Raw genomic sequence first — 144,179 nt, 5'->3', positions numbered from 1 at the left:
CAAAAATACGAGATAAAGAGTCGGGTTTGATGTTCTTGGACCCGGGGCGGTACGAGAGAACAAAATCAAAACGACCGAAAAAAAGAGCCCACCGAGCCTGCCTGGAGTTGAGTCTTTTAGCAGATCTGATATATTCAAGATTCTTATGGTCGGTCCAAACAATAAAGGGAACCCCCGAACCCTCTAACCAATGACGCCACTCCTCCAACGCTAGTTTGACTGCCAACAACTCTCTATTACCAATGTCATAATTACGTTCGGCAGACGATAGTCGATGAGAAAAAAACGCGCAGGGATGCATCTTGTCGTCTGAGGAAGCGCGTTGTGAAAGCACTGCTCCTACTCCCACCTCTGACGCGTCGACCTCCACCACGAACTGACGTGTGGGATCAGGGGTGACAAGAATTGGAGCCGAAACGAAGCGACTCTTGAGGTTGTTGAACACTGCCTCGGTAGTGTTCGACCACCTGAACGTCGTTCGGGGGGAGGTCAAGGCAGTCAGAGGTGCGACTAGTTGGCTGAAATTACGAATGAAACGTCGGTAAAAATTGGCGAATCCCAGAAACCGCTGTAGGGCCTTACGGGAATCTGGACTTGGCCAATCTACCACAGCCTTAACCTTGTCAGGATCCATGCGCACTCCCTCAGAAGAGATGATGTACCCTAAGAAGGGAACAGACTGTGCATGAAACGAGCATTTCTCCGCCTTGACAAAAAGCCCATTCTCTAACAACCTCTGGAGCACTCGCCTGACGTGTTGAACGTGTTCCTGGAGAGACGAAGAAAAAATCAATATGTCATCCAGGTAAACATATATGAACTGATCTACCATGTCTCTCAACACGTCATTCACGAGTGCTTGAAAAACCGCTGGGGAGTTGGAAAGCCCGAACGGCATAACCAAATATTCAAAGTGCCCCCTAGGGGTATTAAAAGCGGTTTTCCATTCATCCCCCTTCCTGATGCGAACCAAATGATATGCATTACGTAAGTCCAGTTTCGTGAAAATGGATGCTCCCTGCAACCTCTCGAAAGCTGAAGACATCAACGGCAAAGGGTAAGAGTTCTTTACCGTGATGTTATTCAGCTCTCGGTAATCAATGCAAGGTCGCAGAGAACCATCCTTCTTCCCAACGAAAAAGAACCCCGCCCCCGCAGGAGAAGAGGAAGGTTGGATGAACCCAGAGGCCAGAGAATCAGAAATATATTTCTCCATGGCCTCCCTCTCGGGAACAGAAAGAGAGTAAAGTTTGCCCTTAGGCGGAGATTTACCTGGCAGTAGATCTATCGCACAGTCATAGGAACGATGCGGAGGAAGAGAAGCAGCGCGAGACTTACTGAACACCTCCTTCAGGTCTTGGTACTCCGCGGGCACGTTAGACAAATCCGCTGCCTCACTCTGAAACATAGAACCAGACACAGAAGGACAGGCAGACACTAAACAAGACTCATGACAGTGGTTACTCCATGTGGAAACAGTGTTAGTGCACCAATCGATCCGGGGGTTGTGCCTGGAAAGCCACGGGTGTCCCAAAACCACTGGTGCAAGTGGTGAGTCCATGAGAAAAAATGAAATGAGTTCTGTGTGATTTCCAGAAGTGATTAGGGTAATGTCTTCAGTAGCATGTGTAATAAGAGGAAGTTCTTGACCATTGAGTGCGTTGACTGTAATCCGGTGCGAAAGAGGAGTGACGGGAATCTGAAGCTTAAGTGCAAGTTTGAAGTCCATGAAATTACCCTCCGCTCCCGAATCCAGTAGTGCGTTGGTGCAGTGCGTCGACTGTCGCCATCTCAGTCTTACCGGGAGGAGGGTTGATGATGGTGATGAGGTCTTCTCGGCGGAGATCCCACCCGATAGTAGCCTCATACTTACTACCGGGCTTGCTCTTTTACCGGGCAGGAGTGGATGAAGTGACCTGCCCGGCCACAGTAGAGACAGAGTCCCTGGGATCTCCGCCTCTCCCTCTCCTCCCGGGAAAGCCGAGCTCTCCCCACCTGCATGGGTTCGTGGTCGAATGCGGGGCTGACCGCGCTCGCGCCACCGGGCTGGTGGTCTTCCGGGCTGGACTGGAAACGGCTGGGGCGCGTCAGTCTGGTCACACGATTCAGGCGCGAGTCCACTCTCAGCGCAAGTTCCACCAGTCCGTTCAGTGTCTCGGGTAAGTCCATCGCGTATATCTCCCTCTGAACGCGGTCAGCCAACCCATGCAGGAACATATCCCACTGCGCCTCCTCGTTCCAACGGCACTCTGCGGCCAGGGTGCGGAACCGAATAGAGTAGTCCGCCACCGAGCCTTCTCCCTGTCGCAGTTCGGCGAGTAATCTGGCCGCCTCCTTACCCGCCACTGCACGGTCGAAAACCCTCTTCATCTCCTCGGAGAGTGCCTGGAACGAGGTGCAGCAGTCGTCTCCGTTCTCCCACACCGCCGTTCCCCAAAGTGCTGCTCTCCCTGACAGCAGGGTTAGCACGAAGGCTACTTTGGTCTGTTCGCTCTGGAAAGTGCGTGGCTGTAAGGCAAAATGCATAGAACATCTTGTGAGGAATGCTCTGCAATACTCCGGTTCACCGGAATATCCCTCTGGTGTGGGTAGGCGTGGCTCTGGTCTCTCAACTGCTGCAGGCATCGGTGGGGGGGGAACGGACGGTGTGGGGGGCGCAGTGGGAGTCTGTAAAAGTTGTACCTGTTGGGTGAGCTCGGACACCTGCTTCACGAGTGCTTGCACCGCACGACCTGTGCCCGAGATATTCTCTGCTTGTTGGTCCATACGTGAGATACTGTGAGCGATGAAATCGTTGAGCTGTGATGAACTTGCTGCATCCATGGTTGGTCAGATCGTTCTGTGAGGGAATAAACAGCAGGATGCAGTATGCAAGTAAAACTCAGTTTAATGGATATATGGACGGAAACAATGAAGCAGGCACAAGTCGGGGACAACACTCAGATGGACAGTGAAGCAGGGACGAGATGGCGATCCGGTGGAAAACAGGTGATGACGTGCTCGAGTGAATCCCAGGGAAAGTGAACATCCAGATGACACGACGAACAGACGAACATCCAGACGACACGACGAACGAAACTCCAGACGGGGAACAGCAGACGAGGAACAGCAGGCGAGGAACAGCAGACGAGGCACGAGCACAGGAAACACACCGGGGAACAACCACAACGATCTGACAACAAGGGAGAGAATATGCTGGGTATATAAAGGGAACTGGAATGGAAGACAGCTGGTGACACTTAATCAGCACAATGAGTAACCACACCCACACAATACACTCACGCAGACACATCAGCGTGAGAGAGCCGATTCAAAAACCGTGACAATTGGCAGATGAAACAAAAGACTTGCAAAAAAAAGAACAAATGTCCTTAGTGCTGCGATACTATTACAGCGGTGCTGTACACGAAAGCTTCTTGCACTTTCAGTCAGCAGAAAGCTTGGATGCAGAAGGTCTAACCAAAATGATAGTTGGATGTTTGGAGAGGCATGGGCTTGACTACAGAAACAACCTTGTTGGCCAAGGCTATGACGGTGCATCAGTAATGAGTGGGAAACATTCTGGTGTGTCTGCACGGATTTAAAGCAATTCCAGGTTTGCATTTTATGTGCATTGTAGCCCTCATTGTCTGAACCTTGTTCTTGTTGATGCGGTGAAGTCAGTGCCTGAAGCTCAGGAGTTTTTTTGCTCTTTTGCAGAGTATTTATAGGTTTGTGTCTGGCTCTGCTGTCCATATGAAGTGGCTTGATGTTCAAAAAGAAATGTACCCACATGAAAAGCCTAGGGAACTTCAGCGACTTTCAGATGTTAGGTGGGCTTGCCGGTACATGGCATGTAGGACTATGAGAGACAGGCTTCCAGCAGTTTTGAGGCTCTTGCAAGACATTTCACTTGAGAAGAATAGTGGAGAAAGGAACATAGACGCAAAGGGTCTTTTTGCTCTTGACCTACAGTTTATAGGACTTTTGGTTACTTTTTGTAAAGTGTTTGGGGATGTGAAAATCCTGTCTGACATGCTCCAATCCAGAAGTCTTGATCTGGTTAGAGCAATAGATCTAGTTGGCTCCCTTACAGACACATTAAAAAGCTACAGAAGTGACTGTACATTTGGTGAATTATGGAAGGAGACTGAAGAACTTGTGCACCACTGCAACATTAGCACAGAAGCACAAAACAAGAGACGACCAAAGACCAATTTGAAATTTCTGAATTCACTTGTAATGAGCACTGTTGGACAGAGACACTCTGAGTTTGCAAACAATGAAGAGTTCAATAAAAGTATTTTCTATCAGGTACTTACAGCCTTACAGCAGAAATAGATAGGCGTTTTCCCAAAAAGAACTGTGAGATAATGGAAGGAGTGCAGTCTCTTGACCCCAAAAGCCCATCATTCTTAAAAGAGGAACCCCTGCCTGCCTTGGGGAAAACATTAGAGTCAGATTTAGAGGACCTTAAGCATAAGCTTCATCAAACGAGACAGCTTCTTTTAAGAAGGGAGAAAAGTGGAGAGAGACCAGCTTCTCTACTTGAGTTTGTGGGGTTTTTGGAACCTTACAAAGAGGTTTTCCATGAACTTTTTAGGCTTCATAAAATTTCAGTTGTGATTCCTGTTAGCACTGCATCCTGCAAAAGAAGTTCCCCTTCAGGGACTACCGCTGCGTGAAATCGCAGTGGGAACGCCCTCAGTGTGACGCGTCTGAAGCATGAATGAAATCAGTCAATGGAGAGAATGAGCGTACGGCGAGTGACGTCATCGACCAGGAAGCTATAAATATCCCCTGAGTACACAATACGCCAGCTTTAGTTACTTCAGCAGCTCTGTGTGTGTCTGAATCTGTCGATTGTGTTTGTCTGTTTTGTCAGGAGTTTTCACTATATATATTTTATATAAAAAAAACAATATGAGCGAGCAGTATAAGAAGTGTGTTCCCCCCTGTACTCGGTACATCACGGGTGGGGATTCACACGAGCTAAGTGTGGCTTGTTTGGGAGTGCAGCAATGCCCAGTCGGCTCTCGAGGGAGTCGATTGTCAGCATTGCGAGCGTTTTCCCTTGAGAACTCTGCGCTCGCGGCGATCGCTCTTCGAGGAGAGTGATTTGCTGCGAGCTCCCCGAGGCTCGGGTCCCGCTTCTGTTGAGGCAGAGCGGCGGCGCTTGTCTTGGGGCTCGCAGATGGATCTCGCTGGCAACGTTGAGACGGGCTCCGCCCTATCTCAGCTATCTCCGACGAGATCTAGTGCCTCTCACCCGGCTCTGGAAGCACGCGCTGCGGCGGTTACTTCTGCCCGGGTGGAGGCACATGATGATGTTGAATTGAGATTTTCCAGTTCTGAGGAGCTGGATGTCGAAAGTTTTGCATCAGAGAAAACTAGTTTATCACATTATACTGCAAATGAAGAAGGTTTGATGGATGTATTATCTCGGGCTGTTGAAAAGCTAAAAAAAATAAAATAACAGTATCGAGTGGCCAGCTGATAGACAGGTTTCTAGAATTAAAAGCAATCTAGATGATAGATTTCTGTCTGCACGACCTCAACCTTCTAGCCGGTGCTTACCGTTCTTCCCAGATCTTCATGCTGAGGTTTCAAAGACCTGGGTTAGACCGGTTTCAAGCAGAATTTACACAAATCAGTCCAATGTTTATGGTAACATTGTTGGTGCTAAATCTGCTGGTTATGTGACGATACTGTAGGCGGAGGAGACGCTCGCGAGCTATCTCTCTCCTGCTTCATCGTCTTCACTTAAAGCACCGGCTCTTCCACCAAAAAATAAATAAATAAATAAATATATATACCTCTGTGCTGGTGGGGAAGGCTTACTCGGTGGCTCGGCAGGCGGCTGCATGTTTGCATACGATGACTTTTATGCAGGCTTTTCAGGCCGACCTGCTCAAAGGAAATCTGAGGGGGGTCCCCGCCGAGAGAGACTTGCGTTCACCTCCCTTAAGGGTGCCCTGTCTCTCCCGGCGCCCTCAGGGGCCCCTCCTACTAACCCTGCCGAAACAGGGCGTAGAAGGGTCTGGCGAGTGCTTTCCCGAGGGACGCTCGCCGCCTCTAAGGAGGGTTCAAGTGTGTTCAGACCAGTCGTTCCCTGCCGGTGCGCCGTTATAGGGCACTGTGTCTGTCACGCAGAATGTTCAACCAGAGCAAAGTCTTTCGTCGAGTTCGTCTTCCAAAAGAGCACAGCAGAAGAAACTGGAGGGACGAGGCGGGGCGCTTTCCGGCGCGCCTTCTCGGGGCAGGACTGATCTGAGGACAGTCATTGTCGCCAGAAAGGCCGCGTCGAAAAAGTCCTGACGGGCTGAACGTCAGGACTCTGAGGGTGGTCCCTATCGTGAAAGACCTGAGTTCACTGCACAAGAACACGGTGCCCTGTCTTTTCCGATGCCCTCAGGGGTCTGCTCTACTAACCCTGCCTTCACAGGGCGTAGAGAGACTCGGAGAGCGATTTCCCGAGGGACGCTCGCCCCCTCCGAGGAGGGTTGTGGAGTGCCCAGACCAGCTGTTCCCTGCCAGTACGTTACAGGGCGCTGTGTCTGTCACTGGGGATGTTCAAATCAGATCCGAGGACTGGTTTGTCATGATAGATCTAAGGGACGTTTACTTCCATGTATCTATCCTCCCTCAACACAGGAAGTTCCTGAGGTTCGCTTTCGGGGGCGAAGCGTACCAATATCGGGTTCTTCCGTTCGGCCTAGCACTGTCACCCCGAACATTCACGAAGTGTACGGATGCTGCTATAGCCCCGCTGAGGTTACAGGGCATCCGCTTTCTGTACTATATAGACGATTGCTTGATTCTAGCTCAATCGGAACAACAGGCGGTTCGGCACCGAGATGTCGTTCTTGCTCATATCAAGTGACTGGGGCTGAGGCTCAACGCCAAAAAGAGTGTTCTTTCTCCATTACAGAGAACCACTTTTCTAGGTGTAGTGTGGGATTCAACGACGATGCAGGCACGATTGTCACCTGCTCGTATTGCTTTGATTCTCGCTGCAGTAGATCAGGTCAAGCTAGGCCAGTCATCCACTGTAAAACAGTTCCAGAGACTGCTAGGTCTCATGGCAGCTGCGTCCAACGTGATACCTCTTGGCCTCTTGCACATGAGACTGTTACAGTGGTGGCTCAGGACCAAGGGATTCTCCCCGAGGGGAAATCCGCTTCGCATGATCGTGAGTTTGCGACGGTGTCATCACGCCCTGATCATGTGGAAAGATCCTTGGTTTCTGTCCCAAGGCCCTGTGTTAGGAGCTCCTTGTCGTTGCGTTATGCTAATGACAGATGCCTCTCTCACGGGTTGGGGGGCGATCATGGATGGTCGCCCGGCTCAGGGTCTGTGGGAGGACCATCATCGTCTGTGGCACTTAAACTGCCTAGAGATGTTGGCCGTGTTTCAGGCTCTGAAACACTTCCTCCCAGACCTAAGGGGCCACCATGTTCTTGTCCAGACAGACAACACATCGGTGGTTTCTTATATCAACCATCAGGGGGGGTTGCGTTCTCGCCCGCTTTACAAACTGGCACGTCAGATCCTTCTATGGTCCCAGGGGAAAATTCTTTCTCTGAGAGCTTTTATCTCCCGGGGTATTTAAATCAGGGGGCAGACATCCTGTCAAGACAGGGGCCGAGGCCCGGGGAATGGAGTCTTCACCCCGAGGTGGTGGAACTCCTATGGAAACATTTCGGTCTTGCCGAGGTAGACCTATTTGCTTCTCGAGAAACTTCACACTGCCCGCTGTGGTTCTCTCTCAGCCATCCAGCCCCGCTGGGGTTGGATGCGATGGTACATCCGTGGCCGAGGTCACGCTTGTACGCTTTTCCCCCGATCGCTCTGCTCCCAGGAGTTCTGGAGAGGGTTCGCCGGGACGGGCTCAGTCTCCTGCTAATAGCCCCGTTCTGGTCGGCCCGGGTATGGTTTGCGGACCTAGTGTCTCTCCTCAACGGCTCTCCCCTAGAGATACCGATCAGGAGAGATCTGCTCTCTCAGGCGAGTGGGTCGATCCTTCACCCCCGTCTAGAGCTATGGAGGCTGTGGGCTTGGCCTCTGAGGGGGCCCAGCTCATAGATTCTGGTCTCTCGGCTGAGGTCGTTGAGACCATCCTCCGATCCAGAGCTCCCTCCACGAGGAAGTTATATGCCGCGAGGTGGAAACTTTTCACCTCTTGGTGTGGAGAGCGCCAGCAGGACCCAGTTAACTGCCCGGTTGGTACAGTCCTGGATTTCCTGCAGGACCGTCTCTCCACAGGGTTATCCCACTCCACACTGAAGGTGTATGTGGCGGCCTTAGCTGCTTACCACACCCCTTCAAGTGGAGGTTCCCTCGGGAAACACCCACTTATGTCTCGCTTCCTTCGTGTCACCTTGAGGCTGAGGCCTGCAGTTCGCACGAGGGTACCAGCTTGGGATCTGGCCATCATCTTAGAAGGTCTCTCCCTTGCTCCTTTCGAGCCCATCGAGGAAGTTTCGGAAAAGTTTCTTACTCTAAAGACTATCCTTCTTCTCGCTATCTCATCTCTAAAAAGAATTGGAGATATTCAAGCACTTTCGGTGGCTCCCTCGTGCCTGGAATTTGCTCCTGGTTGGTTAAGGCCTTTCTCTTTCCGAGACCAGGTTATGTTCCTAAGGTTCCAACTGTTTCAGTTAGACCTATAGTTCTGCAGGTTTTCTGTCCTCCGCCTTTTCTGACGTCAGACCAGGAGAAAATTAATTTGCTGTGCCCAGTTTGGGTTTTGATGCTTACGTCCACAGAGCTGCCCTGTGGAGGAGATCGGAACAACTGTTCGTCTGTTTGGGTCACCTAAGAAAGGGTGTCCTGCATCTAGAAAAAGGATGAGCAAGTGGGTGGTCGAGGCCATCCCACTTGCTTATGGTTCGGCCCATCAGCCTTCACCTTTGGCTGTAAGGGCTCATTCCACCCGGAGTATGGCTGCTTCTACAGCTCTTCTTTCAGGAGCTTCTCTTCAGGACGTTTGTGATGCGGCAGGCTGGTCCTCACCGCACACTTTCGTTAGATTTTATTCCCTCGATCTTAGCTCCACTCCCGGGGCTCAGGTTCTCTCGTCGGTTTGTGTCTCCTAATGACACACGACGGGGATTTGGTGGTATGGGGATGTGGGTATTGCGTTCCCACTGCGATTTCACGCAGCAGTAGTCCCTGAAGGGGAACGTCCCGGGTTACGTATGTAACACTAGTTCCCCGAAGGGACGGACGCTGCGTGTCCTGCCATACTCTCGGCATCCCCTTGGGTCGCTGCTTCAGTAACTTTTAAGCTGGCGTATTGTGTACTCAGGGGATATTTATAGCTTCCTGGTCGATGACGTCACTCGCCGTACGCTCATTCTCTCCATTGACTGATTTCATTCATGCTTCAGACGCGTCACGCTGAGGGCGTTCCCACTGCGATTTCACGCAGCGTCCGTCCCTTCGGGGAACTAGGGTTACATACGTAACCCGGGACGTTTCTCTGCGCTTAAATTAATAAAAACCCACCTCAGGACAACAAAGGCAGATGTTAGATTAAGTCATCTGGTCATACTCAGTATTGACTCAAGGAGGGCATATTCCATTAATATGGAGGACTTTGTAAAACATTTTGCTTCATCTCACCAGAACCCCAGAATTATGCTGTTCTAAATGTTTGTTTTTGTGAACTTGGTGGTGCCATACCACTGGGTAGATGCAGGTCATACCTGGTACAACTATTGAAGTTTATCATTGGAGTCAGTGTTAAAGGGCTCTATGTTTTTTGTATTGTTGTTCTATTATTATTCTTGTGGTACATATTTGAATGTGACAACTGCCTTGTCCTGCCAGTTTATTTTTTACTACTGGACTTGATTAGTCCAAGGAGCACTTTGAATACTTGTTGTTCTAGTTCTGTTCTATACTTAATACATAATTGTGTAAATTTTGGAAAATAAACAACTTTAATTTAATCTATACATTTTGTGGAAAATAATTATTTTTTAGTGTAATTGAACACTTTGTATATTGACCCCCCAAAATAATACCTTGCCACCCCTGTTTTAAAAGTCTAGCTCCGCCACTGCCACTGCCACTGTATGGCATACGAGAGAGAAAAAACTAACAGCCATAAACTCGGACCCCGAGCCTCAGAGAGATCAGTATCTCTTAACAACTCCTTTCTGCGGAGAAAGGAATGCCAGGTGGCCACAAGAAAGCTACTTCTACCACACACACACACACACACACACACACACACAAACTTTCATTAATCTCCTTTTATAAAGACTTTACCAAGATATATTCAATATGTTTTTATGGTTGCCTTTTTTTCACGTCATATTGGGATGACCATGATGTTATCATAGCATTAAATGAACTATAAGTGCTTTTAATTATGCATTAAGATGTATCTCTGTATTTCTATGGCCTTTTGTGCAGTTCTTGATACCTACAGCCCTGGTGCTGACCAAGCCATATATGTATATATGAACATACTGTAAAATGTATTATTCTATGTGCAACAGCTTTCTGCTTAGGAAATGCATCTTTTAACACCCATCGTAAATTATGCAAATGAGATCCATCGACAAGACAAAGAAAAGTTTTCCCGCTCACAGAACTCCAAGTCGATTGGCCAGTTCAACCCTAAGGGCGGAAACTCAAACCCTCTTTAAAGTCTTGACCAGCTTCTTCATAGTCTCTTCCAGTATATTCTCTTAGCCTCTTATCTCTTATCTCTTCTTCCCTTTGTGATCCTCTTCAAGGCTCTTCAAGCCTTCTTTTTTCATTTTCTTTTGTTTGTTTGTTTCTTTGAGTTTTTATTTTCCACTTTCGAATTCTCCTTTGCTCATTTCCACCGAGGAGTGAAATGAACTTAGCCTGAATTATCAACCGGCAACTTCACCTCAAACAGACATTAAAAATCGCCGCGCTTCGCTCGCTCTGGAAGAACGAGTGAGCACGTGAAGCTCCGAAGGACTCCGAGGCCATACACACAGGCACGCTTTCAAGCTACAACACAAGAGAGCTGTATTTGTAAGTATCGTATTTCTATTCAGATTTAGATGCGCCTTAATTGTGTTTTCCTTGTTGGTCTCTGAAAGGTTTTGTCCAGGTAATGTGCCATTCTGTAACCCCTTCTTCCCCCTCTTTCTATTACTCTCTGACTTTTATTGTTTCATTGTTTTAGTGTGTTGTATATACATTTTATTCCGTGTAATCTTAGTCATCGATATACGTAGCATTTTCTTTATTAAAACCATATATACTCATTTATTGACTCTGTGTGCTCATATTATAAGTCCCTTTAATGTCCGATCGAAAGCTACACGCTTTACAATTGCTGATACTTTAGATAGTATTTTCTTTTATAGACGAGAAAGTTGTTTTTCATGGCCAGAAGAAACAGCCTTTCTGAAAGTCTACAAATTGGATAACTCCTTTTGTGATTTGATAAAAGATCATATGGTCAGTTCGCTGGACGAACAAACCATTTGATAACAAATTAATTCCATTAGGGGTTGTCCTGAGAATCGATCTATTCTAGACAATTGATATATTAGTATTTAATTATAACACATTGTGATTGAGTATTGATATAAAAATTGATCTAATTTTGCCTCTCTGTATGGATAATTGATTATTATTAATTATTGATTATACATTCCCCCCCATTTGAGCGCTGAAACGCCTCAGTAGGTAAAGCAAAACAACGCCTCTACTTTCTGAGAAGGCTAAGGAGAGCTAACCTTCCCCAGAAGCTGTTGGTCAACTTCTATAGATGCAATATATCGGGCATCCTGACTAGATTAGATTAATCCCGATATATACAAACAGACTAAAAAAATAGTTTATTTTCCAACAGCAATAACTATCTTAAACTCTGATATCCCCTTGTCTGACCATCTATAATAAGCTATGTTGGCAATGTATGACACATTGTTCAATAATACGCGCAATAACAATTAATGCTGCTGTACATTTCTGCAATAGTAATTGTGTTGGTTACTCGTGCATTTAACACTATATATGGCATTTTGCCAATACCGTAAAACTTCAAATAATAGCCCGGGCCTTTATTTTCCCAAATCGTCGAACTGCACCGGCTTGTATTTGAGACAGGCGTCTATGAGACAGGCCTTTATAATTTAGTGTTGAGATGTTGTTCATTGAGTTGTTGTTCCTAGAGTCTCTAATCTCTAAAAATCTCCAAATGCTCCACGTGAAACTGCGGTCTTCTGACCTTTTACTATCGTGACAATTAATTTTGATTAATATGAGCGAGGGATAGATATAGCGCTCGTGTTGTTTGAAGATGTGAGAGTGCGCGCTTCTGTTCCTGTCTTCACCATCGACCATCGAAGTCCCTGCGTCATCCTTCCACGCCCGTGTCATTGTTCTGATATCTGTTTTATTTCCAATAAATTGAGTAACTCGCTCTTGCTTCCTGATCTTTGATTCACCGGCATGACAGAACGATCTGACCAGACCATGGGAGCAGCGAGTGTATCGTCGACGACGTTGGAGGATTTCGTTCATCACAGCATATGAAGGATGGATTCCCAAGAAAGGAATTTAAATGACACGGGTCGTGTGGTACAATCTTTGGTGGCGCAGGTGTCCGAGCTCACCCAGCAAATCCAACTTCTGCGAGCTCCCACTGCGCCACCCACACCAGCCGTTTCTTGGTGGAGGTTGATGCGTCAGAGGTGGGGGTAGGTGCAGTGCTATCCCAACGCTCTCCTACAGAAGACAAGATGCATCCCTGCGCGTTTTTGTCTCATCACTTATCCCCAGCCGAACGTAATTACGACATCGGTAACAGAGAGTTGTTGGCAGTCAAAATAGCACCAGAGGTCCATCCCCAGTCAGAGCCACGCCTACCGGTTCCGGAAGCCTACTCCGGTGAGTCAAGATTTTGCAGAGCCTTCTTGACAAGATGCTCAATGCACTTCGCTTTACAACCCAGAACTTTTCAGACTGAAGAAGCCAAAGTACCATTCGTGCTCACCCTTATGACTGGGAGAGCGGCGCTATGGGGAACAGCGGTGTGGGAGAACTAAGATCCGTGCTGCGCCTCGTTCCAGACACTCTCCGCCGAAATAAGACGAGTGTTCGATCGTGCTGTCGCGGGGAGAGAGGCTGCTAGGGTTTTGGCCGACCTGCATCAGGGAGAGAGGTCGGTCTCGGACTATTCCATCGAGTTTCGGACCATGGCGGCCGAATGTCAATGGAACGAGGAGGCGCAGTGGGACATGTTCCTGCATGGGTTGGCTGACCGCGTCCAGAGGGAAATCTATGATCTGGACCTCCCTACATCTTTGAATGGACTCATCGAGTTGGCACTGCGGGTGGACGCTCGACTCTCACGGGTCGAGCGATGAGTGGCGTCCACCCGCACACCGGAAGGAGCCGAGGGACCACGCTCCAGCGGCAAGGACGTGGTCAGCCCCGTCCACGATCACGAACCCTTGCAGGTAGGGCGAGCTCGGCTTTCCCGGGAGGAGAGGGAGGGGCGGAGATCCCAGGACCTTTGCCTCTACTGCGGTGGAATGGGACACTATGCAGACAACTGTCCGGTAAAGAGGTCTAGCCCGATAGTAAGTATGAGGCTACTATCGGGCGGGATCTCCGCCGAGAAGAACTCATCCACATCCACCCTCCTCCCGGTAAGACTAAGATGGTCCGTCCACCAGCACGACTGTAGAGCACTTTTGGATTCCGGGGCTGAGGGTAATTTCATTGACAAATCATTCGCACTCAAGTTTCAAATTCACCTCAAACCCCTCACTCACAGGATAGCAGTACACGCACTTAACGGTCAAGAACTTCCCACTATTTCTTTCACCACTGAAGACATCACCCTCATCACATCAGGCAACTATTCTGAGACTATTTTTTTTTACATACTGGATTCACCCCTGGCACCCATCGTTCTTGGACACCCCTGGCTCATCCACTACAACCCCCAAGTAGACTGGCATCAAAGAGCTGTGCTGGAGTGGAGCAAGGAATGTCATAAGTCTTGTCTTGTTTCAGGAGGATGCAGGGGATTTGTCTAACGTGCCCATGGAGTACTTGGACCTGAAGTAAGTGTTTAGTAAGTCTCGTGCTGCTTCTCTTCCTCCACATCGTCCCTATGACTGTGCCATAGATTTACTGCCAGTCTCCGCCTAAGGGTAAGTTATACTCGCTTTCTCTCCCAGAGAGGGAGGCCATGGAGAAATATATTTCTAAATTCTCTAGCAACCAAGTTAATTCGCCCTTCCTCTTCTCCAGTGGCGGTGGGGTTCTTTTTTGTGGAGAAGAAGGACGGTTCTCTGCGACCTTGTATCAATTACCGGGGCTTGAACAACATCACGGTAAAGAATACCTATCCTTTGCCGTTGATTCTTCAGCCTTCGAGATGTTATAGGGAGCCTCCATCTTCACGAAATTGGACTTACGTAACGCATACCATTTGGTTCGCATTAGGGAGGGGGATGAGTGGAAGACTGCGTTTAACACCCCCAGGGGGCACTTTGAATATTTGGTCATGCCGTTCGGGCTGTCCAACTCCCCTGCGGTCTTCCAGGCACTCGTTAACGATGTGCTGCGAGACATGATTGATCAGTTCATTTATGTCTACCTGGACGACATATTGATTTTTTCATCGTCTCTCCAGGAACATGTGCAGCACGTCAGGCAAGTGCTTCAGAGGTTGCTAGAGAATGGGCTTTTTGTCAAGGCGGAAAAATGCGATTTTCATGCACAGTCTGTTCCTTTTCTAGGGTACATCATCTCGTCTGAAGGAATGCGTATGGATCCTGAAAAGGTTAAGGCTTTGGTTGAGTGGCCAAGCTCAGATTACCGTAAGGCCCTACAGAGGTTTCTGGGGTTCGCCAATTTCTACCGACGTTTTATTCGCAAATTCAGCCAACTAGCCGCACCTCTGACTGCCTTGACCTCCCCCAGAACTACATTCAGGTGGTCAGACACAGCGGAAGCGTCAGAGGTGGGGGTAGGTGCAGTGCTATCCCAACGCTCTCCTACAGAATACAAGATGCATCCCTGCGCGTTTTTGTCTCATCACTTATCCCCAGCCGAACGTAATTACGACATCGGTAACAGAGAGTTGTTGGCAGTCAAAATAGCATTGTAGGAGTGGCGTCAATGGCTAGAAGGGTCGGGGGTACCTTTTATCGTCTGGACTGATCATAAGAATCTAGAGTACATCAGAACTGCCAAAAGGTTAAACTCCAGGCAGGCTCGGTGGGCACTTTTTTCGGTCGTTTTGATTTTAGTCTCTCGTACCGCCCGGGTTCCAAGAACATCAAACCAGATTCTTTATCTCGTATTTTTGATCATTTCGAACGCCCGTCTACTCCCGAGTGCATTTTACCCGAAACCCTATTTGTTTCCACACTCACGTGGGAGGTCGAATCGAAGGTCAAGACGGCCTTAAAAGGATTAACGCCTCCGCCCGGTTGCCCACCGAATCGCTTATTTGTGCCGGAGGGATTACAGTCCGACGTTATTCAGTGGGGTCATTGCTCCAACATGGCTTGCCATCCAGGAGTCAACCGAACCAGTTTCTTTGTCAAGCAACGATTCTGGTGGCCACTTATGGCTCGTGACATTCACAGTTTTGTTTTGGCTTGCTCAGTTTGTGTCACTGGTAAGATTTCCAATCGACCCCCAGATTGGTTACTCCAACCGCTGCCAGTCCCTTCGAGACCCTGGTCCCACATCGCTCTAAATTTTATTACCGCCCTCCCGCTCTCTCAGGGCAACACAGTCGTTGGTGGACCGGTTCTCGAAGGCAGCTCACTTTATTCCCTTACCCAAATTACCCTCAGCTAAGGAGACAGCGTTGACCGTCGTAGACCACGTCTTTCACTTACATGGCCTTCCGATGGACGTGGTCTCCGACAGGGGACTCCAGTTTGTGTCCAAATTTTGGTGAGAGTTTTGTAGATTACTGGGTGCGACGGTTAGTCTGTCCTCAGGGTTTCATCCCCAGAGCAATGGCCAAACTGAGAGAGCCAACCAAGATCTGGAGATAGTGATACGATGTTTGGTCTCCAAGAATCCTTCCTCATGGAGCCAACAACTTTCTATGGTGGAGTACGCCCACAACACGTTACCGGTGTCGGCCACTTTCTCCGTTTAAGTGTAGTTTAGGTTACCAGCCACCGATTTTTCCCAGTCTGGAATCCGAGGTCGCGGTCCCCTCCGCTCACGCCTTCATCCAGAGGTGTCACCGTACCTGGACTAGAGCCCGCGAGACTCTACTCCAGGTGGAGGCGCGCACCAAGGCCAAGGCCGATCGCCACCAGTCAAGGCCTCCAGTATATATCGTCGGTCAAAAAGTGTGGCTTTCTACTAGAAACATTCCTCTCCACTCCGTCTCGAATAAACTTGCTCCCAAATTCATTGGCCCGTTCACTGTCACCAAGATCATTAGTCCGGGGGCAGTCCGCCTAAATTTACCTCCGGCATACAGGAGGGTTCATCCCGTCTTTCATGTGTCAAAAATTAAGCCCGTTTTTCATTCTCACATTAATCCGCCTGTCCCAGTTGCTATTTCTAAAGTGGCAACCGCTGCGACTCGTAGATGGGGAAACCACTTATTTGGTCAACCACATTCTAGACTCTAGGCGGAGGGGACGTGGATTCCAGTACTTGGTGGACTGGGAAGGTTACGGTCTGGAGAAGTTGGGTACCTGCTAGAGACATCCTGGATCAGTCCCATATCGATGATTACAATCGACAGGTAGGCAAGGCAAGGCAAGGCAAGTTTATTTATATAGCACATTTCATACACAATGGTAATTCAAAGTGCTTTACATAGAAGAAATTAAAATAATCAAAAGAAATAAGAATAATTAAAACAGTTTAGAATAAAAGATAAAATACAGAAATAATCAAATGAAATCAGAATAATTAAAACATAATATAAAATACAGTATAAACAGACGGACGAACAGTGGCACAGTGCTCATTCAGTAAATTCACAGCTAAACAGAAGTGTTTTGAGTCTGGATATGAATGTGACTACTGTAGGAGCACATCTGATCTCTTCTGGAAGCTGGTTCTAGCTGCGGCTGGCATAGTAGCTAAAAGCAGACTCGCCATGCTTAGAGTGAACCCTTGGTATTTCTAGCTGATGTGATCCTAATGATCTGAGTGATCTGTTGGGTTTATATTCAGTGAGCATATCTGCAATGTATTGAGGTCCTAGGCCATTGAATGATTTATATACTAGTAATAATACTTTAAAATCAATCCTAAATGTAACTGGCAGCCAGTGTAAAGACCTGAGGACTGGTGTGATGTGTTCATATTTTCTGGTTCTGCTCAGAATCCTGGCAGCAGCGTTCTGTATGAGCTGCAACTGTCTTATGGTCTTTTTGGGAAGGCCAGTGAGAAGTCCATTACAATAATCCACCCTACTGGTGATGAAAGCATGCACAAGTTTTTCTAAGTCTTGACTGGAAACAAAGCATCTAATTCATAATAACATTTACCATTTACCATTGCTTTGACATGACTACTGAAACTAAGGTCTGACTCCAGAGACACTCCCAGATTCCTGACTTGATTTTTAGTTGTTTGACCCCTAGACTGAAGGAATGCGTTCACCTTGAGAACTTCATCTTTGTTTCCATACGCAATGACTTCAGTTTTGTCTTTGTTTAACTGAAGAAAGTATTGGCACATCGAATTGTTTACTTCATCAATGCATTGACAAAGGGAGTCAATGGGGCTGTAATCGTTAGGCGATAGGGATAAGTAGAACTGTGTGTCGTCTGCATAGCTATGGTAAGCGATTTGGTTCTTTCTCATTATTTGGCTCATTGGGAGCATGTACAGGTTGAATAGGAGTGGCGCAAGAATTGACCCTTGAGGGACTCCGCATGTCATGGATGTCAACTCAGACTTATGGTCTCCTATACTCACATAATAACCTCTGCCTCCTAAGTATGACCTGAACCATTTTAGGACTATCCCAGAAAGCCCGACCCAGTTTTCCAGCCTGTCAAGAAGTATGTTGTGATCGACAGTGTCAAATGCAGCACTGAGGTCGAGTAGTACCAGCACTGATAATTTGCCTGTATGACTATTTAAGCGAATATCATTTATTTTCTTTATGAGCGCTGTCTCTGTGCTGTGGTGCGGTCGGAAACCAGATTGAAAATTGTCAAAGTATCCATTCGAGCTTAAGAATTTGTTCAGCTGATTGAAAACAACTTTTTCAATGATCTTGCCTATGAAAGGAAGATTTGAGATCGGTCTATAGTTGTTTAATATGGTCTTATCCAGATTGCTCTTTTTCAGGAGGGGCTTGACAACTGCAGTTTTCAGGGAGTTCGGAAAACTCCCAGAGAGAAGTGAGGCATTTACAACTTCTAGGAGATCTGCTTATAAGCTGTGTAACACATTTTTGAAAAAAGATGTGGGAAGAGCGTCAAGGCCGGAGGTTGATGTTTTTAGGTGCTGTGCGGTTTCTTCCAAAATTTTGCCATAAATTTCTTCGAAATCAGACATAGTGACTACCTTCTCAGGCTGTTGTCTGATCTGCCTGACCCCAGTGCAACTCAAGGATGAGCTGATCACCTTTCTGATATTATTGATTTTCTCAGAGAAGAAAGAAGCAAACTCACTGCACTTTCTCACTGAGAGCATTACACTGGGAATCTGGCTTGGGGGGTTTGTCAGTCTCTCTACAGTAGCAAAAAGAGTGTGCGTGTTGTTTATATTGCTGTTTATAATATTCGAGAAGAAAGTCTGTCTAGCTTTGCCTGGTTCCTTATTGAAAGCATGGATGCTGTCTTTGTAGACTATTATAACTGTTGTTATAATGGACTACAAGTTTTGTCTTCCGCCACATGTGCTCTGCTTTTCTGCATTGTCTTTTCATATTTTGCACTGCTGTTGAGTTTCTCCAAGGTGCTTTTTGTCTGTCACTCTTCTTCCTGACTTTCACAGGAGCAATATCATCAATTACACTCTTAACTTTTGAGTTAAAAGAATCAAGGAGAAAATCAACAGAGTCAGCAGATATGCTTGGTGTTAAAGATATAGCCTTCATAAATAGTACACTAGTGTTCTCATTTAAGTATCTCTTCTTGACAGACACAGATCTAGCTTCAATGGCAGGAGAGATCAATATATCGAAGAAAATACAAAAATGATCAGACAGTGCTACATCCTTAATAAAAATTGATGAAATGTTTAGACCCTTACTGATAAGTAAATCTAGAGTGTGTCCACGATTATGTGTGGGTCCATGTACATGCTGAGTCAGATCAACAGTTTTGATTTGTTTTGCCATATTAGTTTCTGCATTATCTATGTGAATGTTAAAATCTCCAGCAATGGCAAAGCAGTCAAACTCTGAGGAAATTGTTGATAATAGTTCTGTTAAGTTCTCAGCAAAAGCTGGAGAGTATTTTGGAGGCCTGTAAACAATGATAAGTAAAATTCGTGGAGCAACTTTTAACACAATACCCAGATATTCGAAAGACGGGTAATTCCCAAATGATATTTGCTTACGTTGATAGACATCTTTATAAAGAGCAGCTAAACCTCGCCTCTTCTGACAGCTCTGCAGACACTCATAAAAGTAAAGTTAGGAGGGGCTGTTTCATTGAGGACTGTTACACTGCAGCTGTCTTCTAGCCAAGTTTCATTTAGCAACATAAAATCCAGGTTGTATGTGGTTATTAAGTCGTTGACTAGAAGTGATTTATTTTTAAGTGAGCGGATGTTTAAAAGTGCTAACTTAACAGTCTTACTTTTTGTCCTCACAGCAATCTTAGTATGTCGTGTAATATGCACCAGATTAGGTGGGTTTGCTGTACGGCTTTTGAAGGCCTTAGACTTTCTATCATGTAATCGAACAGCAATAGAGAAAGATACAGGCACACTGGGTTCCCGCTTGTTCTGTAAACATTTGAGAAAGTTATTGTTATCATAGCGGGGACCCGACACATATCACTGAGAGCTGGTATCAGTTGTTTGTGGTTCACCTCGAGCTGCTGGAGGAGGGTGTGGGCCCTGGCGCTGTGGCAGAGGCCGAAGAGCTCTCACAGGGGGAGGGGGAGGGCGAGCTGGGCCCGCAGGCTTTGGTGGTTGTGGGGCCTGGCGTTTTTTGGTTGGTATCTGGGGGCTCGCAGCAAAATAGTCTAGTTTAGAGTGGGATAGTCTAGTTCCAGCATGCACCAGTTGTTCCATTTTCTCTGAGAAGCACAGAAGTGGAGATGGTGGAGAGAGGGATAACGTTTCCGGTGAGAGGGGCTGTTGCTCTGGTGTTAGTGGAGGCTGTTATATGCTGTCCTGGTTTCCCTGGCTGTTTTCCAGAAAGTCGTCCTTGGGTGCTGAATCTTGGAGCAGTTCTAGTATGTCACAGTCTGTCTGTGGTGAGCTCTGTGGGCAGGGCTCAGCTGAGATTGTGTCCGTGAGCAGAGGTTGTTGTGGCTGAGGGGTGTTATCATTATCCTTGTGTGATGTGTCAACCGCATGTCCATTCAGGTGCTGAAGTGAAATCCTGTGGTCATTCATACTGTAGCCAGGTGTGTGTGTGCCATTCAGGTTGAGTGGATTGGCACACATTGCAGAAGGATGACGGAGGGAGAAGTAGATATTGTCCTTTAGCACTCTTGAACCAAGTTTGTTTGGGTGGTGGCCATCCTGTTGAAACAGTTGCCTCTGACTCCAGAAAAGATTGAAGTTGTCAATAAAGTTCACTCCTTTTATATTGCAGGTTTTTTGCAGCCATGTATTAAGCCCAAGCAACCGTGAAAACCTGTTTGTTCCTCTTGCTGGGAGTGGTCCACTGATGAATGTCTGAACTTTCAGTCTTTTAAGTGTTTCAAAAAGTTCATTGCAATCCTTTTTAAGAAGTTCCGACTGCTCTTTATGAATATCATTCTTCCCCACGTGAATGATGAGTCGATTTGCAGTCTTATGTTGCATCAGAATGTTCTGAAGTTCCCTGTTTACATCAAATGTGGTTGCTTGTGGAAGGCAGCACGTTGTTGCATCCCTGCTATTAATGTTTCTGATTACGGAGTCGCCCACTATCAGAGTCCTGGGCCCGGCCGCGCTCTGAGCTGAGTGCCGCTGTCTGCTTGACCTTGAGCCCCAGTTAGCATCAGTGTTAGCTACTGGCTGATTCAGTCTGTGTTCGATTACATTCATCAAATTTGGGGATTCCTCATTCATTAATACTTCAAATCTGTTCTCCAGATGTATAGGCGGTGGTAGGAGACCAGTGTTTGCAATCCTTGTCAGAGCTGTATCTGGGGTATAAGATGCTACTGCAGCAATATGGGATGCTCGTGACAATCTGATGTCTCGAGTGCCTTTGGGTCTCGCTCCCTGTTTGTGCCATCGATTAGTAAGTCGATCGGCTTGTTTCTCTACACTCAGTATGGCCTGTCGAGGAGCACTAGATTCATGGGACTCACCGACTGTATGCTGAGGTCGTCCATGACGAAGCTCTGTTGTGTGTTCCGTCTGGTTTGGTGGTCCCGCAATTAACTTTGTTTCAGGAATTGCAATCCTTTGTAAAAGTCTGTGGCAGTTGGAGCAGCAAGTAGATTCCAGAGGAGGCATTTTCTTATCCTTATGAATGTAGGCAGTTGTGTTTTCTCTTCCCCGGAATGTAAGCTTTCAGTGGGAGGCTGGTCGAATAAAATAATTCTGCTATTTTTTTTTTTTGTAGTAATCCAAGCGTTTGAGCACTGTGCTGATTTGCTGAAGTTAAAATTAGGTGATAAAAGGAGATAAATTATATAAATATAAAAGCGATAGAGCAAAGCGCGGAGCAGTAAGCGAGAGCGTCCGAACAGTAGCTGAGCAGGAATTGGGTTTAGCTGAGCAGGTAAGAGTAGCTGAGCAGGTAAGAGTAGCTGAGCAGGTAAGAGTAGCTGACCAGGTAAGAGGGTCTGAGAACGCCAGGAAGCGTTCTTAGGAGGAGGGGTACTGTCACGGTATACTCATTCTCTGGTTCCTTCTCGTCTTGTTTATGTTGTTGTATGAATGCACGTGTGTAGTGGGCGTGAGAGTGTTGTGTCATTACCTGATCCGCTCCAGCATAAATACTCACCAGTTTTTGTCCTCTTTGTCAGATCGTTGTTTGATGTTTCCGTGTTGGTGTTCCAGTCCTGTCTTCCCGCTCATCCAGTGTTCGTGTTTTCCGTGGAGATTCGTTGGTGTTGGATTATCGTTTGTCTTGGTGTGGATTTCGTCGTCATCGTCTCACCTCTTCTGTTCCTGTCTTCACCATCGAAGTCCCTGCGCCATCCTTCCACGCCCGTGTCATTGTTCTGATATCTGTTTTATTTCCAATAAATTGAGTAACTCGCTCTTGCTTCCTGATCTTTGATTCACCGGCATGACAGGTTTTGTATCCATTTTCGGTATTTTGTTATCCTTTTGTACAAGCTTTTACGTTGATTCTCAACGAACATGGTGTCCAATGGTGCTTATTAATTTAACTATTGTATGTTAGTATATGTATTGTCAACTACTTTGACTTAAATTTTATTAATATTTTAACATTTTTCTCTTGACTCTGGATTTGAAATGCATTTCTGTTAGAAATGGCAAAACTGACACAGATGTCCAAGCCTCTACAAAAGCAATTCAAAGAGTGCAGCAGATTAGTAAAACTTTGTTCACTTTGGTATACAAGCATGAAATTTGGCACAGATACTCTCTAAGGGCCACTATTTTTGGAAAAAGGCATTGGCTCCCTCAAAAATTCAGGATGGCGACCATTTTCAAGATGGCCGCCATTTCTGTCAAATAGTCATAATGTCTGTTTTGTCTGCCTCCTCTCCTTTGACCTGTCCGGCTTAGTTAAACTTCCCAGGGATATAAAATCCCCGCCGACATAGCTCTCAGGTTCATTGGAGTACACAAGCCTCTCATGGTGCAGCTTCTATACCACCACCTTCATCCAGTTGTTCCAGGTCTAGGGTCATTGGCATTTTGTTCATCTTGGGAAAGAGTGGAATGTTGGTGGCAATCATTTTATAGCCATCATGTTGAGAAACATGATGGGTTGGTGGTGATTGGAAGGGTTCCTTTGTGTCTGTCTGACAAAGACAATATTTCATCCAATCAGTTGGCCTCTTGGTTGACATGGGATTTTCATTTGCCATTTTGGGGGTTTGTTGTCTGATTAAGGCAGAGGGGTTATCCTTTTACCACCTCAATCATAGACATGATACACATTCAGGTATGGGATACAACTAGGTTCGGGTCACCTACACCTAGCCCGATCATTCATCCAGTGCCATTTAATTCCCGTGTGATCTGTACATCTTCCAGGTAAGGATACATTAACAAGTCATGTATTGCCCCGCTTACCCTTGGCTCTGCTCTCCCGCGCTGGCACAACCTGTCAATTCAGGTGAGGCTATCTAACTACATCTATTACTAGCTAATTGATGAGGGGCTGTTAGACAGCATTTGGGACACAAAACTTAGCTATGCTATTACTACTACTCAATAACTACAGTGTAAGTAAAACTAGATCAGCTGACACTGAACCCCATGCTGATTTCCACAGCAGTGAAGTTGACAGTGTGCCCTGGATGTGTAATGACGTTCACTCTATTAAACAAAACCATCCTTAACACATTAAATTGAGCTCTGACAGAAATGGTGGCCATCATGAAAATGGCACACACCTTTTTCCATGATAATGTTCCTTGAAAAAAAATTTCACGATAGCATCACCATTTGCAAAAAAGATGTAAGGATTCAAGAAAAATGTCGTTAACTGTTTAGACAAACAACAGACGTGGAAATTAAAGTCACCTACTAGAATTATCCGATCATATTTAGTGATCAGATTCCCAATGAGGTCTGAAAAATCCACTATAAAGCCTTTGACTAAATGTGGTGGCCTATAAATCAAAGCTTAAACAATAAGTTCAGACCAATCAAGTTGTAGTAGCTGAGCTTCGAAGCTTGTAAAGGTGTAGTCAAGTCAAGTCATCCTCATTTATATAGCGCTTTTAACAATGCAGATTGTTTCAAAGCAGCTTTACAGAGATAAACATATAATTTAAGGTAACAGAGATTGGTTTGGTTTTATAGTGGTTCTTAAAAAATGTTTTTTCCAGGCAAAGTCGGTTTTGATTGATTCACTTCCATCTAAATGATCATTTGTTATTAAATTAGGGTCCGCTAAGACGACACCATTCTCTCTAAATAGACTTTAAACGTCAACCTGTGATAGACGTTGATGGCATTCACATGCGCATTAAGAATTGATTCTATAGTTATGTGCGTTTGAATATATGTGCGCAGGTTTGTAATTCCTTACAAACCATGCCTAAACAAACTACTTGTCTTGTTTTTAAATTTGGATGTAGAATTTTATTTTATCTTATCACTTTGGGTAGGTACGCGAACCGAAAAATTCCACAACGCTTTATCTGTAGAGTGGTATAGGGATCCTCCATAGGGAGAGGCTAGTTGGCACTTTAGCACTGCATTGTCGTCAGGTCCAATCGAAAGTCCTTCGTCAGATCGGGAAACGGCCTGGATCCGGCAGGCTGCGGGAAAACCTCGGGATAAACAAAGACACTAAAATTAGCGTAGATGCCATTCTTCTTATGATGTAACAAGTACATCATTATTTAAGGGAAGTGTTCCCAGTTCCGGCTGACCTAATCTAAGCAGCCTAATATTGAATTATAGAAGTCTATAGAGTGTTATGTGAATTCTAGGTCAAAGAGATGTGTTTTTAGTCTAGCTTTGAACTGACAGACTGTGTCTGCTTCCCGGACAATGTTAGGAAGATTGTTCCAAAGTTTTGGTGCTAAATAGGAAAAGGATCTACCGCCAGCAGTCGATTTAGATATTCTAGGTATTATCAACTGGCCAGAACTTTGAGATCGCAATAGACGTGAAGGACTATAATGCGTTAAGAGCTCGCTCAAATACTGGGGAGCTAAACCATTTAGTGCTTTGTAAGTAATCAGCAATATTTTAAAATTTATACGATGTTTAATATGGAGCCAATGCAGTGTTGACAGAACCGGGCTAATATGGTCGTACTTGTGTATGTAGAGGATAACGGCCAACATCAAGATCTAAAAGTTTTCTTTGTGATGATAGCTAACCCATCACCTCTGCCAGCAGGTCAGGGAGGATTATAGAAACAATAGCCAGCTGGAACTTGTTCTGAATAAGGGCTTAAATCTCCTACCTTCACCCAGGTTTTGGTAATAAATATGGAGTCTAGGCTGTAAGTGGAGATAAAATCATTTAGAAAAAAGTTTTATTTACCAGGGAGTGTGCCTTGATCAGTGTCATTTTTGGAGGATGTAGAATACTGTGCGAGACCGGAGCTTTACTCAGAGATCGAAGATTGGCAGAGTTTACTCAATCAGAGCGAAGGCAAATACTAATCCGAGGAAGTAGATCCTGAAGCAGGACCAGAGAATCGGGAGGAGCAGGAGGGTCAGGCAGAATGTGTCGAAGCCGATTTGTGATGACAAGACCGGCAAATGCCAAACCGCATAGAAGCTCAGATCCATAATCCGTGACAGAGGAGTAGACCTGAGTGAAGAGCCAGCTCACAGGTAGGTCTTTAGTCTGACGATCACTCCTCCGCGTCTCCCGAGTCTTCTCCGGCGCTTTCTCAGAGTAATATCCAGCGGCCAGCGACGAAGGAAATCTGGAATGTCTCGTAGGATACTGCCGTGTGGATTGACAGTGAAAATTTGACTGTCAAAGACGTCCACGCAACAGCTTTGAATGTCTAGGAGTGTCTGACGATCATAAGTGAGAGACTCAGTGGTTCATGTAGGTTGTCTAAAAAACCGGAAGGTTGGTGGTTCGATCCCCGGTTCCACCTCACCAAGTGTCGAGGTGTCCATGAGCAAGACACCTAACCCCAGCTGCTTCCGACGAGCTGGCTGGCGCCTTGCATGGTTGACACCGCCGTCTGTGTATGAATGAGTGAGTAAATGGGTGAATGTGAGGCAATATGTAAAGCGCTTTGGTGGCCATGGGTCTGTTAAAGCGCTATATAAATGCAGTCCATTTAACATTTACTCAACATAGTTTGAAGGCATGAAAGCACATAGAAACGTCTACGGTTACGTATGTAACCCTCGTTCCCTGAGTAGGGAACGGAGACGTTACGTCGGATGACGACGAATGGGGTTTCGCTTAGAAAGCCTATCAACTTCGAGTATTACAAAACGAGCCAATGGCAAAGAAATGCCATGGGTCTGCGGAATTTGCATGGCGTAACTCCGCCCCACCTCGTGGGTATAAAAGGAGGAAGCCGGCAGCAAGCAGATATGTTTCTTCGCTGAGGAGCCAAGACTGAGCTCAGGCGATCCCCGCGGTACAGCGGAAAGTGGCAGGCAGACGTAACGTCTCCGTTCCCTACTCAGGGAACGAGGGTTACATACGTAACCGTAGACGTTCCCTTTCGTTGTCACTCCGAGTTACGTCGGATGACGACGAATGGGGTTACCAGTCTAATCACGCCACCTTCTCAGCTGTCTTCCAGTGCCCTGCGTAAATCGAGATCCCTGTCAGCCTGGACAAAGGACTCCATATAACACAGGAATACCAAGGTACACTGGGAAGCATATCCCAAGCTAGGGGAAGTATGCAATTAATGCCAGCCCGGAGGGGGGGACTTAGAGAATACACATATGACCCGAAGGAAGCATATGGGAAACACTGGGGTGTCCAGCCGCAGGTGGAATATTTCAACCCCAGGGGTGGCAAGGTGGCTTGCCAAGGGAAAGACACACGCTCAGAGAGGCTTACAGTGGAAATACACATGTGGGGGTCGCTCAGAGGAGGGACCATGCACACGGGAGGCACCTAGCCGACGCACAGGCAATAGACACTGGCGCCGACGTCAGGAGTGCTGGAGGAGCTCAGGGCTTTCGGAGAAGCTCACCTGAGAAAAATATCGCACGTATCCAGTCCGTGGAGTGGAATGGCGAGCAAGCGAAGACACCTGAGCGGGTCCGGTACTAGCTGGTTGAAGCGAGTACACGAGAGGACACAGGCTCCACTCGGAGATTATAGAATCTGGCGAATGTGTTAGGTGTCGCCCAGCCTGCAGCTCTGCAGATGTCTGTTATCGAGGCGCCATGCGCTAGAGCCCAAGAGGACGCCACACTCCGGGTGGAGTGGGCAGTCACACCAAGGGGGCACGGTCGACCTTGCTGCTGGTAAGCCAAGGCAATGGTGTCCACTATCCAGTGAGACAACCTTTGCTTGGAGAGAGCCTTTCCCTTCAGCTTCCCACCATAACAGACAAAGAGCTGGTCTGAGGTCCTGAAACACTGCGTTCTGTCTACATAGGCGCGGAGAGCGCGTACTGGACAGAGCAGTGCCAAGGCTGGGTCTGCCTCCTCCGAGGGCAGCGCTTGCAGGTTCACCACCTGGTCCCGGAAGGGAGTGGTAGGAACCTTGGGCACATATCCAGGCCGGGGTCTCAGGATCACGTGAGAGTAAGCCGGCCCAAATTCCAGGCACGCTTCGTCAACGGAGAATGCGTGCAGGTCCCCAACCCTCTTGATGGAGGCCAGTGCAACCAGAAGCGCTGTCTTCATCGACAGGAACTTAAGCTCAACTGATTGCAGGGGCTCAAAGGGAGCACTCTTCAGGGCAGTTAGAACCACTGAGAGGTCCCAAGAGGGAACGAGAGGAGGACGAGGAGGATTTAGCTCCTCGCTCCTCTCAGGAACCTGATGATCAGGTCGTGCTTCCCTACCGACTTACCTTCGATGAGGTCATGATGTGCGGCAATGGCGGCAACATAGACCTTCAGGGTGGAGGGAGACAGCCTTCGCTCCAGCCCCTGTTGAAGGAAGGAAAGCAAAACACTGATCGAGCATCTCCGGGGGTCTTCTCGGTGAGAAGAGCACCAGTTGACGAAGAGGTTCCACTTCAACGCATAGACGTGTCTCGTGGACGACGCTCTAGCGGAAGTGATGGTAGCCACCACCGCTGGTGGTAGGGTACTCAAACCTGCCTCGTCCCATCCAGGAGCCACACGTGGAGGTTCCAAAGATCGGGACGAGGGTGCCATAGGGTGCCCCGTCCCTGAGAAAGAAGGTTCTTCCTCAGAGGGATCGGCCAGGGAGGTGCTGTCGCGAGGAGTACTAGTTCGGGGAACCAGGTCCGGTTGGGCCAGTAAGGGGCAACCAGAATGACCTGCTCCTCGTCCTCCCTGACCTTGCGCAAAGTGTGCGCAAGAAGGCTCACTGGGGGAAACGCATACTTGCGGCCCTGCGGCCAGCTGTGCGCCAGAGCATCTGTGCCGAGCGTGCCCTCGGTCAGGGAATAGAACTGGGCGCAGTGGGTCGAGTCGTGAGAGGCAAACAGATCTATCTGCGCGTCCCCGAACTGGTCCCAAATCAGCTGAACCGACTGGGGATGGAGTCGCCATTCTCCAGGGAGGGGCTGAAGCCGTGAGAGCTCGTCGGCTGCACAGTTCAGCGCTCCGGGAATGAAGATGGCTCGAAGCGACCTCAGATGCTTCTGACTCCATAGGAGGAGGTGGCGAGCGAGTTGTGACATACGGCGGGAGCGTAGACCACCTTGATGGTTGATGTACGCTACAGTGGCGGTATTGTCTGAGCGGACTAGTACGTGTTGACCCCTGAGCAACGCCCGGAAGCGGTGCAGGGCAAGGCGTACTGCCAACAACTCGAGGCAATTGACATGCCACAGCCGCTGGGGTCCTGTCCAGGAGCCCGCAGCAGCATGTCCATTGCACATGGCGCCCCAGCCCGTGGTGGAGGCATCTGTTGAGACAACAACATGCCGGGAAGCTCGAGCCAGGGGGACACCGGCCCTGAGAAAATCGAGGTTCGACCACGGGGTGAAGAACTGACGGCAGGTCGGAGTAACTGGTACTCGGAACGTGCCGTGTTGCCATGCCCACCTCGGGACTCGGTCGCGAAGCCAAAGCTGAAGCGGTCTCATATGAAGCAATCCGAGCGGCGTGACCGCGGCTGCAGATGCCATATGCCCCAGGAGCCTCTGAAAAAGTTTCAGTGGAACCGCACTCTTGCCCTCGAATTGTCTTAGGCAAGTCAGCAGTGACTGCGCGCGCTCGCTCGTAAGCTGCGCGGACATGGCGACCGAGTCGATGTCCATACCGAGAAAAGAGATCCTCTGCACGGGGCAAAGTTTGCTCTTCTCCCAGTTGACCCGAAGGCCCAGACGGGCTAGGTGCCGGAGCACTAGGTCCCTGTGTTCGCAAACCTGATCTCGAGAGTGAGCTAGGATCAGCCAGTCGTCGATATAACTCAGGATGCGAACCCCTTGCTCTCGAAGGGGAACAAGGGCCGCCTCGACGACCTTCGTGAAGATGCGAGGAGACAGGGCTAGCCCGAAAGGGAGAACCGCGTACTGGTATGCCTGCCCCTCGAAAGCAAACCGGAGGAACGGTCTGTGTCGAGGAAGAATGGAGACATGAAAGTAGGCGTCCTTCAGGTCGATCGCTGCAAACCAATCCTGGGGCCGTATGCATTCGAAAACGCGTTTGGCGGTGAGCATCTTGAACGGCATCCGATGAAGGGAGCGGTTCAGCACGCGCAAGTCCAGGATTGGCCGTAACCCACCGGTTTTCTTGGGGACAATGAAGTAGGGGCTGTAGAAGCCGGACCTCATCTCGGCTGGAGGGACAGTCTCGATTGCACCCTTCGCCAGCAGGGTGGCAATCTCTGCTCTCATGATAGGGGCATTGCCACCAACCAAAGTGGAGCGGACTCCCCTGAAGCGGGGAGGAGACCGTGCGAACTGAATCGCATAGCCGAGCCTGACGGTACGCACGATCCAGTGGGACAGACGGGGAGCTCTAGCCAGGCTCCCAGGAACTGAACCAACGGGATCATGCGAGCCACAGGCGTCCCCCCGGAGGGGCAGCGAAGCGGAGTAACTGGCCCAGATGTGGACGGCATAGCGGCCCGGAGAGGGGGCACAGTTAGCAACCGCGCCCTGGCAGAGGGGGCCAGGGGAGGACCAGGCTGGTCGTCCCGCGGGGGCCTGCTCTGCCAGGGGTCTGGCGACAGAGGGGGACAGCGGCGAAGCGGTCCGTGGACGGCACGCCATGTCAACCACCTCTGGGACGGAGGGGGACGAGGAGAGCACGGCTTGTGGGCGGCGCTCTGTGACGTCCGAGAACTCTGTGCTCAGAGACGGGAGAATCAGCTCTTTGGAGAATAAGGATTCTTCCCCGGCCCTCCCCGGGGAAAGGAGCGGTCCTGCTACCAACTCCTGGAAAGAACTGAGTCCCATCTCTGAGGAGCCCAACTCAAGAGCGCCGCTTAACCCGGCGTGTAGCGGGGTGCGGGGCTGGAGAGGACTGTGGCGTCCGACCGCGGCCTCCAGAGCCGACCCGGGTGAACGGGCGGGGTGGGAGCCGCGGGGGGGCGCCCTCGGCAGTGGGCAGACGGAGGGATCTGAGCGGACGGCGGGGCCGTCGGGACAGAATCAACCTCAGTCTGCTCCATCGCCGAGGTGCCCGTCTCACGAGCGCCGCTTAACCCGGCGTGTAGCGGGGGGCGGGGCTGGAGAGGGCTGTGGCGTCCGCCCGCGGCCCCCAGAGCCGGCCCGTGAACGGGCGGGGTGGGAGCCGCGGGAGGGCGCCTTCGGCGGTGGGCAGACGAGGGATCTGAGCGGACGGCGGGGCCGTCGGGACAGAATCAACCTCACTCTGCTCATGGGCGGCTGAGAGCTGTTGGGCAAGCCCTCAACCGCACCGCCGAAGAGGCCGACCTGGGATATGGGAATGTCGGACAGACGGGTCCGCGCGACATCCAGCACATCAGACAGGTTCAGCCACAGACTGGTGAGCATCACCTGACCCAGGGAGCGTACGGCCACTTTCGTCGCTCAGAGAGCAAGGTCAGTGGCGGCGCGCAGCTCAGTGAAGAGCCCTGGGTCAGTCCCGCCCTCGTGCAGGTCCATGAGCATCTGGGTCAGGTGGACCAGCAGAATGACCATGGCATGCAGTGAGGCGGCTGCCAGTCCCGTGGTGCTATAGGATCTCGCCACAAGCGTAGACGAAAAACTACAGGCCACGGGCGGGTGCTTAGGATTGCGCCGAGAAGAAGCACTCTGAGGACACATAGCATCGCAACAGAGCGTTCAGCCGGGGGAACCCCAGTGTACCCATGGGCAGCGGCCCCATCGAGGGGAGGAAAGGCGGATGAGATCAGCGAGCGGTCCCGAGAAGACAAGGGGGTCTTCTTGGACTTCGAGATCTCATCATGCACGTCCGGGAAGAGAGGTATTGGGGTTTGCCGTGGACGAGGGTCGGCGGCCTTACCCAAAACCCATCGTCCCAGGAAAGCATGGTCGTCATCTCCGGATCAGACTCAGGCACAGCCGTATGCACACCGGAAGGTGGCAGCTGTGATGAGCCCTCACTTCCAGAAGACTCAAACCCACCTAGTGATGCTGCAACAGACATGGCATCTTCCTCTGTAGCTTCAACTGAAACACGCGGGCCACCAGAGGGTAGACTCGCGGGAATCAGCAGTTCACTAGCGGGCACCGTCATTGAAGAGGGGGGCTGGGGACACGGACACATAGTCGGCGCCTAGATCCAGACCGTAACCCTCAGGTCACCCTGGCCACCAGCCGAAGATCGGGGGGTGGATGAGGGGACTCTCACTCTTGCGAGTTCACCGAGTCTCGACCTATATATGACGCGATGATCACGTTCCCAGCGAGAACATGAGTCACCCACGAGCGCTGTTCAAGCATGATCAAAGCCCAAACACACTAGACAGCGCTCGTGCCCATCAGAGTCCGATACCAGTCCGCTGCAACCAGAAATGCACGGGCGAGCCGTCTTTAAAAAGACGTGCCACGTGTAAGCTCTTTTAGTGAGAGAAAACTCAAGTGTTGAAGCACCCGGGGAGAAACGCACCGACTGGCAGACCACTGCAACAGATCAGCAGGAAGCACGCTCTCGCCGTAGATCGCCGTCACACCAACACTCGAGGTACTCGTTTGTAAAGCTGACAATTCAGAGATGGCTTGTGGAGAGAAGAATACACTTGGCTCCGAAGCGAAAACATATCTGCTTGCTGCCGGCTTCCTCCTTTTATACCCACGAGGTGGGGCGGAGTTACGCCATGCAAATTCCGCAGACCCATGGCATTTCTTTGCCATTGGCTCGTTTTGTAATACTCGAAGTTGATAGGCTTTCTAAGCGAAACCCCATTCGTCGTCATCCGACGTAACTCGGAGTGACAACGAAAGGGAACAGCCAAACACTGTCTTGCCACATTTACAGGCACCATCTTGCACAAGATTTGCCTGGTCTCTGTTGAGGATCTGTGCTGATGACTGTTATGTCGACAAGGTTTTCACACGAGATCTTTCTCTAGGCTTCATCTACTGGTCATGATGTCAGTCAGTCATTTTATGTCATGGGATGTCAAATGTCACAAGATGACAAGTCAAATGATGTCAGTCATTTTATACTGACATTCAGGACTGTTGTGGTTGATTTGGATACGGACCGGATACAGCTGACTATGGTGATCTCAAGATTAATAGAGAGACTAATATAAGTGTAGATGACATTCTTTTTACGATGTAACAAGTACATTGTGTGTTATGGAAAGTGTTCCCGGTTCTGTTATATCATTACAATAATCTAGCCTTGAGGTCATGAACGTATGAATTAACTTTTATGTATGTGATATTGGGAGCATATGTGGTAATTTAGATATATTTTTAAGATAGAAAAAAGCGGTTTGCCACTGCTTTGTGGCTTTCAAAAGAAAATCAAAGAAGAGACCCAGGATCCTAAATGAAGACGAAGACTTGACAAAGCAGCCATCAAGTGTTAGAGAGTAATCTAAGTTGTGTGATGAAGTTTTTGGTCCAATTATTAAAACCTCTGGGGATTTTTTCAGAATTTAGTTGAAGGCAATTACTAGTCATCCATTTTTTTATATCACCTATGCATTCTGTTTTTTTGAATTGGTATGTTTTTTCAGGCTGTGAAGAATAGAGCTGAGTATCATCAGCATAACAGTGAAAACTAAAGCCATGTTTTCTGATATACCACAAGGGTAAGAAAAGGGTGAAAAGCAGTGGTCCCATGTTAAATACGGTAAAGCTGCTTGATTTTAGGCTATATACTGTATAAAGTGATATATAAATAAAAGTGACGTTGAATGAACCACTCGTGCCAGCTCTGTAGAATTATAAAAGAGATGTTGTGAGACAGGAGTAGGCCTACTGGCTGCAATCTCCAGCAAAGTAAATGTTTTCTTTCCTTTCAATGTATTAACAACAATAACATGTTTAACTTTACAGAACAACAAATACTTGTTTCTTTGTAACCCAGCACACTCCATTTAAGACCATTCCATTTCAATAAAGGCTTTTCAGAATTTATTTTTTTGTTTTAAGTTCTGTAACACATTAGAATCAATGACAATACAATGACCTGCAACAGTATTTTCACATCATCATAAACATAAATTCCATTTTCACACTGCAACCACAGAAATGAATCTAGCATTTGGATTAACACTAACCTCATGTTTTACATGCAAGTCGCCATTTTGGCTCTAGTTCAAACACACATACACCGCCATTTTGGCTCGAGATAACGTTAACTCCAGAAGCAAATGTACATTTAACTCGCTTAAACTTTCTCATCCAATTACAATCAACATATAAAACACTTCAGAAACATTCATCAACTCTTTTCTCATGAGCATTTTCTCCGATTTCACTTCAAATTCACAGATTTGTCACTCGCATGTAATCTGATAGAATTTGTAGACTATTAATAAAACATACGACTTTCTCAGCAACCAATCAAAAATCAACATATACATCTTTGAGAAACAGTGTTTAACATCAGTTTCGACAGTTTTTGAATCCTTTTTGCTCAACTGTAGAATTATAAAAGAGATGTTGAAAGTACTGGCTCATATGGTGATGCATTGCTGCCACTAGGCCTACATGTTATTTTTTCCACTCTATTATGTCGTAATAACGAGATCTTATGTCGTTAAAACGACACATTTTCTCGTAATAACGAAATGTTATGTCGTTAAAACGACACATTTTCTCGTAATAACCAGATCTTATGTCATAATAACGAGATGTTATGTCGTTAAAATGACATCTTTTTGTCTTAATAACGAGATGCTATATGTCCTTAAAACAACATTTTTCTTGGCCTTATAAGGACATGTGTAGTCATGTACAAAATATGCCTTTATCCACATAAAATTGATATAAGTTAGCCTATTATGCCTTAATCAAACTTCTACGAATAAAAAGCTTAAGCAAATAGTAGCAACGCCCAATCAAAGGCGAACCCCAGGCAAAATGAGTCAGTGAGGCCCTTTTTAAAATATATTTTATATAGATCATAAGTGTAGTTATTTACAGACACACACACTCACCATGACCCCCCCACAGTAATAATGGTAGTAGATATTTTATTTACAGTGAGTATGGCAAACGAGAAGGAAGCGAGAGGAGAGGAGAGAGGGAGAAGGAAAGAGAGAGGAAGTGAGAGGAGAGGAGAGAGGGAGAAGGAAAGAGAGAGGAAGCGAGAGGAGAGAGGGAGAAAGGAAGTGAGAGGAGAGGAGAGAGGGAGAAGGAAAGAGAGAGGAAGTGAGAGGAGAGAGGGAGAAGGAAAGAGAGAGGAAGTGAGAGGAGAGGAGAGGAGAGAGGGAGTAGGAAAGAGAGCAAGTGAGAGGAGAGAGGGAGAAGGAAAGAGAGAGGAAGTGAGAGGAGAGAGGGAGAAGGAAAGAGAAGGAAAGAGAGAGGAAGCGAGAGGAGAGGAGAGGAGAGAGGGAGTAGGAAAGAGAGAGGAAGTGAGAGGAGAGGAGAGAGGGAGTAGGAAAGAGAGAGGAAGCGAGAGGAGAGAGGGAGAAGGAAAGAGAGAGGAAGTGAGAGGAGACAGGGAGAAGGAAAGAGAGAGGAAGCGAGAGGAGAGGAGAGAGGGAGAAGGAAAGAGAGAGGAAGCGGGAGGAGAGAGGGAGAAGGTAAGAGAGAGGACATGAGAGGAGAGGAGAGAGGGAGTAGGAAAGAGAGAGGAAGTGAGAGGAGAGAGGGAGAAGGAAAGACAGAGGAAGTTAGAGGAGAGAGGGAGAAGGAAAGAGAGAGGAAGCGAGGGGAGAGGAGAGAGGGAGTAGGAAAGATAGAGGAACTGAGAAGAGCGGAGAAGGGGGTAGGAAAGAGAGAGGAAGCGAGAGGAGAGAGGGAGAAGGAAAGAGAGAGAAAGTAAGAGGAGAGGAGAGAGGGAGTAGGAAAGAGAGAGCAAGCGAGAGGAGAGAGGGAGAAGGAAAAAGGAAACAGAGAGCAAGCGAGAGAATAGGAGAGAGGGAGAAGGAAAGAGAGAGGAAGCGAGAGGAGAGAGGGAGTAGGAAGGAGAGAGGAAGTGAGAGGAGGAGGCAGCATGAGAGAGGAGACAAGCAGAGAAGACAGGAAGTGAGAGAACAGGTGAGGAGAAAGGAATGCAGAGGAAATGAGAGGAGACAGAAAGAGAGAAAAGAGAGGAGGACAAGGACCAGAGAGGAAAGGATACAAAGATAAAACAGGGAGGGAAAGGAAGGCCAAACAACTACAATGTGGAAAGTTGAGAGGATGAAGGGGGACTTAGATGAATACAGGGAGGGAGTGAAGAAAGGAATTACAGTGAGTGTGCAGCTCTTATCACGAGCATGGGGTGTGTCGCGATCCACACTGCAAAGACGCACGCATCAGTGGAAAGGGGACTGCCAGTGAACATGCGTCTTGCTGCCACCCTCAAAACCTTGCAGAGGGATTTCCCTTCACAACACGAGATGTCCAGCAAGTGGCCTTTGATTTTGCAGCCAAAAATAACATATGTGGTTTCTCCAAGACAGCAAGGAGGGCCGGATATTACTGGTTTCAGAACTTTCTAAAGCGCAACCCAGAGCTTGGGATGCGCAAGCCAGAGGTCCTGCCTGCAGCACGGGCTGCTGGACTCAACAAAGAGCTGGTTAGCCAGTGGTTTCACCAGTATGAGAGCCTTTTGAACCTCAGTCGCCTGCCAATCCGCCAGCCAGACCTCAGTCCTCTGCTTCCCTGACAACCCTGCTACCTGTGGAACCACTGTACTTTTTCCCAGAAGATGAGAAGGTGGTGTTTCAAGAGGTTGTGTTGGAGGATGTACCGGAAGAAGATAATGACCTCTTCAATCAGTTCACACCACAGGAAGAAACCCACTCCCAGGAGTAGGGACCTCCACCTCCACAGTAAGTGATATTTTATACTACTTTTTTTATATTTTAACAAACATACGCATGCACATTCATGCACACACGCATGCACACATTCACACAATTTAGTCCATGTACACCAAATAATGTACTCCACCCAGGCGACGGTGGCAGTTCCTCTGCCTGCTTGTCGCCGAGGGCGTTCCCCGGCCACGCTCCCGCTGGGCCTCCACAGCAGCCTCCACCCAGGCATCAGGATGGAGCCGGCTGTAGGAGACACACCCAGCCCGCTCCAGGCGCTGCCAAGCCAGATGGCAAGCGACAGCGAAAGCATTCCGGAGCGGGCCGCCCAGGAATGGATGAGGATGCTTCTGGAGTTGGCAAAAACAATCACTCCCTCCCCCCGGGTGAGGGCCGGGTGGACTCTTTGTTTGTGTGTGTGTCTGTTCCGCCACTGGCTCCCTAAAAAAAAAAAAAAAAAAAAAAAAGCAGAGCAAGCGGTACCCACACTTCAAAGAAGAGCAATTTAATCTGTTCCTGGGTCCCAAGAGGGTCAGTCTGGCGGGTGTGACCCTGTATAGCCTTACACCCCTCAGCTCCCCCTTGGCCGCCAGCAGGCAGCTTGATGCGTTCGAGGACCCGGTCATCCGTCTTCTCACGCGCCCCCTGCCGCTAGTGGAGACAGGTAAGTGTTGCACAGCACAATAACACCACTCTCTCTACTTTGCTGCCCCACCTCAGGCTAGGCTTTCCCGCTCAAGTCAGTGATAATCATCACATTAGGTGTTGAGCAGACGTGCTCCTGAAATTCCGGTGATATTCATCACACCTAGTGTTGAGCAGTGCTCCTGACTTGTGTGTGCTTATCTTATCCTGCTGGCGAAGGATTTGATATAGCCGCTCCTCCAGCCGGTATGAAGCCTGTTTTAAACTCGTTCTTCATGCTACTAGGTGGTGGGTCGTGACCATCTTGGCCCAAGATTGGTCTGCAGTTCCGATCTGAAAGACATGTGCTTAAGATCTCTACCTTCCGCGCCGCAGGCCATCCTGTGTGTTGCTTGTGAGGGTTGAAGTATCAGTACAGAGTCCTTCCCTTCGAGTGCTCCAGAGCCCGTTGGGTCTTGAGGTCAACTGCGAGAGAGTAATCTCGCCCACGGGTTGAGTATCTCTTTTAGTTTTGAAGATGGACTCAGTCCAACACTTCTCTCCAATGAGAGTGTGTTCAGCTGGTGTTGAAGTGAGAAAGGGTCCACTGAAAGAATTTTCAGAGGCTCCTGGGGCATGTGGTAGATGCAGCCATTGGCTTCCTCCATATGATGACCGCTTCAACGCCAGCTTCATGATCGGGTCCCTAGGTAGAGCAGCTCACCCTGTGTGTGACTTTAGTTCATCCTGGTCTGCTGCTAAACCCTCTTCAACTGAGGGGCCATGTATAAAAGGCGTGTTTTAACGGGGGCCTGGGCGACCCTCGACTAGTTGTTAGACAGTGCGACCGCGGCTCAAGCTTCCCTAGCATGTCACAACTCACCCGTCACCTCCTCCTTGGAGTCAGAAGCTTCTGAGGACGCTTTGTTCCACTCGTCCCGCTTTACTCAATCGTGCCGCCAACGAGCCTCACGACAGTTATAGCCAGGGCAAGTGGAGACTCCATCCCCTGGGGTCCAGCTGGGTCATGATCATTCCGGGGACGCTCAGTTGCCTCTCCGGTATCGTCTCCCTGCCAGTTGTGCATTGGCTTTACGCTGCCCCAGGGCCCCAAATAGTCCCCAGTGCGCCTTCCAAAAGCGACTGCGAATCAAGATGTCTGGCGCCTGCTCAAGTCAGTGAATTCATCACACCCATGTTGAGCAGAAATGCTCCTGAAATTCTGAAATTCATCACTTCTGCGAGCATCCCCTAGAAATGGGTAGCGTGCTTACGCCTTTAGAAGTGGAACCTAGTCGTTGAGTGCGTCTTCTCTCCAGAGGAGATCCTGAAAGCTTTCAATCATTTCAGTGCTCTATTTCCTGCAAGATGGGCTGGAGTAGGCTGTTTTCCTTCACCCTCAAAATGATGTTGCCTCTGTGTTTAACGATGCTCATCATGATGCAGAATCATGGAGAAGCATTTCCTGATCGTCAGGTTCCTGAGGATCAAGGTAATATAAATCCTTGTGTTCCTCTTTATCCTCTTGGGCCTTATCTCTGGTGCAACTGAACTGCAGAGACCGCCCCTGAGCCACTGCAGGCAGTGAGTTAAAAATTTTATTATATCAGTTCTCCTGCTCGCATAGTCTCTACTAGAGGGTAGGGACTTGCTCACTTTCCGTCAACGTATTGTGCCTGGAGTTCGGGCCGGGTAACTCTCACAAGCTGAGACCCCGGCTTGAATTGTGCCCAAGGTTCCTGCCTCTCCCGTAATAGGAGCAGGTGGTGAGCCTGCAAGTGCTGCCCCGGAGGAGGCAGATCCAGCCCTGGCTTTCTCTGTCCGTTCATATATAGTGGTTAGAGGTGTACAGAACGCAAGCCATAGACCTCAGACCAGCTCTTATCTGTTAGGAATTCAGCAGAGAGGGAAGGCTGTTTCCAAGCAAAGTTGGCCTCTTAGTGCCTACTTTCATTTCGGTGAAAAATTCCGAGATGCAACATGTCCACTTAGGTGTTGAGCTCCTGTATGATGAGTGTAAAGGGCTCCGCCTGGGCGTTGACGATTGCTTTGCTAAACAGATTCTAGAGTTGGGGGCTGGACGACACATTTTTGAACCGCTGCTTCCCGTGGGCTCCATTCTCATGAAGCCAGTTTCACCGTGAGCCCGGTTCAAGTGTCGGCTTGCTGCGCCATTCCCCTCCTATGGACTGGATACGTGCGCCTTTCAACTCCAGTTGAGTTCCTTAAATCTGAACCCTGTTGAGTTCCTCCACACCCCTCCGACTTCGGACGTGCGGAATGTCTGGTGTTTAGCCTACCACTTGTAAGCAGTGTGGAACCTGTGTTAGGCTGGGTCTATATGTTGCGGTCCCTACGACGACCCCAATATGTGTATTCTTCCACGATACGGCTCCCTACGGTCGAGCCTGTGTCTTCCCTCGGCAGAATCTCTCTGGCGTCACTGTCCGGTGAGTCTTCCCCCGTCTTAGGCTAGAGCCACCCTAGTGACATTCTATATGTCATACTGCCTGGTCATTCGCTCAGTTCATATGTGTATTCTCCACTTACCTCCCTCAGGTAGGATGTGGCTTCCGCAGCGTCCCTTCCTTCCAATGTACGGGAACGCTTCCCAGTGGTCCTGTAGGAACAGCAGTGACTTCCCTGGCCTAACCCCTGTCCTTCCCCGCCTTAAATTTGCATGGGCATCAGGTGGCTTTTGTCTAGGCACTGGAAGGTGGCAGTGTTAGTGGCGTTGTCAAAGGGTGATCCCATTTCAGTCGAGTCTACTACGTCCGACTTTATCGACTGTAAGGGAACGTCCTGGTTGCGTATGCAACCCATCGCTCTCTGAAGGAGGGAACGGAGGACGTAGTCCTCTTGCCACTACCGCTGGAGCACCGCTGACTCCAGGTTACGCTTGGCTCCTCAGCGAAAAGCAAATGGTGGGTGCATCTACTTCCGTATTTATACCCGAGCCGCGGGGCGGAGTGTGAGATGCAGATCTCGCACGCCAATGTGCATTGGCTCGTTCAATAATGCTCGAAGACAATAGGCTCCCTTACGTGATCCCATTTCAGTTGAGTCGACTACGTCCTGAGGTTCCCTCCTTAAGGGAACGATGGGTTGCATACGCAACCAGGACGTTTCTTTACCCATACAAAGAAGAAATGAACGATGAAGGCATTTATGTAGCCTATACAACATTTGAAAGGGGTGTCCTTTTTTCACTCTTTTATTTTAACACATAGGCCTATACATTTTTCCAACCTATACACTTGTTTTTTCTCAATTTTGTTGTTTATATAAGATGTTTTAAGTTAACTACTTATAACTCGGCTATTATCGTAATATTTTCTTTTTTAAGATTTATTTATATTACATTGTGAACCCTTGCAGAAAAATCCAGCATAACAATTGTTATTCATAAGAAGTAGAGAGTGTCATTCTTGTTTTTTAAAGACATTTTTACAAAAGAAAACATTGTAATGCTCCTTATGTTAGAGTTTTTTTTTAGGTCTGCGTTTTTAATGAGTGACAAAGTGTGTTTGTTGGATGAAACCTTTACTAGTAATCTGGAAAAATGAGTTTATTTGAGACACGTATGAAGTGTTTTGGTAGTTTTAGTGCATTTTGAATGTGAAATTAACTGCGGTGAAGCTGAAAGTTGGTTAGGAGTACTGTGTGAATAGTTTTAAAAAAGTGACCTAAGGATTGAGAAATGTGTCTAAGCAATTGTAAAAAAAAATTGTTTAATTTTGTGGGGGAAAATGGGTGAAGGTTTCAAGAAATGTGTCTTAACAATTATGAATAACTATGAAATCACATGAAATTGTCTTAAAAAAATCATAAAACTCAGCATTTTTGAGTTATCTTCATATTTTAAACAAAACACGATTAGGCTTGTGGCTTGAGCTGCATTGCATTTCTAGACTGCAACAAGGGCAAATTCATATTTTTTTTCCATGAAGACATTCATACAAACACATTTCTAACAATTTCACAAGCCCCTAGTAATGTTTTTCTTTATGACAGTTATCCATTTTGACTTAATGAGAACAAACTGTCAAGTGTCTGCTTTCAAATGAGACCACACTGATGCAAAGGCTTCATGAAAATTAATCTATTTTAGTTTGGGTATGTCATTTCTTGATTATTGTTTAAAATGGGGGTGCAGGGAAATAGATCAAGGTCATCAAATAGATGATTCACTGACCCAAAACGCCTGCAGGTCCAACCACCTTCTTGATGGACGTATATGAAGGAAAATAATTCCTACAACTGAATGAAAATAAAACTGTGCTTCTGCTAGGTCATGTCGTTAATACCAACTCCATTAGAAGACAGTTAGTCTCCTTAAAGGGATAGTTCACCCTCAAATGAAGCGCTCGAGGCCCACAGAGAAGGAAATGAATAGTTGAAATAAAGTCGTTATTTTGTTTGTTTTTGCGCACAGAAAGTATTCTCGTCGCTTGATAAACTTAAGATTGAGCCACTGTAGTCACTTGGACTATTTTAACGATGTCTTTAATAACTTTTCGGGGAACAAGTTTCAATCCCTTAGAAGCCTATGGAGGAGTGATCCAGCTCTCAGATTTAATCAAAATATCTTAATTTGTGTTCTGAAGATGAACGAAGGTCTTACGGGGTTGGAACAACATGAGGGAGAGTAATTACTGACAGGATTTACATTTTTGGGTGAACTATCCCTTTAAGTAACAACCAAAATAATCTTGCAAAAAATCTTGCCTCTGCTCTTATGTGATAAGCATGTAAATGCAGTCGTAAAGAGTAGTTTTTCCCAACTTAGATCTGTAGCAAAAGCAAACACTTCCTAATAAGTACTTTCTAGTAAGGACATTGAAATCATAATTCATGCACTCATTTCTCACCGACTGGGTTACTGTAACTCTTTGTATAAGATTGCGTACCTCGATCCAACGTCTCGGTTCCAGATGCCAGACGGGCCCCAGAAAAGGATCTCATGTATTTCTCGTGTCCTTGCCTCATTGGCTCCCGATAAAATTTAGAGTTGACTTTAAGATTCTTCTTTTTATGTACAAGGCACTGCACAAAATGACCCCAGACAATATTTGTGGTTTCATTCAGCCATATACAGCCTCTGGGTCATTAATATGTAATCAATTTCTTTTATCTGTCCCTCATTCTCACTGTAAACCAAAAACTGATCACATGATGCTTTTAAATCCAGTCTAAAGGCTTATTTTTACTCCCCAGCGTGTATGCTTGAATAGTGCGTTTTCTATTTGTGTATATATATATATTACTCAAAAAAATTAGTATATCGTGCAACAGTTCATGTATTTCAGTAATTCAAATTAAAAGGTGAAACTAATATATTTAGTATATATAACTATATAAATATGCATGATTATACTTTTCAGAGGGCCGACATTTCTGTATTTAAAATCCTTTTTTTAAAATTGATTTCATGTAATATTCTAATTTTCTGAGATTTTGAATTTGGGGTTTTCATAAGTAACTTTTGCACGATATTCAATTTTTTGAGTTTTTTATTTCAGTTGTGTTTTTACAATGCATTTTTTCTTTTAAATTCCTCATATTTCTCACTGTAAATCACTTTGGATCAAACATGGTTGTGTTAAATTGTGCTCCATAAATAAAGTTATTTACCACAACCATAGTTGATTCAAAGTGATTTACAGTGAGAAATATAATAAGTATAATTGTATCAAATAAGTAATGAATAGCAAACTGCCAGTCTGATTTACAGCCTGTGCTTTCAGTCGGTCCTACATTTTATCATAAAATGTGAACATACAACATATATTTGAATGTGAACTTGATGAACTTGATGATTTCTGAGTGAAAACATTGTGTAGAGATTTGAGCAAATATTTGCATGTGTGTGACGGTCACTCGTCGCCACCGTCTGGTGAAATGATGTAACCTGAAGAAAGATGAGCTGATCGATACACACCCCACTGGTGTGTGCAGTGGTGTTTCATGCACACACAGAACACACACGTGTAGACAGAAAGCACAGCTTTATTGAGTGCACTGGTCGAGCACAGCCGAGCGCTGGCGATGATGGGACGGGCTGTTATTAAGGCATCACACACAGCATGCACAGACAGTCACATGAACAGTATATTGCTCTAAAGACTGCTTAACATGGAAAATGTACAAAACGGAAAAATAGGTTTTTGCACTGATGAAAAATACTTGTCTTTTTTTTCTCCTTCTATAAAGATTTCCAATACAAGAAAATAAATATAGCAAAAAACTAAACAAAAAAGTAAAATAATTTAAAATAGCTCTTTTTTTTTAATATGTTCAATAGTTCTCTCTGCTATTAACAAATGGCACAACATTCTTTGAAACAAAGAACATAGAAGGATAAACTCCTGCAACATTCATTTCATCATATCGTATCCGTGTCGAGCGCTAGATGTACGGGACACAAGTGGATCTTAATAGACTAAAGCCTGCCAGTGCTTCACCTCTCCTGTGCTTTATTCATTTAAGGTTTTTATAACCAGTAAACCAGTCAGGAGAGAGAGTTCAGACTTCGATATGCCAGCAAAAGCTACGAGATCTTTCATGATGAAGGTCAGAGCATCAGTGAAGCGGCCCTCATCTATCCACGGGTAAAGCACAGCACTGAAGGATTTCTGGCTGCTGGAAAATGCCAACAACAACAACTAAAAAATTACAAGAACCTTAATATTCCTAAAAATGGCTTCTTTTTCTCTATGCAAAATATAGTTTATTTCTGTGGATGAAATATGAACCACTCATACCAAAAGAACAGGGGTGTGCGATGTGTCGTCTGCGATAATATAGGAATTGTTGTTTTTAACAATGTGAGCTGCCATTATTAGCCGAGTTACAATTACCCCAAAACTCAAAGGCCAGAAAAGCTCTGTATGACTTTTTATCTTTTATATTTATATCATATGATACAGTTAAGCAAGTGTGCCGTTTTCCCAAATATCATTACGACTGCAAATGTGATATTGATTTTATACAGTATTGAGCAACACAGCAGTGCTTCGTTACTGAATGAATCTGTTTTTCTTTTAAATGAATCATGTGAGTGAATGATTCAGTGACTCACTCATTAACACAGTGATTTGCCACTAACTACTGCGGGTTTTAGTTTCATATTTAAAGTATTTCATTTTTAATATTCATACATCCAAAAGGTTAACATTAAAGTCATTGCATTATTTATGCAATTGTAATTGCAGTATAACTCAATTCAAGCCACCTCTAAACTGCATTTAAGAGTCGGTGTAAATACATCTAAATGCCACTTCAAGTGCAGCTTAATGGACATTTTAATGGAAGAGTTCATTTCTGTCACTAGTTCTGCAAAATATCAGAATATAATTCGTGAGTCAGCTGTCCATGACAGGCCTAAACCATAGACTGTATAAAAATATGGACATTTTCTGTGGCGTCACTTTATGTGCTTGACGTCACCCGTTGATTTCTAAAGAGCATTTTTAAAGCCCAAAGTTGGCGGAGCCGGCCGTCGCCATGTTGATAAACGAAAATATGCAGCGAGGCGGATTAGCTGAGGTGACGCTAACAGACAAACGGCTAGTAGTGACATCAGCGGCACTCCACCTGTCACTCAAGTGGCCACGCTCTTAATTATGCAGAACTTTAAGGCTTAATATCATTTAAACGGATGAGTTATAAAATAATGCACCCCCTCACAGTCGTCATGAAGTGCAAAATTAGCGATATAGACCAAAACCACTTTTTGCACCAGACTGTAAACATGTTTTTTTCTGCTGTAAAGTTGGGCATTTTAACATGAGGGTTTATGGGATTGACTCTCTTTTGGAGCCTGTCTCTAGTGGCCAGTCGATGAATTGCAGTTTAAGTCTCTTCAGTGTTGGATTCAAGAGAGACCGGAAGGTTGCCGCTTGGCCTAAACCAGCCATCATCTAATTATTGTTGGCAGGAAATATTAAAATATGTTTTTGTCAATATCGCACACCCCTTATTGGTCTTGATTACCAGCAGCCGGCAGTTATAAACGAACACCAGCAATAGAGACAAAAGAACAATAAGTGCAAAGATGTTGAAGTGGTTTGCTCAATAACAACATATCTGCCAACAAACACAAGATCTACTCTGTCATTCTCGCCCTGTTACGCTGTGGGAGGAAAATGATTTGCACAGAAGCTGAACATTTACAGAGATTACGTAGAGTATATGTTATAGTTTTGGTACAACGAAGCATGATAAAGAAGCGTGAACTCTTGCAGGCGGCTGAAACTAGATCACTAAAGGCACAGTTTTCCATGACTGAACCAGAGAACGGCAAATGACCAGCATCTATGATTAGTTCCTATTAAAGCAGCTGAGATACATGAGATCTGTACAGGTCGCAGTCTGTGGTCAGACAGCGTCACGATTTAAAGGAGTCGTTCACTTCAGAAGTAAAATATCCTGATAATCTACTCTCCTCCACGTCATCCAAGATGTTCATGTCTTTCTTTCTTCAGTGGAAATGAAGGTTTTTGAGGAAAACACTCCAGGATTTTCTCCATATAGTGACTTCAATGGAGTCCAGCGGGTCGAAGGTCCAAATGTGAGTTTCAGTGCAGCTTCAAAGTCTCGACACGATCCAGCCGAGGAATAAGAGTCTGATCTAGACAAACCAGCGCACATTTATAACACAATAAACATTTATATACTTTAACCACTAATGCTGGTCTTGCACGAGCTGTGATGCGACACACATTACGTCATCAGGGTGAAAGGTCACGCGTGTTCCGGTTTATAAATGTAGAGTGAAAAACTCTCATCTCATTTTCTCCTCCAACTTCAAAATCATCCGAGATTGTTGTTTTACCTTTTAATTATTATGATTTTTTTGGTAAATATTTGTACTTAGTCTTCGCACGTTTGCTTGGTAAACACTGGGTCGGTTCTTACGCCTACGTCACGCGTGACCTTTCACCCTGATGACGTAATGTGTGTCGCATCACAGCTCGTGCAAGACCAGCATTAGTGGTTAAAAGTATATAAATGTTTATTGTGTTATAAATGTGCGCTGGTTTGTCTAGATCAGACTCTTATTCCTCGGCTGGATCGTGTCGAGACTTTGAAGCTGCACTGAAACTCACATTTGGACCTTCGACCCGCTGGACTCCATTGAAGTCACTATATGGAGAAAATCCTGGAGTGTTTTCCTCAAAAACCTTCATTTCTTTCCCACTGAAGAAAGAAAGACATGAACATCTTGGATGACGTGGAGGAGAGTAAATTATCAGGATATTTTACTTCTGAAGTGAACGACTCCTTTAAGACAATGAAGAGTAAGAACAAGGAGTTCGTTCTTCTCAGTGTGGAGGCGTTCCAAACCCGTATGACTCTTCTGTGGTACACAATGACAACCACTTGTTCATCAGAAGACTAGAACATAACACACCTTTAGTTACAATGCGGTTCGCAAAATGTCAGATCAATGGTGGAAGGGAAGGTTTTCAGTCAATGAAGACTTACATTTTGACTGGAATGTAGCGCATGGACTACGACTTCTTTTTTGGACCCATTTACTTGCACTGTGTGGGAAGAAACATTGATACGGGTTTGGAACGACATGAGAATATATGAGGACAGAAGTGTCCTAGTCGGGTGAATCCCTCAGGTGTGCGGAGAGAACACACACTCTGCTCACGTACGCCACATATCAGTTGGTTTTGTCTCGTTAACAAAACATTTCAGGACAGAGCATCGGCCTTCATCACGCGTGTGCTCGATTGATGATGCGACCCAGGAGTGAACCGGTGGACATCAGTGCAGGTCGAGATCTCCGGAAGATCAGGACACAATGTTTACATCCACTTCAGAGCATTTGCTGACTTACTTTTCTTTGGCATCATCATACAATAAAAAATAAAAAAAAAGCGAGAAAGAAACGAAACTCAGTGTTTCATCATTCCCATCAGATCCTCTCAACACACTTGCCAAAGAAACACGGTGTTGTTGGTGAATGTACAGGTTTTGACTCTTCACAAGATTGCGATCACTTCTCTTTAACCCTGAGATAAACACAATGAGCTGATTCATTAGACGTCACGAATGTCATTACACCGAAGAACTGACGTTGGTTTAGGAACAGCACTTTAGCTAATGCAGGATTGATGATTGTTTGCTGTTTTCTAGGCACCTAGAACATCTACGGCCTCAACACTTTCATACGAGCTTGCGGACCATTTCTGATTGCCTTTATCGTATTAAAATTATTAAAAATGCCGATAATTAGTTTGATTTTTTGGGGGGGGGGGGGGACTACAGAAGGCACGCTTTAATGGAGAATGACAACAGTTTTTCTGGGCAAATGGACCAAAACAGGTTTGAATCTCACAAAAAGTAAGACATTATATTTAGATTTAACAGGGTCACACCGTCACAAGTGGTCCAGTGGAGGTTGCCTGGGCATTTTTAATTGCGATTACCTTGGTATTGAAAAATGATCATTTTTTATTACAAATTTTACGGACGTTTACGGACACTTCAGTATTGACTAAAGATGTTCCTTGAAACAAATGCTGATCTTTAGAGTACATTACAAAATACACAAACATATGTAAACATTTTATAGTCAAAATGCAATGATCACGACCGCTCAGGGCTCAACTTCACAGTCAGTTTATAATAGGAAGGATTCGAGCCTCAGCCGTAATGTTGTATTATGGGGTACCTGTTGTAGATATGTAGACCATTTGGGTGTTTTGTGGGCGGAGCCTACCTCGTGGCAGAAAATAGTCTCGGCATAGTAAACAGTGTCGGCTCAGATCCGGCCCAGTTCCGGGCCGTGTGAAATCCATGTGTACCATATGTGGGCCGGATCTGGGCCGACACTATGTTGCTGTGCCGTATTACAAAAAATAATGGGTAGCAGTCGATGGAAGCCACAGAATAAACAATTAAAAAGTTAATTCCGAGTTTATATTTTACAATTCTGACTTTTTTTTTGTTGCAATTTCCGAGTTTATAAAACTCAATATTCTGACTTTCTCTCCTCAGAACTGCGAGTTCATGTCTTTTTTCCTCAGAATTGTGATATAAACTCCTAATTGCGAGAAAAAAAGTCTGAATTGTGAGATAATGTTTAAGGTTAAAATATTTTCTCATGTGGTAACTATAGGGCTAATATGTGAATATTATGTAGATCTTATGTTTACATCAGATTCATGCTTTAATAATGTAGGGCAGATTTCATCAGTCCAGTCTGTCGGTTTAATGGCTTGCAACCATAAACATCTGCGTTTCACTTAAAAGCATGTCTTCGACGACGGTTGTTCTCCTGACACAATGTGTGTGACGAAACTGACGTCTGCTCCCAAACATGTCTATCGTGCACATGCAGAACATCAATTTAGGGAGTTTGCTTAAATATTCACAGATGCAACTCTACAGGCTGTAAAAATTGAAGCTTTTAAAAATAAAAGTAAGATTAACTGGTTAATGGAAATCTGGTGGGAAATAAAAATGGCCAAGCAACCAACTCTTTTGGACCACTTGAGATAGACTGACCCCCTTGTGCTCAGATCTGTCCACTGACACACACACACACACACACACGCACACACACACACACACACACACACACACACACACACACACACACACACACACACACACACACACACACACACACGCGCACACACACACACACACACACACGCACACACACACACACACACACACAGGGATTACGCTGAAGTGTGCCCTGCTCGTGATGCTGGTACGTCTAGACTCTGCCAAAGCGAATGGATATGACGTGTGCTACATTCCCCAACGGCTATTTGTGCTTATTTGTGCCATATTTTCTCTTGTAAATCATTTTAAAAGTAGCCACATCCTCTGAAGACAAACAACATACATGTTCATTCAAAACAAACACAACCTGAACAGACGTTATAATGCCCACGTCATTGTCCCAGTTCCAGGACAGATCCTATTGCTTCCCAAAAGGACACATCCAACAGTGTTCATTTAGACTTTTTCTTGCTCCTCGTTGTTTTGTCAAGCACAAATGGTTATGGTTGCATAAATGTAGGCGACTGACTAATATACTCTGACAGATAAAACAGGGATAAGAACACAAGCCATTACAGCTGAAGGTCTGGAAACGTATGCATTGAGAAACCGAGCCTCGTTCTGATGACATGACAACACTAAAGCGACATCCGGGAATAGCTTTAGGAGGCGAGCACGCTTCGCCGCACTACTTGCTCCTTCCCAGCATGCAGTTGGGGCAAGCGTAACTTTCGCCTGGACGAACGAAATTCAGTGTCACTCTGCTCTGCGTCGGAGAAATAACCGTCGGTCTCAGTGTCCGGTGCAGATGTGCTGTTCAACAGCGAAGTTTCACTCTTAGAGCGTGACTTGCCTGGTCTAGGTAGGCGTAGACGCAAGGCCACCTGCGAATCCGTATCCCCAGTGCCATCCCAGGACCCATGCTCCTCGGAAATGTGGCACGAGTCCATTTTGGAAATGGCTGGTTGAAGCGGGTCTGGCCTGGCTTCGCTACGGCTGTGCCGGTGGAACGATCTCTCTCCGTGTTTGGACCACACCTTGCCTTTAACCGTGGATCCGGTCCGAGGAAGCGAGGCGGATTTTCTGCGGTTGCCTCTTGCTTTGCGTCCCAGCTGAGGAGTTTTCCAGGTGGACTTCATGGAGTGGTCCATCATCAGGCTGAGCAGGTTCTCCTCGCCCTGCAGGAGGCTGGCGGACGGGTCGTCGCTCTCTCCGGACAGAGACCACTGGCTCAGCATGTTATCTGCAGTGATGTGAACCGACTGAGCCAGCCAGCTGTCAAACAGCGAACCGTCCAGTGGAAAGGATTTCGAGAAACCTGTGGAAGAGATGTGCATTAAACAGTGGACCGTTCGTTGTCTGGGTCTCAATGAACAAAGTGGTTTTTGTTGGTAAAAATGGTGTAGTGGTGCAACTGATCACTAAAACTCACGGTTCAGATCATATTATGGTTTTTGAGTCATCATTTTTTCAGACCAGGGGGGGAAAAAAGGGGGGGAGGAGGGGGGTTAATGCAACTTTGCTTTTCATTTATTACTTAAAGCCCACTTTAAGTACTTCAACACCACTGCAAAAATCTAGTTTTTAATAATTACACTTTAAAGACAAGTGAATAGTCAGTAATAAAATACGAAGAGATACACAAATTACAGGCATCGATAAATACAAAATAATAAAGTTAGGTCTGACAGTAGTAATCCGATACAGACATGTAATCATTAAATGTAAAATAACACTATAGTGTATAAATTAAATTTAGATTAATCTTTGTTAAAGATGTGTTTAGTTGTTTGATTAACATTATTGACACAGCATCAGGAATATTATGCCGCTGACACTAAGAGCGGATGCACGGATCTAATATACTGATACACATCCCAATTCTTTCTCAACACACTTAAGACATAATCGACTGTGTTTATAACAATATTTGCAGAGACGGGCATTTTAACATGATTTTGTGTATATGTGTCCATTCAAGCGCAAGGAGATGCGAAAGAGGAATCAATTCGGAGTAAATTTAAATCTGTAACGCGTCTCTCTCTGTGTGTGTGTGCGGCTGTACGCTCAGATAACAGTGTATCTCTCTGTGTGTGTGTGTGCGGCTGTACGCTCAGATAACAGTGTTTCTCTCTGTGTGTGTGCGCGGCTGTACGCTCAGATAACAGCGTCTCTTTCGCCTCTGGCTTGAATGTTTTAAAATCGCTTGAATGTGTAAATTGCCAAGAAAAAGATACATTTTCACTCTATGATGGTTAAACTTGGCACTTAATCCACGAATCACGAGCGTGCCGGTCCGTATGGTTCAAGGGTCAACTGCGATCCGTTGCTCCGCTGGTAGGGTGTAGAGCAGTGCTCAACCTGGTCCTGGAGGACTACCATACCTGACTCTGAACGATTTGGGGGAAAAAATATTGGATTTTGCGACTTTTCTGCTAAAAATTGTGAGTTAAAAAATATGTTTGTTTGTAGGACTGCACAATTTCACCAAAAGTTTGTGACTGTATATCATTATTTCCGGGCTGGGCATTGACACAAATTTCACGATTCGATTTTTAAACAAAAGCCTACATTCTGATTCGAGTTCGATTCACTATCGATTAATTGGGGCCTATCAGGCTAATTTCCTCAAGCAAAAAATCTCTCTAAAAATAAAAACAACAACAAATTTGTCAAAGATCCTGATGTGGCGGTATAGACTGAAAAACAAAAAATGTTGAGAACCTCTGCTGTATTTACTTTTGGCACAACAGCCAACAGAAGTCTGAAATAGTTTGTCTTGCCTAAGAAACATTGCCTAAGGAAGTATTTTAAAGTCCTCCTGTGGTGAAAATCCAGCTTTTAATGTTGTTTATGTCTATGTGGTGTTTTTAATATGCTTTAAGACAAACAATGTGTAAATTCACAAGTCGACACCATCAGAGGTGTAAAGTCCAGGGGTCCGAGAGTAAAAGTCCAGCCACATGTTTATTCCACACATGACCTCAGTCAGCTGATTTCACTAATTAGTTCTCTAGCTGAAAAACGTCTCGGTTACGTATGTAACCTTCGTTCCCTGAGTAGGGAACGGAGACGTTACGTCGGATGACGACGAATGGGGGTTTCGCTTAGAACACCTATCGACTTCGAGTATTACAAAACGAGCCAATGGCGATGATATGCCATGGGTCTGCGGAATTTGCATAGCGTATCTCCGCCCCACCGCGTGGGTATAAAGGAGGACACCGGCAACATGCAGGTATGTCTTCGCTGAGGAGCCGAGACTGAACTCAGGCGTCTGCCCAGCGGTACAGCGGAAGTGGCAGGGAGACGTAACCGAGACGTTCCCTTTCGTAGTCACTCTGAGTTACGTCGGATGACGACGAATGGGGGTCCCCGTGAAATCACGCCACCTTCACAACTGTCTTCCAGTGCCCTGCGAAAGTCTGATCCCCCTGTCGTGATACTGGCACGGACGAAGGAGTCCTACTTAACACAGGAATACCAAGGTACACTGGGAAGCATATCTCAGAGGAGATATGCCGCAGCATGCCTACCCGTAGGGAGGACTTAAGAAACACATATGGCCGGAGGGCTTCATATGGAGGAATACTGGAGTGACCAGCCCGAGGGGTGGCAACTTTCAACTCCAGGAGTGGCAAGGTGCCTTGCCAAGGGAAAGACACATGCTCAAGGAGGCTTACAGTGGAAATACACACTCAGGGAGGAACCATGCACACGGAGGCACCTAGCCGACGCTCAGGCAATAGACCCTGGCGCCAGCGTCAACAGTGCTGGAGGAACTCAGGGCTTCAGAGAGGAAGGCACACCTAAGGAATAATCGCACCTATCCAGTCCGTGGAGTGGAATGGCGAGCAAGCGAAGACACCTGAACGGGTCCAGTACTAGCTGACTGAAGCGAGTACACGAGAGGACACAGGCTCCACTCGGAGATTATAAAATCTGGCGAATGTGTTGGGTGTCGCCCAGCCTGCAGCTCTACAGATGTCTGCCAGCGAGGCGCCATGCGCTAGAGCCCAAGAGGAAGCCACATTCCGGGTGGAGTGGGCTGTCACACCAAGGGGGCACGGTCGGCCTTGCTGTTGGTAAGCCAAAGCAATGGCGTCCACTATCCAGTGGGACAACCTCTGCTTTGAGAGAGCCTTTCCCTTCAGTCTCCCACCATAACAGACAAAGAGCTGGTCTGAGTTCCTGAAACACTGCGTCCTGTCTACGTAGGCACGGAGAGTGCGTACTGGACAGAGCAGTGCCAAGGCTGGGTCTGCCTCCTCCCGGGGCAGCGCTTGCAGGTTCACCACCTGGTCCCGGAAGGGAGTGGTGGGAACCTTGGGCACATATCCAGGCCGGGGTCTCAGGATCACGTGGGAGTGACCGGGCCCGAATTCCAGGCACGCTTCGTCAACGGAGAATGCGTGCAGGTCCCCTACCCTCTTGATGGAGGCCAATGCAACCAGGAGCGCTGTCTTTATAGACAGGAATTTAAGCTCAACTGATTGCAGAGGCTCAAAGGGAGGCCTCTGCAAGGCATTTAACACCACAGAGAGGTCCCAAGAGGGAAAGAGAGGAGGGCGAGGAGGATTCAGTCTCCTAGCTCCTCTCAGGAACCTGACGATCAGGTCGTGCTTCCCCCAGAGACTTACCTTCAACTGCTTCGTGATAAGCGGCGATAGCGGCCACATACACGTTCAGGGTGGAGGGAGACAGCCTTCGCTCCAGCCCATCTTGCAGGAAGGAAAGCACGACAGTGATCGGGCATCTCCTGGGGTCTTCTCTGCGAGAAGAGCACCAGTTGACGAAGAGGTTCCACTTCAACGCATAGACATGTCTCGTGGACGATGCTCTAGCGGAAGTGATGGTAGCCGCCACCGCTGGTGGCAGGGTACTCAAACCGTCGAGGGTGCCAGAGGGTGCCCCATCTCTGAGAAAGGAGATCCTTCCTCAGAGGAATTGGCCAAAGAGGTGCTGTCGCAAGGAGTATCAGTTCGGAGAACCAGGTCTGGGTGGGCCAGAATGGCGCAACCAGAATGACCTTCTCCTCGTCCTCCTTGATCTTGCACAAGGTCAGTGCAGAGAAGGCTCACTGGGGGAAACGCATATTTGCGTAGGCCCCGCGGCCAGCTGTGCGCCAGTGCATCCGTGCCGAGTGTGCCCTCGGACAGGGAGTAATACAGGGCGCAATGGGATGAGTCGTGGGAGGCAAACAGGTCTATCTGTGCGTCCCCGAACTGGTCCCAGATAGCTGGACCGACTGGGGATGGAGTCGCCATTCGCCGGGAACGGGCCGAAACCGTGACAGCTCGTCAGCTGCAAAGTTCCGATCTCCCGGAAAATAGATAGCACGAAGGGACCTCAGGTGCTTCTGACTCCATAAGAGGAGGTGGCGTGCGAGTTGCGACATACGGCGGGAGCGTAGACCACCCTGACGGTTGATGTACGCTACAGTCGCGGTATTGTCTGAACGGACTAGTACGTGTTGACCCTTGAGCAACGTGCGAAAACGGTGCAGGGCAAGGCGTACTGCCAGCAACTCGAGGCAATTGACATGCAGAAGGCGCTGGGGTCCTGTCCAGGAGCCCGCGGCAGCATGTCTGTTGCACATGGCGCCCCAGCCCGTGGAAGAGGCATCTGTGGAGACACAACATGCCTGGAAACAGGTTCTAGGGGAACACCGGTCCGTAGAAACTGAGGTTCCACCACGGGGTGAAGGACTGACGGCAGGTCGGAGTTACTGGAACTCGGAGCGTGCCATGATGCCATGCCCACCTCGGGACTCGATCACGAAGCCACAGCTGAAGCGGTCTCATATGAAGCAATCCGAGCGGCGTTGCCGCGGCTGCAGAAGCCATTTGCCCCAGGAGCCTCTGAAACAATTTCAGTGGGACCGCACTCTTGCCATCGAACTGTCGAAGACAAGTCAGCAGTGAGTGGAGCACTCGCTCGTAAGCTACGCGGCCATAGCGACCGAGTCGATCTCCATACCGAGAAAAGAGATCCTCTGCACGGGGCAGAGTTTGCTCTTCTCCCAGTTGACCCGAAGGCCCAGACGGGCTAGGTGCCGGAGCACTAAGTCTCTGTGTTCGCAACCCTGATCTCGAGAGTGAGCCAATATTAGCCAGTCGTCGAGGTAATTCAGGATGCGAACCCCGTGTTCGCGTAGGGGAACAAGGGCTGCCTCGACGACTTTCGCAAGGAGACAGAGCCAACCCGAATGGGAGAACGCGTACTGGTATGCCTGCCCCTCGAAAGCAAACCGGAGAAACGGTCTGTGTCGAGGTAAAAGGGAGACATGAAAGTAGGCGTCCTTCAGGTCTAACGCTGCAAACCAATCCTGTGGCCGCACGCATTCGAAAATGTGTTTGGCCTTGAGCATCTTGAACGGCAGCCTGTGAAGGGAGCGGTTCAAGACGCGCAGATCCAGGATCGGCCGTAACCCACCGGTCTTCTTGGGGACAATGAAGTACGGGCTGTAAAACCGTGACTTCATCTCGGCTGGAGGGACAGTCTCGATTGCACCCTTCGCCAGCAGGGTAGCAACCTCCGCTCTCATGATAGGGGCATTGCCACCGACCATAGTGAAGCGAACTCCCCTGAAGCGGGGAGGAGACCTTGCGAACTGAATCGCATAGCCGAGCCTTATAGTTCCGGCGACCCAGCGGGACAGGCTGGGAGCTCTAACCAAGCTGCCAGAACTGAACCAGCGGGGTCATGCGAACAAGGAGACCAGGGAAGGTCCAGCGTTCCACGGGGGTCTGCTCTGCCAGGGGTCTGGCGACAGAGGGGGACAGGGCGAAGCGGTCGGTGGATGGCACGCCGTGTCAACCGCCTCGGGACAGAGGGGGACGAGGAGAGCACGGCTTGTGGGCGGCGTTCTGTGTCATCCGAGAACTCTGTATGCTCAGAGACGAAAGAGTCAGTTCTTTCTGAATAAGGATTCTTCCCCAGCCCTCCACCGGGGAAAGGAGTGGCCCTGCTACCAACTCCTGGAAAGAACTGAGTCTCATCTCTGAGCAGCCCATCTCAAAAGTGCCGCTTAACCGGCGTTTAGCGGGTGGCGGGGCTGGAGAGGGCTGTGGCATCCCCCCTACGGTCTTCCAGAGCCAGGCCCGGAAACGGGCGGGGTTGGAGCCGTGGGAGGGAGCCTTCGGCGGTGGGCAGACTGAGGGGTCTGAGCTGACGGTGGGGCCGTCGGGCAGAATAACCTCAATCTGCTCACGGGCGGTTGAGAACTGTTGGGCAGAAGCACTCAACGGCACCGCCGAAGAGGCCGACCTGGGAGATGGGGGTGTCGAGCAGACGGGTCCGCCCGACATCGTGCACATCAGACCGGTCAGCCCCAGACTGGTGAACATCACCTGACTCCGAGAGCGAACGGCCACTTTTGTTGCTCGGAGAGCAAGGTCAGTGGCGGCGTGCAGCTCACTGAAGAGCCTCGGGTCAGTCCCGCCCTCCTGCATGTCCATGAGCATCTGGGTCAGGTAGACCAGCAGAACGGTCATGGGATGCAGTGAGGCAGCTGCCTGTCCTGTGGCACTATAGGATTTCGCCACAGATTAGTGTAGACGAAAAGAACTACAGGCTTTGGACGGGTGCTTAGGATAGCGCCGGGGAGCACTCTGAGGACATAGTAGCATAGCAACAGAGCGTTCAACCGGGGGAACCCCAGTGTACCCATGGGCAGCGGCCCCTGAGGGGAGGAAAGGCGGATGAGACCAACGAGGGAACCCGTGATCTCATCATGCACGTCCGGGAGGAAAGATATTGGGGTTTGCCGTGGACGCGTCGGCGGCCTCACCCAAAACCAATCGTCCCGGGAAAGCATGGCCGTCATCTCCGGATCAGACTCAGGCACAGCCGAATGCACACCAGAGGGTGGCAGCTGTGACGAGTCGTCATTTCCAGAAGAATCAAGCCCACCTAGTGATGCTGCTACAAACACAGCATCATCCTCTGTAGCTTCAAATGAAAACACACGGGCCACCCGAGGTTAGACTCGTGGAATCATCAGTTCGCTAGCGGGCACCGTCATTAAAGAGGGGGGGCTGGGGCGTGGACACAGAGTCTGCGCCTTGTTCCAGACCAACACCCTCAGGTCACCCTGTCCACCAGCCGAAGATCGGGTAGTGGATGAGGGGACTCTCACTCTTGCGAGTTCACCGAGTCTCGACCTATATATGACGCGATGATCACGTTCCCAGAGAGAACATGAGTCATCCACGAGCGCTGTTCAAGCATGATCAGAGCCCAAACACACTAGACAGCGCTCGTGCCCATCAGTGTCCGATACCAGTCCGCTGCAACCAGAAATGCACGGGCGAGCCGTCTTTAAAAAGACGTGCCGCGTGCAAGCTCTTTTATGAGAGGAGAAAAAAACTCCGCAATGTTGAAGTGCACAGGGAGACACACACACACTGGCAGATCACTGCACAGATCAGCAGGCACTGTGAGCTCGCTGCAGATCGCCGTCACACCACTCGGAGTGACTACGAAAGGGAACTGCTAATTAGCAAATCCAGGTGACTGGAACAAAATACTGAGGAGGAATTTTACTTTCTGAACCTGGACTTCACACCTCTGAACACCATTGCCAAGTATTTTTTAATAAGTGAAATTCCTAAGAGGAGATTACACACATTTGACAATAAATAATTTTCAAGAGAATACATTATGATATACCAACTCATTTGCATATTCATAGAACAGCTTATACTAAATGAGGCAAGAGTGTAGAGTTACATTCAATATATTTTAAGGCTTGAAGATTTTTCTTTTTTAAAATATGTAATTTTGGTGATAAAATTATTGACTACAGGGGAATTTTAAGAACCATAAAATGCATTTTAAAAGCGCAACTGAATTTTACTGCTGGTCGAACTGAATCATTCTGATTTTCTTTAGAAAAAAGTTTTTGAATCTAATTGAACTGGCCGTTCACATCTCCAACAGCTGCTCATCTCAGAGAGCAGAAGTCTGCACAGACGAGGACACTGGAGGGCTAAACACTCACCCAGCTGTGTGAACAGAGAGGTGTCTTCTGATTTCCATTTGTCCTTTTTTTCTGGACTGCTCTTCCTCCTTTCTTTGGCTCGTTCCCTGACTCCATTGCGGTGAATCTTCTCCCCTCTTAGATTTTTCTCTATGAAGTGCAGAAAACAGAGTATGCAATACACTTAAAATGAGCAATTAATCTTCCACGGCAGTGCTGAGAAAATTAATTAGACATTTTCACTTAAATATGAAAAAGGGTGCGTCTCAATCAGCTTCGAGCTCGTGAATCAGTATATCGTGTTCATGAATTGGGGCATTGGTGAGGAGAGTAAAGGACGCTGGCTCACGACACATTGGGACAACATCAACGCAGAGTTTATATCTTTCTGATATTTTACTTGTAATGTTATTTAAAGCACATTATGATAAATAATTTGCTTGTTACATATACGTGCAACATTTCAGCCATTAATAAATGATAAATGTTAGCTAGATTTAGGGTTGGGAATCGAATACTTGGTCAGGAATCGGATACTTGTTATAAAATTAAAATTCCGCGCTGTTTTTTCAGTGCTACAGGCGTGTGTAACTATATTATGCAGCTCTTAAAGTGACAGCAGCCTAATATTCCTGCTGCCGTCTCTATAATGACACTAATCAAACAACAAAAGACAAAAAGTGTTCTTTAGCTGTTGATTTTTGTTCATGATATTCAGCTACAATTAAATATTTTGCAATAAGACTAAATGTGAATGATATCTAAGTTTTTTTTTTTTTACCTCATTGGAATCGAAATTAGAAATCGATAAGAACTGTAATCTATAAGCGAAATCGAAATCATTAAAATTTAAACAATACCCAACCCTAGCTAGATTATGTTCATTACCTGTCTAGCGACGAATGTCTATGCAGAAATATAATTAAATAATGGTTTGTATTTTTAAGAACATCTATCACGTTTCGCTATGTGCAGTGAGCTGGCTCACGTGACTCAAGTTTCACGCTTCAGAACTTCCGCTGAGAGAACATAGTGAGCCCTGGTTTTCACAGTGCATTGTGGGACTTTTTAGGGATCTGATTGATACACACCCAAATTATACATCCAGTGCTTCTAAATCTCAAACCTGTCACCAAACACTAAGTGTATCCCTAATCTAACATCTAACACGCCTGGTTTACATCATCAGCTCAGCTATTATGTCAAGACACTGTCTAAAGTTCTAGTGTGACCCACTAGCAGTTAGCCTGGGGCAGCCAGTCTTACTTTTCGGTATCAAATTAGGCTAATCTACGTTTTTATGTAACTGACTTAAAAAAAGCAATGAACGGTCTTAAAGAAAAAAAATGCATGTCTAACTCGTAAGACTAGTCTTAGCGGCTATGCAACCGGTCCCTGAATTCAGGACAAAAGGAAGATATGCGATCAGTGCAGTCAGGGTCACACACACACGCCTTATGCTTACTTCTTTCCTAGGGCTGTTTGCGTATTATTTCTAAGGATTGTTAGGACTACACCACTGCATGCAATATGTAGTGCCGTGTCTCCAGAACAGGTTTGAGAAGCACTGAGTTAGATGAAAAGATCAGAGAACACCAGACTTTACATCAACAGTCCACAAGAGGGAGTGAGGCATAACTACAAATCTGTTTTATTGCTCATTGCAAAAGAACAAACCTGGCTGTCAACAAGTGCATTTCATTTTAAACTTCTTTAAAAATATATATTCTTTAAATTTAGTCAGTGTTCATTTCATATTAGACAATTTTACTAAATAAAATTGTGTCTAATATTAGTCTATACAAATTTTAGTTGACAAAACAAATTTTACACCAAATATTTCATCATTTCAAAATTTACAGTAAAACGTGAAAACGCTGATCTCCTGGATTAATAATATTATAATGAGTGAAATACAATATTTAGTTTGTTTTATATTTCAGTTATTCATTGTCCATGTTTTAGTCCATTGTAACTGAAATAGCTTAATCACAACATGATTTACGCATTTTGCACAACACTGCGTTCATATCTGATTAAAACATGTGAAAAGTGCACATATTCATACTTGTAAAAGAGCAATTATGTGTCACAATTCCCTATGTCTCTGATTTCAAGGACTCTTAGTCGCCATAGTTATTCATTGTTTCATTGATTAGTCTCACCTGTTACTCATCATCTTATGTATATAAACCCTCAGTTGTCTTCTATTCTTTGTCTTGTGTTAAAGTTTTGTGCTGGTGTTTCTGTGTATCGTTCCTAATGTCTATTCAATTCTTGCTTCAAGCCTTAGTTTGGATTATCAAGTCTAGCCAGTGTGTGACATTATGAAAATGCATTGTCAGAGATTAAACTAAAGTATGTACTTAATGAATGAAACCTTTAACGTGTAAAGACTAATGTGAAAGGCATGGCAATTTTATTGTCATGAAATCATATATTGGTGAATAATTTTCTCATCAGTAGATATCTTTGGGTATGATTTTTTAGGAACATGACACTGTAATGCTGATATTTTTGAGTATCTAACTGAAACCTGGGCTGCCAACTTTAGTTTCCTGGTCAGACTGAGATTTTGATGGTACGGGCTGAAACGGTTAACTTTCCCTATAGTCTACATTGACTAGCAAGATACCTAACACTGCCAGCCAGATTTCTTACCTGCTAATTCACTTATTTAAAGGTCCCCTATTATGCCCCTTTTTCACAAGATGTAAAATAAGTCTCTGATGTCCCCAGAGTGTGTATGTGAAGTTTTAGCTCAAAATACCCAACAGATCATTTTTTACAGCATGTTTAAATTGTCATTTTTTGGTGCTCAGAAAAACGCGCTGTTTTAGTGTGTGCCCTTTAAATGCAAGTGAGCACGGCACAGGGGGCGGAGCTTCAAGAGCTCGCGCTCAGTCTCAGGACAATTTCATCTCACAGAATGATGATAATAATATCAGAAACTCTCAGTAACGGTGTTCATTTCGACCCGGAGTCGGACAATAATGCCTACAGAGTCAGAGTGCTGTATAGAGATTGAACAGGTATAGTTTAGTAGTTCAATTACGGTCATAACATATTTGTCATCTGCATGTATCCACTATTAATAGCCTACAAGTCTGCTGTTTCGGACCAGGTCCGAATGATGATCAAAAATATACTGATGAGTTTAATAAAGTTTATTGTACATAACACAAAAGATTAAGCTCGTCTTCAGCGGCTGCCTCAGATTTCGGGAGTAAATAGAGAGAGCTGTGTGGATTAATACATCCAGCCACACAACACCTACAACGCTGGGAGACATTCTCGTCAGTGCAGCAGCTCTGAACTCGATCAGGGCGGGTCTATGTTAGAACGGCAGTGTCTGTCAACACTCGTGGGCGGGGCCTGTACTTAGTGACGTCACTAAAACAGCATTCTGAAAACAGGTCGTTGGGAGACACTGCTGATAATTAAAAAGGAGTGAGTGGATTTTTATCACTATTGGGTGGTTGTGTACACACACTGCCAACACACATTTATGTCCAAACAGCATGCAAAAGTGAATTTTGCATAATATGGGACCTTTAAAAAATTTCAATTATTTATGGAAAATATAGTATGAAATATACTGCATCAAGTTTGTTTGTCCACTGTTGTAAGGCAGAAAGAGTTTTTTCCTGTGAATGTAAGGAAATCTTTTGCTGCACTCTCTCCTTCCAATAATTGCAAGAAACCTTGATTACTCGTTTATAAAAACTACTCTTTAGAACTAGCCCTGACAGCTTGGGCTGTTTCTAGGCAAGTCACCAGGAATATCCAGGTATTCCTAAAAAAATCCACCAGGAAAACAACCCCTGATTCATGCACACAAGCAGAATCAGCCACCAAATGCCATGCAATGCTTCCATATCTCACTGCAGTAAATGTCTGCACCAGTTAATGATAGTTGCTCGAATGTGATGTTGTCAAGAGGGTTTGTCTGTTTACATGTGCACCAATGATATGAATATTTGTAATAATTAGAGTGGGACTCAACTGAAATAAAATGTTTACATCATAAGCAAACCTCTTCACATCTATTTACATGCAGTTTTCCATGAATGCAATTATTATTAAGAATTATGTACTTTGATGCACAACATAAAAAGTTGATCTCAAATGCAATCTGTGTTTAGGGTGACCAGACATGCCGAAAAATTCGGGACAGTCCCGAAATCTAAGCTGTTGTCCCGAATCCGGTGCTTATTTCCTGAAAATTATACTACAGCAAAATTATACTTTCCTAGACCGGAACCCCAACACGCCGCTAAAAAAGCAAAAACGTACTTAAATTATGTTGTTTATCTTTTTCATATTACTTCAATATATATTCATATACAGTACCTGTTGTTTTTCATTTTTGATACTGCTTTTCCGTTTCTGTTTAATATTGTTATATGCCGTGTGGTCTCCTAACAAGATAAGAGAATCTCTAGATAAGAGAGTCTCCATCTCAAGGTTTTTAACATCACATGATGATGTTGTAAAGCAGTAATTTTCATATTATAAGACTTAAGACAAAGACAGATGTTTAACAGATTATTCAGGAAACTGTTTATTTTTAGCACCATTTTGTCTCCTGCTTTGTGCTTTTACCTTACTTTGCGTATCTTTATGCCTACAATACCAATTGAAAAAAAGAGAGAAAAAAGACCACAAGCAGCCAAGCAAATTTCAGCAGCTAATAACTTAAACTGTCTTACATGAGGCTGTAAATCAAATATTGTGAGGATTGGCCACAGGGTGCCACTAAAGTAAGCTAACGGACATTTTCTCTAATTAATACAGAAGAGTACAGGCAGAAATAAGCAATGCCCTTTTGCTCTGAATCCTCCAATGCCCCCAAACCAGACAGTCATAGGGATTAACATTTCTGCAAGACAGAAAAACTCATCCTGGGCTGTTTGTCTAAACTTGTATGAAATTTGGTATGTATCATCCATAAATGCTCCTGAAATTTAGTATGCATCATCTGACAGCCGCAAGACCAGCCGAACGCTGTGAGTGTGTGTGAGAAATCATGAATGGTGAGAGAACATTGAGTTTGGTATGTTTTTCATTCAAACCAAACTTGGATCTTCAGCCGATAGTTTAAATCCCGTAATGTTTACTCATTAGGTCAGTAAATGGTCTTTTGTGGCTGTTTGAACACAAAATACGAACTCTAAAACGCTTTAAGCTTCTCCACTTTCACCACTTCCAGAGGGAGTTGAAAAGTGGACAAGCTCAAAAAGTTTTAGACCACGTTTACACCTGCATTTAGTGTCGTCCACTTGTGATCCGATCTACCAAAATACATTTTAATACCAGCTGTAAACAGGGCCAAAAGGGTGTGTTTGTAAAAACTGTTTGACTATGGCAATTGATTCCTACAATAATAATAATTGGACTCCAATAATTACCATTTGTGGCTGTTTTTATTTGATAAATTTTATACATTTCCCCAATTGTATGTTTATTGCTATAAAGCAACAAAATCACATAAATCTGGTAACAGGGTTGGAAAAATGGCAAACCTCATAGACAAAGTATAGAAAATAAAACGGATTAAATATTTAGTTTGAGCTAGGGCAGGGCAATATGGCAAAAAATATTTGTTTCCATATTGATCGATAGTAATATTTATCACGATGTATAATTTTATAATGCTGCCAGCCTGAAAAGTATCCTGACAATGACTGAAGCCTGGAGATACCTGAAGGTTCATTAATTAAATTTTTTAATATAGGCTATTAACATAATTAGAATAACGACATTATTATTATTTTTTTTTAAATTGGTGTGAGTGAATGGTTCAATGACTCAAAGACACTCGTTTAATTACTGGATGGAGCTGCATTTTTGAACAGATCTCTTGAATGAATAATTCAATGACAAACAAATTTTGGTCCCACCTTTTAATAAGTGGCTTTAAGTTCTATTTACTTACATCGAAAAATAAGTACAATGTACTTATTGTGTTCATATTGTATTGTGAAACACTTTTGCTGCTATTGAGGTGTGATACGGGTACGGTTAGGGTCAGGTGTGTGTGATACGGGTAAGGTTAGGGTCAGGTGTGTGTGATACGGGTAAGGTTAGGGACAGGTGTGGTGGTATGGGTCGGTTTAAGGTTGGGTTAAGGTGTAAGGGAAGGGTCAGCTGTGTAATTAGAAATGTAATTACATACATTAATTGCAGCTGTAATTACATGCAGGTATTTTCAAAATATAAAGACAATGTAAAAACATGTATGTACACAATAAGTCCATTGTATCAAATTATTAATTTCAATGTAAGTGCAGAGTACTTAAAGCCACTTAATATAAAGTGGGACCCAAATTTTTAACAGTCACTTGTCGCCACCTACTGGTGTAATGATACAATCTTTATTTGAAGCATTAAGTTGCTTTTAAAGGTGATTTAATCTATTCTGATGGCCACTGTAGACATTAGTATGCATATATGTCAGAACTATAAACTTGTTTTCCATTACTTACACTCTAAATTACTTACTTCCAAACTAAATCCGGTTGTCAGTTCACCTTTTAGTCTGTTCTGTACACACACAGTTCAGTAATTTAAAGAAGTGACCACCACATTCTACATCCGAATGACAAATGCATTTAGTGACAATCGCATTCACAAAAATCCTAGGCAGTGTGTACAGAACTAAACTGATAAACTAGTTATTAATGAGGTATTTCAACCAGCATCAGAGATGTTTCTCTCTTCTGTATGCGCGGTGCAAGAAAATCACAGGGGAAGAACTACGTGTTGCCAGATCTTGCTAGAAAAAGCCAACAACAAGCCCATAAAAAAGCAAAATAAATCAAAATGCTTTGATGAAAATAATACCAAAATATCATGACCCGCACCTCCTCATGAGCTTTATGAGGCAAGCTTAAACAAGCCCAAAAACACTTATAATTAGTGGACATGGCAACACTGCAAGAAAGCGCTCAGTGAAGCAGCCTTCACAAGCATAAACAAAACACGACGTCTCCGTTGACTGCATTAGTCAAAATTCTTGAATATAAGTTTTTTTTGCTGTAATATTACTTTGGTCAGAATAGTGTCAGTCCTGAAACTTTAAAGTGTGCATGCGGCCAGCATGTGGGTGTTTTAATTGAAATCGCAATCTTTTAATGATTAATTGTCCAGCTCTATAACCTGTACAAAAAGTTCACTATTAAGATCAAATAAAGTTTAAAAATATTAGCTAAGGACTGGATTTACATGTCTGAAATGATTTAGAGGTAGAAATTTGAGTAAAAAGTGCAAACAGGATTGCTGCAAATAAAAAAAATAAATAAAAAAAATGTTAGACTTTTTTTTAAGACCTGAAGAAATGCCCTGACATGTGTGCTCATTTCTTGGCTCAAGTCTGATGACACTGTATTCATAAAACACATACTTAACGAGACTTTTGAGAACTGGATCTTGTAGCCTAGAGATTTAACAATATATTGATTTAAATTTTTTAAGATAGTTTTTGTGTCACGAGGGAGTGTCGATGGCCATGAATCGATGTGATTCACGACTGGGAAGACAAAGACCCTCCCCTAATGGTCCAATCAAGGTAAAAGTGACCATGAGGAACCAAAGAAAGAAGGTGAGAAGATTAAAAGAATGGGTTTTCCCTTGTTTGTAGTTTATTTCAACACAACATAATCAATACACAATGAAGTTCAAAGACACATTGTTTAACACACTAATCTAAACATAGACGCTTGAACTGTCAAACACCTTTGTTCCTGTTTGACTGAAGGTACAAGTAAACTATTACCTGGTATTTCCAATGTGTCTGCTGCTTCTTTTGCACTGAAGAAAGAAAAAAAACTGCCCCACCATCAGTAGTCAGTGATTCACCATGTTCATGTAAAATACTAGTTCAATTTAGTAGAAAAACTTGCTGATGTTGGTACAGCGCTGTCATAGAAAAACAGTTGGAAGAGACTTGTGTGAATATAATGAGTCTGCAGGACTCATCAGTAGTGTCTATCTGGTCCCTGTATTAAAAAAAAAAGAAAAAGAAAGAAAAAAGGCGTGTGAGCATGCCGATATTAGGAGAAACTATATTATTGCATTAGTAATCACTATTAATATTACCCACTCATAAGAAAAACATGATTTTTGTAGTCATAGAGGCACGCATGCTTTGTATTTATTATCATACATACAGTATGTCATTTTATATTTTAGAAATTAAGTTATTATTATCACGTTATAAACGTGTGTATGCAAACAGTATTTCACAGAAAACATTCTTTGCCTTTAACATTCATCATATTACAGTGTAAACAAATTAATTTTATATCGTATTATGTTTAACATTATAGAGCAAAAACGCTTTATAGGTCATTAGGTTGCTTATATTTGACATTTCAAAGTTTCACTCGATTTCACACATTTCAATCTGGCGATAAAATAAAAAGGAAAATAGTAAAATGTGTTAAAGTTTATGTAAAAATAGCACGCTAACTAATGTGAAAATGAATCACTTACTCGTCAGAAAAGATATCCTCCGCTGAATCAAGCCGCGCGCCGCATAGCATTCTTCTTCTTCTGAGGTAAATTCAAGGCTTATTCCTCACAGCGCGTCTTCTTCCAAACTCGATGAAAAGCAGAAGAAATCTGATGAAGCTTGATGCTTTGTGTACTGAGGTGACGGGGCGTTTACAGGTTCGTGTGGACGATTACCGTATGAATGAGGTGCGCTGCGAGTGGGTGTGGCCACATTAATAATAATGAGCAGAGACTTGAGAAACTGTATCTCTTGTTGGGTTCATATGGATTACATAAACTGATAATATTTGTTGTCATTACAAGCATTTCTCGTGTCTGTGCGGCAAGTATTCGCATTTAATATTTGTGACGCATTTCAGAAAGAATGTCATGGAGACTGAGACAGCAGAAAGCACACCCTGTTCGTTTTCTTTATTTTAAAAAAGCATAACGTTTTGTTGTTATTGTGAGAGTACACAAATAAAAATAGACCCTTTACAGTTTCAAATTATCTTATCTGTATGACCAGAAATTATTTTATTGTTTTTTCCAGAGTTTTTTCCAGAAAACCAGAGTTTTTTTCGCTGGTATTAGGAAAAAATGCAAGTGATCACGTCAGTGCATATGCAAACTAGGGTAGTCGCGGTGAAGGAATATCCCTTGCCGTAATTTTGAGGGGCTCAATAGCGCGATATGCGGTTTTATTTTACCATTTATTTATTTATATTTATTTGTTGCTATATAAATAAGTGTTGTGATGAGGTCAGCATGCACAAAAACAAGGACATTTTCAATAACCAATAGAACCGAAACTAAACAGCGTCTCTGCGCACAGAAAACTGTCACTCAACGCATCGTTACGGCAACGGACTGTTTTTGAGTGAGTCATTAAACCGTTCATTCAACGAACACGTTCAAAAACGCTGATTCATTAAAAGATAGATGTAATGAAACAAGGTGTTAATTATTTTTAAACTTTGAGCTCCACTTTTCAAGGCTCAGCTGATGCATGCATTGCATTTGTAACGCTCAAGCTGATGCTTCACTTAATAGAGACCAATGGCATTGATTCAATGCGTGACTTATTTTCCCGCGGCTTCCTCGCGCTGTGGAATGCAGATTAGCGCTGCCGCTGACGCCATTCATGGTAAATACAAATATTTCGTTTTCCTTGGAAACGGCAGCCTTTTTCACGAATATATGACTTGGCCTCGAAGACAGACAAATACTTTTTAAATTTTGAATACTGTTCAGAGACAGAAAGTAGCGCAGCTGCTTTGTTTATGGGGTTACTAGGGTAAAGGCTGCACTTCTGCTGTTCCATCAGCGCCACCTACTGTCAGAGAGCGAACATGCATTTTCATTCACTCGTTCCGCCATGTGCTTTTCATCAGTATTGGGTTGTTTACATCGGAGTGCTGATGCCTTTTTGACGTAGCACACATGCTAAGTTGCAAATATTAACCGGTTGATGGAAAAGTAATCTAAAAAAAGCACTGGTGTCATTAGTTGTTTCCAACCATCTCGTGAGTGAGGTGCACACTGTGACAGACTACATCATAAAAAAGACATGTGTAACACAGTCAAGTTGCAAACTGGCTACTACCCAAGACTTGGTGCTACCCAGCCGAAAACCGCATTTACACTGCAATTAATTCATGCCCAAATTCAGATTTTTTGGCTATATCTGATTTTTTTGGACGACACGCTTACATCTTCTTTTAAAAGTGACCCATATCTGATATCTGCCTTTACACCATACTTAACGAAACTAGCAAAAAAACAACATTATGATATCAAGAAATCAGTTTCAATAGTACATTGTGTTTAATTCATTGACATGGAATTCATAGAAACATTTTTAATGCAATTTTTTAATCTTTATATCAAAAACATTATATAGTACAAATTCTTCAAGACAGTGACTATGTACACGGATCCACTATTAGTGTTACTGTGCGTTCACACCGGACGCGAATAGCGCGTCAAATTCACGTCTACCGCGCCTAGTCTGACACTTGACCACTTTGTGTTAATTCGCGTGTCAAGAGTGAAACTGACGCGCGTAAAAATTAAAGTTTCAAGCGAAATTTACGCGCGTCAGAATCGAAACCCATTGGAGGCCATCTTTTTTATGTTGATCGAGCATTCATCGTAGAGTCACCCCTCTGTATTTGCTCTGGAGAGCAGAACGGCGGCGTAGGGGTAATCGTCACCGTATTTGTGTCCATCAGACCCTTCGAAGGACATAAACAAATGTCCACCCTTCGAAGGCAAACCCAGTGTGGCGAGTTTCACCATTGTCTCGCTCCAGGAGCTGCGCCTGGATGACGGCGGCTTTCAGCGGTACTTCCGCCTGTCCCGCACCCAGCTTGATGACCTGTTGTCCCGCATCGGAGCGAGGATCACCCTCGCCCTCATCTACCTAATCTGTCATTTATTTTTGTTTTGATGATAAATGGAGCCAGCCTCCAAAAGTGATTAATCTGTCCTGTGATTTTTCTCTCTCTCTCGAACAACACTGTCCAGACACGAACTTATGCAGTATGTTGGTTGTCTTTACATTATAATAATATTTCATATATCTAGATATGGAATAAATAGCATTCAATACAAAATGAATATGTCTCATATATTTAAATCAAGTTTTATGTGATAAATATTTGCTTTGTTGTGCATTAGAACCAGTCATATTACAAAATAATTTATTGAAGCCTCCAGATACTTCACCACATGACAGCAGCATGCAGCTAGGCTCCGGATTGGTTAATGCGGCGCGAATTGACGCAGAAGTTCAGATTTTTCAACTCGGGCGGCAGACGCGAATTCGCGTCAAACGCGTGAATGCACAAATAGCACTAACTAAATCATTCGCGCGTAACGCGCTTAACGCGCCATACGCTTAATTCGCGAACTTGACGCGCGAATGAGGCGAATTCGCGTCTACCGCGCCGCGCCCTACGCCTCATTCGTGCCGCAGGAATTTTTTACGCGCGTAACGCGTCTTTGCATTGACTTAACATTGAAATCACTCGCGCCTGACGCGCTATTCGCGTCCGGTGTGAACGCACCATTAGTGTGTACTAATGGTCTCGTGGAAGAACCTTTCTTTGGCATGTTAGAGCTTCTGGGTTCGAATCTGCCCTTGTATATGTGTGTTTCATCATTAAAACCAAATGTGTTCATCAGAGATTGTACATCAAGAGCAGGGAGATGTTTGTGTGCATTTTATTTTGTGATTTCACAGGAACGAACAGAGTCTCCACGACAGGACAGTGCACGAGTCGACTGATTCAAAAGCAACACATTTCAGCACCTCTTATTAAACACAAACGAACAAAATGAATACTCTGCTAGTCAACTAGAGATGTCTAATTTGTTGTAGATATATCTGTGCCACGAAATGTTTAAAAAAAGTCACTTTTTTAATGACGTACGACTCGCATTGACAGGGGAATATCCGATCTGTCCACTTACACATGCACATATCCCATTCATATCAGATTTATTTCCACATATAAATAAGGCCTAAAACCGGATCTGAGAATATCGAAATCCATGTGCTTTTTTCCTGCTTACACGTTCGAGGGGTGTATCTGATCTGTGTCACATGGGAGGGAAAAAAGAAATCTGAATTGGGTCACTTGAACCATGCAGTGTGAATGCGGCCTAAAAGCATATATTTATGACTTTTTGATGGCGTTAAAATCATGGGATTCTAATTTGAGACTTTCAAGATTTTTTAATGCCCCACGGGAACCCTGGCAAAATCTAAACTTTGTAAACCATTCACTAGATTAACAAGGGACCGCATTCTCCTACTCTTGGTGTTGTCAGTGGGATAGTATCATTTCAGGTGAAGGAAAATGTTGTGTTTTCCAACCGTCCGTCGACATATTTTGCAGGCCGGATCACACAGAACGCGTTTTTGCATTCTACTGCGCTACTTTTCCACTGGTTTTCTAAGTAAACGTGCTAGATGGATGTGTTTCGCGTCTTTCGTCGCGTCGCATGCATGACACGGCATTATAAAAACACGTTAAAAGAAGTTCAAAAAACACAATTTAAGAGATTTTTCAAATGATCTTCATCTCCTGTTTCCGCAAAATCACGTTGTGTAATGCATTCTTACCTTTTTTTCAACAATTTCCTCAGCTTTGGAGGGTAACACAAGTTTGTTTCCCTCATCGGCTCTTTGGAGACTGACTGGATGTTGTCACATTTATTTCTGATGTGTGATAGACTGGTAGGTTAATCCATTTAGAGTAAAATGCCCAGAGCTTATCATTGAAGTCAACATAAAGTATCGCTATCTCGATATCGTTAATCGACCAGCCGTAGTTTGAGCACCTTCTTTCTTAAAAAGTTAAAATAATACATTTTTGAAGGGTAATTTTGAACCCTATTTTAGCCATAAATGAACTTGACTCCCAAACACTGCTTAAAGCTCTCATAATCTTCTCACTTTGCTTCATTTCCAGCTCAGATATTGTGCTATCAATTAAAACCGATAGATCAAAATATTAAAAGAATAACATGAGATTGTTGTGAAGAGTTTCCATACCTCCAGCCAGGTCCTTCTCTAAGAGCTGGATCTGCAAGGAAAAGATCTTCTCCTGCAAGTTGCATAAAGAGTGTTTGATCCTCTCTCTGCGTGTGACCATGTAGCACAAGTTTCTGACCTGAAAGAAAACACACCAGTCACTAAAATAGCTATGGTTAGGAGTTAGCATGTTTCTGTAAGACCTCGCTGATAATGCCCACTTTACATCTCACTCAGTTTGTCACATTCAGCGCCTTTGCTCATGTGCAATTTTTTGCCTACAATGACTCCAAATATGAACAATATTTTCCAAATGTTTCTACAAACGATGTATTCTTCGTCATGCATCACGTTTTATAAACCTTAATAAAACATCTGCTCCACCCAGATGCGCTTCTATGGTGAGACAATGGAATTAAACACACGCTCAAAGTATTCATTATTCATAGTATAGGTGGGAAAGTCCTACCACAGTTCTGCCAATGTATTTAACTCACTAACCTAATCAGTGACTAACCTTCATAATCAATAATAGATGAGCACCTTTACTGTAGAAAAGGGTTGGCCAACTTTGGTTCAGGAGGGCCATTGTTTAGCTCAACCATTATCAAACACACCTGAACAAGCTGAACATTAACCCCGACAAAGAGGTTTTCATGATGACGATACAGTATGAAAGCTAGTATATTCCTGTAAACACTGTAGCGTCATTTCATGTCAAATCAAACAAATTTCAGAAACTTCCCTAGCTCAAATTTCTGAAGAAAGACAAACATAAATGGTGAAGAAAGATAAAATATTAAATGTCACAGATGTATATTTACTCAGTAATCCACTGTTTTGTAGTTGAGGTTCAAAATGACAAATTTTCACCTGAGATTAAGCCAAATAACAGGGTTTAAAAATGACTTTAGAAAGACGGCAGCATCATTATTATTATTATATTTTTACACAGAGATTGGCAGGTCTATTAGTGAAGTCTGTTGACTTTATCAATCTTTGTTTCATTAAATGCCAATGGTGACAGTTCAAAAATGGGGAAAAGCACTTTGTGTTATTTTCCCCCCGTTTGCATGCCTGTAACTCCAGAAGTAATACAGATATACTAATATCCTTTTCGATTTAGCTTTTTAACAAACTATTCTTTTGGTTTCCATGTTTTTAAGGCCTTAGATGGTTAAATCCTAGAGATATGGAGATCCCAATACGGCTCCATGAGTAAATTGGTAAATTATATACCCATTTTTATTGGCTAAAAACCAAATGTGGGTCACTTTGCATACAGCTAATACTTTTTTATTTTACATAGGGATATCTGAACAACAGATAATGTTTTTTTCAACACATTTGCATAGAATATACCTGTCTGAGTGCCAAAAATATTGTTTTTCCAATGTTTGCGTGCCTTTAACTCTAAAAGTACTCTGGAAGGAAGAAGATCTTCCAAGCTGGGTCACTGGACTTGGTTGAATGGAGACTGAAACAGGTTTATATAATGGAAATAATGACACATGTCTATAAATGAAGATGGATATTTTTATACAAAGATGTAAAAGTATTTTGCCACAATGAATTCTAAAACCCATATCAAACGTAAATTGCCATCACTTCTGACGAGTGTGCAACATTTAAAGAGTCATATGTTAGGCTCTCAAAAATGTGATTTTTCAAAGAATAGTAATAATAATTGATTGATATTGTGACATATATCGTTATTATGCAATTAGGGGTGTGTGATATGGACAAATACTTATTTCACAATATAAGATATTTTATTTCACGATAACGATATCTCCAAATAGTACTTTTGTGTTATTTGATCTCATTTCTGTTATTTAAAAATAAGCAAAAAGAAGCAAATTACAAACAATAGGACAAATACAATATAACAAAAAATATGGATTAAACAAATTAAGTTTTTAAGGTACATAAATTTAAATATTCTTATCAAAGCTAAAAAAAAAGTTATTCAGTCAAGAGCGGTAAGTCATTTTCTCTTTTGAGTTATTCACATTCATGACAAACAGCAGCAGGTTTATTAGGCCGCCGTCACTTTAAGACTAAACGCACGGATCCAATATACTGATGCACATCCGATTTACACACGGTTTTACTTTCACTTGAGACATAACCGACTGTTTACATGAATACTCCATACGATGGACATTCTCACATAGTTGCGTGTTTATTCGACCATTCAAGCGCAATAAGATGTGAAAGAGAACTGAGTTCACGATCGAATGCGGAGAGACGAGGCTTTCTGCGCTTACGCTGTGTGTCAGTCAGTTCTTTCACTGCTTAACACTGCTTAACACTTTTTAACATCTCTTTATATTCTCATTCATGCATTTCATCACTCTGAAGTGTCAATAGTGCTATATATTTACGTAAGGCGACCAGGGGTGTGAAGTAACGAATCACAAATACTCAAGTTACTGTAATTAAGTAGTCTATTTTAGAAATGGTACTTTTTGAGTAGTTTAAAAATTGTGTCATTTTTCTTTTACTTGAGTACATTTTAAGAGATGTATCGGTACTTTTACTCCGCTATTTTCCTTCCGGTTGTGGTTATTACTCGTTACATGCTTGTTTTAAAAAAAAATTTTTATCCATCAACGTGATTGGATCGAGCAATCGGTCTCGTGACTGTCGTCAAATCAAATTCTGCATAGAAAACATTCCCCGCTAGTCTATCTGCTGTTACTCGTGGCTGCTGTGGAAGTGCATTCTTCAAGCATCAATTCAATCGAGATATCAGCGTCTTCCTCTAATATGCTAATGTAAATTTCACATTTCTGCTTACTTAATGATCTTTATATAGGCTAGCCAGGAGGACCAGATTCAGTATGCAGTGCACCGTATGACCCATGGCGTTAACTTGAACTGCGTTTCTGTCAATGCGTGACTACAGCTCGTTAATAAACAACGTTTTTTGATTGATCCATTTCATATAATCCGCCTTCATTTAGCAAGTGCACTTGTGCGAAAACATTTTTCAAGTTCAAAATTTTTGTTGTTGTTGTGGATGCTGCTGATAAAACAGCTTCGCGAGACTACAAAGAGACATGCATTTGTTTTTGTGTGTATTTCTTTTGTAAAAGTTTCCCCGGATATACTTCCCTACTTAAAGCAGTAGTGCAGATACTAGGCCTACATTCAGCAGCATCAAGATTACAAACTAATATATGATGATGAGCACTGAATACAGAAATTTTCTTTCTTAACACACCAGCTCGAAATTCAATATTAACTCATAGTCAGTCTAATGGTGCACAGGTTATTGTGAGTTTCTAAAGGTTTTTGAATATTGATATTTATGTGATTGGCCAGACTAGAGTCTGGTTTTTCCAGCTCGCAAGCCAACGGCGAGTTGCTAGACAACACTGGCTGCAAAATTACATTTGCTGCCGCTAGGGTGCGTCTAGATTTCTAGGCTATCCACACACCGAAAAGACACATTTATATGCAAACACCATATAAAAGTGAATTTTGCATCCGATGACCCCTTTAATAAACAATTAAAATGTATTTAATATATCTGACACATTCATAATCATCATTTTTGCCGGTTCTTTGTGACAGCTGTTAGGTGCGATATTGGTAGCGTCACCCTCTGGTTACATGAGCACGCCACCAACGCATCAGCACCGAAAACATGGGGATTTCTTTTTTGGGACAATAATTTCGCACAACCTATTCGATATTCTATAATTAAATCAACTAATCAAAAATTGTGACTCAATTTTCTGGAAACATTTTTGAAACGATCATTATAGATTATTGAGATGCTACACTCACCCGCTCCAGATCCTGACGCAAGTGAGTGAAGAGCTTGAGTCGTCGATACAGAACGTCCTGCTCCTGCTGGGCCAGATTGTCCACCTCGTCCCTCTTCAGGACCACCAGCGGCTGGTTCAAGTTGGCCTTTCGTCGCAGCTTCCAGTACTGGAAGAGGAAGTCCACGTGAGCATCCGGCAGTGAAAGGCTTTCCGCAACATCCTTGGGATCCACTAATCTGTAGAACTCGTCTTCAAGCTCTTGCAGCTTCTGCTTGCGGTGGCTGGCTTTCTCCCGTTCGGCTTGCTCCTGCTTCAGACGGTCCGCAAGCATCCCGGGAAGATCCAGGCGCGGTTCTGCACTCGCGCCGCTGTTCGAGCTGTGCTCCAGACAAAAAGATTTAAAGCGCACCTCGTCGTTCTCTGCCAGAGTGGTGCGCATCTCTAGTCCATTGTCAAACGCACAGGTCACGTGGAAGGCCACGGCGCAGGACGGCATGGAGCACTGTGGGAACAGAACGGCATGTGTTTCATGCATCATTCACTCACGCTCGTGTCCTTCCAAAACAGGAACACAAAAGTAAAGATTCAGGGACCACAGCTTTTGAGCTTCCATAAAAATATCACTACAGTTAAGGCCATTGCACACTGAGTCACGTTTTTTCGTGTTCGTCAGCCTAAAAATTCGTCACGCATAGAAACCTTGCACACTGAGTCCGATGCGTATTTATTAAACCTTTGCGGAAAAAAACACAAAAAATACTAAATGGATTCGTAAAGCAGTGTGGATGATTTTGTTGCCCTCTGTCTTCTTAAAAGGAGAAAAAGAAAGAGGAAATATTGGGTCCATCCAATCCTAAGATTTCGCCGAGAGTTTCAGCTCCTTATCAAGAAGTTGCAAAATTATCCCGAGCGATTCAAAATTTACCTCAGAATGTCAGTGGAACAGTTTGATGCTTTGCTAGCGATACTGGAGCCACATATTAAAAAGAAGAACACCAATTTCCGTGAACAGAATGGCAGTATGTCTAAGGTATGGACATGGACACACACACACGGCCAGCGGAAGCGCTGGGCAGACAGAACAACTGTATACACAATATATTTTGTACCCAAATAATAAATACTTGTCAGACGCAATTCTGGATTTTGTCGTTCGCTTGTACGGTGGCTCTGAATTGTCAAAAAACCTCTCAATAAGCTGGCTGTGGATGCGAAAAATGCAGAAAATCGAACACGATCCGAATTTTTTTATTACGGACGAAAGTTTCGTAGACAGTGTGCAAGCGTGATTGACATAACAGGAGGTCGAATTTTTTTTTTTACGTGCGAAAATTTTGCATGCGAATTTCGGACTCAGTGTGCAATGGCCTTTAGGGCTGAACGATTAATCGAAATCGAATTAAAATTTGAAACGTTGCGATAAGCTAATCGCAAAAGGCTGCGATGTGGGTGCGATATGAAAAATATGTCCCAGAGTCAAAATGTCTTTAATAATGCTTGAAATTTATATTAGTTAGGCTAGTTGTTTTTATTGTATTTTTAAACCGTAGGCAAAAGTTCCTTGTGTAAGTGTTATTTAGCCTGTCATTTTTTGTTAATGCTATCCAGCTACAATGAAATATTTTGCAATAAAATAAATGTTGATGATATCCAAGTTTTTTTTTACCTTATTGGAATCAAATTAGGAATTGATAAAAATTGTAATCGATAAGGAGAATCGAAACCTTTAAAATTCAAACGGTACTGAACCACACTGCAGTACTCCCTAATTAAGTCGAGAGAACAGATTTCAACCATTATTTGTGAATTAAAAAAAAAAAAAAATTTTAAATTTAAAAGTTTATGAATCAGACGGATCTGATCCTTGGGTTCAGTGTTTGGTACATGGCTTTTAATGGTGAGACTTTTGTTTTTGTAATCAGGCTCTCAAAAATGATATTTAGATTTATCGGCCAATATATTGGTTATCAGCTTTTAAATATAAAATAATTATCGGTTATCGGTATCGGCCAAAATTGCATATTGGTGAATCCCTAAAAATCAGTCATAATAAATCAATGTAATTCCTTATGTTTTTCGTATCAGTATTCATTGATCATTATTCATTTCAAATATAGTTTCTGATTGTTATATACACATAAAAACTATTATGTTATTTATGATTAACTTATTTTATCATTAATTACGTGAGGCAAAAGAAGTGAGAATAAAGAATAAACAAATTAACGCATTTCAAAACTTCTGCTCACGTATTTGAAGGCTGCTATTGGATCATTAAGGGAAAAGTCAAGTCACCTTCATTTATATAGCGCTTTTAACAATAAAGATTGTTTCAAAGCAGCTTTACAGTTTTTCTTTTTCAGAAAACATAATATTGTGCGACTGCACATTACTTTACAGGGAGATTTAGACCTACGAGCTACATTCTACCTTAAGAACAAACTGTGCAACCGAATAAAGCACAGCAAAGCTAACCTTTAATAATAATACCAGCTGACTGTGCTCTAACATGTATCTACTGTACCTAATATGTATCCAAATTAATCGATATTGAATCAAGATTGGAATCAAATCACAAGAATTGAAATCATGAAATTTGTGTCAAGCAATAATTGTCACTGTGCCGTGTAAACAGTAACATGGTGTCACTAAACCTAGTAAAATTATGTTTAGTTACCAAATGTTTTGACAATAACAATACATATATTGTGATGTTAAAAAAAAACTCCCCCCAAAATTCTCACTCCAAGCTAAACTCAAAACTTGCCCGCCCTGAATAAAGTAAATAGCTAATTACAAACTAGCTAGTAGCTATTAGAGATGCGCGGATGGGCTATTATTTCATCCGCAACCGCATCACAAAACTCATCATCCGTCCGCCACCCATCCGCACCAACGATTTTGACCAATTTTCAAAACCGCACCCGCCCCCCATCCGCTGATTGGGCAATACAAGGCGCTGCTGATGACAGCCGTGAGACCGCCCGCCCGAATTTAATAAAAATATTTTTTTCCGTCACGTCATCCGCGGAGTCCGCGGCTGTAACTGCCAACCCCGCATCTCTAGTAGCAATTTCTATGATACTTTTATGGTGAAACTTAAAGGGTTACTTCAGGATTTAGCATTAAGATTTGTATTAGTAGAAAACCAGTAGTATTTTCGAATTACCGTGCTTCCCCCCCTCATTTCCCCCTGATATGAGAGATTTATGTATTTTTAGTCTGGAAAAAATCCTCCGATGACGCAAAAATCGTCATTTTGCGTCATCGGAGGATTTTTGGGCCAGAGGCTTAAAACTACAACCAGTACTAGTAGCTAGTTCCGCATGTTTTCACTACGCCCATATGGGGCGGGATCTCACTCACAGAAAGTAAGATATTGTCAGCCATCTTTCTGTAGAAGCTAAGCTAACAGGCTCTTGCTCTGTGTATAAAGTTTGTATAGTGGGCTAATCACGATAGCGGAAGGTAACGTTAGTTTAGAAGTTGAAATGACAGAAGGGGATTTCGAAGATCAGTTGCGCGAATCTGATGCTCGCGGCTACCTGTACGAGCCGCAATACAGCGATGAACAGTTGCGGGAGATGGAGGAACAAGATGCGGCCGGAGCAGCTGCTGCAGCAGGGGAGCAAGACCTGACTCGAGCCCGGCCAGACTCCAGCTGGGGCGGACTGGAGCTGTCAGTGCTCACGCTGTGCGCCTATGGAAACAGATAGAGAGTCCTATTGCTGTCGCGAATTTCAACGATCCCATTTTCTTCTGGACGAGATAAATTGGAAACGCCAGCCAAAGCCCGCAGGGACAAACGGACGGCTTAGTGTAAAGTGAGTAACGTTATTTGGTTTGTTTTTCTTTTTTTTACCAAGACGTAATGTACAGAGTTTGGACACCCGGCATTATCACAATGTTCTTCCCTCGTAACGTTAGTCAGCTGAGCTATTGTTGTTATATTTACATCTATGATAGTATACTGTGTGCAAATAGTTAGCATTGCTAACGTTGTGCTTACTGTTTTTTAGACAATATCGCCTAACAGCCTATCGTCACTTTATGGAATGGTTCCAGCAAGGCGAGCGACTTGGTAAAGACTATCGTCTCGTTTTGCCCACCTGTGTTGTCCAGGACATCAGACGGAAATATCCAGCTCCTGACTGACAATACTGTGAATGAATATAAGGAAACAGCCGAAGCTCTGGAAGAGCTTTGAGTGTAAAAGTGTTAATATTAATTTTAAGTTAATATAAAAGTTATAACTCCCATCGGTTGTGGTTCTTTTTATAAACCTTTAAACCTTTACTGTTACTAGAGTATGTATTAGCCTAGAGAATGTGTGGAGAAATTTTTCGGATACTGCCGCCTGTAACCGGTAGGCGTGGTTTGGGAGTGGCCTGGCCTCGTAAGGGCAGCAAAGCAAGTGCATTCTGGGAGTTGTTGTCTTTCAGCCACATGAGTAAAAAATACATTTTCTGCCTTTTCTCAGTCTAGAATGCTTCAATTTAAAAAATAATTTCACATTTCTACTATATAAATGATCACTATTAAATACACATTCATGTTCCCAGAGCTGAAGTATCCCTTTAAAAGCATCAGTTTTCACAAATTCTCCTTTTGTGTACGATGCAAAACTGTTCTGGAACAACATTTAGATGGTGGACTATTCCTTTACTAGCTCTTCACATAAAGCTGGATATATAATAGATATATATAAGCATGTGCAGCTTTATCTGTAAACACAAAGTACACTCATGTAGGATGATATAAACTATAGAAAAAATCTCATGATTGATTGCTTGCTCTAATTAAATGAGAACATGGAACATTAAGATGTTACAAACATTAACATTTTCTGTTTTGAAATAGCCTAATGTGTATTATGAAAAAAGCGCTATAGAAATAAATTTGAGTGGTCTTTATGAAGTCTCTTCTGCCTGGTGTCTCACCTGTATGCATGTGCCTGTGTGTTCCCGGCACAGGCTGCAGTACAAGGCCCATCGGCTGGCTGGGATGTGGGACACTTTAGTGATAGGCTCCATCTTCTCAGGGCAGCCAATGCTCACCTGTGTGGACATGCAAACAACACAAGTCAGAAAACAATACGTAAACCATAAGTAATCTTATTATGCATCAGCATAAATGTCATAAATTGGTGTTTGTCTGGAAAACAAAGTTTGATTTTGTAATTAATTTCTTGGATTACACTTTATTTCGATAGTCCACTTTAGACATTCTACTAACTATTAGTAACGATCTCAGTTATTTCACTGTAACCTTGTTCCCTGAGAAAGCGGAACGAGATGCTGCGCTGCTCAGCGCATTGGGAAAGTCTTTAATCGTGACCAGCTGTGAATATTGTGTGTAACACGTCGATAGAATTGACCCGGAGGTAATATAGCCTCGGTCGATGACGTCATCGGCGCGCACCCGCAACACAAGGCTATAAATAAATGAGCCGCAGTTGCATCGTCAGGATATTTTGTCTGGAGAGCAGTCCTGGGACATCTTCAGCACGGCAAAGTAGCGCAGCATCTCGTTCCGCTTTCTCAGGGAACAAGGTTACAGTGAAGTAACCGAGATCATTCCGTTTCGAAAGCTACAATCGATGCTGCGCTGCTCAGTGCATTGGGAACGAGAATACCCACGCCGCCGTGCTTGAACATGTCTGGACCCCCACGGTTGTGCATGTGCTCACAAGAACGCAAGAAGGCCTCAGACACTAGCCTGTGATGTTGACTCAAGGACATGAGAGCCCGGAGTGGCATGGACATCCAAACTATAAAACCTTATGAATGTGTGCGGAGAGGACCAACCTGCCGCATCACAAACCTGTTGTAAGGGGGCACCCCTCGCCAAAGCACTAGAAGAGGCGACCCCCTTGGTAGAGTGAGCTCTTAGACCTATAGGCGAAGCTTGACCGCACGCCTCATAAGCCAAAGCAATTGCATCCCTGACCCAATGAGACATGGTCTGCTTGGTGGCAGCTCCTCCTCTGTTACTACCACCATAACAGACGAATAGTTGCTCTGACTTACGCCACTGGCTAGTGCGGTGGATGTAAGCCTGAAGAGCACGGACTGGACACAGTCTATGAGATTCCTCCGGCGTTGTAAACCGTGGAGGACAGAAGGCTTCAAGAATGACCGGATGTACAGCCGAAACTGGAACCTTAGGCAGGTAATCAGGATGAGGATGCGAAATCACTTTCACCATTCCTGGGGCAAAGTCTAAGCAGGATGGAGAGATAGAAAGAGCCTGCATATCCCCAATTCTCTTTAAGGAAGTTATTGCCATTAGAAAAAACATTTTTAGAGTCAGAAGTTTATCAGACGCTGATTCTATAGGTTCAAAGGGGGTTTCAACCAGACCCTCGAGGACTATAGCTAAATCCCATGAAGGGATCCTGGTTTTTACTGGAGGCCTCAGTCGCCTGGCCCCACGAAGGAAGCGAGAGAGCAGAGGGTGTCTCCCGAGCGGCGCCCCGTCAACTAAGGCGTGTCAAGCCGAAAGAGCGGCCACATAAACCTTAAGAGTGGCAGGGCATGTGCCTGTTGATAATTTCTCCTGCATGAAGTCCAGAACTGAAGCAACCTGGCAGTTGACTGGATCTACATTGTGTACAACACACCACCTTTCAAAAACACCCCATTTACTGGCATTACTTTGTCTAGTGGAGGAAGCCCTAGCACTCAGAATGGTCTCAATAACAGCAGGCGAAAGCCCAGTGTCCCTCAGTTGGTTCCCATCAGGGGCCAAACATGAAGATTCCACAGGTCGGGCCTGGGATGGAATATTGTGCCCTCCGCCTGAGACAGAAGGTCCCCTCCTCTCCGGGATCGCCCAAGGGGAGCCCGAGAACCACACTCTGTTCGGCCAACGTGGCGCTATCAGCAAGAGGCAAGACCCTTGTTGGCGAACTCCCGGGAGCAGAGAAACTGGAGGAAACGCATACAGGCGCATCTTGGGCCATGAGTGCGCCATCGCATCCAGACCAAACGGAGCTGGGTGACTCAGAGAGAAGTAGAGGGAACATTGCGCTGTCTGCTGGGAGGCGAAGAGGTCCACCTCCGCTTTGTAAAATTTTTTCCAAATCTGTTTCACTACTTCCGGGTGGAGTTTCCATTCCCCTGTCGGTAGTGTCTGTCTGGACAGTAAATCTGCTCCCACATTCAAGACTCGCCCTGGAATGTATACTGCCCTGAGTGACAGGAATTTCTCCTGGGCCCAGAGAAAAATCTGCCTCGCTATTCTGTTCAGATTGCGTGAGCGCAGACCTCCCTGGTTATTTATATAAGAGACTGCTGCTGTGTTGTCCACCCGCACTAGGACATGACAGCCCCTCAATTGATGGAGAAAATATTTCAGAGCCAGAAATACGGCCATCAGCTCGAGGCAATTGATGTGCCAATCGAGCTGATGACCTTCCCATTCCCCTAGAGCTGTACGGCCATCTAAGACCGCTCCCCAGCCCATCAGGGAGGCGTCCGTCGTTAGCAGTCTGCGACGACACGGCGCCCCTAGAGTGGGACCCAAGGCGAGGAACCGGGGTGTGACCCAAAGAGATAGTGTACGAAGCCTGCGGCGCATTACTTTTATGTGCCTTTGAGGATTGGCTCTTGGATGAAATCCTCTGGCTTTTAGCCACAACTGAAATGGTCTCATGTGCAACAGCCCCAGAGGAATCACCGTGGATGCTGACATTTTTTGGTACTGACGAACAGTGAGTTTTTGGCCTAGCCTGACTTTGCTCATGGTCTGCCGAATGGTCTCGATTAGAGCAGGAGACATTTGTGCCCGCATCGTGACCGAATCCCAAACAATCCCGAGATAAGTCGTTCTCTGGGCAGGAGAAAGAACACTTTTCTTGGTGTTGAGTCTCAACTCTAGAGCAACTAGATGAGCTAACACGATGTCTCTGTGTTGGAGCGCCATCTCTCGCGATTGTGCTAGTATCAACCAATCCTCAATGTAATTCAAAATGCGAATGCCCTGGAGTTGTAAAGGAGCCAGTGCTGCATCCATGCATTTTGTGTATGTGCGGGGTGACAAGGCCAGGCCGAATGGAGGAACCCGAAACTGGTACGCTTCGCCCCCGAAAGCGAACCTCAGGAATTTCCTGTGTTGTGGCAATATTTCTATGTGAAAATAAGCGTCCTTCAGATCGATCGTGACGAACCAATCGTGATGTTGAATTTGCGTCACGACCGTCTTGACGGTTAACATCTTGAACTTCAGCGCTTTGACTGTACGGTTTAGGCCTCGAAGATCTAAGATTGGACGCACCCCCCCATCCTTTTTGGGAACCAGGAAGTATCTGCTGTAATAGCCTGACTCTCTCTCTGGAAGAGGAACATGTTCTATGGCCTCTTTGCTCAGAAGGGTTTGCAGCTCTTGTGACAGTACATGCATTAACTCCGGTTTCACGGAAGTGAAAACCACACTGTTGAAACGTGGAGGACGACGAATAAATTGGATTCTGTATCCTATCTGTACTGTGCTTAATACCCACACAGAAATGCCTGGCAGAAGTTTCCTGCCAGACTTTCTGAGAGTGGTACTAATTTTAATACTTCCTTTTGAGGGGATGTTGGATGTTCCGTGTCCTGAATGACGGCAGAAAACAACGGAACATCCAACATTTCGCTGGAAACCGCTGCCCCCCTGAAGCAAGAGAGGTGGCGGGGATGGAGAGGTTTTGTGAGGGTAACGGGAAGGGGCGAAAAGATCTTGCACGCGCCCCATCCCGTGGGGGGCTACCCCCACCAGATTGGGCGCCAGACCATCAGGACTTCTTCTTATTATTAATAATAGTCCTGAGGTCTGGTCTGGGAGTCTGCTGAGTGCGGCGAGCCTGTCCCCAGTCTCTACGAGGGGGAGCGCGACTCGCCACACTGCTTTTTAACCTCCCTGGGTTTTGAAGGACCGGGGCGGGGCTGGGTGGCCGACGGCCCCTCCCCTTGAGTACGGCGAGGAAGGAACTGAACATACGCCTCTTCATGTTTTTTTACATCCTTAAACCTGTTGACTACGGTGTTGACAGCATCGCCAAACAGGCCCGATGGTGAGACCGGAGAGTCTAAAAAAAACACACAATCTTTATCCCCGATACCAGTGATATTGAGCTACAGATGTCTCTCCGTGCTGACCAAAGCGGACATAGAACGACCGATGGCAGGGGCCGTTTGCTTGGTAGCACGAAGAGATAGATCTGTGGCTCTGCGTAGTTCAGAAAACACTTCCTCATCGATAGTACTGCCTGCACACAAGTCCTTCAACAGGTCAGCCTGGTACGCCTGTAACACTGCCATAGTGTGCAGCGCAGCATCAGCCTGACCTGCAGCTTGATAAGCTTTTCCCACGAGCGCTGATGTTGTTCTACACAGCTTCGTGGGGAGGGTAGGTTTCTTTAACGAAGATGCTGCGTCAGGCGAGAGATAGCTCGCGAGCGTCTCTTCAACCTGCGGCATCTCCGTATACCCCCGCGACTTCGTACCCACGATAGTCGAAAAAGTCGACGTCGAGGGTACAAAGATGCAAGAAGTATGCTCATCATGCCAGTCAAGCTGTAATCTGGCCACTGCGCGAGTAACCACCTCGAGCAATTCCTCGACAGATCTCTTTTCACGAGAGGAATGCTCAGAGGCTGGCTGCTCGCGGTCCGAAGACCCAAGAGATACATCATCCCCCTCGTGAACCGAAGAAGCACCGGAGCACGCTTCGAAATCACAAGAAGGGATGCGTGGATCTGGTGATGCAGCAAGCGAAACGGACCCGTCTCTTGCTCGTCATGCAGATCCATACGAGAACCCCACGATGGTAATGCGGGTGCGGACTGGAAATAGTTCAGACGGGAGCGAAGCATTTTAACAGTGAGCTGGTCACAATGCTCGCACCCGCCCTTCTCTATAGCCAGAACCGCTTGCTCTTCCCCCAAACAAACAAAACAGTAATCGTGTGTATCCAGCTCAGACATGGGACGGGAGCATGGAGGAACACAACGCTTACTATTTTGTTGGCTCATTTCTCCTCTTTTTTAACTTTCAAAAACTCTTTGATGTAGCGTGAGAGAAAAAGATTTTGAGAAATGAGAAATTCTCTGCACACTGCCTGACAAAACTAACTCCTAACAAAGATCTGAGAACAGATGAGAGATAGAGAGAGTGTTTGCGTTCACACATGCACAGAATGGTCTGAAGACAAAAGACCTAACGATGCACCTGCGGCTCATCTATTTATAGCCTTGTGTTGCGGGTGCGCGCCGATGACGTCATCGAACGAGGCTATATTACCTCCAGGTCAATTCTATCGACGTGTTACACACAATATTCACAGCTGGTCACGATTAAAGACTTTCCCAATGCGCTGAGCAGCGCAGCATCGATTGTAGCTTTCGAAAGGGAACTTTTCAACTACATGTCAACTAACTTTCATTAGACTATTAGCAGTGTTGGGAACGTTACTTTAAAAAGGTAATTAGTTATAGTTACTCACTACTTGTTCCAAAAAAGTAACTGAGTTAGTAACTGAATTACTCTATAATAAAAGTAACTCGTTACCAGGGAAAGTAACTGTTTGCGTTACTGTTAAAAAAAAGTTGCTATATGTCAAAGAATTTGGTTGATCAGTTTTCACAAGTCAGTTGAAATGAGTAGAATAAACAGGTGTTTGTACATAACTTCGATATTTATTGCACGTCGACAGACAGCAAGAGGTTTATCCAAGTATTATCTTTGTAAGATAAGTAAACCATTACACCATATAAAGTGCATTAAACTCTAGCAAATTAAATCAAACTCTCTCAACCTGAGACAACTGGTCAAGTAAACAACCTGTACTTCCAAGTGTTTTGTTCACAACAAAAGTAAACTTTTAAACAACAAAAAAGTGTGTTTAGCTCTGTAGTCTTATTCTTAATTAAATAAATCAAACTCCCAATGTCAGACAACTGGTCTGGTAGACATTCTGTACTTCAAGGATTTTCTTCAAAAGTAAAGAGTTAAATAATATAAAGTGTGTTTGCAGTAACTGTAGCAAATGAAATAAATCAAACTCTAACAACGCCATGCGTTGCCATTTAATCCGCTATTAAATAAGAGATCTAGCGCTAAAATGTGTTGTTTTTTATCTTTTCTATCGCCGTTGTGGAGACTCTCTATTCATTCCGGTGAAATCACAAAATAAAATGCACACAAACGTGTCCCTGATTGATATAGACTGTAACCACTGATGAACATATTCAGTTTTGATGAGAGAAAAAAAACTATACGAGTGCGGATTAGAACCCGTAACCTCTGACACGCTTGGCAAAAGATCTACCGCTAGACCGTTTAAGAGCTCAAACAAGACATGCGGATTGATGGATTTATTTACGGGTTGAGCAGAGAGGTTGCACAGTTTGACAAGTTTGTACCCAGCACTTCTGAAAATGCACTTCTGAATGCCAGCACATATCAAACCAAACTGACGCCCGTGGTAACGCACCGCATTCAACGTTCAGTAACATTAACAGCTTTGTAACGACGGGAAAAGTAATTAGTTAGATTACTGAAAAATAACGTTGTTACCTAACGCCGTTCTTTTAAACGGCGTTATTCCAAACACTGACTATTAGTAGAGTCTTGTAGACTGTCATTAGACTGTTAAGTTATGGCTAGGTGTTATGGTTCGGGTTAAGAGAATAAGTTGAAAAGTTACTTATAGTCAGTAGAGTGTCTGTTGGGGGACCATCACAATAAAGTGTCAGCAGATATTTATCAGACAGTCTACTAATCCTCTAATGACAGTTAGTTGACATGTAGCTGCAAAGTTACTTATAGTTAGTAGAATGTCTAAAGTGGACTATTGAAATAAAGTGTTACCTTTTCTTGTTATGTTTTGGCAAGTTTTTCATTCATAAATGCAGATGGTTTAAATCTAAACCCAACAATAATGATTTTATACATAAATGGGAAAACGACCCAATTATCGTATTGATATGGTCAAAGGCAGTAGCGATATCTCTGACTATCGTCTTTCGGCACAACTCTATATTAGCACACTAGCCGCACACAATTTAATTTCAATGCAAGAGGGCAAACGATCTACAACAGACACAATGAGCCTGAGAGAAAGCTTCTCTATGCTGCGACACTTTCCTGTCAGATTCAAGCTCAATTCCTTAAAAATAAAATAAAAAAGGCGAGTCTCACGAAGCCTATCAAGGAATTAAGCTTTGCATTGAAACACAACAGTACAGTATTTCCCACAATCCTCTCTAACGTGTTAGATGAAATTAGCATAAATTGGGAATAGAATCGACTTCACTCCATCTGGAAGATGTGGAAACTCATGTGTTCATTCAGTTTATTCATCAGCTTTTTATGTGAGTTCAGTGAGCCTCTTCACTCACTTTTGTGGCTTTCCACATCCTCATTGTTCGGCTATTGTTACTGCCTCGCTCTTCGATTTCTGTACATTTTATTGTAACACCCATGTTGGTCAGGCTTTTCAAAAATCCCTCTTTGAGTCCTTATCTTCTTGTCAATCCTTCTTTTGTCCTCCTCTGGATATTTAGCAGCCTTTTGCATGTAAAATAGAGCGCTAAATGTGTTACGCCTTTACAGAAACATCTTGCCCTCAACCTGACCAAACAACTTCCAGCTCGAAAGCTGTCCTTTCAATCACATGAGAAGACAAAGAGGAAATATTTCAATTAGACGTCATCCATTATTGCGTGCTAATCACAATTTTCCTTTGTCGTCTTCCAGATGAATATGAGTGAACATGTTCTGTAGCACTGGACAAAAGTGAGCTGATTGTGAAAGGTGAGATGTTTATGATTTCCTTTCTGCTTTAAATACTTTACGGCATCTCCTGTGAGGCAAAATTCAATCAAAAGTGAATTTCAACTCAACTAGGGCTACAGAAAATGAATAAAGTAATCAATCACCATTGAATTTGCTGACTTTACACATCAAACTTTAAAAAAAGTGAGGCAAAAAGTTGTGGTTTCGGATGATTCACTGTCGAAACATCCCTAATATGAAACACCACTTATAACCGGGGGTGTAAATCGGACAGTTCATCACGATAAAATATGATATCGATTCTCTCAGCCAGCGATACGATATTTGCCAGAAAAAAATTCTGCGATACGATTCGATTCAGGGCTATATCGATATTCACTATTTAGATATTATGTGCCAAGTTTACACAACCATTTTTATTAACTCACAAATGCAACCAAAATATATAACATGAACGTTTAATTAAACTCTTTGAAAATTGCACACCCTCTCCCATTTACAACATTTACAACAGAAAAGTTAATTTGCAAAAACAAATAACTATCAAACTGCAGCTGGGTTGATTTGATTAAGTAATAATAACTATTATAAAAATACAGGTTACTTCCTAAATTAAAAGTTCATTCAAACAGTATGGTGAGTAAACAAAAATGCGAGCTTTGGCAGAAATGTGTAGACGGACATTACGTAAGGAATAAATAAGTTGAATGTGTGACATCGATGCATCGTATCGTGACTGTACGTTCACACCGCCGCCGACTTGAGCTTCCAAAGTTACTGGAAGTCATTCATTTTCAATGGAAGCTGGCTTCCCTCAGCTGCAAGGAGCGTCAAATCCATCGGCGTCGCGTTTTGGGCAACCAGAGCGTCAATCAGAAAGTTGAAAGTAGCTCAACTTTATGGTAATGAGCTATGACGCGGTTCAGCGGCAAGCAGCAGCAAAAGCCAGCAACTAATCAGAATATAGACGTCCTTCGCGCTGGCTGATTCCGCAGAAACATACAATGTAAACTTTCGTTCCTACCAAAACATTAGTTCCGAGAAAATGGAGGAGAAGCTAATCATCACCGTTGCTGGGTTTCCTATCATTTATGATATGACGTTGTTTGCATATAGATAACGGTCCTGGAGGGTGTCATGAACCCAAAATCTCCAAGTCCGACGTCTTCTCCGCAAACACAATACAGCAGCACCAAACAACAACAACTTCGCGATGATCCAATGATACACATTTGAGGATGAGCACAACATTTCTTGGAAATATTTACGAACGCTCGTTTTAAGCGGGAATGCAATTCATTTGCTCACGGTAACACCGATTTGACCAATTGCACTAAGGCAAATAATAATTATAATTCTTTCTTTTTTTCAACCAAATGTGACCAAAACGGTTATAAAAATGCTGTCATTATAAAAGGTTTCTAGTGTCAATATATTGATGTATTGTAACACCCCTGCTTATACCCACGATCCCCAGACTAGCTTCATTTGATACCTCAGGGATCCATAAGGCACAGCTGACGTGGACCCACTTGGTTCCACTGCGAGTGGGTTTGAGAGCTCCTCCTCGTCTGGGACAGAGCAAACATTTGGCCTGCACTCCGAGAGCACAGGTCCGGCACAGCCAGTTCCCCTGCGGCACTTTCAGGATCCCGTAACACGCCTGCAGGAGGAAACAGCACTTTCTCAACACTAGCAATAATGTGCACAGATCAGGGGTGTGTTTCCCGAAAGCATCGTTAGCCAACAATATTCGCAAGTTCTGTCGTTATCAGCAGTTCAACGAGTCTGTGTTTCCCGAAACCATCGTTTTAACGAATATTCGCAAACAGCGTCTCAGAGTTGTGTGTTTGAGCGACAGATCTCGAGCTGTGGTTAGAAGAGTTTCTTGTTGGACTCAATAAATCCTGATCTTGAGCAAAATAAGCAAGCGGACATTCAGTGCAATCTGTGTCTTTTATTTAGATTACAAACTTTCTTTTAGTTTGTCAAGAGATTTAAAGTGTAGTTTTTGAAGAGTGCGCATGTGTGAACGAGCTCTAGTGTATAAGAACGAGACTATGATTGAATCTGGAAATAAAGCAAAATAACTGAGAAAAATGAGAAATAGTCCTCAGATAAAATCAGATCCAAAGCATGCACATCCACAGCTAAACAATATGTTGTTCAAATTGGGTGCTCAACAAGGAAATAAAAAAAAAAGTAAAAGAAGTCGGCGCACCATGGCTCCAAAAATGTGAAGAATTGAATGGTAGTCACACACAGGTGGTCGCGTCTCGAGCACGTAGGCTGATGAAGACTCCTGTGTGTGAGTCTACTATTCAATTCTTCACATTTTTGGAGCCATGGTGCGCCGACTTTATTTCCTTTACAAATAATTTCCTTTATTTCCGACATTAAAAGTAGTTATTATTCCAACACCGATGTGACATCATTAACCAACGTGGTTGAATGACCAATTTGCGACAATACGGTTTCGGGAAACAGTCGTGACTATAGTTGATTTCTTCAACGATGTATCGTACTCTGATAGTGAAGCAGCGAGTTACAGCGATGTACGGGAAACACACTCCAGAACGATCAATTTCTCCACTCGTGTTAATTATGTGAACGTGCTCCTCCTGAACTTTGTTAATAAAACATCATAAAGAGAGTTGGCAGAACCGAGAAAGCGTGAAGGAGTGTATGAACTAATAAGATAGCAAAGATACGTTGGTGCAGTCCCATATAGCGCTTTAGATGTTAAAATTAATTAAAAAGTTTAAGTAAAAAAAAACTAATTCAAGTATATTAATTGAAAATTTTTAGTGTAAAGCATGGCAAGACATATTCACAAGTAGTACCTATAAAATATTCACAAAATTAGAATTTTAAAATCAAGAGAACTTTATGCAGGTTTGGAAAAACGTCCCGGGTTACGTATGTAACCCTAGTTCCCCGAAGGGACGGACGCTGCGTGTAATCGCAGTGGGAACGCCCCCCAGCGTAACGCGTCTGAAGCATGAATGAAATCAGTCAATGGAGAGATGGAGCGTCACAGCAAGTGACGTCACCGACCAGGAAGCTATAAATAACCCTTGAATACACAAGCCGCCAGCTTCTAAAGTTACTGAAGCAAGCGACCCAAGGGGATGCCGGGAGTATGGCAGGACACGCAGCGTCCGTCCCTTCGGGGAACTAGGGTTACATACATAACCCGGGACGTTCCCCTTAAGGGACTACCGCTGCGTGTAATCGCAGTGGGAAGGCAATACCCACATCCCCATACGAACAAGTCCCCGTCGTGTGTGACTAGGAGACACAAGCCGAAGAGAGAACCTGAGCCTCGGGAGTGGAGCTAAAATCAAGATAATAAAACCTGACGAAAGTGTGCGGTGAGGACCAGCCTGCCACATCACAAACGTCCTGAAGAGAAGCCCCTGAAAGAAGAGCTCTAGAGGCAGCCATACTCCTGGTAGAATGGGCCCTTACAGCCAAAGGTGAAGGCTGACCGGCCGAAACGTAAGCAAGTGAGATGGGCTCGACCACCCACTTGCTCAACCTTTGCTTAGACGCCGGACACCCCTTCTTAGGTGACCCAAAACAAACAACTGTTCTGATTTCCTCCACAGGGCAGCTCTGTGGACATAAGCATCTAAAGCCCTAACGGGACACAGCAAATTCAGTTTCTCCTGGTCTGACGTCAAAAAAGGCGGAGGACAGAAGGCCTGCAGTACTATAGGTCTAACGGAAGTGGTTGGCACCTTAGGAACATACCCTGGTCTCGGACAGAGAAAAGCCTTAACCATACCAGGAGCAAATTCCAGGCACGAAGGAGCCACCGAAAGTGCTTGAATATCTCCAATTCTTTTTAGAGACGAGATAGCGAGAAGAAGGATAGTCTTAAGTGTAAGAAACTTTTCCGAAACTTCATCGATGGGCTCGAAAGGAGCTAGGGAGAGGCCCTCTAAGACAATGGCCAGATCCCAAGATGGTACCCTCGTGCGAACTGCAGGCCTCAGCCTCAAGGTGCCACGAAGGAAGCAAGATATCAGTGGGTGTCTCCCGAGGGACCCTCCACTTGAAGGGGCGTGGTAATCAGCTAAGGCCGCCACATACACCTTCAGTGTGGAGTGGGATAACCCAGTGGAGAGACGGTCCTGCAGGAAATCCAGCACTGTACCAACCGGGCAGTTAACTGGGTCCTGCTGGCGCTCTCCACACCAAGAGGTGAAAAGTTTCCACCTCGCAGCATATAACCTCCTAGTGGCGGGAGCTCTGGATTGGAGGATGGTCTCAACGACCTCAGTCGAGAGACCAGAATCTATGAGCTGGGCCCCCTCAGAGGCCAAGCCCACAGCCTCCATAGTTCTGGGCGGGGGTGAAGGATCAACCCGTTCGCCTGAGAGAGTAGGTCTCCCCTGATCGGTATCTCCAGGGGAGAGCCGTCGAGGAGAGACACCAGGTCCGCAAACAATACTCGAGCCGGCCCGAACGGGGCAACTAGCAGAAGACTGAGACCGTCCCGGCGAACCCTCTACAGAACTCCCGGGAGCAGAGCTATCGGAGGAAAAGCGTACAGACGTGACCTCGGCCATGGATGTACCATCGCATCCAACCCCAATGGGGCTAGAGGGCTGAGAGAGAACCACAGAGGACAGTGTGATGTTTCTCGGGAAGCAAATAGGTCTACCTCGGCACGACCGAAATGTTCCCATAGGAGCTCCACCACCTCGGGGTGAAGACTCCACTCCCCGGGCCTCGGCCCCTGTCTTGACAGGAAGTCTGCCCCCTGATTTAAATACCCCGGGAGATAAATAGCTCTGAGAGAAAGAATTCTCCCCTGGGACCATAGGAGAATCTAGCGTGCTAGTTTGTTAAGAGGGCGAGAACGCAGACCCCCTGATGGTTGATATAAGAGACCACCGATGTGTTGTCTGTTCGGACAAGAACATGGTGGCCCCTTAGGTCTGGGAGGAAGTGTTTCAGAGCCTGAAACACTGCCATCATCTCTAGACAATTTATCTGCCATAGACGGTGATGGTCCTCTCATAGACCCCGAGCTGGGCGACCACTCATGATCGCTCCCCAACCCGTGAGAGAGGCATCTGTCGTTAGCATAACACGACGACAAGGAGCTCCCAACACAGGTCCTTGGGACAGAAAGCAAGGATCTTTCCACATAACCAGGGCGCGATGACACCGCCGCGAACTCACGATCATGCGAAAAGGATTTCCACTTGGGGAGAATCCCTTGGTTCTGAGCCACCACTGTAACGGTCTCATGTGCAGGAGGCCAAAAGGTATCACGTTGGACGCAGCCGCCATGAGACCTAACAGTCTCTGGAACTGTTTTACAGTGGATGAGTGGCCTAGCTTGACCTGATCTACTGCGGCGAGAATCGAAGCCACACGAGCAGGTGACAATCGTGCCTGCATCGTCGTCGAATCCCATACTACACCGAGAAAAGTGGTTCTCTGTAATGGAGAAAGAACACTCTTCTTGGCGTTGAGCCTCAACCCCAATCTCTTGATGTGAGCAAGAACAACATATCGATGCCGAATCGCCTGCTGTTCCGATTGAGCTAGAATTAACCAATCGTCTATATAGTTCAGAATACGGATGCCCTGCAGCCTGAGCGGAGCTACAGCTGCATCCATACACTTCGTGAACGTGCGGGGTGACAGTGCTAGGCCAAACGGAAGAACCCGATATTGGTACGCTTCACCCCCGAAAGCGAACCTCAGGAACTTCCTGTGTTGAGGAAGGATAGACACATGGAAGTAAGCGTGCTTTAGATCTATCGTGACAAACCAGTCCTCGGATCTGATTTGTGACATGATCTGCTTGAGAGTGAGCATTTTGAATTTGAGCATCGCTACAGTGCGATTTAAGAGACGTCGATCTAGAATGGGACGCAGCCCTCCATCTTTTTTTGGAACGATGAAGTACCGGCTGTAATATCCTAACTCCCTGCTGGGTAGAGGAACCCGTTCTATAGCCTCTTTTTGCAGCAGAGTTTTTACCTCCTGTTCTAGTACCAGAGCCTGCTCGGGGCCCACCACAGTAGGCAGAACCCTTCTGAACCAAGGTGGACGCGTTCTGAACTGAATAGTGTACCCGTTCTTTATAATATTCAGGACCCACTGAGAAACATTGGGAAGCATTTCCCATTCCGCCAGGAACTCTACTAAGGGAACCAGCCTCTCGAGGCTGGCCTCTGGATGAACATCCCGAGTGACAGACACAGCGCCCTGTAACATACTGGCAGGAAACAGCTGGTCTGAGCACTCCACAGCCCTCCTCTCCGTGACAGAGTGAAGAGCGTCACCAAAGAGGCCCGCAGGCGAAACGGGAGCATCTAAAAGGAGAGTCTTATCTTTTTCCTTTATAGAAGTCTGACTCAACCATAAGTGCCTTTCTGTGGCCACCATGGCTGCCATAGACCGACCGATAGATTTTGCGGTCTCTCTGGTGGCACGAAGAGTGAGATCAGCAGTCTGCCTGAGTTCGTTAATCATATCTGCCGAAATTTCTCCCCCCTCACATGTCGGCCTGATAAGCCTGCATAATAGCCCTAGTATGCAAACAAGCAGCCGCTTGCCCAGCCGCCGAGTAAGCCTTCCCCACCAGCACAGAAGTATTTTTTAGTGGTCTAGATGGAAGAGCCGGTGCTTTAAGTGAAGACGAGGAAGCAGGAGAGAGATAGCTCGCGAGCGTCTCCTCTGCCTTCGGTATCGTCACATAACCAGCAGATTTAGCACCAAAAATGTTACCATAAGCATTTGACTGATTCGTGTAAATTCTGCTAGAAACCGGTCTAACCCAGGTCTTTGAAACCTCAGCATGAAGGTCTGGGAAGAACGGTAAGCACCGGCGAGAAGGTTGAGGTGATGGAGACAGAAATCTATCATCTAGTTTATTTTTATTTCTAGACTGCTGTCTATCAGCTGGCCACTCGATACTGAGCTTTTCTACAGCGCGAGATAACACATCCATCAAACCTTCCTCATTCGCAGTAAAATGTGGCAAAATAGTGTCTTCTGACGCAAAACTTTCGACATCCAGCTCCTCAGAACTGGATAGTCTCAATTCAACATCGTCATGTGCCTCCACCCGGCCAGAAGTAACCGCCGCAGCGCGTGCTTCCAGAGCCGGGTGAGAGGCACTGGATCCCGCCGGAGAAAGCTGAGATAGGGCGGGGCCCGTCTCAACGTCGCCGGAGAGATCCATCTGCGAGCCCCAAGACAAGCGCCGCCGCTCTGTCTCAACAGAAGAGGGACCCGAGCCTCGGGGGGCTCGCAGCATACCGCTCTCCTCGAAGAGCGATCGCCGTGAGTGCAGAGTTCTCAGAGGAAAGCGCTCACAATGCACACAATCGACTCCCTCGAGAGCCGACTGGGCATGCTGCACTCCCAAACAAACACACACAGAGCGCTGCTGAAGTAACAGAAAGCTGGCGGCTTGTGTATTCAAGGGTTATTTATAGCTTCCTGGTCGGTGACTCTTAAGTTAGAAAATAAGAAGAAAAAAGCAATCTGACCCCTGGTGTCAGGTGGTGTTTCTCTGCATTCATGCACACAAAGGGACATAGGGAGGTTAACGCTTTTGACTAAAATTTTGAAAGAAATAATAATGATGTACATGGATAAATCTTGTATGCTAAAAATTAAAATAAAAAAAATTAAATAAAACTTGTATGCTAAACACTGCAACATCCTGTAAAAAAAGAAAAGAATTGTCGATCTTGATTTTATGGTGACTTTAATTCCCGCGCTCAAGCATTGGCAGTAGACTCAATAGAGACAAAGTGACACGCGTCATAAACAATGTCTAAAAGCTGCTATGTGACAAGGTGTACAAAAAAGCTAAAAAACCCAGAAATACGTTTTTATAAGCTGTTGACCCCAAAAAAATAGCGTTTAACAGTCCTTCCAGAAAAACGCAGAGTTTTTTTGTGATTGTTGCGGGCAAAAATCCTTGATTATGCGGCCCGTTTTCTTTAAAAATGCGATGGAATATGTGGGATATTTATGCAATTTTATGCGATGAAATTGCGGGCACTTGCAAAAATTGCGGGAGCTTGCAAAAACTGCGGTTTGATGAAAAAGAGAAAAAAAGTGATTCCCCCAACACCCTGTTCTCACTAGGCTACTACCTTAATGTAAAGAGTAATTTCTTATTACTTCCTTTGATAAGCAAGCATACTACATCATAGAAAGTGCTGGGAATATTTAATTTCTCATCTTGTTTTATTTCAGACTGTAACGAGTGTAAATAAGGTTTGGCCCCTTAAGAGCTCGCGCTCCCTGTTGAACTGTCTGCAGTGTTATATTGTACGTGCGCCTCGAACACCCCATGTGTGCGGGTCATTTCTGTTTGATGCTACTTCTTTTATCTTATTTTGTTTATTAAGTAATGATGTGACGGTAGAACGTGTGACAGACAGTTATACGAGTTCCGTTTGGGAATAAAGAGCGAGTTGTGAGATGCCAATCGCCTCCGTGAGTCTGTCTGGCCTCTGCAGTAACTTCAGCTGTGAGCTATCCCGTTCCCGTCGCGTAATTGCGTCACTTCATAACGTTCCCATGGAAACGGGGGGAAATGGCTGCTCTTGTGTGAAGCAAACGCAACATTTTTCAACTTTCTGCTAAGATATATGTGACTTTTTTGCAACGAAAATGCGAGGATTATGAAATCATGCAAGCCCCGCATATTTTTGCGGCAATTTATGAGGCGAAAGTGCGGCGTATTTGAAAAAATGCGGTCCCCGCATGAATATGCGGACTTTGGCAGATTATGCACTAAATCATGCAATCGCATAATCGCGTTTTTCTGGAGGGAGTGGTTTAAGGACACAAAAGTGGATTCAGGCTGGAATGAATGGGGTCCTGACACTAAGTGTGTAGTAAACATTTAGTCACTGGTAAGTCAAATATCCAAATGTCAAGTTTTATATATTATATTTCTGTAAGCTAAGCTATCCTGTCGCCTCCAGTGGGTGTAAGTTAGTTCTCAGAGTAATACGACACGCTGCGCTCTCTCTCAAATGCCTGTATCCACTTTTTTTCTGTCCTTAAATGCTCGTTTTTTGAGGTCGACAGTAGGGCTGGGCGATAAAACGATAATTAACGCGATATAATTTTTCTCGATATAACAATATCAAGAGTTCGATAAATGTTCGATAATGTTTATGTGCCAAAAGCGGAATGAAACTCGATTGAACCACGCGTCACACGGAGCATTTATCCGCTCGGCTCAAAGTCCAAACCGCAGCGCAGCGCGAGCTCACTAGAGCAGACCGGTTTACTCTGATCATCACTCTCACGAGATCCAGTGAGAACCGCTTGAATTCAGCGAAGAACACAAATGACCAGTTTAAACCAGTTTAAAGGCAGATGAAACAGCGCTGACAAACAGGAGAAACACTGCGCAACGATACAGTCAGAATCTGAATTGATACTGAATCCATTTACCATGGATTTACTGTAACGCTAGCCTAGTAATATTAACTGCACCATGAAATTTGGGATATACATATTTAATTGTATTATATTATTAATGTAGACAATGTTTTAAGGACTAATGGAATATAATTACAGTATTTAATAATGTATTTAGGCTACTGTTTTTCATAAATACCATAGAAACCATAAAGTTAAATTTTGCCATGATAGTGAGGTGCTATAGGCTATGCCTGGTTTTATCTGTGGTTATCATGATCTAAATGCATGATACTGGATGTCCAATGGTTAATTTTAATAAAAATCTTTTTGTTTTTTTACAGATGTTACTGTTTTTTTTTAATGAACATAAATTTAACATAGTAGTATTAGCTTGAGTTAGGATGCAGATTTACTGTAAACTCACTGTCAAATATGCGTTTTGAGACAAAACATGTAATATTAATATTGCAGCCTGCACTGCAAACTGTGCTGAAGATAGGCTACATGGCATCAAAGTCACTTTACACTAAACAATATCCCAATATCCATATCAATAATGATATGTTCTGACAATAAAGAGTAGTTTAAAACCACAATTAACGCTCTAACTTTCACTTAGGAGCAAAAATCTGCCTTTAAACTTGAAAGAAATAAAGATTTGACATTTATCGTGATAATTATCGATATCGACTAATATACAAAAAATTATCGTGATAATTTTTTTTGCCCATATAGCCCAGCCCTAGTCGACAGCTTATAAAAAAATGTTTCTGGGTATTTTAGCTTGTTTGCTGGACACCCTGTCACACAGCAGCTTTTAGACAATGTTTTGTTTTTTGTTCTGAAATGACAAGGGGGCAGCTTCTCGCAATGCAAAATTTTTTTTTGATGGAATACCTGGTGCACACAAACGTTGCACTTGTCGCAGAAAACCATCTCGTTGCTGTCCTCCCCCTCAGGCGAGCGGCACACGTCACAGACCACGTCCTCGTCGTACTCGATGCCCAGGCCCTCCTCCGTCTCGATGGCCCGCTGCATGTTCTGCTGACACCGGCTCTCCAGCTCCAGCACAACCTGCTCCATGGTGAGCTCGTCCAACTCCGGCAGCGCTGAGGACACACACACACAAAGGTGAAGAAGAGAAGAGGAGAGGAAAACACAGGAAACACACACAGGTGAAGCAGTGAAGAGAATCGGGTCCAGTGCTTTTTTCCAAAGATAGTTTCTGTCATTTACTGTAGTTTTCGTCACGCTGATGTAATTTTAAGTGTTTGTTTTTAAAATAAGTTTGTTTTTAGTTAGTTATTTGATGCTATAAAAACGGCGCTGTGGCGTATATGATTGGGGGGGGGGGGGGCGGGCGATCCCTTTTGTTAGATCATTTTAGTTATTAATAAAGCTACATTACTTTATTCTAATAGCCTATTAAAATTGTCATATGTACAAACTTGCATAAGCCAAGATTTAAAAAGGCTTAAAAGTATTGTTAGTTGATGTTAACTGTTGTGTAGTATAGTGTTAAACCGTTAATGTAAAGGCTACACAGTGATTCAGATACATTAAACATGGATAGACTAATCTAAAATATCATGCACCTTCTCAACTAATCCTAAACTAACTTTTCTTCGCGGTTCATAACACTGCATTAAGTTACATTTCTTTAATCATCCAACAGAACTGTCGAATACATTTCAGACACTTTATGACATGTTATGTTTTAGCTCCTTTCTTTATCCATGCAAAAAATGCGTGTCCTTGAATAAGCTGGGTTTTTACTTCCACTGCTCAGGTAATGTCAACGGACTTAACCATTTCAGAGCAGCCAAAATAACGATTTAAAATCAGTCTGAGGGATAGAAATGTTTCTTTAAACTTTCATTCGCACATGTAATCGTTTAATGCTTATATATTTTAAAGGGACAATGTGTAGTTTTTTAAGTATTTAATTATCTAAAATCAATATTTTTATTCATAAATATGCCCTCAATGGTGTACAAATACCTCTGCCAATGATCTGACTTATCTTCGTAAACGAAGAATGTATTATCTTTATATACATGGGACGGCTAGGTCCACGGAGGCTTCCATCACTGCCCCGGCAAGTTTAAAAGGCTGCACTGCACGGTTATTTATAATTGAGGACCATACTTATGTGGAGCCACAGGACCGGAGATTGCAAAAAACAAGGTTTAATGTCGGGATAGCTTTTTCCAGGTGGAAAAGCTTTCAAAAGAGACGCTGAACTTCCCTGCTTTCTTCCCAACAGGTAACGTTAAGTCAATGTTACGGTTTAAATTACAAGCTTCTTACAGGTCGCTTCTCTGCCTTTGGAAACTTTCAATTCTATCAAACATATGTTTGTTTGATGTGTCAAGTTGCAGTTTGTTTGAAATAACAAACCTGTTCACCCGAAGGAAAACTCGATGAAGTGCTTTTAGAAGACATCCTGTCATAGCTTTTTGGTACATAACGGCTACCGTAGTAGCAACAGGCATTTGGAAAAGTGAGTCGCTGTAGAGCACTATTCGTTTGATTGCAAAATACAATTTCACCACTAGATGGGAGAAATTCCTACACATTGTCCCTTCAAAGCATTGAATCGAATCGTGACTCATTCGATCCTTAGCATTTTAAATCAATTATTGACCAGAACAAATGATTCACGATTAAAAAATACATGTTTCAAGATTGTCAGGATTTGCATTCGATGCATTGAGAAAACGAGTGAATGGTTTCACCACTAATAGAAATACATGTGACTCCACTAATTCCAAAAAGAATTCCAAGTCTTAAATACCCGTTTGTTTCAAATTAACAAACTTGCATCATTAAAGAAAATTGATTCAGATAGTCAATAAATCCTACCAAGCTGTCTGAATTCAGTATTAACCAGTTCAAGCCAGGCCACATCCAGATCATCCAGATCATAGCGGCTCAGCGGCTCAGCGAGACCATGTGACTCTCCGAAGCCAAACTCTGACGGGCCCCGGGTTTGGATCGGTGAAAAGAATGGGATTCGATTGACCTCAGGAAGTACTCTGGGGGGAAAAACACATTTCAATGACCACACAACTACATGCATCAAGTATTCAAAGTTTCAGGTTCATGCTAAGCTCAAAGGACAGGATTTATTGCACATTGTGATTTGATTCCATATCAGGGTTAGAAAAAAGTACCTACAATTACGGGTGGGTACCAAACTCTGTACTTTTAATGGCACCGACCGAATTACGTCGGTGCTACCAAGTACCGATTCACATTTAGTCAATCGGTGCCAAATTTCGGTACCTTGGAACGCATCTGTACGCGCGAGTAAGACTATTTAAATACCAATCCTGCATGTTCTGCACGACTCCGTTTCATTTACCCCACACACACACATGGTGAAGCACGTCTGACACTCGCAGTGTATTTCAGCCTCTGCAGTCTCACTATATGAGAACATGAATGCATTTCCAGAGCCGCTCTGAGAGTCACTGAAGTTCATCAGCATTTTACAGTTTCATTTAAGAAAAACGTCTCGGGTTACGACTGTAACCCTTGTTCCCTGAGAAAGGGAACGAGAACTGCGTTGAATGACACTTTGGGGGAACGCCCCTCAGCGTAGCGGCTCTGAAGCATGAATGAAACTAAGCCAATCTTGATTGGTGTTGCGCAATGACGTAACGTGTGACGGCAGCGTAGCGGCTCTGAAGCATGAATGAAACTAAGCCAATCTTGATTGGTGTTGCGCAATGACGTAACGTGTGACGGCAGCGTAGCGGCTCTGAAGCATGAATGAAACTAAGCCAATCTTGATTGGTGTTGCGCCATGACGTAACGTGTGACGGCATGTGACGCCGGCACACAACAGAGTTAGCTTCCGTGATGAAGTAAGCGCGCCCAGGCAGGGGAAGGCATGGCGAAGGGACGCAGTTCTCGTTCCCTTTCTCAAGGAACAAGGGTTACAGTTGTAGTAACCCGAGACGTTCCCTTTCAAGAGAACTCTAACTGCGTCGAATGACACTTTGGGGGAATGAGTACCCACTATGCCACAACGAGTCCTGCCTGTCCCAGTGTGAAGCTGCGCACAGGCACACTTAGAACGAGAGCACAAGGGTGCCATGTGTAGATGAAATATCCAGGCTATAAAATCTAATGAAAGTGTGAGGAGTGGCCCATCCTGGTGCATCGCAGACTTCCTGGATTGGGGCCCCTGAAAGGAGGGCTCTAGAGGACGCCATGCCTCTAGTTGAATGAGCCCTCACGGCCAAAGGTGAAGGCAAACTGCGCACCAGATAGGCCATAGAAAAAGCCTGAACAATCCAGTTGCTAATGGTCTGCTTGGATGCGGGAAGCTCGTTCTTGGGTGACCGGGGAGCCCCTTCTTGCGTGACCCGAAACACACAAACAACTGGTCTGACTTCCGCCATGAAGAGGACCTCTGAATATACAATTTAAGAGCTCTGACAGGGCAGAGCAGATGAAGTCTCTCCTCATCCGCCAGAAACGTACGGGCAACTGCTGTCTCCCCAAAGGCCCATCACCCAGAGGAGCATGGAAAGCCGCAATAGCAGCCACGTACACCTCGAGTGTGGACGGGGTAAGACCAGCCGAGAAGCGATCCTGGAGAAACTCCTGCACTGAAGCCACCGGGCTGTTAACTAGGTCTACCTCACGCTCTCTACACCATACATTACACCAAACATTCCATTTTAGGCCGTACAATTTCCTTGTGGAGGGAGCTCTAGAGCTGAGTATGGTCTCTACTACTCCTGCTGACAGGCCGGCCGACCCACAGTTTCCATAATTCGGGCCGAGGGTGAAATATTGAGCCCTCCGCCTGTGTCAGCAGATCCCTCCTGATGGGAATCTCCCATGGAGGGCCGTCCTGGAGTGATATTATATCTGAGAACCATACTCAGGCCGGCCACAACGGGGCTACCAACCAGTAGACTGATCCCGTCGCGACGGACTCTCTGTAGAACTCCCGGGAGCAGAGCGATCGGGGGAAATGCATACAGACGCGGCCTCGGCCACGTCTGCACCATAGCATCCAGCACCAATGGGGGGATGTGTGAGGGAGAACCACAGTGGACAGTGTGTTGTCTGCATTTGGTAAATGTGCGAGGGGAGAGGGCTAAGGCGAACGGAAGAACCCGATATTGGTACGCTTTCCCCCGAAAGCGAACCTCAGGAACTTCCTGTGAGATGGAAGGATGGAAATATGCGTCCTTCAGATCTATTGTGACAAACCAATCCTCGGATTGAATTTGGTTGACGATGATGGGAATAGTAAGCATCTTGAGCCTTAACCTTCTAAGAGACCGGTTCAAGTGCCTGAGATCTATTATTGGACAGAACCCCCCATCCTTCTTTGGAACTATGAAGTAGCGGGTGTAAAACCCGGACTTCCTGTCTGGCGGAGGAATACGTTCTATGGCCTCCTTTAACAGCAGGGAGTTTACTTCCTGTTCCAAAACCCAACCCTGCTCTGGGTTGACTACAGTCCAGACCACCCCCTCTCGAGGCTGGCTTCGGGTATCAATCGGGATTCGTTTCCGACCCCCTGAAGCGGATCTCCGGCAGGGTTCGACCAAAAACGAATCTTGATGGGCGGACGCGATTGCTGCCTGGCCGCTGCCTGTGTATATATATATATATATAAATGCTTTGCAACAGACAGACAACACCAAACATGACTGACAACAACAGAGAGCGCTTGCTGAAGAACAGAAAGCTAACTCTGTTGTGTAGCGGCATCCTTTAGTGGCTTCTTCATATGTCGTCACACGTTACGTCATGACGCAACACCAATCAAGATTAGCTTAGTTTCATTCATGTTTCAGAGGCTGAGGGGCGTTCCCCCAAAGTGTCTTTCGACGCAGTACGAGTTCCCTCTAAAGGGAACTATCGTTATATCATTAACACACAGAAACACAAAAGGTCTTCACCACAACCCGTCAAAATAAAAGTTTGGTTTAATAATACTAACACTAATAATATTATCAAAAAATTATTTATAAATAAGGAATTATCACTTTTTTTTCTATGTTGTAATTTTAACAGTATGTTATCAGTAAATTTTAACAATTTTGTCAGACAGACAGACAGCGCATGTGGTTTGACAACAAAAAGTTTAATTTCATATAAAAGATCAATTAACTTAATGTTTTATTTCATACATCAATGGAAAGCTTATTTATACAGCTTTCAGATGATGTATGAATCTCAATTTCCAAAAATTGACCCATGTGACTGGTTTTGTGGTCCAGGGTCACATTTTGAGAACAGTATTTTCCCCTCGGTCTCCCAGGATCTCACCTGACCACCGGCTGGGGAATGGCCTCCACGCTGGCCGGCACCTGCACACCCTTCTCCCACTCCTGCCTCCAGGGGTCCGACAGGAAGTAGAACTCCTCCGTGCCCAGCTGGGCTGAATCTGGCAACTTCATGGCTGTGATGAAATCGGTCCGAAACACCTGAAAGAACATAACATAACATTGGCAACAGTCGTCACGGATGTTTTCTTCTGACATTTTCACCGGCACTGAAGCAAGAATGAAAGACTTTGCCATTTTCAAAAGCACTTAAAGATAAACTACACTAACAATCTTGCAGACCTTTCGCAAATGCTCTGTGAACACAACAGATCTGAAGAACTTCTATTTATTAACACAAAATCACACATTAAAAAACCCTACAAGTACATCAAATGTGTACAATACTCTCACATAAATCAAACAATATACCATATAGCTATTCTCAACGGCTTGTTTATATTATCATCGTATCGCCCAGCTCTAAACTGCTGAAATTGGACAATTAGGCATCAGGATATACAAACATTAACGTCACGAAACTGTATGCATATACTCTCAGTCATTTTTAAATAAAGTCTTAAAACTTTTTATTTCAGGATTGCTTTTATTTTACAGCTTGTGTTTGTTTTATCTTCTTTTGTACACCACTTTGGTCAACCTCGGTTGTTTTTAAATTGTGCTTTATAAATAAACTTTGTATTGTATTGTATTTTAATTTACTTAAATTGTTTTAATTTGTTGTCTATTAATTCAGTGTTATATCTTTTTTTGCTCTTTGTGTTTTAATTTATATCGTTGTGCTTCCTTGTATTGTAAAGCGCTTTGAGAATTAAATTTTAAAGGTGCTAAACAAAATAAATATATTATTATTATTATTTATATAAAATTACTCTATTTTTACTTTATTCAGTGAAGTTTTATTTACTTCACTGAAAATCTTGCCTTCCACCCAGTAGATTAATCTGTAGATTGTTTTTTTTATATACAAATCTTTACATTTGACTTAATTTGGGTTAGAGTTGAAATGTAATAAAAATGGACAACTCTTGTTTTTTTATAGAATATTGCAGTGTTTATTCTAAATGATTTATGGGTAAGCATCATTATTGTGTTAATAATGTTGAATCAGAATAAGATCCTCTTGCAGCATCTCTTCTCTGATGATGTGGGCGGGGCAACCTGTCACTCACATCACATGAGTTCAGCCAATAGCAAACCACAACCATCCAATCAATTCCCCACGGACACAATCAAGCCCCGCCCACATTAGTTCTTGTTCCAGAAGCGTTTCACTCGCATATACGGCACAATAGAGAAGATAAGACGAATGCAACTTCACTTTCACGATGGCTTTAAACTTGCTTGAAACATTATCTCTCACCTCAGATGGTTTCTTCTGCTCATGGCGTACCCATGTGCTATTGGTCCCTGTGTTCTTCGAAGACCGTGACCAGGTGGTCACATGACCTGCAAGAGATTGAAGTGTCACACCTGAACATACAGAGAATTCAATCATCATTTACTCGCCTTCATGTTGTTCCAAACCTGTATGACTTTCTTTTTGGTTTTGCAATGATATGAGGGTGAACAAATGACAGAAATTTGAGGTGAAAAATAAAATACAATAAACTTTCGGCATACTTGATAAACATCGGATAACACCAAAGTAAAAAAACAAAAACAAAAAAACAGATTTTATGTTTTCATTTAAAAATAAAAAGTAGCCTATTGTTTGATCTATGATTCAGTGAAAGGTTTTTTCATTGCTTTTAGTGTCAGTTAGCACAGAATTGATTAATTGTTGCATTAATGTATCACAAATGTCTAAGGCCTTTAAATGATCAACATTATCAAAAAGCTTGACGCAGCTTCAGTTTACTTGATTATACTCACATCTTTTTTTTAAAAGGTATCAAATATGATCATCAGGTTAATTTGTTCATCTCTCAAACATCATTGTGTTGCATTGTATTATATGTTTTAAAACTACAGAGCTTTGATCATTCAACTATTTAAAAATCATCTTACTAAGACATTATTGGCAGATATCAATATTTATATGCATTTTATACCAGTATCTGCTATATGGTTATAAAGATCTCATTGATCTCATTGGAAAGAGGTCCATAAAACAGCTGGAGAACAACATGTCACGTAGGGTATTCGATTTTGATTCACAGACTTGCAATTCGATTCCGATTCGATTTGATTCAATATTGATTGTTTTGGATATCAGGTACAATACATGGCAAATTTTCTCAAGGAAAACAAATCTCTTAACCAATGCTGTAAACTATGGAGTCAGTTCATTAGCCTACTATAATATTGAAGGTAAAAATTAACTGATTTGTAGCTTTACAAACACTTAAATTACACTTTTATTTACTTTTATAATAAGAAAGTAATATGAATTATAAACATTTTAATGGTGGCTGTCATGATTTATTCAAACATGCATTAAATATTGAAGAACATTAACAATTATAATTATAAAAATATAATTATAAAAATTATAATGAATATATTATCCCCTCTAGAGTTATTTTTTCTAGCTGACTAACAAGTTTATGGACACGTGTTTTTTCTGAGGTAAATGTGACGTTACATGACATTGTTTACAAGTTGTTTAACTGACGTCTTTCCACGGTTGAAACACTGATTCCATGTGACATGATACGAATTTCGATAAGTTGTTCCCTATCTTTTAACTCACGTTCAGATGCTCATTCATGTTTATTTGGTGCTGTAACTGGTATTATTAAGGCGGAAGAGAAGATCATGTGCGCTCCGCCAGAGCGATCTCGCGCCACAGCACCAAAACGGTATTTATGTTTTTGAATTTCGTAATAAAATGGACGTAATTCGAATTTTGAGACTTTATTTCATATCAATAGTAACAAAGCACAAAGATTATTGCGTTTATTGGATTGGATGCACGCTACAATGTTCCATTCATTCATCAAATAAAACAGGATGACTAATCGATTCTTGAGATTTAAGAATCGATATTGGTTCGTAAAAATGAGAATCGATTAATATTGAGAAATCGATATTTTTTACCCAGCCCTAATGTCACGTAACATTACATTTACCTCAAGAAAGCCATTTAAAGACCATAGCACGTTAGTTGGAGTATTTTGCTAAATATGATATCTATATTACATATTTATTATATTTCTACCAATATCATTAAAATATTATATTGTTGTTATTATAAAAACACATTATATTTAATTTGAGATGTTATTATTAACCTTAATAATAGTACCAGCTGACAGGGCTCTTTATGTTTACAACATTAGGTGAGATATTTCTTTTTGGAGAACAATTAACATAACACATTATCGTATCTACTGTCCCTAATATTTATCCAAAGGAATCGATATTGAAGTTGTCAGTGTCCTCTATTTTTCACTGCTTGAGAACATGGGTTGAATCCGAAAACGCCCCCCTAAACCCTCATTCACTAATTGAAGGCAAAATGAGAAATGTTGCTGTGCAATAGACTGAAATAAGTTTAAAAATAAAACTAATTCAAAATCAAAATTTGAATAAAACTAAATAAAAAAATTAAATAACACTCCAGGTCTCCGCACCAGTCACGTAACTGAAAACTATGAAAGCCGTGTGACCGGCCAACCGGTAAAAAAAATAATACATTAAAGAAATGATTCCCTCTGATTTTCTGTTTCATTAATAAAGTTAGCCTACTCGCAGCAGTCTCGCATGCGCTTAGAGCTCGTGTGAATTGCACGTATAAAATGAAGTTAAGGAACAACCACGATCCATCAGGAAACGATCCATCAGGAATTTCACTGCGCTTCATGAAGAGTTTTTCTTTTGCGTGAAGAATCCGCTCGCCGGAGATGTGTTAAAAGATAGCGGAGTGCATTCATGATTACAGGGCTACCGGTATAATAATCATCCTGGCGCCGGGTCTGAGTGACTCATTTACTCTCTTACCTGTGTTCTGTGATTAACATTAGTGACACTTTAAGACCAGCCGCTGCTGACAGAGACGCGATCTGACACTCGTCGCATTTTCCCAAGTTCATTTAAGACTTTATGTAAATCATTTAGGAGTACTGTTATGAGGACACTCGACAAAACGGACATTTTGGCATAATTTGTGTGTGTTATGGCTATGGTTTGTTCAAGCCCGAAAGTTAACTCGATACTGATGCGCATCTTTTCCTTGGGTCGTGTGTGTGTGTAATAGGCAGGTCTTAACGGATACTGCGTAATTGCGTTAAATATTTTAACTGCTTTAAACTTTTTTTTTTGCGGTGCCGCGGTGGGCAAGTCATGAAACCGTTGTTGCGACTGAACACAGTGTAACACCGGTAACACCGACTATCGTAGCAAGCCTAATGTAAGCACAATATCGCAGTGGAGATCGCTAAACGTGCCAGATTGCACAGATTAAGTAAAACACCGGCTGAACATGTAAAAGAAATACTCTTTTTGGGGGATTTAAGCTATTTACATCTGGCAACTACAAACATCTACGCTAGTGTTGACTTGACGCAAATGTAAAAAAAAAAAAAAAAGGCGTTTTCAGGATAAATAATGAGTAGGCAAATATCGCCACGATTATTTAAAACTAATCGAGAGAGGCAGATATCGTTATCGCGATTAAAATATGATTAATCATGCAGGCCTAGTTACACCCCTAAAAACGACACACTCGAGCGCAGACGAAGCCCAGTAAAACATTCATTTATACACTCGGCATCTTGCTGCACAACTCCGGGTCGGATCGCATCTGCTGATGAACACACACACACACTTCTCCACACGTAAATAAAGCTCTCGCTGAGCAGAAGCCATGTGTTTTCCTCCATCTGTGTTTATCACTCACTGTCAGTGGTGTCGGAGTCGTTGCTGCTGGTGGAGTACTTCCTCCTCTTCATCTCACTCTCCATCTGACAGGGAAGAAGAAGGGATGAACAATATCAGACCCAGTGAAGATGACAGAAACACGTGTGTGTGTGTGTGTGTGTGTGTGTGTGTACAGACAGGAGAGGAAACACTTCACTGGCTGTTGGCAGATTAATGTGGCCATGAAACTTTTCCTTCATCACTTTACAAGAGACTGAGAATCGCACTCGCTGGTCCAGATGCCTTCATGACAAGCAGGGCTGCACGATTTAGGGGGAAATCTAATCGCAATGTATTTACATTTTAAATTAAATATTAGGGATGTACGATATATCGGCTACGATATGATCACTATGATATATGATCATTTTTTTATGTTATTGTTATCGGCCTGATAAGAAAATTCGGTTGTTAGGCCTATATTAAAGCTGATAAATAATGTATTATTTCCTTCAGCTGAAGACACTTTTGAACTGCTTGAAATATGATTGGATATAAGAAATTTGCATCGGCTTTCAAATATAAAGAATTATCGGTAAGGGCCAAATGATTGGAATCACTTCAAAAAAGGAAAATACAGTAAAGTGCTACATGTGAAGCACACGTCTGACATAAAATTCAAATTATACATTAACATTTTAATTGTGGGTTTGGGACGTGGCTTTTAATGGTGAGACTTTTCTTTTTCTAATCAGGCTCTCAAAAATTATATAAAAATTTGGATTCATATTGATCAGCCACAGCCAATATACCGGTTATCGGCTTTCAAATATAAAGAATTATCGGTATAGGCCAAGATTTTCATATCGTGCATACCTATAAAATATAAAATGTATTTTAAATTGCGATTTAACATTTGGTTTAAACTAAATTCCAGGTTTGCTGTGCTTGGTTGTAGGTCTGCACAATTTGGCCAAAATTTTGTGATTATGCATCAATATAGCTTAAAAAAAAAAATATAGTAATAATTATGATTATTACTTAAAAGAAATCATCAAACTTATACAATTATTAAACTTATAGGCCTACAACATTTTAAAAAAAACATTCTATGAAATTGTTTTTTTAACACAAATTCTGTTTTGTTTTTTCTGTGATCAAATAAAGAAATAAAATACCAATTTAATTTCTTTTAATCATGACATTTAACTTTTTTTTTTATCAAACAACGTGCTGCACAATTTACTTTACTGTTACTGCGGCCCAGTGTCACAAAAAAGACTTTTAAATGTCCTTTCGTTTGTGATCTTTCTATCTTTTTCTAAATAAAAACCGGTAGGAATTTATTCCCTTTTTTATATTTTTGTCTATTTAAATTATATTTACAAACTCACCACACACACTAATAGCCAATAACTGTCATTTATTGAAAGCCATTTTTTTTCTGCAAAAGATGACACCTTGCACATTGTTTTTGGAAATTTTACAGTCAAAAAAACTAAATATGTGAAAAAAAAACAATTTTTGCTTCAGGTTCTAAAGGGTTAACAAGACACAGGTGAAAACAATGAGGACTAATGAGGGGAAGCAAGACAACTACAAAACTAGACATCCAAACAAACAGAGAATGAACGTGACAGAATGAAAGCATGCTGGGATGGGTACAGCTCTGCGGCACGAGCTGTGTGTGTGTGTGTGTGTGTAGATAGCTGGATGTGTCCAGAGAGAAAGTGAGCGTGAACAGGAGTATTCTGGGTGAGAGAGAATAGACTGCAGTCCCCCAGGGAGAGAGAGAGAGATCTTCAGCTGTTCTCTCCTGCACAGCACAGCCAATGCTGCTATTTATAGGAATATAGAAAGAGACACTGTCAAACCAGACGAACACACACACACACACACACACACACACACACACACACACACACACACACACACACACACACACACACCATCAGGCTAACAGAACCATCTGTGTTACCATCAGACCAATGATGTTACCACGGCCCTGTTTACACCTGTAACTCTGGTGTTATAGAATGAGGCCGATTGTGAGTGAGGCTCACCGAACAAAAAGAGAGCTTGTGAACAGTTTTGATTTTTTATTTTATAAAAAGATTTTTATTATATATATATATATATATATATATATATATATAACTGGATGGATGATAAAAACAAATCTAAGTGTCTTGTATCTAAGTGCTTATATAATAATTGTCCTGCTATAATAATCCACTGCTCTACTACACACATGCATCTCAATATATGAGGACATGAACTAGAGCCCTATGAAATCTGTTGTATTTTTTATTGTATTGCTGCCGTTTTGCCGCTGAACTGTGTCACAGCTCATTACCATAAAGTTGAGCTACTTTCAACTTTCTGATTGACGCTCTGGTCACTCAAAACCCCCAAAACGCGACGGCGATGGATTTGACGCTCCTTGCAGCTGAGAGAAGCCAGCTTCCATTGAAAATGAATGACTTCCGGTAACTTTGGAAGCTCAAGTCAGAGGCGGTGTGAACGTACAGTAAGATGCTGATTGGTCCAACACACGCAAAACACCAGTACCCGCCATTTTAGAAAAGCTGCGTCCTTTTTCCTCCACGAACATGGAAAACAGTGATAGATGAGCCCCTCAACCTTTACGCTAAGCATAAAATCCATCGCGACTTTGAGGGACCAAGCGCAACATGATTATGATTTCTGCTCAGCTAGCAAACATTAACCGCACGGCAAACGCATATAGTTCCTATAACTGCCGGTGCAAAAGCCCCTATTATTATACCATGTATTTTTATTAATTTTTTTATTTAAAGAAGAAACCAAGCCAGCTGACATTTGAGCCTTAATGTTATAGAAAAGCAATAAAAGTTCTTCAGGAAGAGTGTTTTCAGTAGTGGTCGACCAATATATCGCCACGGCCGATATATCGGCCGATATTTGGCTTTTTTAAAATATCGGCATCGGCCGATACGTTTTTCTGATTGGCCGATGTGTTGGAAGCGGGACTTTTATTTTGACGGCGCTAAGGACTTTTATTTTGACGGGCGGCGCTGAGAACACCAGCACCTGAGAAGAGAACACAGCGCTCACTCACATTCTCCGTCTTTATTAGTTTACGATCTCTGTCAGTCAGATCTAATATTTTGTTAGACAGAACCGGTGGCTACAGAACTGGTCAAAGAAAGTAAATGGTATGTGAAAAAGTAATACGTTTGCTTTTATATTATTTGTAACCGAAAAGGCAAACAATCAGCCTAAAATACTTTATCATTTACTGTCAACATTCAGCAAATGCGCATCTACATCATTTAAACAAATCTCTGAATATCTAATAAACATTTAATTTCACAAACCTTGCAGTTTTAATCGAATCCAGCTGTGATATCTTGTGAAGTGTGCATTTGTAGCCTGCATAAACGTGTTCCTGCGAGTGACGGTCCGTGCGAAGCGAGTGAATGCGAACAGAAGATCAGCTTCACAGGAGACGCGATCGAAACACTTTAAATCCTTCATTTTAAAATATGCTGTGCTATATCCAGTGGCCCACTGTGTCATATTCATGTCGTTTTCACTGTGTGCTGTATGTAAAATTAACGTTACCTTGTCAAAAGTCAAAGTAAAAAAAAAAGTCTTTATTTGAAAAAATATGATTATCAGTGATTACTGATTAATTACCAGATTACTGAGTGCCCTGTTACAGTGTTTACTTCCTTTTTATTCACATATTCATATATTTTTAAACAATTACTTTATTTGTGAAAAATTCTGTAATAGGATTGCAGATTCAAGAAGTTGCCATCTAGTATAGGGCCTAAGCATGTTTATTTTAAAGATTTTTAAATATGTATTAAATTGATCAAATTTATTAAATATTGATTTATATAAATCTAAAGTGTGTATATATATATATATATATATATATATATATATATATATATATATATATAAATATCTGCTTTATATCGGCCATCGGCCACCCTGCTCTCTAAGATATCGGCATCGGCAATCAAAAAACCCATATCGGTCGACCACTAGTTTTCAGCTTGTTTTTTATTTTTATATAAAATTATGACATGCATTTGCTTCAATCAATGGAATAAAGCTTTTCAAAACATCATTCAAAGTAAATTGATATATTCACAATTAATAATCGCAATTAAAATTAAGGGAATAAATCGATAATTATGATTTTTGTCTCCTCTACGTCATACCGCCCAGCTCTAGTCACAATATTCATGCGCAGAATAAAGGGGCGGGGCCTGGTTGAGTTAGTTAATAGTGTGTTAAACCTGGCGGTTATGGGAAGGGGCGGGACATTTCCCAAACACACTCAAAGCGCTCGACCAATCACAACACACTGATCCAGCCGACCAATCAGAGCACAGTGTGCTTTTCAGAAGGAGGGGCTTCATAGAGACAGGAAGTAAACAGAGCGTTACTGACAGACTGGGAAGAGAGGAGACGCAACAATGGAGAATATGAGGAAAATAATCAACATTTAAGCTGGAAAACCTGTATAGAGTCTGAAACAACATCAATTGAATTTCCAAATTCAATTAATTAGACATGCTTTTTGATTATAAAAATTTTATAAAATTGGAAAACAGAAAAAAAAAAACAGAAAACATTGAATTTGGGGAAAAAAATACAACCGTTTTCATCTCAAAGATGATCAGACAAAAACCTCTCTGGGTGAAAACACTGGAGACGTCATCCTAACATCAGGACCACATCCATCTCTCAAAAACATTTAATCCGTCACACGCGCACACACAGTCACACACTGCCCTAATAATGGCACGCGTGACACATCCACGAAGATGGGGAACCTCAGAGGCAGAACTCACACAGGCAGAGCTTCATTCATGAATAACTCCCACACCCAATGAGAAACGCACACTGCTACCCATGTGACTGGCTCGCCTCCTTCTCCACCAATCACAAGACAGCTGCCAACCACACTGAACAGATATAGCTGTTCTACAAGCAGTTTAAGATATTGTTAACTTGGGCAAATAAACTGATGCAACTGTTGTCAAACCCCTTTACAACACAAATACCAAAAAAAGAAAAATATATAAAAATAGACAAGTAAAAGTATTTTTAAAAATCACAAGGAGGTTTTACTGATATATTTTAGCTTTGGATGCGCTGAAAATAATCGGCCGAAAATGTCATTTTCTTGGCATTGGCCATTAAAAAAACAATATCGGTCGACCACTAATTAAGACGGTCACCTGCCGCCACCTATTGGCGGTTTAGTATCATTGCATTTTTTTTTTTTTGTATATTCAAACATTTTAAAACATTAATCTCATAACATTAGGCTATTTTTTTGCAGTTGCAGTTTTGCAGTGTAAATTATTTAATTTGATTTGTAACAGCCCCGTTTTATAATTATAACTGAATTTATTGATCAAATTGACATAAAAGATTAATCTCTTTCATCTTTGTTCTATATTAAATTAGTTTTTGGTTGCTTGTAATTAAGTTTATATGTTCTTATTTTATTACTGAGTGTTTGCTTTTCTATATAGTTGACTTTAATAAAGTCTTTGGCTATAGTAGTTTTGCTGTAATATCGAAAATGTCACTGGTAGGCCTATGTAAAATTTTGTACCTTATTTATTTGACTAAAGGTTACAGGGGTCAAAACAACAAAAGCAATTACAATTTAAACTCATATCAGCGCCAACACTGATCCTGCATACCCCTTAGCAAATCTGCAGTTGCTGCTCCGCGGTGTGACGCTCCACTCAATATTACGCTCTATGCTAGCGGTTAAATGGATCGTAGTTGATCCGTACGGACCAGGCCCCATTTGGTACTCGCGCTCTCTTTTCTGTGCGCACAGCAGAGCCGCACACACACGAAGAGCGCGCACACAGAGAGATGCGTTTGTGCGCTTTAACGGACCCCGGACTACAAGTGTTGGCCCAGATCCGGCCCACATCTGGGCTGTGTGGAATCCACGTGTACCGGATTTGTGCCGACACTATGTTGCTGTCTGGGACACATACACGCAAAATTATGTAAAAATACCAGTCTCAGCAAGTATTCTCGTAAACCGTTGGAAAATGAACATTAAGAAAGAAATCTGATGTGCATCATTATATTGGATTTGTGCATTCATATATATATATATATATATACATAGGCCTATTTATTATGTAAGGGATAATGTAGAGCGAGGCGGTTGTTATAGCGAATACAACCCCCACAGGTTGGGTCTTGAATCAGCCTGAATGGGGTTGCATTCGCTACAACAACCGCCTCGCTCTACATTATCCCGCTTATTACATGGCTACCTACCAAATAAATCAATAATTTGACACAAAATATTTATTTTAAAAACGATTTTATTGCTCCAGAGTGAACAGAACTGTGCGCGTTTGCACAGGCATGCATAATTGGTGGTTGTGCGGAGCAACACTGTTTTGTTATTGTGCGCTGAATTGGCGCTAATTTGAGAACGAAACTAATTTTTTTTACATCGCTTATAAAAAGCTGGTGCAGCAGTGTGCACTTCACTTTTAAATTAGCGTCAATTCATCCTTCGCATGGAGTTTGATGCGATCTGACAAATCAAAATCCTCCATATTTTGTGCGACAAAGCAGTCAGGAGAGTTAGTAGATTTGAACTTGGCTTTAACTGAGGCAATCTCTCACGTCACGACACATTAGAGCCACAAAACGGCAGGACTATTTATTGTTTCATTTTCTTTGACTGACCAAATTGGAAAGTTGAGACTTTGTTTCATATTAAATATTACCTGCTCGGTCCTGTCTGTCAGCCCGTTGTCAGTGTCCTTGTAGGCTACGTGAGTTGCACGTATAAAATGAAGTTAACGAACAAACATGATCCATCAGGAAACGCCATAGATCGCTGAATTTCACTGCACTTCATGAAGAGTTTTTCTTTTGCGTGAAGAAGCCGCTCGCCGGAGATGTGTTAAACGATAGCGGAGTGCATTCATGATTATTAGGCTGACGGTATAATACTCCTGGCGCCGGGTCTGAGTGAGTAATTTACTCTCTAGCCTTTGTTCTGTGATTAACATTAGTGACACTTTAAGACCAGCCGCTGCTGACAGAGACGCGATCTGACACGCGTCCCATTTTCTCACTAATCTCTACGTTAATTTAAGACTTTATTTAAATCATTTAATACTGCTCTTATGAGGATACTCGACAAAACGGACATTTTGGCATAATTTGTGTGTGTTATGGTTTGTTCAAGCCCAAAAGAGAACTCGATACTGACGTGCGTATTTTCTGTGGGTCGCGCGCGCGCGCGTAATAGGCAGGACTTATAGCGCGGTCTCTTTAGCCTTGTCGCGCTTAAAAGCATTCACATTAATAAGAGCGTGATCATACAACGCTAGTCAACGGGTGACAGAAAAAAACGGATACTGCGTAATTGCGTTAATTATTATAACGCTTTTTTTTTTAAAAGCCGGTGTTGCGACTGAACACCGTGTAACACCGGTAACACCGACTACCGTAGCAAGCCTAAACCAAGCCAAGTAATACATTTTTATATTACTTGATTTTTTTTTTATTCAGTATCATTAAAATTATTATTTCATTAAAAAAGTCTAATCTAATCATTTAATTTGATGTTGTAGAATAAAACGTGAAAACATCTTGAGCTTCAATACACACCTAATTTCAGACATTTAACCATAAACCCATTCAAAAAACCCATTGACTTCAGAACGATGGAACCGGAACTGTAAAAATGCTAATTCTCTTCAGGGAAAACCAATCAAGGAAAACATATCAGAGCTCGACATTAACGCTTGTCCGGGACACGTGTGTTTTTTTGAAGGGACAAGTGAAAGAGAATTGTACTTGCCCAACCGGACAAATGCCCTGATTAAAACAAATTATTTTCAATATCAAAAAAATAAAATAAAAAATAACTAGGGAAACACAGAAAACGCGAGGATGAATCTGATTTTATTTCATTTAATGAATAAGTGCGATTGATAGCCTATAGTTGATAATAATACTGACGGTAACAAAGTTGCGCTGTTGAGGCTAGCGCAGTTATTTATAACATATTAAACAGTAAAGAAACATCACACGACCAGAGTGCTGTTTTCCTGAATACAATCACGATTGAAACCGAGACACTGACTTCATAACAGTTCAATAAACAAATAGTTAAAATTAAGTCACATACATTTTAGACGCAATGACCGTTTTTGTTCTGTTTCAGCAGTGAAAAATAGTTCCAAACAAAGATCACAGCAGAACCATAACGCATCTCACAGGAACACACACATGTTTCCTTACTGAATGATTCAGCGTTTAGAATGAATCGGTCAAGTCAAAGATTCAATTAGCCATAAACTGCCTCATTCTGAACAAATCAGCCATTTGAACAAATCGTTTGAATGAATGACTCAATGACTCGCTCATTAAGACGGTCGCCTGCCGCCTCCTACTGGCGGTTTAGTTTCAAAGTATCATTCCTTATTTGTCATAATCTCATTTAAAACCCTCTGGGGTCCTTCGGTCCAAATGGACCCGACGCATTTAAATATATATATTTTTTTAAATCATAGCTTCATCAGAATGGTCTGAAATTTGGTGACTTTTTTGGTACTTGGTATATGAACATCCAAAAAAATTGGGGACAGGATTTGAATAATCTAAGTGGTTGTAAAAAAAATTGTCACACTCAGGACCTTCGGGTCCAAATGGACCCGGATAGGAAATCAATGGCAAATTGGCAAAAATGTGAAAATACCGAGTTTTTTTGTGCGTACAGTCTACAAATCAGCCACGATCCAGAAAAAAGTACACAACAGTGAAGGGGTGAATCTATAAAACATCAAGAGTGCAAAACAGACACATCCACACAGACACACACACACACACACACAAACACACTTTTATACATAAACAAACCAATAAATTCAGATTACCTATGTGTTTTGCATTTTTAAAATGCTCAGTTCGTCCACCAGATGGCATCCATCTCATTACAAAAATTGCTTTCATGAGGTCTAGGCTTGACTCTAAAATGAAATACAGCTTTAAAAAAAATTTAACATTTTTTTTTTTTTTTTAATAATTTTCTAGTATATTCAATGGGGGGCAAACTGGGGGGAAATGGGTCATATGTATTGCATAAATATTAATTATAAATCATAAAATTCTCAAAACACCAAAAAAAAGAAAAGAAAAAATATTATAAAAAACAAGTAAAAAAAAAAAATTAAGATTTTCTTTTAATAAATATGAATCCCACCCTTCCGCCCATTTGGACCCGAAGGTCCTGAGTGTGACTCTGAAATGAAGGACCCCAGAGGGTTTTAATACAGTTGTTATTTTCAATGTAAATTATTTAATTTGATTTGGCAACAGCCTAGTGTCTTGTTATTCTAATTGAATGTATTGATCAAATTTAAGAATTTGAAATGAAAGATGGAACATACATTTAATAAAATTAGGGAAAAAATGCCCTTTATAAAGGTAAAAAGAATTATTCTGATAAGAGTGTTTTCCAACAGTGATGTAATGAAACATTGACAATTTAAGTTTGAAGGGAGTAAAGCCTCTCTTTAGGCTATTACGGAAATGTAATTTTGCCAAAAGAAGAACTTTTATTTTAAATAAATTTTATTTTTAAATCAGCCTACTTCAGTGTGATATGTTACCATATTATCATGCTTAAAACTGGGTATTTGATTAATTGTAATGTGATGATCAGATGCAGATATCAATATCAAAGAATATCATAGGTTTTTATCACCTCCGTCTCCTTTTGAGCCAGGAAAACCCCTGCATTTAAAGCAAATACTGTATATTGATGCACGGGAAAATCATTTATAACAAATGCCACAATATTCCTATAAAAAATAAGAACCGCCAATTTTGATTTCATGGTGACTCTATATTTTTCTTATTTATTACTTTTAACTGTAGGCATTTGAAATTGAAAACTAGACTAGCAAAACACTATTGAGTACCGATATTGTTAAGATAAAATAATGAGGTATAAATATGAAACGCGTTTTCCCGCTGCTCACACGCAGCCACGCCCCCTCCACACGCGTCACGAGCAGACTGTAGGGGGCGTGGCCGATGACCCGCAGGGCTTGTTAGTGAATCTCTTCGCAGAAACATGCTAGGCCATCCAGCGTTTATAACTTAACGGTACTAAAACAAACACTAATTTCATCTTAAACAGATATAATGTGAGCGCACTGCACTTTCAAATAACTTTAGAATAATCAGGTGTACTCAGCGGAGTAAAAGCTCTACCTCCCTAAGACTATCATTGCTCGAAATAGTTTATCAATAATGACAGACAGGTCGAAAACAGACACATTTGCGATCATGACTGAAGCATATCGCTTCAGTTCGTGAGGATGTGCGTCTCTATCTCAGAATGAGGCTGCAGAATTCAGTCAAACTTAAATCTAATGTAACCTACACGCAGATCAAACGCCCATCCTGAAACTGCGTGATACTAGAAAAGATGGCACATTCTTTCGCTTTACCTTATTTGCGGTTTGCACAAGAGGGCGTGATGTCCTCGATGCACAGAAATCAGCGGATCATGATCATCTGAGGCCAGGCACATGTATGTCTCTCAGCATCCGTGTGACAGATGATTTCCCCTGCACAGCCCGAATAAAAGTTACAGTCGGCGGGTTTAATCCACATTAAATGGCGTCCTGCGCCGCGGTCCGTCGAGTTGCTTAAATCGCAGTTTCCACACTTCTTATAGCAACGTTCATCTGTTCGTCATCCGTAAAATTGTTTCTGAGGAAAGCATTTCCTCACATCCCTGCAAAGTGAAGCGCACTAACTGCTCCAATGACGTGACAAGCCATCGAGTTTAACGTCCAAAAACCGTCTAAATTTCGTTTCCGTCCAATGAGGCGTTTTACATTCTGTTTTTGTTTGTTTGTTTGTTTGTTTCCGCGTAAACAAGACCGACTGAGGTGCGGGATCGCAACATTAAGATCACACTTATAACTCTTTTGGCGCCATATTAATGACGTACCAAAAATTTCCGTTACAAGCGCGCGGATAAAACCCTGTTGTGGCTCGTGCGCTTAAAAGAAAACACAGCGAAAGCTCTTTGCGTTGTTTACCTGTCAAGTTTTATAATGTCCATCAAGAGCCAGCGAGCATGAAGAAGAAAGTCAGCGGCTCCTCTCCTCAAATGAGTGAAGAACGGGGCGGTTCGCTAAAATAACCGACCATTTTACAGAGAGTCCGATGGGGGGAGCCATGAACAAACACGAAAGAGGAAATGCCGTTTGACACAACAAACATGACATCTTCAGTTTCTCTGGGAAGACCTTCTTCTCCCTACAAGCGCACAACTTTGCTTGGGATTAAGATATGTAAGTATCATTGACATTAAAGTCTCTTCAAACGAGAGAACATTAAAGTCACGTCATCATATCATAAGGTGATAACACACAATATAGTCTATAAATGAGTCTGAGCCACACACACACACACACACACATTAAAAATAAAATAGGGTAAAAAAAATAGGCTGAATAGGAACAAGATTTCCCCATTCTTATCAAGATGATTGATTACATTACGATTACATAATACATTTTTTGTATTACAAGTTTTCTGAAATCTTATGTTCAAATATGCAAATGAGACAGTCTAATTAATATGCACTAATTTGCATACATTTCTAGAACAAAAATCTGAACATTGGATAAAGCCAGGTTCAAAATTCCTTTTTGATTTATTTACTTGACATATTATACTCAAATTTTTTTTTTTTTACGGAGGGGTTTTTTGGATTAAAGTCTCTTCTAATGAGGGAACATTAAAGTCAGGTCATCATGTCACTCGGTTATTACACAGTAGCATATAGTCTATAAATGAGCAGGACTGAGCTACACACACAGCGATTGGGGGTTAGGTGCCTTGCTCAAGGACACCTCAGTCATATTCCTGCCGGTACTGGAATCGAACCAGCAACCTTTGGGTCACCAGTCCAACTCATTTGTGATGATGTAATCTGCATCACTAATCATCTGAAATAAATTAACTACATTTTAATTGCAATGAACTACACACTGGTGCCCAGCTTAGTACAGAACACTCAGTGCTAGAGCATAGCCTTCAATATCATCTCAGTGCGACCGTACCTGTACATTAATGCTGTGTACTGATTTCCTCTTCACAAAGTCCGCTTCATGTGGACCAGACGGACACTTAATACACACATGGGTGCAGTCCAATGCACCGGTAACATTTGGGAAACCTAGGAAAATTATTTATTTGCAATGTATGGGCTTAGTAATCTACAAATATATGCAATCCCATCTCTTGAGAACCCGTATCGCTCGTACAGGTAGCTGTCATTAAAAGCCAATGGGTCTGACCCGTCTCTGAAAGCTCTCTCTCTTTGAAATGCCCTCCGCAAGACTATAGCTCCCTCATCCACCACCTCATCTAGGAAAGGACACGCCATGGTTACGTTTGGAAACGAGTTCAGCTCCCTATTTATATACTTTTAATTAATTAATCACCAAACTCACCAAATAAACACACAAGTTTTGAACATTTCTTAGTGTATTTTTACCTTATAATTTCTTGCATTTATTAGTAAAGTACATTTCCTTCTTTATTTATTTATTTACATTTATTAATAGTTGTTAAGTAAAATAAAATGTCATCAAAATACCAGCAGGTGAGTATAAATGGTATGCTCGTTAAGCCTGAACTCAGACTTAGCCTGACAGTTAGCCTGACCCGGACCAGGTTAATTTGCCAGCATAAGTTGCCGGGGTAACTGAGTTTGAACTATTTTAAGTTTGATTTATGAAACCGAATCTGCCAAAAATAAGCCTGACTAACCGTAATAAGCCTGGCTTATACTCTAATCTTGGTTTATGGAACAGCCCCCTGGACTTCCTGTCATAGCAACACCAGGTCCATAAACTTGAACCTGCTCTGAGCAGGCTTATTTCATGCTAACAGGATTAGATCACGGCTTGATAAACGGAGGTGAAACGGGAAGTAACGCGATAGTGTAGGATACTTTCTGAGATATATATTTTTTCTCGTGAAGCGATCGTGAGGGTGTCGTTTACACATTATTATTTTGTTGGAAATGCACAATTCTTTATGAGTGGCTCTTTCCTTTACACTATTGGAGATGCATGGAACTTAATGAAAAGTGCTGTCTGTCGTGCAATTCGCAAAGTTTACCTGGCGCTCAAGCAGTTTTTAGTAGGGGTGCACCGAAATAAAATAAAAAAAAGCTGAAAACGTAAACCGAAAATGAATGTCACCCGCCCCTCCAATGCGTGCGCAAGCGCTTAGGTTTCACTTCAAGCTGTCATCACGCGTCTGCCTATCAAAGATAGGGATGTCTCCCGCATATTGATAGCGGCTCCCTGATGCCCGCAGATTAGTTCAAATCTCCCGGAAGAGCGAGCGAGCAAGAGCTCGTGCTCCAAACCGTGTAGCGCGCGCACGCCAGACGGGGAGAGAGAGCGAGAGACCTTGTGTGTGTGTGTGTGTGTGTGTGTGTGTGTGTGTGTGTGTGTGTGTGTGTGTGTGTGTGTGTGTGTGCTAGTGTGCCACATGAAGCGCATGTAAGACCCCCAGTCCAATTTTCTGTGTGTATAGCATTTACATTAAAATTTGCGTAGCACTGCACAACTGTGTTTCCTAAGGCTACATAGGCTTACATGTTGTTTACAGTTTGAGTTTGGATTAAGTTCTAGTGCTGTTTTTGCACTGTTGTTTTTCATTGTTTTGAACAGATATTTAAAATGTAAGTAAAGAATTGTTTGCATGCAGCAGGAGAATAGAGGCCCACTGCCATTCTGTGATTTTGTGTACAGTTATTCAGATAATTGTGGATCTTTTTTGCACAACTGTTAAAAAACGATTTTATTTGATGGAACATAAAACTTGAAGAATAATATTATTTGGCATTATTATTTATATTTATTGTTAAAAATATTTTAGGTTTTGTACTGTATGTATATATATATATATATATATATATATATATATATATATATATATATATATATATATATATATATATATTATAAGTATAAGTTTTTAAAAGAAGACATTTTCGGCTTCAGTTTCGGTTTTCGGCCAAGTGCATCCTAAAGTTTCGGTTTCGGCCCAGAATTTTCATTTCGGTGCATCACTAGTTTTTAGGGGGCTTTTGTGGCATTTGCAAGCCACTTAAGACCCAAAATTGTAGCCTAAAGCAGGATTGTTTTGTTTTTTCCAACGCAGGTATATTACAATTTTTATTGAAGATCATGCAATCATGACCATGCCGATTATGACTATTACAGTATATGTCCCTCAGGCTTCACTAACGTGATTGGTGCCATAGACTGCACACACGTTCCCTTCAAGGCCTCAATGAAGGGGATTCTGTGACCCGAAAGGGGCATCACAAGCTAAATGTGCAGCCAAGTTACTATTGCGATTCTTAATATTCCCGATTAGTAGCCCAATATTATATCAAATTTTTAAAAAGGCAGTTAACTGACTAAAATGCGTTCAGCTCCTCCCCCACAGCTCCTCCTCCACAGCTCCTCCCTCCACAGCTCCTCCTCCACAGCTCCTCCCTCCACAGCTCCTCCTCCACAGCTCCTCCCTCCACAGCTCCTCCCTCCACAGCTCCTCCTCCACAGCTCCTCCCTCCACAGCTCCTCCCTCCACAGCTCCTCCCTCCACAGCTCCTCCCTCCACAGCTCCTCCTCCACAGCTCCTCCTCCACAGCTCCTCCCTCCACAGCTCCTCCTCCACAGCTCCTCCCTCCACAGCTCCTCCTCCACAGCTCCTCCCTCCACAGCTCCTCCTCCACAGCTCCTCCCTCCACAGCTCCTCCTCCACAGCTCCTCCCTCCACAGCTCCTCCCTCCACAGCTCCTCCCTCCACAGCTCCTCCTCCACAGCTCCTCCCCCACAGCTCCTCCCTCCACAGCTCCTCCCTCCACAGCTCCTCCCTCCACAGCTCCTCCTCCACAGCTCCTCCCTCCACAGCTCCTCCTCCACAGCTCCTCCCTCCACAGCTCCTCCGTCCACAGCTCCTCCCTCCACAGCTCCTCCTCCACAGCTCCTCCCTCCACAGCTCCTCCCCCACAGCTCCTCCCCCACAGCTCCTCCCTCCACAGCTCCTCCCTCCACAGCTCCTCCCTCCACAGCTCCTCCTCCACAGCTCCTCCCTCCACAGCTCCTCCTCCACAGCTCCTCCCCCACAGCTCCTCCTCCACAGCTCCTCCCTCCACAGCTCCTCCCCCACAGCTCCTCCCCCACAGCTCCTCCCTCCACAGCTCCTCCCCCACAGCTCCCCCTCCACAGCTCCTCCCTCCACAGCTCCTCCCCCACAGCTCCTCCTCCACAGCTCCTCCCTCCACAGCTCCTGCTCCACAGCTCCTCCTCCACAGCTCCTCCCCCACAGCTCCTCCCTCCACAGCTCCTCCCTCCACAGCTCCTCCCCCACAGCTCCTCCTCCACATCTCCTCCCTCCACAGCTCCTCCCTCCACAGCTCCTCCCCCACAGCTCCTCCCCCACAGCTCCTCCTCCACAGCTCCTCCTCCACAGCTCCTCCCTCCACAGCTCCTCCTCCACAGCTCCTCCCTCCCCAGCTCCTCCCTCCACAGCTCCTTCCTCCACAGCTCCTTCCTCCACAGCTCCTCCCTCCACAGCTCCTCCCTCCACAGCTCCTCCCTCCACAGCTCCTCCCTCCACAGCTCCTTCCTCCACAGCTCCTTCCTCCACAGCTCCTCCCTCCACAGCTCCTTCCTCCACAGCTCCTTCCTCCACAGCTCCTCCCTCCCCAGCTCCTCCCCCACAGCTCCTCCTCCACAGCTCCTCCCTCCACAGCTCCTCCCTCCACAGCTCCTCCTCCACAGCTCCTCCCCCACAGCTCCTCCCCCAAAGCTCCTCCCTCCACAGCTCCTCCCTCCACAGCTCCTCCCTCCACAGCTCCTCCCCCACAGCTCCTCCCTCCACACCTCCTCCCTCCACAGCTCCTTCCCCCACAGCTCCTCCCTCCACAGCTCCTCCCCCACAGCTCCTCCCTCCACAGCTCCTCCCCCACAGCTCCTCCCACACAGCTCCTCCCTCCACAGCTCCTCCCTCCACAGTTCCTCCTCCACAGCTCCTCCCCCACAGCTCCTCCTCCACAGCTCCTCCCCCACAGCTCCTCCCTCAACAGCTCCTCCCTCCACAGCTCCTCCCTCCACAGCTCCTCCTCCACAGCTCCTCCCCCACAGCTCCTCCCACACAGCTCCTCCCCCGCAGCTCCTCCCTCCACAGCTCCTCCCCCACAGCTCCTCCCCCACAGCTCCTCCCCCACAGCTCCTCCTCCACAGCTCCTCCCCCAAAGCTCCTCCCCCACAGCTCCTCCCTCCACAGCTCCTCCCCCACAGCTCCTCCCCCACAGCTCCTCCCCCAAAGCTCCTCCCCCACAGCTCCTCCTCCACAGCTCCTCCCCCACAGCTCCTCCTCCACAGCTCCTCCCCCAAAGCTCCTCCCCCACAGCTCCTCCCTCCACAGCTCCTCCCCCAAAGCTCCTCCCCCACAGCTCCTCCCTCCACAGCTCCTCCCCCACAGCTCCTCCCCCACAGCTCCTCCTCCACAGCTCCTCCCCCACAGCTCCTCCCTCCACAGCTCCTCCCCCACAGCTCCTCCCCCACAGCTCCTCCCCCACAGCTCCTCCTCCACAGCTCCTCCCCCACAGCTCCTCCCCCACAGCTCCTCCTCCACAGCGGAGCAGGCTAGTAAGCAGGACCACCGATGACGGCGGATTATAAACAGTTATGGAACATTCACTAATAGGGACGAAACATCAACAATATGCTTTACATTGACTATGGCCAGCCCATATTTTGACTACAAACTAGGTCCTCAAATCATTATGTATTTTGCAATGCATGTAACTTTATAACGTTGCACTCTTTTTATAAGTTATAAATAGCTAGTAAGATAACGTTAATATAACAGTAACTAACGTTACAGTATGTAAGTAATTATTCTAGTGATATGTAATGCTAGATAAGGTTTGCAAGTACATTATTTCAGCAACATGACAAGCCAGTTTCAATTGTTGCTTAGCACAGTGCGTGACATTTTATCTACATGTTATGCTACTAGAGTTTTGACACCGAGTCAATGAGCTCTGTCTAATTCTTTCTTTTTCGCTTGTTTATCGCCATAGGAAATAGAGAAATTGGCAGTTTAGGTTGTTTCTCCGCCATTAGCACAGCTGTAGCACACCGGCAATCTTTAGTTTGAACGACGGTACGCCCTGTGCAAGAGAGGGGGGTGATCAGCGCGTGATTGACACTGCTAAGACATTCCTCCTGGCTCTGATTGGTTGTTTCTGACTGGGAGTGGTGTATTTCTGCAAATGGCAATACGCTGATTTCACGCAGCCGCCATTTTGAAATCGAAAGCGAGGCTCCAGTGGGAAGAAACCCGGAAGTAAAGATAAACAACAATGCCTTGGACTACCAACCCAACTACCAATATGATTTAGTACCATAAAATCCCCTAATAATATTAAATATTAAATAAAAAACACAACTAAAATATAGGCTACTACAATCATTTTATTGAAATACATTTGACCAACACACAAACAGAATTTGGGTTTCAATATCAGGAAGAAAAGAAGAATCCATCACCCAGTCTCTGCACAGGACACAATGGGTTAAATGGCAATTTACATATAATCAATATAAGCATCCCACAAAGAAGTGCAATAAGTGTAACGAAGCAACTGTTGAGCAAATCCTTATACACTGCCTGCAAAGCATATACAAATATACAAATGAAAACATATATAAATGAAAGGCAAATACTAAAGGATAAGCTGCAGAAAATGAAATCAAGTCAATAGAAAATCTTCTGGCAAAAAAGTGGGAGAATTCCTATGCAATATGCGAAATATATACATTTGATGTGGATCAAAACCTTTCATCAAAGTTAAACATGAAATTTTAACAATACCTGTTCTTGTCTTAGGCCAACTTTGATTAACTTCTTTTGATCCACTTCAAATGTTGACCACTGTATAATATGAGAATGATTCGAGTACTGTATTAATTCCCCGTCGCTGCTGTTACACTCCAGGTCAGCTGGTGGCGGTAGTGCTCCACTCTCCGCTCTGCCGACCGCCAATAAAGCGAGGAGGAGGAGAACCGAGTGACGTCACCTCTCCAACATGGCGGCCGCGGATGTGGAAGACTTCATCGGACAGAACCGGCTGTTGTCGGACTTCATCGAGACGTTTCGCGGAGTCTCCGAGAGCGACAAGCACTGGAAGTCCAGGAGGGAGTTTTTATTCAGAAACATCTCGAACTACGACGAGACGCCTCGCGTGGACCACCTGCTCGCGCTGTCCATGGTGTGGGCCAACCACGTGTTCCTGGGATGCAGGTCAGGGGTCAGGTCACGTGTTCCGCACGGGAATAATATTATGTTTTTGGTAACTGTGATTTTTTTTATCTCACAATTCTCACATGCATTTGCGAGTTTATTTCTTTCTCCCTCTCAGATGTTTGAGATATAAACTCGCAAATGCGGAAAAGAAACGTCGGAATTATAAGTTATAAGTTGTCTTTCTAAACATTTATAATACATGCTAAATTTGTGACAACTTGCCCTGGGCAGACATTTATGAAAGTCTTCACTCAGATTCATAATTTGTGATATATATATATATATATATATATATATATAGAGAGAGAGAGAGAGAGAGAGAGTCTGCATATTTTGTGTCCAAGTAAGTGCATTATTACCTTTTTAAAATAACTTTGATAAATTTATGACATGATACATCACTTTATTCTATAAAACCTATTCAGTTTGAATTCATTTTTAGTACATTTAAATATACATATTACCTTTTTTTAATAAAAAATACAATAAATACTATTTCATCATTTTAGGTTTGAAACCTTTCAAATAACGTTAAACACATAAATGAAATAATTAATATAAAGCCCGACTGATTCTTGTGGTTTGTAGATCTGTCAAATACTGGTAAAAACTGCTTGTTTCGAGTGTGTGTGTATGTGTATTTATATATATATTGCATATGCATGCAAGAACTGTATTCACAAGGCTCCATATTCATTCAAGCATTTGTAATTGCTTTTACACACACAATGCCACTGATGATGATGATGATTACAAAATGTCAATGCAAAACCTTTTTCCCACTTTTAAACTGACCTCGCCGTCACCTGAGGTGTAATTCCTGAGTTTAAGGGGTTGTGTAACACTGCGAAACGCTTAGACGTGTGTGTGTGTGTGCAGGTATAGCCCGGATCTGCTGGAGAGAGTGGGAGAGATGGCCGAGGGGATCGTAGTGGAGGACGCTCCTGTCTTCAAGACCAGAGATGAACTGATCAAACAACAGCAGCAGAGGGTAAACACACACACACACACACACACACACACACGAGATTTGTGCAAGCTGAGGAGTATCGTGACAATGCAACACATCTGTCTGATCATGTTGTACTTCAGAAGAGTTGCACAGTGTTAAAGGGATAGTTTACCCAAAAATTAAGATTAGCCCATGATGAACTCATCCTGGTGTGTGTGACGAACACAGTTATATTAAACATGTCCTGGCTCTCTCATAATGGCAGTTTTGAAGTCCACAAAAGTGCATCTATTCATGATTATGTTATTTTGACCCTCCTCTAGAAAACAGTGGATTACTGAGTAAATATACATTCATTACATTTAATATTTTGGCTTTCTTCTTCATTTATATATTTCTTTCACCAGAAAAAACAGATAAATATCACATTTTAAGCAGTGAACCTCTGAGTCGAGACGAATGCCTCTTCTGCTGTTATGAAGATTAATGTGTGTGTGTGTGTGTGTGTGTGTGTGTGTGTGTGTGTGTGTGTGTGTGTGTGTGCTCTTCTGCAGCGGTGACTGAAGGACTCTCCGCGGATCAGATCCTGAAACACACCAGCCTTCCTTGACTAGCTTTGACATTTTTTGTTACAATAGGTTTTTGTATTAGCAACAATAAAAACAAACATTCTCTTCACTCCAAGTCTGAATTTTTTATTTATTTTTTTTATACAGCATATTAGACGTATAAATGTTCTTCTGATAAATTCACAAAAGCTAACTCTCAAAACATCTGCATGTAGGACACGGCTCACGTGCACATGTCCTCTATTTACTTTGTCTGTTTTTTATATTTGAAGCACAAACATGTGAGCATAAAGATGTTATCAAATACAGATACAAAAAGATGATTCTCATAGTCAATCTTCAGGTGCGAGATGCATCTTCAAATATATTACTGAGGTTTAACTAAAGATCAGGGATTGCAACATCTGCCAATAATCTGCATCGCTTTAAATCATCAACCGCATATCTCAAACTTTGTTAGCAATAACTTACCATGCAGTTAAAATAAATAAGCACACAAATATAGTTCCTGTGTGTGTGTGTGTGTGTTACGAGTCGACCCAGCTCTGCTCCACGATGGCAGACACTCTCTTCTCGTATTCACGCTTGTTCTCCTGATAAAGCTGCGCCGCCTGGCTGTTGGCTGGGCTGTTGGGGTTGGGCTCGTCCAATAGAGACTAAACACAATCACACAGGGATTATGGGAAGAGATCTGAGTGAGCACAACACAACCATTTCAAAGCTTCAACACAACGACTCGTGACACACTGAGTACAGCAAAAATAGCGTTTCATCTTTGCTTTTTCGGTTGCGGTCGCACATTTACATTTTTTATATATATATATATTTTTTTTTTACACTCCTCCTGTCCAGTTCCTAAGAAAATTTAAGATTTGGTTTATTAAAATGCAGATTATATAACTCTTTTTGTTTTTTTAATGACCTGCGATCTTCCCGAGATCAGTGTTGAGGGTTTTGTGCGCATTACAAGTAACGTAATCGGATTACTTTTTCCTCAAGTAACTAGTGTGAGCATTGGTTATTGTACTCACACATATATATATCTCCACCCAGCTCTGATATATATACATATATATAACTCTTATACTCCACTCACTTGCACATAAACATTCAGTGTTCCTCTAAATGATTAAAGTCCCCCTGTAGTCGATCATTTTATCCCTTAAAACTCATCTTTCATCACCAAAATGACACATTTAAACATTTTTTCACCTTAAAATATCTTGAATATTAACTCGACACCCTCCCCTCATTAAAAAAAATACTCAGCAATGCTGTCGACTTGTGAGTTTACACTTAAAGCATATTAAAAACACCACATAGACACATAAACAACATTAAAAGCTGGATTTTCACCACAGGGGGACTTTAAAAACAGTAAAATTAAAACCTACAATAGTTAAAAAATATGTTAAATTACACAAATATACATTTAATCTCACTTTACTCACCAATGTATTTGCTGTTGATCTTTGATCCAAACAAGACTTTAGATTAATATCGCATGCGTTTCATATTTGTTTGTTTTTGTTGCTAAATAAGAGTGTTCTCCGGCGTCCTGTTCTTTGACCCTGATTATTCACTTCACTTTTAGGCCTTTACACTAGATAAAAATAGAACTTCTGTTTATTTGTTATTAAAATCAATAAAGTAAGCCCAGCACGGGTGAGAAAACCTAACGTTTTTGATGCGTTAACTAACGTGAACTTATGAGCCCTTACTGTAAAGCGTCACCTATTCTTTATAATGCTGTGTGTTATTTGATTAATCACATCCAAAATAAGTTTGTTTACACGTAATAAATGTGTGTGTACTGTGTATAATTATTTTAACTATATAAATACACACACATGCATGTATATATTTAAGAAAAATGTGTTATTTAAATATAAAATATTTATATATAATATAAATGCAAATATTTCTTTAAGGCATGTGTGTGTAGGCTATTTACACATACATATATTATGTAAACACACTTTTATTTTGGATGCGGTTAATCGTTGCCCAGCACTAATTATTGTTTATTTAAATGTCCAGCTCTTTTTATTATAAGAAAAAGAGTTATTATAGTATGGCAAAACTTACTTTTTTTTTTTTTGCAACTTATTTAAACATCATGATAATACCGTATTAGTAGTGTATACCATGATGACAATCTGATCCTGTCACATGTCTAGTTGTAAATAGAAACCTTTGACGTTTATAGAGCCGGCACTGCGGAAAGATTTAAATTTAAGCATCAACTTATTAACAGAGACAACATGCAACATATGTGCAAAATTGATGTCACACCACAGGACCGTTTATAGACTGAAGTGTAGCAAACCCATCATGCACCTGGATGGATGTCAGAATGGAGGAAACGTCATACGTGGGACTCCAGCGGTTCTGGAGAATGTCTAAACATATACTGCCATCTGCATACACTAACACACAACAGAACATCATCAGTCACAGACACTGCAGCCCTGGATCATGACGTCACAACCACTCGCAGACGCTCACCGTTCGGGTGGAACATTTTAGAGATGAAGCGCACCGTAGGAGGCTTGTTGGGATATTCTTCTGAAAATTCAATAACCAGTTTAAATGTTCCTGCAGAGAGAGAGAGAGAGATGATTCAGATGAACACAAATAACATTGGTTTCAAGTTTCGGGGCAGCGCCACCTTGTGGTCAAAAGTTATAATGAATTTTCAAAAAATGCTAATAACTTTTGAATAAATTAGCCTGTTATAATGAAACTGGTTTTAATAGATTCCTTGGGTCATGCCGGAAACACCAGTTTAGCCACAGTCAGCTAAACTTACTGTCCGCCATTTTGATTTTCCTCAAAATCGTACAAAATAAATAAAAAATAATAATAAATACAGAAAATCGAACTTCTAGACTGTTTGTCTGATTTTCAACAAAATCAAACCATATCTTCAGACTGTGCGGAGAAAAAGTCAAGGATTTCGTGTCGATAGACGAAACCGTTTTCGTATACCGCAGCGACGAATTAACATTGAAATGAATGATATTCGTATATCAACGAAATGAATACATATATAATACATATACATACGGAGTTACTGAAAGAATAGTTGTCATAGAATACACTTGTCTGTTAACAATGAGTTGACAGTTTGAACATTCTTGTTCACTTTTTTTTATTTTGAAGATCTGATGTAAATTGTTGCTTGTATGGCTATAAAAAAAGTATTATTAGTAGTATTTATATAGCGACAAATTAACATCACATCAAGCAACAACCTTTTGTGGCTTCATGTAAAAAAAAAAAAAGAGTAGAGCTGCAACAACAAATCAATAATAATCAACAACAAATTTCATTAGCGATTAGTCGATAATAAAATCCATTTCTATTGAAAACCGCATCTGAAATGTGAGAGGAGACAGACTGAGCTCAAGTTAAATCTACACACTGAACAGAGATGGGTTCACTATAGTGTTTTCTTCACAATCGAATCGCACCATTGTTTAGACGACAACCTTAAAGGAACACGTCGACTTTTTTGGGACTTTAGCTTATTCACCGTATCCCCCAGAGTTAGATAAGTCCATAAACACCCTTCTCATCTCCATGTGGGCCGTAACTCTGTCTGACGCACCCACCGCTAGCCTAGCTTAGCACAAAGACTGGATGTAAATGGCACCAGCTAGCATACCAATCCCAATAAGTGACAAAATAACGCAAACATTTTCCTATTTATATGTTGTGATTTGTATAGTCACAGTGTGTACACATAACAAGGTCATATGAGACACGGGCTTTTTTAACCGTACAAATACTGGGAACTATATTCTCAAGAGGGCGAAGCACTGCTATTGGACGGAGTGATTAGTGAAACACACTGAGCGAACTCTGCTCCTCACCCCGGGGCGTCTCGGGCACTGCGAGAAAATCACTCTGCCCTTATTGGGAGCAGTACGCTAGCTGGCGCCATTTACTTCCAGTCTTTGTGCTAAGCTAGGCTAGCGGTGGGTGCGTTAGACCGAGTTACGGCACGCACGGAGATGAGGAGGGTATGTATGGACTTATCTAACTCTGGGGGATACGGTGAATAAGCTTAAGTCACAAAAAGTCGTCGTGTTCCTTTAAAGCATGATATGGAATAAAATTAAAACTATTTTTCGTCCAATTAATCGGTTAACCAAAGAAATAATCAATTGATTATCAATATACTCGTTAGTTGCAGCCCTAAAATGGCACATTAGGAGTATTTATGAATGTGAAGCTGCTTTGAAACAATCTGTATTGTAGAAATAAAGCTGACTTGACTAAATACTTCAGTAAAGTTGGACCTAAGCCTATATAATCCTCTTAAATGAATAATCAATGCTGATTTGATGGTTATTAACTAGTGTTGTGTATTATGGGGGAATCAAGGACTGGCTCACCATCTTCAAAGGGCGTTCCTACAGGCCTGCAAGAGAAAAAACAGACATCATAAATAATAATAATAATAATAATAATAAACATCTACTGTTATGGCTGCCATGAGTCTCGCTTCATCAAACTTACCCAAAAATCACAGCGTTCCACAGCATGATGTTGTTTTCTGAAGGCGCACCACTGACGCCAGTCGGAGGATCTTCCTGAAGTCTGTAAACCAATATGAGAACGCTTTAGATCATCGTTCATCATTTACGGCTTCAAATCATTCACAAAGAGACCAGAAAACACACTGTGAAGTGGGACAATAGGGCTTCAGATAGAGCCTTTACTGGGTTGTTATTGCTGACGGCAGAATCATCTGGTGAATAATGAACTCCTCGCATCAGGATCCACACACTCAGATGGACTTCACTGGACTGGCGCTGTTGTTCGGCTGGTAACAGTTATGATGAATAGACACTAAGCTTGTGCTCAAACAGGGCTTGTCTGGGACACGAGTGGATTTTTTGAAGGGGCGAGTGAAAGAGGTGCACTTGCTTGACCTGATTTGAATACCATCATGATTGAAAATGTGACACTGATTTCATACAATAGTTCAATAAACAAGTAGTTAAGTCACTTACATTTGAGACATGATATTGACAGTTTTTGTTCTGTTTCACCAGGAAAATAGTTCCAAACAAAGACACAGTAGAACCATAACGCATCTCACAGCAACAATTTACTGAATGATTCAGCGTTTTGAACGAATCTTTTGAGTCAAAGATTCAATGACTCATTCATTCCTGAATGAATCAGCCGTTTGAACAAATCGTTTGAATGAATGACATTAAGACGGTCACCTGCCGCCACCTACTGGTGGTTTAGTTTCATGTTTAAAAGTATCATTTCTTATTTGTATAAGTTATTTCTTATTTGTATAATCAAAAAATATTTAAAACAATCACATAACATTATTTAATGCAGTTGTAATTTTTCAGTGTAAATTATTTAATTTGATTGGTAACAGCCATATAGTATCTTATTATTCTAATTTAATTTAGTGATCAAATTTAAGAATTTAAAATGAAACATGAAGCAAACATTTAGTAAGATTGGGGGGGGGGGTCTTTATAGAGGTAAAAAAAAAAATGAAATTGAACACTGTTGAGGATATTGCTTCAGAATAAATTATATTTACAACGCAACAATCCTATTTTTTACTATTATTTACTTGCACGACAAGGCTTAATGTCGAGCCCTGACACACACACACTCGGCTGACTCTGAATTCTGCATTTATCAGCAGTCGAGTGTGTTTAATAAGGGCTCTTGTACAAATTTAGTCAACCTAAAAAATACTGTACAGTATCATAGTACAATAACGCTATTAGACCCACGGTAATGAATGACAACATACCATTATTTGTTACTTTGAATTTCTTCTTTTAAAGGGATAGTTCACCCAAAATTACAAATTCTCTCCCCCTCAAGCCATCCTAGGTGTATATGAGTTTCAGCCGAACACAATCAGAGATATATTAGAAAATATCCTGGTCCTCCCCAGCTTTATAATGGCAGTGAATGGGAGGTGAGATTTAGAGGCCCAGAAAAGTGCCTCCATTGATGATAACAGAAATCCATACGACTCCAAAGGCTTAATAAAGGCCTTCTGAAGAAAGATATCCAAATGACCTCTGACCCGACGCATGATGTAGGAGTAGCGTAAGCTCAAGTGAGAGTCGATGACCTCTGACCCGACGCATGATGTAGGAGTAGCGTAAGCTCAAGTGAGAGTCGATGACCTCTGACCCGACGCATGATGTAGGAGTAGCGTAAGCTCAAGTGAGAGTCGATGATCTCTGACCCGACGCCTGATGTAGGAGTAGCGTAAGCTCAAGTGAGTCGATGACCTCTGACCCGACGCATGATGTAGGAGTAGCGTAAGCTCAAGTGAGAGTCGATGACCTCTGACCCGACGCATGATGTAGGAGTAGCGTAAGCTCAAGTGAGAGTCGATGACCTCTGACCCGACGCATGATGTAGGAGTAGCGTAAGCTCAAGTGAGAGTCGATGACCTCTGACCCGACGCATGATGTAGGAGTAGCGTAAGCTCAAGTGAGAGTCGATGACCTCTGACCCGACGCATGATGTAGGAGTAGCGTAAGCTCAAGTGAGTCGATGACCTCTGACCCGACGCATGATGTAGGAGTAGCGTAAGCTCAAGTGAGAGTCGATGACCTCTGACCCGACGCCTGATGTAGGAGTAGCGTAAGCTCAAGTGAGTCGATGACCTCTGACCCGACGCATGATGTAGGAGTAGCGTAAGCTCAAGTGAGAGTCGATGACCTCTGACCCGACGCATGATGTAGGAGTAGCGTAAGCTCAAGTGAGTCGATGACCTCTGACCCGACACATGATGTAGGAGTAGCGTAAGCTCAAGTGAGTCGATGACCTCTGACCCGACGCATGATGTAGGAGTAGCGTAAGCTCAAGTGAGAGTCGATGACCTCTGACCCGACGCATGATGTAGGAGTAGCGTAAGCTCAAGTGAAAGTCGATGACCTCTGACCCGACGCATGATGTAGTAGTAGCGTAAGCTCAAGTGAGAGTCGATGACCTCTGACCCGACGCATGATGTAGGAGTAGCGTAAGCTCAAGTGAGAGTCGATGACCTCTGACCCGACGCATGATGTAGGAGTAGCGTAAGCTCAAGTGAGAGTCGATGACCTATGACCCGACGCATGATGTAGGAGTAGCGTAAGCTCAAGTGAGAGTCGATGACCTCTGACCCGACGCATGATGTAGGAGTAGCGTAAGCTCAAGTGAGAGTGGATGACCTCTGACCCGACGCCTGATGTAGGAGTAGCGTAAGCTCAAGTGAGAGTGGATGACCTCTGACCCGACGCATGATGTAGGAGTAGCGTAAGCTCAAGTGAGAGTCGATGACCTCTGACCCGACGCATGATGTAGGAGTAGCGTAAGCTCAAGTGAGAGTCGATGACCTCTGACCCGACGCATAATGTAGGAGTAGCGTAAGCTCAAGTGAGAGTCGATGACCTATGACCCGACGCATGATGTAGGAGTAGCGTAAGCTCAAGTGAGAGTCGATGACCTCTGACCCGACGCATGATGTAGGAGTAGCGTAAGCTCAAGTGAGAGTGGATGACCTCTGACCCGACGCCTGATGTAGGAGTAGCGTAAGCTCAAGTGAGAGTGGATGACCTCTGACCCGATGCATGATGTAGGAGTAGCGTAAGCTCAAGTGAGAGTCGATGACCTCTGACCTGACACATGATGTAGGAGTAGCGTAAGCTCAAGTGAGAGTCAATGACCTCTGACCCGACGCATGATGTAGGAGTAGCGTAAGCTCAAGTGAGAGTCGATGACCTCTGAGCCGACGCATGATGTAGGAGTAGCGTAAGCTCAAGTGAGAGTCGATGACCTCTGACCTGACGCATGATGTAGGAGTAGCGTAAGCTCAAGTGAGAGTCGATGACCTCTGACCCGACACATGATGTAGGAGTAGCGTAAGCTCAAGTGAGAGTCGATGACCTCTGACCCGACACATGATGTAGGAGTAGCGTAAGCTCAAGTGAGAGTCGATGACCTCTGACCCGACGCATGATGTAGGAGTAGCGTAAGCTCAAGTGAGAGTCGATGACCTCTGACCCGACGCATGATGTAGGAGTAGCGTAAGCTCAAGTGAGAGTCGATGACCTCTGACCCGACGCATGATGTAGGAGTAGCGTAAGCTCAAGTGAGAGTCGATGATCTCTGACCCGACGCATGATGTAGGAGTAGCGTAAGCTCAAGTGAGAGTCGATGATCTCTGACCCGACGCATGATGTAGGAGTAGCGTAAGCTCAAGTGAGAGTCATGACCTCTGACCCGACGCATGATGTAGGAGTAGCGTAAGCTCAAGTGAGAGTCGATGACCTCTGACCCGACGCATGATGTAGGAGTAGCGTAAGCTCAAGTGAGAGTCGATGACCTCTGACCCAACGCATGATGTAGGAGTAGCGTAAGCTCAAGTGAGAGTCGATGACCTCTGACCCGACGCAAGATGTAGGAGTAGCGTAAGCTCAAGTGAGAGTCATGACCTCTGACCCGACGCATGATGTAGGAGTAGCGTAAGCTCAAGTGAGAGTCGATGACCTCTGACCCAACGCATGATGTAGGAGTAGCGTAAGCTCAAGTGAGAGTCGATGACCTCTGACCCAACGCATGATGTAGGAGTAGCGTAGGAGTCAACGCCTCTCGCGGTTCAAGCAACAAACTCAAGCTCCTCCCACATGTATCTTTAAAAATTCTCCCTTTTCACTCCTAATTCGTGACTGGTGTTTTGTTTTGCTCTATCCTCTGCACTTCTACGTTCGTCAATACGTCATGCACGGGTCAGAGGTCATGCACGGGTCAGAGGTCATGGATCGGGTCAGAGGTCACTCTTCCGTCAGAACTCAACTCCTGTACAGCCGTTAACAGAAGCCAGTAATTGTAGTTTATAAAGTTAAAATAATGTATATTTTTCAAGGCCTTTATTAACCCCTGGACGGGATTATGGGATCATTTTAATTTTTGAGTGAACTAACCCTTTAAATTACCTCATGTCTTAAAGCACATAATATTACAATAATAATGAACGTAAACAACTTACAGAGCTCTTACTTTTTTGGTCCTGAGACTTCCGCAGAAGATATAAGTTATATACATGTTATATAATATTTAGACATCTTCTATTATTGATTGCTATCAGGATGTGAAGAGAGTTTCAACCAGATCAACAAAGTGTTTATAAAACAAAATGCCTTTGAAACCTTATATGAACTAACAACTTCTAAAGTATTTATTTAATCTTAGTTAATATTAATACATTATTAAAATCGAAATATGCATGTTAATACTATTGAATATACCTGAAGTGACATGGACTAACAAGAAACCATTGTGTTTTTGTTTATTAGCTTATGTTGGCAAAGATTTAAAAATACAGTAACATATGCATTTATCATGGTTAGTTCATATTACCTAAAGGGACCTTATTGTAACGTGTTATCACTTTTTTATTAATAAAAATGAGTCCAGAATAGCGATAAAACAGTATGTTTACTGTGAAGCTCTTTCGCGTTATTGAGCAGAAATCTAGTTAGTTAGAACTGGATCTCCAAACCTACACCAGCAGTGCTTTCCAAGCCTGCCTATGATGCCCACGATTGCTGTCTACCCTAAGAAAAAGTACTATGGTACTGTACTATGGTACTGTGGAGAAAAACACCAGGAATGAACTCTGGCGCAGGCCTAGCTAACGCTGCTAAAGGCTAGTCGTGAGTATAAACAAAGCGCGCGTGAGGTGTCACATCAACACACAACACTCAAGTGAAATCACAAACCTCTTAAAGTCTCTCATAAGCCTTCTTCTCGCAGGAGTAGACATGCTTTATTATCGCCGGATTATGTCATAAAACGAGCAGAACACCGTCAGATTCGGGAGGATCGGGGCGATGAGCCAGTGACGTCAGCCGTGACGCCATAGACCTGCAGCATCCGCAGTGGCGCGCTCGCCGCGAGCAGCTTTTACACTAAAGTCAAATAAAACAATAAAAAAGGCAAGCTCTCAAGCATATTATCTGCTTTTTATGGAATTCCTGGCACATAGGAAAAAAAACATAATTATGAGGAAAAAGATAATGACATACTACGTCATATATGAGATGAAAAGTCGACACTTATGTCTTAAAATTATGACAAAAAGTTATAAGTAAGACATAAGAGTGGAAATTGAGATAAGAAAATAGACTTTTTATGTAATAATTTCGACTTTGACTCGTCTTTCCTGGGATTTAGTGCCTTTTTGTGTCCCCATAAAGATCATGCCTTAAAATGCTGAACAATATCAATTTTAAACCTGTCTCAGTCATAAATAACACCATTTTAACTCTAAGCATATTGAAGTTGATTAATAATAATAATACTTTTAAACATTTGACAGCATTTTGAACCACCACATTTCACCATTTTGTCCTCAGGCCAGTGTAACCCATTTTCATCATACAACCGTTTCTATACATGATTTTGTCCTTTTTTCTTTTACATTGTTGGGTATATAAGTAATAATTCTCTCTAATGTATATATATTTTTCAATTATTATATTTATTTAAAAAATATATATATTGACAATGATTTAACAAAATCAGCAAAAAACACTAATAATTCAGTGACAATGAAAATTTATCAATAATGTAGTACTTTAAAAAGTAAACATTTTCTACATTTTATGTTGGCCAAAAGGCACAGAATACCAGGAATGACCCAATTATGACCTGGCATGCCATAATTATGATATGTAAGTCTGATGTCATGATAAAAAGTACAAATGGCGACTTAATATGTCATAATAATGACTTTTTAAGTCATAATTTGGATTTAGTATCTTGTCATTTGCGACTTTTATGTCATTCATTTATGACTTAAGCCATAATTTCTACTTTTTATTTCATAAATATGATTTACCAAAGCACTTGAGCACTATAAAGACCATTCTTTAACAGTTTCTTCCATTATATTATTTTCACTATTAATGTTTACCCCAAAGGATCAAAATATAATGTTTCACGCAGTTTCTGAATCTGAAAATACTGCTTTTTTGTCAACAAAACCGCTAAACATGCAAAATATCAGACATAGCAAAAGCAGACATTTCATTCAAAACTTTTTTCTTTCTTTTTTTTCAAAATGGCTCCTTTTAATTTATCAGACATGGGAAACTTGATCTCATTTGATTGTTAGGGTTTAAAGATCTCCAGGGCACTGAATTAAAAAAATATTCATAATAATGATGCGCATGGATGAATAATAAACACGGCAACATAATTATAAAATAAATAAAAAACAAGAATTGTCCATTTTGATTTCATAGTGACTTTAAAACTTCTACAAAATAACGTTTCCTCATTAATTACTTATGGACGTAATATTTATCAACGATTCTAAATAAAATAAATTATGATATAAAATATACACAAAAATAATGTACCCGTTGACGTGTTAATGAATCCTATCGCAGTAAAGGAAAACGCCCAACGATGTATCTAGCAACCAATCAGAAAGGTAGAACGGTAGCGGGTGGCCAATCAGAGCGCAGTATCAAGCAAGGAACAGCCGGGCGCGTCCAATCAGCGCCGCGCCGGTTGTCGGAGTCTAATGTGAGGAAAGGCTGAAGTGAAAACAACCGTGGTCAGGGTGGGACTCAGAAGGCCGACGGCTTCTCGTTTCCTCACAGAATTCCCGTACCTAATTACTTCAAAATCCCTGGCCACATGTACGTTTTAAAGTAATCAATCGATTTCGGGTGGATATTCGTGGAAAGCTGGGAGAAGTTAGATCAGAAATCCGTGTGAAAATCGAGTTAAAAAAGGCAGACATGGATGAAAAGGCGTTCACGAAAGAGCTGGATCAATGGATCGAACAGCTCAACGAATGCAAACAGCTCTCAGAAAGCCAAGTCAAAAGCCTCTGTGAGAAGGTATGTATATGTAATACACCACCAACATCGTGTTTCGGCGTTTATTTCATTTTCCCCCTTTAGCCGCGTTAGCTGCTAAGATACAAGATGGCGGATTTTTAAACCGCCGCAACACTCATAACAAACTACGACTGTTTTTGATTTAGTAACACACGCCGACATGTCTTACGTTAATCTTTAATGAAATCACGTGTGAATGTTGAATCGGTCTGTGCCGTTTATTTATTTACGGTAGGCTGAAAGCTACAGTATGAATCAATGTACTGTAAGCCGCAGTAAACCGTGACTTATTAAACCAGAATAACTTCTGTTCGGATCAAAACAACGTGTGGGTTATATGCAGTTTCTGAATACTAATGTTTTTATTTTTGCTAAAAAAGCGATTCGTTTGCTTGCAGCTTCTTCCTCATCCTCACTCAGTGTCTCAAAATGGCGCCGGTGTGAGTGGCCATCATCTGATGACAGCAGAGCACACATGCTAATGCTAATCTGATCTAGCTCCGCATTAGTGCTTCTCTGATCGCGTCTCATGATCGAATCGCGGGTGTGGGACCGGTTTGATTGCACTCTGTAAACACTGGGTTGTTTCAATCCGTTATGGACGAACCCATACGTTGGGGTTAAAAATGTAAAAAATGTTGTTTCCCAACCGTTGGGTTTGTCAATTTGTGACTCAAACACGTTGAAACAACCCAGCATGTCTTTTTTAAGTGTTGTTCGCTGTTCTGTTGCTGCAGCAGATTTCATAGTTGTGCTCAGTTTATGAAAACTAAAAACTTAAACTTCGATGTACTTATTTTTTTGGTGAAACGTTATAGCGCTTAAAAATAATGTGTGCAATCAATTAAATACACTTTATGAATAGAGTAAAAAACTTAAGTAGATCTAAATGACTACATTTGCTTGAACCATAGCAAATTAATTGAGTCGACCCAACGAGTTAAAGGTTATTGAAATATTAGAGTAAGCCATTTTATTTAATTTGAATCTACTAAAATAGCCTAGCTGTTAATTATTAGCTTGCAATAGGAACTTTTTCATAGTTCCTATAACTTTTGCTGGAATTACCCACTTTTGGGCATGTTTGCACTGCAGGATCTGGGAATGTTTTTAGTTCTAGGAACACCTTTTAGGAAACTAAATTAGCTCCTACTTCAGAGTCGGGTCTATCCCAGCTCAGTAGTAAGTCCACAGGACTTATTGTCATTGGCCAAGGACCGCCCAGAGGCCGAGTGACATGTAAAGAAACCAATCACTAGTGATGGTGAGATGAAGCTTCATAAAGCATTGAAGCGTTCCATCCAATTGGTTCACTCATGTGCCGAAGCTTCATGGTGTTTCATTTGCTCTATTGTGCCATCAAGTGGACAATAAATGTATAACGTGCAGTGTGATTATAATGACATCGCATGGTTCCATCGCAAAAAAAATAAGCTTGAATAGATCGCTAACAAACTCGCAAAGTCCCAAGTCCACAAAATGTGAGGGGGAATCCATTGCATTTTGCTGGCCCTTATATTTCAAATAGACCGCCAAACCGCGAACCACTTCCTGAAGCAGTCACGTGGTACAGGCGGCTCGCGAGGCTTCAAACGTCACCACATACGTCACCGACACAAGCCTCGATACGCGCTTCACAGAAATCATCCCGGATTACTCGACACACGCTTCGAAGCCTCGATACGGGAGGACACATCACTAGCAATCACAGTTGGTTTTGTTCCACATCATGTTTGGGGGTGTGGAAATGTAACGTGGTTGTCCATAGTACAATACATCCAAGAGTTTTACACACCGGCCTGTTATTTTAAAGAGTCTATAGGCATCTTTACACTGATAAAGCGCCACAGAAACCAAATCTGAAGCGGCATAAAGTCACAAAATTGTGCATTTACACTGAATGTTTATTGCTTCTATGAAGCGGCATAAATGCATTTACACAGGAATTAAAATCGCGGGAAACAATGCTTTGAACATGACTACTGCTTTAACAACGTGTTAGAAAATGAATTGAAAAATAATGAAATGATAAACAGTGAAATAAAACCCAAAATAAAAATGCGCAAATTTAAATTAATTTAGTTAATAAATTTTTATTTTTTCTATTTCTTAATCACCAGATGGGACAAATGCTACAAAGAAATTCTGAATTATTACACCGGGTAGCCTATACCACTGTAGGATTAAAAGAGGCAGAACGTTTTTTTTGCTTTCAAAGAGCTAGAAAGTCCCTTTGGAGTTTGAAGAAGGCACACGAACTGAACAATGGTGCTAGCGTTAGCATTTCTGCCAGGACAGAAGATGTCACCAGACCGTCGTGAAATATCGTCCTCAAGTAAATGATTTTTGGAATATAATATAACAATGCAGTCACAGTGACGCACGCCGATTGGGTTCAGCATTTGTCGTATCTGAGATTAATATAGCAGCGTGTTGATCTGTCTCTTCAAAGGAAGATTGCGAACGACGAGTCGGCGACTCTGCTGATATATTTATGGTTTTCCTCACGATGTGAGAACAGGATGCTTTTACTTCACTGCTTTGCTGGTTGACATTTTTTTTTAATTTTCCTAAAACAATAAGGAGCTAGTTCTATATGTTTTGTCTCCCACTTCTTGATTGACGGGCATGCTTTTGGTTGTCATGACGATGACGTAGTTTAGGGTGGCACAAGTTCGCGTTCATTCACACTGAACCAAAACAGTATCAGAGTCGTGTTTGATACTAGGGGCTGAGGTGGGTCAGACCCGGCATATTTTAACTTAATTTTACCTTTAACTATTTTAACTCGCTTTTATGCAGCATTGCGTCTTTACACAGAATTCGAGGAGACACAGAGCAGCCTTAACTCGGCTGTGTAAAGATGCCTTATGTCACAAACTTTACATACGTCACTTACTTTTGTAAATCCAGCGTTTAGTTGATCTTTGTCACGGTTGTAAATACTATGGCTTTCTTCTTCCATGAGGGGGTTTGGCATCACGGCATCTTTGTTTCCAGATGGACCGTAGAATTCAACCAATCAGATGACGACTTCCAAACTCCTGAAGTGTTTCTAATTTTGTGTGACGTGACGTCTGAGACTTCGCAGTCTGTGACAGTCAGATCGTTCATGCAATAGATGTGTATGTAGATGCCAGTTGACAGCGTCGTATATATATATATATATATATATATATATATATATATATTAGGGCTGCAACTAACGATTATTTTGATAATCGATTAATCAGACGATTTAAATTATTATTTTAATAATCTGATTAAACGTTTTTTAAAAATTCAATTTGATTTGTTTATTATAACTAAATAAAACCTTAAATCAGGGTATTTATGTGTAAAAGTGTACTTTAAAAAGTGCAAAAGCCACACATTGAGTTTTACTAATATAATCTTTATTTTTGACATTTTAAACCTTAATATATTGATAAATGAAATGTAGAAAGACTGAAAACAAGCGTGTGAACGTAGTAGAGCCGCAGTAGATTGCGTTTTGAAAAACAATTAAAACTTAATATTAGACAAATGCTATAAGAAGAGAACTGAATGGAGGTACGCAGCAAGCTAACGGGCTTGATTAAAAGGACAGGAAAAATGATGCATTAGTGCACAAGCATTCGCTGAAAACCACTGACTACAGTGGCTAAAAAACAATCTTTTACTGCTGCTGTTATTAACTGCCTTTATATTTAGTGCTTCACTTTGTAAACACCGTTTTAATTTAACTATTTTAATCCAACACTTAGGCTATGTTGTGAGCGAACTGATTGCACAACCTGATGCTCGAGACAAAATAGATCTAGTATGACTGTCCCGAAGTTAGTAAACAAAGCTGTTTACACAGTAGCATTAAATTAAACTAGACTATACCATTCTCACATCTTCATATGAGGATATACAGTTTTATTGTGCTGATGTTTCACCTTTATCCATGACACCAACGTGTTTCCTCTTCATGTGTTCGTGCATCACTGTGGTACTTCCATGCCACACAAGCTCAGCTTTACATAACTTGCAGTTTACAATCTTCTTTGCTGCATTTAATGTAAAATGCTCCCATGTGTCTTTGGGGCTGTTTACACCTGGCCACTTCATGCGTTTTCTGTGGTCTGATAGCTATCCGATCGTGAAAAGACCAGGTGTAAATGCCCTCCGAAACGCATTCGAGACGGGTTCACCGATCACTCAAATGGCTACAGGAGGAGGTCCGGGCTAGCCGATTCTAGTCAGAATTTGAGTCTGATACTGCTCCATTGGGCTGTGATTATGGGGTGCGTTTCATCTGAACCAGGAAAAAAATGCCTCTGCAATGCCAATTGGATAGACCGAATCCTGTAGGAAGGACGGCAAAAACATCTTTCCGATTCGCGGTTCTCTGTTCCTCTTTTAAAATGAATGCGCCGTCTACATCTTCTCATATCTGTTGCTTACGGTGACCTGAAATCTGCATATAGCGCGTGAATTGAAGATCGGATCTATATCCATTTTGCGAAAACGCATTTATGTGACCAGGTGTAAATGGAATAGTTAAATCAGATAGCTATCCGATATGAGAAACGCATGAAGTGGCCAGTTGTAAACAGTTCCGGCTTGGGGCGCACACTACTTTTTCTGCCGCCCATTGATCTGTACTCTCTGCCATTTCACGTGTGACTGCTGTCATGAAAGTGACGTCACCAGTAAACGCTCCCCGTGATGTGAGCAGACCAACTAATCGATAATGACATTCGTTGACAAAGATATCCAAGTGTAGGAGCTAAATTAATACAGTGCATTTCTCCCTATAGTACACAGATGACTAAGCTTCATCTTTGCAGCTGACA

At 43.3% G+C, this 144,179-nt stretch overlaps 4 protein-coding genes across 6 annotated transcripts in view; 2 read left to right on the top strand and 2 right to left on the bottom strand.

The window, feature by feature from the left end:
* Nucleotides 1–47,203: 47,203 nt before the first annotated feature.
* Nucleotides 47,204–118,737, bottom strand: jade2 (jade family PHD finger 2). Of its 3 annotated transcripts, none has more exons than XM_077224805.1 (13): nt 118,621–118,737; nt 107,538–107,601; nt 104,058–104,143; nt 102,678–102,835; nt 99,240–99,412; nt 97,272–97,483; nt 88,444–88,611; nt 79,110–79,226; nt 74,189–74,671; nt 70,412–70,529; nt 57,373–57,501; nt 48,485–49,686; nt 47,204–48,378 (listed from the first exon to the last, which is right to left on the bottom strand). In XM_077224805.1, the coding sequence occupies exons 2-12, from the start codon at nt 107,599–107,601 to the stop codon at nt 49,031–49,033; spliced, it is 2,364 nt and encodes a 787-aa protein (XP_077080920.1). In that variant the 5' UTR covers nt 118,621–118,737; the 3' UTR covers nt 47,204–48,378; nt 48,485–49,030. The 3 variants fall into 3 exon arrangements, with proteins under 3 accessions (XP_077080920.1, XP_077080919.1, XP_077080921.1); XM_077224804.1 differs by lacking the exon at nt 118,621–118,737 and adding an exon at nt 118,021–118,209; XM_077224806.1 differs by lacking the exons at nt 47,204–48,378; nt 48,485–49,686; nt 57,373–57,501; nt 118,621–118,737 and adding exons at nt 65,129–65,351; nt 118,021–118,209.
* On the top strand, nt 118,680–127,562 carry cdkn2aipnl (CDKN2A interacting protein N-terminal like). Its single transcript, XM_077224859.1, has 4 exons — nt 118,680–118,875; nt 125,624–125,929; nt 126,812–126,923; nt 127,439–127,562. The coding sequence occupies exons 2-4, from the start codon at nt 125,715–125,717 to the stop codon at nt 127,442–127,444; spliced, it is 333 nt and encodes a 110-aa protein (XP_077080974.1). The 5' UTR covers nt 118,680–118,875; nt 125,624–125,714; the 3' UTR covers nt 127,445–127,562.
* Nucleotide 127,563: 1 nt separating this feature from the next.
* ube2b (ubiquitin-conjugating enzyme E2B (RAD6 homolog)) lies at nt 127,564–137,382 on the bottom strand. Its single transcript, XM_077224857.1, has 6 exons — nt 137,224–137,382; nt 131,981–132,061; nt 131,857–131,882; nt 129,962–130,051; nt 129,794–129,882; nt 127,564–128,109 (listed from the first exon to the last, which is right to left on the bottom strand). The coding sequence occupies exons 1-6, from the start codon at nt 137,265–137,267 to the stop codon at nt 127,981–127,983; spliced, it is 459 nt and encodes a 152-aa protein (XP_077080972.1). The 5' UTR covers nt 137,268–137,382; the 3' UTR covers nt 127,564–127,980.
* A 1,622-nt stretch (nt 137,383–139,004) lies between these two features.
* The window catches only part of ppp2cab (protein phosphatase 2 catalytic subunit alpha b), an 18,399-nt gene continuing 13,224 nt past the window's right edge, over nt 139,005–144,179 (top strand). Inside the window, exon 1 of the mRNA XM_077224759.1 lies at nt 139,005–139,356. Coding sequence (XP_077080874.1) covers nt 139,255–139,356 — 102 coding nt within the window. The 5' untranslated portion in view covers nt 139,005–139,254. The remainder of the gene's footprint in view (nt 139,357–144,179) is intronic.

The sequence above is a fragment of the Siphateles boraxobius genome, unplaced genomic scaffold (genome assembly GCF_051911475.1).
Source record: "Siphateles boraxobius isolate OS27281-9 unplaced genomic scaffold, OSU_SipBor_1 92, whole genome shotgun sequence".
NCBI classification, from domain to species: domain Eukaryota; kingdom Metazoa; phylum Chordata; class Actinopteri; order Cypriniformes; family Leuciscidae; genus Siphateles; species Siphateles boraxobius.
Note: the sequence above shows the minus strand (reverse complement) of the source record. Positions and strands in the feature narration are given on the sequence as shown.

Coding starts and splice junctions, on each gene's coding strand:
- jade2 (XM_077224805.1), bottom strand. CDS start 107,601: ATGGAGAGTGAGATGAAGAGGAGGAAGTACTCCACCAGCAGCAACGAC. Junction 74,672..79,109: donor ACACAGGCACATGCATACAG/GTGAGACACCAG, acceptor CTGTTCCCACAG/TGCTCCATGCCGTCCTGCGC. Junction 70,530..74,188: donor TGCGTCAGGATCTGGAGCGG/GTGAGTGTAGCA, acceptor GTTTTCTTTCAG/GTCAGAAACTTGTGCTACAT.
- cdkn2aipnl (XM_077224859.1), top strand. CDS start 125,715: ATGGCGGCCGCGGATGTGGAAGACTTCATCGGACAGAACCGGCTGTTG. Junction 125,930..126,811: donor CACGTGTTCCTGGGATGCAG/GTCAGGGGTCAG, acceptor GTGTGTGTGCAG/GTATAGCCCGGATCTGCTGG.
- ube2b (XM_077224857.1), bottom strand. CDS start 137,267: ATGTCTACTCCTGCGAGAAGAAGGCTTATGAGAGACTTTAAGAG. Junction 132,062..137,223: donor CTTATGAGAGACTTTAAGAG/GTTTGTGATTTC, acceptor ATTGGTTTACAG/ACTTCAGGAAGATCCTCCGA. Junction 129,883..129,961: donor TAAAATGTTCCACCCGAACG/GTGAGCGTCTGC, acceptor GTTGTGTGTTAG/TGTATGCAGATGGCAGTATA.